Below are 144,179 nucleotides of genomic sequence, written 5' to 3' on the forward strand. Positions count from 1 at the left end.
GGGGTGCGGCGCGCTGGGCCCGCGGGTGTCGGGCTGGGGGTGGGCAAGGTGAGGGCGGGGCTCCGGGAGCGCGGCACCCACTCTGCCCACTCGCTCCGCGGCTAGAAAAGGAGCGCGGTCCGGGCGGCGGGTCTGACTCGGAGCCCCGCGCGGCCGCAGCAGAGCCCGCAGCGCCACCCTCGGTGCGGCCGGGACGGTTCCGCAGGGCGAGCTCGGAGCCCGGTCAGCGCTCGGGGTGGGTCTCGGAGGGCGCCGCCTGGCACCTCCGCCTGCCCCCGCGGGTGGGCCCGGCCGGGCAGGGTGTGGGCGCTGGCGAGGCCGGGGGTCGGTCATCCCGAGCCCGCGCGGGAACCCGCGGTCCCTCCGGAGCTGGAGGCGCCCGCGCCCCCACTGAGCCGGCGCAGCGCGCGCAGCACCCCGCGCCGGGACGCGCGCCCCCACCCGACGAGGGGTGCTCATGCCCGCGCGGGCTCTCTGCGTCCCGGGGACCCGATCCCAGGAGCACGGCGCTGGTCGAGGAGCTAACGTGAGATTGAGGGGTTCCACCCAGACCCTCACCTTTTAGAACACGTGTCATCGTGAACTGGCCACTGTCAGCTCAGTGTGGGGAACCTGCGCAGTTTTGGACGGTGTGAAACGACCTGAATATCTTGTTTAAATTTGTTTCGTGTGTTTAAATTTGTTTCTCTCTTTAGCCTAACTTTTTCTGGGGGAGGTGAAGGACGGCGGTAGACGGTGGGAAAGAGGTGAGTCCTTTGTCTGCCTCCTCAACTTATTTTTTTCCGTTGGCTGTCAGAGTTGTAACGGGGACATTTCCAATGCTAGCCATGAACAGTACCTCTGTGACAATTCAATGCCAACTTGGTCCTTGACTTCCACCTAAATGCTGTATGTAGGCCGATTTTACTGAGAAATTAATTGGCAGGAAAACTTGTGCAACAAAACCTTAGAAAATGTTAGAAAATGTTAGCATTTTGCTGAATGTCATTGGCCCTGCACCATCTCATACTAGCTATCACCTCTGTTTTCGTGCTCCTTCATGTATGTATGTTAATCTTCTCCAACCAGCTCCTGAACAATCTGAGAAGCGAGGGATCCACCAGACATCAGTGCTTAACAAATGTTTTTCAGTAAATAAAAATGGAAGCAGCAGTAACTTTGAACTTAAAACAGTGCTTGAGAGATTCAATACCATTTGGGTTAATAAATTTGTAACATCTCAATTAACAACCAAATGCTTCTCATGGTTACACAGAGAAAGGAAGGCATTCTGATCCACTTAGTTGGAATGTGTTGTGGGGGGAGTCTTGGATGGGCAGTCAAGAGACCTTGAGAACTTGCTGAACCGCATCATTGAGAATTTTTCTAATCTGTAAAAGGAGAAGATTCAAACACATGCTCTTTTTTAAGGCTTCTTCCAGCTTTAAAGGTCTGTGATGAAATGAACCTATCACATTTTTATAAACGTGTGTTGGATTTCAGTGGCTCCCGAAGACTCTATCAGAACATTGGTGAGCAAATTGGAATTGTAAGATCCTTTTCAAAGGAAAGTCAACAACTTAGAGAAAAACTAACAAATACTTAGTAGGCAAATTTGGCGTGATCAAAAACAAATGATTTTTAGAGTAAGTACTTGAATTATTTTCTTTTTAAGTTAAAAATACTCTCCCCCCCCCCCCTTTTTTTTGTATAGAATATGGGTTTTGCCACAAGAAGATGCTTCTACCTGCCACTAGGCTGCATGGTGCTGATCAATCTGGTTAATGCTGATTTTGAATTTCAAAAAGGAGTGCTTGCCAACATCAGCCCAGGGATCACTGAAGACATTGATCTCCAGTGCTGGAAAGCTTGTTCTTTGACATTGATAGATCTCAAGGAACTCAAGATAGAGCACAATGGGGATGCTTTCTGGAATTTCATGTTGTTCTTGCAAAAATCCCAAAGGCCTGGACATTATAATGTCTTCTTAAACATAGCTCAGGATTTCTGGGATATGTATGTAGACTGCTTGCTTTCAAGATCTCATGGAATGGGCAGAAGACAGGTGATGCCCCCCAAATATAATTTTCCACAGAAAATAACAGGAGGTAATTTAAATGTGTATTTAAGAGAATAGCAGTTTAGTTTCCTTTCAATTTCAATTTTTAATCCTTCTGATTTTTTTCCATTTAGCAAATTTGCCATGTTCAGTTATCTAATATGATAAGCTTTGATTTTCATTTTTATTTCCATGGGAGCTCTGATATACAAATACTTGATTCTAAATAATCTTGGAATATAATACATTTTGGTAGCTCATTAAAATTATTCTTATTGTTTTCTCGTGAATAGTTCATAAGAAAGCCATTTAATCCTGTAATTATTTATATTTATATTTGCTGAAGAGAGTTTTAAAACATCAGACATGTATTTAGGATTTTAAAATTAATCTTTTCAATAGGGCCATATGAAAGGGGAGAATCTTAAGAGTCATATTAGAATAAATATTAACAATTTCTCCTCTAAAATCTTACAGGACTGGATTTTACAAAACATGAGTATTACATTTAAGATGGAAAACACGGAAAATACCTCAAGCAAGATGATACCAACCTGAAAGCTTAATTCTGTCAATGTTGATGAGGTCAAATATTTCCTGTGGTAGTTATAAAACTATTTTTTTTCTTTTTTTTTTTAACTATCTTCTTGGCTTGGACAAGTTTTTGGATATAAAACTATTTATAATTCTCTAATATTGATCAAAGTTGAATTTTTGTTGATATGTAATCGCTTTATTGCTGTTGAATTATCATTCCCATCCTTTCGGGTAATTTGTCAATAATTTCTGATTTAGAAGTTCCTGTAAAGTGTGTTTGTTTTAAAGAAAATATCACTTAAATATAAATGTGACATATTTTTAATAGTCAATGGAAAATTACAACTAATTTTATAAGGTCTCTTATACATTAATATTGACATTAAAACTGTGCCAAAATAAATGGCAGTATTATCCTAAAAAGTAATAGTTTATCTTGATGTAGTATACTGTGTGGCTTCTGAAATGTGCTTTTCATTACCAAGCCACCTTATATATTAAAGTATTTTTTATGCATTGAGGACTAAAAACTTGTGTTCTCATTTTTATTGTTTTCATTTTGAAAAAGGAACAACAAACAAAAAGGCAGTAAGAAACTTCATTTTAGTAAAGTGCAGTTTGATAGAATTTTTGTCCTTAGGCATTAGCTCAGTTTGTCTTTTTATTACCTGTTAATATCTCACATCTTATTCCAAAAAGGATATGAAGCTTTAAAGAAATATACTAAACAGTAGGATAACATGCAGTAGGAGGATATTGGAATGATTGGATGTGAAGACAGGAAACTAATAATATGGAGTTACGGTTTAGATTAATATTTTTGAGTATATGTTATAAAAGCTAGTATCTTTGATAAAGGGTACCTGTAAATTTGGTCTGTTTTCCATTTCTCAGAATGAAGAGGGACTCATGATCAGTTTCTTATAAGTATTCACATACTTATAAGAAAACTGAACCACATATTCAGGAGAGGCCTAGTCTTTGCCAGGACTAAGACTCAATAGAAATCTGTCCCACAGGTTTTCAGAAAGGCTACCATGGTGTACAGCACTGTTTGTAGGTATTCTTATGACAGATTCTCTCCTGTGCAACATGATGCCAGTACTTTGCTGCATTTACAGAGCTCAAGGGAAAGGTTGCCAGGAGCTGAGGCTACCATCACACTTACCCAGTCATTTATTTACTGAGATGTTGATTACAATAATGAGTGAGATATGGTCTCTACTTTGTTCCCAGGGAGCTTAGAATTGGGGGAATGTGCTTATAGTGTACAAAATGGGCAAAGATTCCTTGTTATTAACCATGGACACTTCATATCAACTCTGGGCATAAACTGAGGCATACCTAAGGTGTATCTGGTGCTTTTTCTATGAGTATTTCATCACTGCATGCCCCTACCCACATCCATTCCTGTGTTTTAGTAACTCCTTTTTACATGGAATCTTTATGCTTAGGGCTTCCTTTGAAGGAAAAGAACACATTATGCCTTTTAATATCTTTCTGGGGGTGGTGGTAGTAGAGAAAGGGATTCAAGAGAGAACAAAGGTCACTGATAAGCTGATGCATATTTTTGTATCTACTCCTGCAGGCCACAAGGGGCCTGAGCAGCTCTGCTAGGGTGAGAGGCTGCTAGCCAAAGGTGAACTGGAAACTCATTCTAATTAGCACAATAACAACAGTTTAAACTTCTCCCCTCACTGAAAAAGCTACTATCCTCACAGAGAGGATAATATAAAATTCCTAGAGAAATGTGAGTTCAGAAAGGAGGAAGAGGAAAGAGGAAGTAGGAAAAGGTGGGTCCAATGGGGTGAAGGAGCCTGTTATTATCTAATAATGAAATTGAAATGTATTAATCTCTTTCCAACTCTGCATTCCATAGCATCATGTTGGTAGCTTGAAATTGGTCATAGTGGGAGTATTTATACTACACAAATTGGCAAATGCTATAAATTAGGGCTTTCCCCCTGGAAAGCCAGTTATTATACATTTACCAGTACACTGCTGAGTGCACTCTGTGAGCCTAGAATCTAGACTCAAATACAGTTTATTTTCCTGCCTAAGAAAATAGGTTTTTATCTCTCCCAGCCTTAAACATGAACTCAATTTTGTGGTTTCTTGGCTAGAGGAGGGGTGTGATGGGGATGAAGACAGGAGATGGAAACCTCATAATAGCATCCAGAGACATGGATTTGCTCTACATTCAGCATTAAGGCATCTACCTCCTATTCTTTGGCAAGATACTTCCACCACCAAAGGAAGGAAAACAATTCCCCCACTCTCCCTTTCCCATTCAAGAAGAGAAATAGCATTATAATTTGCCTTGCATATTTATATATTAAGGGTAAAATCAGTTGTATTTTTACATTTTATTTTTACTCTTTAGCTTATGACTAACATTTGCTTTTTATAGTAGAGATAACTTATTTTACTTTGACCAACATATTTGTTGCAGAGTTATTATTTATTTTGCTGCCCAGTATACATATATACTTCTGATAACCATTACTCTGATTCCCCAATTCCATTCATGTGCTCTGGACAGGGTGGGCCTGCTTCTGGCTCCAGGAGTAGGCTGTACGCATATCTGGCCAAAGTCATGGTGAAAGGCTCAGGAGTGGGAATGCGGCCAATCAGGGGTCTCAAGATGCACAGGCATTTGTAGAAACTGTTGAGAGACAGGGATATACTCTTCTCCACTGAGTATGAACCTGAGAAAATGTAAGGCAGGAGCTGCTAGGAAAGGAGAAGATCCTACTCATAGTTTTAGTCCCTGGATCCAACAATGCCTGTGTTCTAAATAAATCCTAGATTTGGTAGATACAGAGCCTGTCAAAAAAATTTTTTTTGGCTTAAACTAGAATTCATGTGCAACCAAAAGAATTCTAACCAATATACTATGTTTTACAATTTCAGTTAAGAAAATGGTAGTCTTTCCAAAGAAATTGATGAAAACTCTTCTGATATTATATGTTGTTGTTTCCAATAAAAATAAATTTTATGTCCTTTTATTTTTCATGGTATTGTACTAAAATATTTGCTTTACATTTACATATAAAGATATATTTAACTAAAAAATTATAAGCAGACTTTATTTCAAAAAGTCTCTAAAGTATATTATGTAGGAATACTCTTTCTTGGTTCATCCACAGCTTTAACTGCTTTCACCTTCTGCAAGGCTCCTCCTTGAATGGGCAGTTTTCTAAGAGCAATATCAGTATCGGCCAGAGGTCCTCCTATTAATCGGGCAGGAGTGCTTTCCACTGTTACTACCGGACCAGAGGGTACCTAAAAATGCAAAAGGTAAATATCTGTGAGTCCACTTACAAAATTTTCAATATGAGAAAAACCCATTCATCCTTCAGCTTACTTTGGAAAAGACACAAAATATACATATAAGTAGGAGATAGTATGGCATAATGGAAAGATAAGGGCTCTGGAGCTAGGAAAAGCAGGTTTTTATCCTACTTCTATTACTAATCAGCTTTGTAACCCAGGGAAAATTATATCTAGCAGAAGTCACCAGGAACACTGGCATATGGCATGGGTTTACTTGCGAGACAGAGGTGGCACTGCACATTTTCTGTGGAAGAGATATAAAGATAGATACATTGACTAGTGTTTGTAGCAGTTTCTTAGGAATCTTAGAGGGCTGGGCCTGCTGTAAACCAGCGCTGGGCAAGAGTGGATGTACCTTGGAGATAAATATGTCTTAAGAATGTGAAACCTGAACAGCAAAAGGAAAAGATGGGACAAAAATCCAATAGAAGTAACAGTTTTGGGGCCTAAATTTAATATTATTAAGAAAACATCATAGAAAAAATAATCTTACCGTTGTATTAAGGCCTTTAATATCTGTCTGGTGCAATATTGCATTTTGTGGTCGTTTACTGTATCTAGAGGATTCTATAGCTTTTTCCTGAAGCCTTTTTGCTTTCTGCAGAATTTTAAATTAGAAAGACAATAATATTAATTGCTATTAAAGCATTAACTATGGTACTTACAATGAAAACTACATTTAATTGTGTTTGGCTTATGGTTTGGCTGTTTATTAGGTAGCCCTGGAACCTGCATTTACTCATTTAGTCTAAGAAGACAGTTATTAGTCAGTTAGATGCTTTGTACCACTGAAGAAAACACCAGTCACCTAAAAATGTTCCTGAGATTTCTAGAGGTACTGGTTATACAAGACCAAAGAATAAAGCAGGTCCTGAGGAAATCAGGTTCAATTTTTAGCACATAATTTAATAAGCTAGTAAATTTATATCAGGTGATACACACCGCAAAATTAAGTACTAATTCAATATACTGAAATGCTTTAAACATTTACAACAATAGAAATTATATAACTCATTGCAGTTAATTCAAACTCAATAGTCAAGGCACTAAACAGGTGAAATGTGAGGTAACAAATGATTTGTAGGAAAGACGCTGATTTTCATTAACTATTCCTTGAAAACACAAGCAGTTATGAAGAAATTTTTTAAGTAAAGTTGGAAGGAACTTTTAGTGAAAAGGGGGATCCTTGGTAACTTGAATAAGTTTGTACAGATGGCTATATTTGATTTTGCTATCTTAATATAGTTCCACTATTTTTGTGGACTAACTTAACATTTAACAATTTCACATCTAAAGAAAGAACTGTAACATTATGTAAAAGAACATTCAAGGTACTAATGGAAAAGGTGGGGAAAAATAATGAAATTTTGGAAATCCATGGCACTTACACATATTTTAAACAATTAGCATTATAAATTTTTAAAATTAGTTTCTAGCTTATAGCTGAAGCAGCTTATCACATTTTTACAAAGGGATATTTATCCCAAATTCCCATTTAAGTTTTAATGTTTCCTTCAGTGATCATAGAGGGGGAAAATATTTGGGGGAGAAGGTAATATAGGACAGTTGCTTTTTCTGTCCTTTGTTTCTTACAGAAAAGAAATCAAAGAATAAGAAGGTTCAGAATAGAAAGTATTCTGAAGGTTCAGAATAGAAAGAGCACATTTTCCTATCTCCTTCCTGCCTCACTATCATCTCCTTCTTTATGTAGGACAAGAACACCACACTTGCCTCTCCCTGCTGAACCAAATTCAGTTATCACCCTAAATTGCGTATGAGGATTGGATTGTGTTGGTATTATACAGAAAGGTCACCAGAAAAAAGTGAATGAATATTCATTCCTGAAAAAGACTCTCCATAAGAGTTATTTGTTGTGGATTTTATAATACTTTAAAAATCCTACCTTTAATGTTTTAGCATTTGATGTTCTAGCCACAAAATTTTCCCATGATTTATTAGCCAGTTCTCTTTGCTTGTGTGTAGCTTGTATCTGAAATAAGAGAGATAATTAAGAGTTTTAGTTTCTATAAAACAATACCAAAGGGCTTGAAAATTCTTATTTTGAAGGAAGCATCTGTTCTTTGCTGAGGTAAATTTTAAGGCTGACTAATTAAAAGATTATTCATAGAACTTAAAAATTTAAAAACAAAAGCCTTAAAATGGGAAACAATCCTTCAATCATTATATGGCTACGGTTTTGACTGCTTTTCATGAAATGTAATGCAAAACTAATATTTTCATAATAATAATTATTCTCAGTAAGACTGATTGTTTTACATGATTACTACTTGTGAAGACAAATCATAATCCAGACAAGCTATATAAATGATTTAATAGCAAATTCATTGGGGAAAATAAAAAGAGATTCCTGCTAGCCATAGATAATAGTTTAAGCAAATTATATTGGTAAAACTACTTCTAATTTATAACTTCAGTAAGACAAGCAATTTTATGAGTGCTGAGTTTGTTATGGTGATGTAGTCTAGGGGGCTACCTACTAACAAACTGCAAAGTCTGTAATTCTCAACAGTCTACTGATTAAATATATAATCAAAGGACACCTGCGTTTGGGTAGTATATACCATTAAGCTCAAATTATGAGCCTAAGAATATTTTTTCATGTTTCTAATAGAATTCATTATCAGATCTATACCATTAAATATTAGCAAGAAGACATGTTTCCATTGAATTACTTAATGTATTCTTACAGTACAGCAAAAAGAGATGCATATATATTAGTGGCTATCATCAAAATGTAAATATGAACACATCTACAGACATCTCTGCCTTTACACTTCCTTCTCCCCCTCTGCTGCCAACCTAATGAACAAATCTTGATATACACTACTCAGAAGTGGTTTAACAATTTCCATGACCAAGACGCATCTTTTCTATCAATTATAGCAAAAAGATACTTACAAATTGGCTATTCAGTAGCTCTACTTTTTTTTCCCCAGCATATTATGGGGGTACAAATGTTTAAGTTACGTGTGTTGCCTTTCCCCTTTACCCTCCCAGAGTCAAGCATGGCCCCCCTTCCCCCTCACTTCAAGCATGTCCATCTCCCAGATGGTGTGCATCACACTCATTATGTATGTATATACCTATCCCCTCCTCCCCCTCCCATCTGCCTGATGCCCGATAAATGTTATTCCTGTATGTCCACTTAGGTGTTGATCAGTTAATACCAATTTGCTGGTGAGTGCATGTGGTGCTTATTTTTCCATTCTTGGGATACTTTACTTAGTACAGTGAGTTCTAGCTCTATCCAGGAAAATACAAGAGGTGCTGTATCACCAGTGTTTCTTATAGTTAAATACTACTCCATGGTATACATATACCACATTTTATTAATCCATTCTTGTATTGATGGGCACTTGGACTGTTTCCACATCTTTGCAATTGTGAATTGTGCTGCTATAAACATTCTAGTGCAGATATCTTTTTTATAGAGTGTCTTTTGGGTAGATGGCCAGTAATGGGATTTCTGGATCAAATGATAGATCTACTTGTATCACTTTCAGGTTATCTCCATATTGCTTTCCACAAAGGTTGCACTAGTTTGCAGTCCCACCAGCAGTGTATGAGTGTTCCTATCTCTCCATATCCACACCAGCATTTATTGTTTTGGGACTTTTTGATAAAGGCCTTAATCACTGGAGTTAAATGATATATCATTGTGGTTTTGATTTGCATTTCCTTGATGATTAGAGATGTTGAGCATTTTTTCATGTTTGTTGGCCATTATCCTATCTTCTTTTGAAAAATTTCTGTTCATGTCCTTTGCCTACTTTTTGATAGGGTTGTTTGATTGTTTCTTGCTGATTTTCCTGAGTTCTAAATAGATTCTAGTTATCAGCCCTTTATCAGATGTGTAGCTTGTGAAAACTTTCTCACATTCTGTAGATTATCTGTTTGTCCACGTAACAGTTTCTTCAGCTGTGCAGAATCTTTTTAATTTGATCAGGTCCCATTTATTTATTTTCATTGTTGCTGTGATTGCCTTTGGGGTCTTTTTGATAAATTCTTTGCCTAGGCCAATGTCTAGAAGAGTATTTCCAATGTTTTCCTCTGGAATTTTAATAGTTTCACATTCTAGCTCTACTTTTTAATCATACATTATCATCTTAGGACATCTATAAAGCTTAGATGTTGCAATATAATGAACTCTGTCCACAATAAACACAGGTACTTTACTAAAAGTCCACATATAAACCTGCAGTAATAATCTAAAACCATCTTCTAGATATGGAGATACTAGCAAAAAGCCCTTCCCTTCGCCCTTCCTCTTCTCTGTCTTCCACCACTCCAGTGATGAACTACAGGGCTACATTTATCTCTGAGAGGTAGATTAACAAAGGTAATTCTGAGAAGACAGTCCTTCCTAAAAACTAACAAAAGGACATTCATAACAAATTTTTTTTTTTACTACCTCTCTTTTTTTTTTCTTTTAGAGATAGGGTCTTGCTCTGTTGCCCAGGCTGGAGTACAGTGGTGCAATCATAGCTCACTGTAACCTTGAACTACTGGGACTACAGGCATGTGCCACAACACCCAGCCAATTTTTAAACTTTATTTGTAGAGATGGGGTCTTGCCATGTTACCCAGGCTGGTTTTGAACTCCTGGCCTCAAGTGATCCTCCTGCCTTGGCCTCCAAAAGTGCTGGGATTATAGGTGTGAGCCACTGTGCCCAGCCCACTGCCTATACTTTTAACATACTTTGAACATTAGGACTTATTTATCCTTTAATACACAGCAATGTTAACTAAAATGCACATATAGAACCATGGTAGACGATCTGAACTAAACTAACTCATGGGCGCAGAACCCTTCTTTCTGCATACTTCTTCCCCCTTCCCACCACCACCTAGTGAACAGTTAGCATACTCTCCAAGACATGAAGTTTTACAATTCCATTTCCAAAATTCAACAACCACTCCTATGAAATAACGAAAATTACTTACAGGATGTTACTTTAGTCCTCTACTTTTAACATATTTTGTGCACTTTTAAACATCTAGAAAGACTAGATGTTTCAAATAGGACTTATGTTTTCCACCATCTATGCAGTAGCACTGAATAAACAGTGAGCACTGAATAAATGGCATGCACACATAACAAAAACTATAATCTCAAAGTGTCTTCTAAATAGAAACATTCTGTCCTAGAACCTTCCCCTTCCCACCTCTGTCAACTAAGTGGACAGGTATAAGCATCTGTAATGGTTAGAGGGGATTTTAACAATTTCACTTCCTTGTTTTTCAGAACAGTCTTTCCTATGAATTTTTTTTTTTTTTTTTTTTTTTGAGACAGAGTCTCGCTTTGTTGCCTAGGCTAGAGTGAGTGCCGTGGTGTCAGACTAGCTCACAGCAACCTCAAACTCCTGGGCTCAGGCGATCCTCCTGCCTCAGCCTCCCAAGTAGCTGGGACTACAGGCATGCGCCACCATGCCCAGCTAATTTTTTTTCCTGTATATATTAGTTGGCCAATTAATTTCTATTTATAGTAGAGACGGAGTCTCGTTCTTGCTCAGGCTGGTTTCGAACTCCTGACTTTGAGCAATCCACCTGCTTCAGCCTTCCAGAGTGCTAGGATTATAAGTGTGAGCCACCGCACCCCACCTTACTACCTCTACTTTTAACCTACTTTCTACACTTCTAAACATCTAGAAAGACCAGATGTTTCACATAAACACTTAAGTTTGTCCACTATATACACAGTAGTGTTGAATAAACTACACACATGTAACATTGGTTATATCTAAAGCTGTCTTCTAAATAGGAACATTCTGGTCTAGAATCTTTCATTTCTTCCAACTCTTCTCCACTATCAACCCGGTGAATACAGGCATATGTATCACTTAAATGAAATGTTATCATTTCATTCCAAAAGTCCTTTTCAGAACAGCCTTTTATGAATTTTAACACAAAGTGTACAGAATGTGTTAGTTTACTAACTTTACTTTTGTCATACATTGGCTATTTCTTTAATATCTAAAGACTAGATACTATAAAATTAGGAGAAAAGGCTGATATCCATTGATAGGCTTTTTCAGCCAAAGTCAGAGACCTATATCTGTATTTATTGAATGCCCATAGTGAAGGTTTTGGTACTGAGGTAAGGATGAAGCTGATCAATAGATATGCCTATGGTTGGAATTTCAGTAAGGACGTACCATAGAGTGAGGGCTGGGGGCCAACATTCTCTTTCAGTGAGGTTATGCATATAGTCAACAGAGATACACTGTTGTCAGACAGAATTTGTTAAATGTATATATTTAAGTAGATCACAATTTTTGGAATCACGTTTGGCATTTTTTAAAAAATAGCAATGTTTCAGGTATCTCTTTACCTTTTAAAAATGTAAGACTATAACATTCAAATTATAGTGCCATAAAATAGCGCTTAATATAGTAATGGAATCTCAAGCTTTTAATTCCATGGTTTCTTTTAAAACAGCACAGAGACACTTAACATCACTGTAAGAGAAAACCACAAAATAACTCAAGGCTGAAACATTCATAAATAAGACAAATTATATGGATAACTTAATCTAGTTTATATACTGAAATTAATATCTTGTGCCTCAATGGTATCTGTGGCTTTTTAAATTGATACATAATATTAATAGTTATACATATGTATGGGGTACATGTGATATTTTGATGCATGCACACAATGTGTAATGATCAAATTGGGGTAATTTTGGGATATTCATCACCTCAAACATTTACCATTTCTTTGTGTGGGAACATTCCAAATCTTCTCTTCTAGCTATTTTGAAATATACAACAACTTATTGTTATTATAGTTGCCCTATTACGCTTTCAAACACTAGAACTTATTCCTTCTACCTAACTATATTTTTGTATCTATTAACCAATCTCTCTTCATCCCCCCCACTCCATGGGGCTTACTTTTGCATATACTTTTTGTTCATCTTGTACATCTTGGCGTGCCTGGCTTTCAATCATCTCACTTTGTAGAGAAGCAACCATCTTTCCAATACTTTCTGATGCTGTTGTAATAGTTTCTAAGATTTTTCTATCTGAAGTGACTGGTCTTAACTTTTCCAATTTTATTTCTTCACATATTTCATTCCATATTTCTCCAATCTGTTACAACAAAGTTTAGGTTTTAAAAAGTTATATTAACCAAAAACAAATGAAACACTTTTAGGTAACCTTCTACCTAAAACTTATGTGAGTGGTCACTCCTGTCAATACTTAAGCTTTTCCTAGATTACTTCTTGGGAATAAATGTATTGGGAATGATTTAGGGCAACAGTTACATTTGAGTATTCAAAAGTAATTTATCAGCTGGGCGCGGTGGCTCAGGCCTGTAATCCTAGCACTCTGGGAGGCTGAGGCAGATGGATTGTTTGACTCAGGAGTTCAAGGCCAGCCTGAGCAAGAGCAAGACCCCGTCTCTACTAAAAAAATAATACAAAGAAATTAGCTGGACAATTAAAAATATATATAGAAAAAGTTAGCCAGGCATGGTGGTGCATGCCTGTAGTCCCAGCTACTCGGGAGGCTAAGGCAGAAGGATTGCTAAAGCCCAGGTGTTTGAGGTTGCTGTGACTAGGCTGACGCCAGGACACTCTAGCCTGGGCAACAGAGTCTCAAAAAAAAAAAAAAAAAAAGTAATTTATCAAATGTTTTTCAATGATATCATGGATGAGGCTCCACTACCTGTGTCTAGTTCATTGCCCTCATCACTGTATTTAGTTTATACTTGCCTTGTTTTCAGAGCTGCAGAAACTGATTTATTCTCATCTTTCTGCACTACTGCTGCTTTCTTCCCTAAAGCCCAGTATTGAAGGCTAGGTCAAGCTGAACTTGTAGATGAACATGGGGATTGATTATGGGGACCCTACGACCCAAGTACTCTGAGAAATAGGGCCCTGCTCCTCACCTTCTAGCTAAGGCAAATTATAATTATATCTCGAGCTTTTAACTCCATGGTTCCATCATGCTGATAGCTCTCCATCTCATAATCTGGATTTTCTAGAAATTAATGTGCTTGAGAATATTTAAAATTAGAGAAAAACTTATGTATCTAAGATATGGATAAAATTCAACTTTGTTTTCATTTGAAAATAGAGGTTTATTCATTAAGAACATTCAAATACATAGTACTAATATAAGGAGGATGTTTACTTAAAAAGACTTTCCTGAAACCTCAAAAGCATTTATTTACTGACAAAAATATAACCAGCCAGGTAAGAAACTTGATATCCTTATATTGAAATTTGATCATGATATAAAGTTATAATAAAATAATACTTTAATAAGCATTGATAATTTATTTAAATAAGTAATAATTTATTTAACTTCAAATGCTAAGCTCAAAGAGAAGAAATTGTATTTTAAAATGTTCTGTTAGGCTTCTGAATAGCTTTAAGTCAGTAATGTACCTCTTCTTCTATAAACTAAGTTGGATGAAATCTTATCCCAATTATATTTGATTGGATATTTTCTTCATATCCAATATATATTTCTTTAACAGTATCAGATGCATAATGGAAAATAAAAACTACACAATATGTGGGTGAGTGCTCACAACTGTGAATAGATCTCTTATTTCCCAATTCATTTTTTGGCATACTAGATTTTAATAATAATGTTATTAAAAAGGTACTTACTTTAAAATCAAGGTATCTATGTATAATACAGAGGGTGACAAAATCTTCAGTAGACAGGCCAGGTAAATTTTCAAAATCTAAACAAAATTATAAAGATATAGTTACTATAACAGAGTAAGTGATTCAAAGAAGCATATATTGTTTTAGGTTATGAAGTATGAAATGTCCAATTTCCTTAAGTACGAAGTTTGACATTTGACATCTCTAACATTTCATTTTGACACTTCTTGTTTTATTTTAATGTGAAGGTACATCTTCTTTCTTTCAAATACACAATTTGGCTTGTGATTAACTTTCAAAAAAATTTTAGAGCAATTTTTGTGAAACAACAGATAAGTAAAAAATTTGTGTTATTTTTTTAGTATGAGTTCCATTGTGGAATCAATGTAGCCCAGACTGCTCCAAATGTCAATAAAATGTCTGGGAAGGATGTTGCTAATGAAGGCATAGCATGTTGATGGTTTGAGAAGGTCCATTCTGGTGATTTTAATCTTGAAAATGAGCCACGTGGGTGACCTGAGACCAAGGTGGAGAATGGTTAGCTGAAAGCTGTAGTGGAAGCGAATCCATCTCAACCTACACATGAATTAGCAGGAAGGTTTCATGTTACTATTCCAACAATACTGGACATTTGAAGCAAATTGGCAAGGTAAGTAAACTGGATAGAAGGACACTGCATGAATTAAATGAGCACCCGAAAAGACACCATCTTTGAAGCTTGCCTTTCTTTGCTGTCAAGACATAAAGGCAAACCATTTCTACATCATATTGTTACGTGTGATGAAAAATGGATTCTTTTTGACAATCGCAAGCATTTGGCACAATGGTTAGATAAAGATTAAGTGCCAAAACATAGTCTGAAACCAAATATTCATCAAAAAAGCTAATGGTGTCTGTTTGGTGGTCCAGCACTGGTATTATCCACTACAGCTTCATGAAACCTGGCCAATCAATTACAGCGATGTCTACTGCAAACAGCTGGACAAAATGATGAAGATGCTTGTAATTAAGCAGCCCAGACTGGTCAATAGAGACAGGCCAATCCTCTTGCAAGACAATGCTCAACCACAAGTCACACAAACAATGCTGCTCAAACTATAGCGGTTGGACTTAGAAACTCTCTGTCATTCACCATATTCACCAGACATTTTGCCAACTGACTACCACTTCTAGGCTTTGGACCACTCTTTGCAAGGAAAAATATTCAATTCTCAACAAGCGTGGAAAATGCCTTTTGCAATTTCATCTCCACTTGCTCTCCAGCTTCTTTGCTGCTGGCATAAACAAGCTACCATTAAGATGGCAAAACTGTATTGATAGTTTAGGTGCATACTTTGATTATTCATACTGCTTCTTGTTTGAGATTTAATAAACTAAACTTTCGATTCAAAATCAGACTTTTCATATTTAATGACCTTAATATTATAAAAACACATGCAAATATTAGTAGTTACTTTTGATTTCATCTTGATTTATGGAAAAGATATTTCTGTGAGTAGTTTGTGAATAGGCTTCCCTTATAACAAACCTCTGCCAGGTCATCTTTATTTAGCCATTAGAAGAGGAATCATTCATTCTGTGTTGTGGTAAGACAATGGTATCTTACTTTCAGTAGCTTAATGTTTGAGGACTTTTTGCTTAATAGGAAGCTAGGACTTTAAAAAACTCAGATGATTCAGAATGCTAGTGTTGAACTCTAATCATTTAAACTAACTGCCCTTAATCCTGGCTATACATTGAAATTGCCTGCAGAGCTTTTAAAAAATACTAAGGCATGGGCCCCACATCTAGAGATTCTGTTTGGTCATGAGTGCAGTTTGGGAATTGGGGTAACAATGGAACATAAATTTCTACGTATATAGAAACTTTTGCTCACTATGTTTTAAAAATGAACTCCAAAGCAAAATTAATGTGTATACTCAGCAAAACAGAGAGGTTCTTGTGAATCTGAGGAGCAACTTCTTACCTAGTTTGTCCAACACAGCATAAATTTTTGCTCTGATATTCTCAGCAACATCCAAAACTGCAATAGATGGGCAATTAGCAGGCAGTGGCATAATTGTTTGCTCTTCTTGAAAACTAGTAAATAGAGGTCTCTTTGTATCTAATCATTGGATACCATGAAAATATAGAAGGGAAAGATAAAAACTGTAGTAAATACTTAATTTTGAGATTTTAGTCTAGATAACAAAATAAATGAAATATTATACCATTAAAATAGTGCCTTATACATGGTTTTTCTTTTTCAAAATCATAAATAATCAGTAATTTCTTTTCCACTCAGTGACAAAATTTAAAGCTTCAATTTTTATTATTTGTCTAAAATATAAAAATTTTAAAAGTAAAATTTTTATGTAAATAACTTTTTAAATTTTGAGATCCAGAAGTTGAATAATGTCAGTTTAACAATGATGTAACTCCTTTGATTTTTGCTTCTATATATTATGCTATAAATATAAAACTGATTTATAATTTATAGATCAAAACTGAGAAATAATAAAAATAGATCGAAGATACAAATCATCAGAAGGGGAAGTATTTTCATTTAAAAGTAAACAGTACTAACAGTTTAGATGAAACCAAAAGAATTTTAAAATATTTAGAAAATGTAATATAGCATTATAGAATATGTAAATAAATGAACTATAAATTCTGATAATTCTATCCTTATTAATTTAGAATCTAGAAATTAAAATTTATGAACTTTTGATTTATTTTTATTTAGAAAACAATTTATTCCTTTATGTAAAAATTGTATAAACATTAATCAACAGAAATGTGCAAAATGCTATAAAATTATTTTCAAGTAATCTATTTACATCCCAAAATTTCATTGGTAAGTTAAATATTACTGAATCAATTTCTAAAAGCAGGGAACTCAAAGAAACTTCTTTAGGAACCACTGTTAGCTTTTTGAATTAATGGTATAATCAAATACTACTTCTTGAAAATATTCTATAAAACTATGAACCTACTACTAATATATCTAGTTTTCTTCCACTCATTCAGAATTTATGAGACCAAGTTCTTTACACCGTTGTGAAAAGAACTTTAGTTAGACTAAGGGGTGAAAGTGCTCATGCTTTTCTAATAATACCTTTTAAAGGTTTTTCTATGAAGGGGGAAAGTGAGGAGGAGGATTCAATTTCCTTTTCTTTTTTGAGACAGGGTCTTGTTCTGTTGCCTGGGCTATAGTGCTGTGGTGTTTGCCTAGCTCATAGCAGCCTCAAACTCCTAGGCTCAAGCAATCCTCCTGCCACAGCCTCCTGAGAAGCTGGGACTATAGGCACATACCAGGATGCTCAGCTGATTTTTCTATTTTTAGTAGATCTGGGTTTCAACTCTTACTTGGGCTGGTCTGGAACTCCTCAGCTAAAGCAATCCTCCTGCTTTAGCCTCCCAGAGTGCTAGGATTACAGATGTGAGACACCGCACTTGGCCTAATGATCTGTTTTCAAAAAATGCATCTAATTGCTCCTACTAACAATTATAAATACACTCACCAATGATCTTCCCATTTTTATCACGTTTTACTCCTAGTTCTTTTTCTTCCTTTCGCCACAGTTTAATTAAAAGACTAGCAGCTGTCTGATTCTTCTTCCCTCGCCAAGCATTGACATGAGCTGCTGTTTTGGGATTATCACAAAATTCAACCATTATTCCAAGTATTAGATTACAGAATTTCTTTTGGTTCAGCTTTAGTAAGGAAATAGAAAAGGAAAAACGTTGCAATAAATATTAAGAATTATTGCTTTAATAAAAAAAGAGGAACATTTGTATTATCAGTTTCTTCTAAACTCAGAGTCGGGACAATCTCCCATTAAAATACCCATTGTAATGAGTACATTTTCAAACATTAGAAATTAAAAAGGATAAAAAGAAAAAGACTTAATATAATTCTGAAGTAACCATAAAAATGCTATGACCAAAAATGTAATTGATTTTGTTCAGTTGGAAAAGGGAGATTTGCAAAAATAAGAGAAGATGTTCATTTTAGGTTCAGTGAGGTCAATAGTGCTTTACACAGTTCACTGTAATGATAGGATCTTTCCTCATTCACATGCTTTATGAAGGTTTGTAAAGATTTGACATATTAACTATAATCTCTTGTTATTAAAAGAATAACTGATGGTAATTACAAGGACAATCACATATGAAAATAAAAGAAAATGAGATATAACTTTTTGACAATTAGCATTCATAAAAGAGTATTTAAGCATTCAAGAAACATTCTCTTATCAAGAATATTTCCTTTATTTTGTTACAACTAGTTTTCAGCAAACAAAAATTTAGGTACAGAAAATTCCATTCAAATCAATGGGCTCCACACAGTAATTTTTCTATGTGAAATATTTTTTGTTGATTAACTTTTACAGTATATTGTTAATTGAATATAGCAAAGGAAACATGTAAACTGTTTTTGAATTGCAAACATTATCAGTTTTCTTTTATAAAACGAAAGATAATAATATTACCTGAGAAGGGTTATTATGAGTTATATGAGATTGCCTGGCACATAGTAATCTCTCATTAAAATTTAACTATATTAGCAATTATTATAATTGCATACTTTATAAATATTTTAACAGAAGTGTATTATGCAGAACCCTCAATTGAGTTTTTTATTCCTATACTTCACTTTCAGGAGAAAGAGGCAAATGTCAAAGGTTGAAATTTATATAAAAACTTCATTAAAGAATATTTATAATTTGTAGTAACTTGACCAGTTTAATTAAACACAATCTAATAATAATATTCTGAATAGTAAACACAGAGCAATATGTGCCAGATACTATTTTAATCAATGTGTGTACTATATATGTATGCATGCACACTCATGTACATACACACACACTCATTTAATCCTTCCAACAACAGTGCAGTGAGGTATGTATTGTTAACCCTGTTTTACAGACAAAGAAGTCAAAAGCAGAGAAATGAACTAATTTTCTTTTAGGGAGGTTAAAGGATACAAATAATTTTAGCATCTTTGTTAAATCAAATCAGTGTTCTTCTGTTAATAAAATCAAGAATGGTGGCAACCACAGACAGTAATAAGGCAACCATAGGCAGTTGTAAGGCTAGAACTCTGCATGAGAATCTCGTTTCCAAATTTTATTGAAACAAAATTATACTTTTCTCCCATATCATCTTGACTACGGTCCCCACTTAGAATTCAGGCTTGCTGGGAGTTACATTTTTCACAGCAGCTAGATGGCAACTGTCTTTCCTGGAAGGCTTAGTATGCTCATTCCTGCTGAGTCTGCAAAATGGTAGTTCATGACACACTAGACTTTTTCACATTACCTCCAAACTATATGCAGTTCTTTAAAATGCTTATCTTTGCTCCTTGTCTAATGTGACCCTTAACTTTTAATACTAGGAGAAGAAGATAGAAGTTATTAATAAATGAATATGTGTTTTGATGTAGTCTAGCTTTTTACAAATTGTTTCTTAGCAGGTTGGTGGAGTACAAAGAAAAAATAAATTCTCTGCATATGTGTATTTGGGAACACTGATCTAAATAAAATGATTTCTTTTTTTATTTATTTATTTTTTTTGAGACAGAGTCTCACTTTGTTGCCCAGGCTAGAGTGAGTGCCATGGCGTCAGCCTAGCTCACAGCAACCTCAAACTCCTGGGCTCAAGCAATCCTCCTGCCTTAGCCTCACAAGTAGCTGGGACTACAGGCATGTGCCACCATGCCCGGCTAATTTTTTCTATATATGTATTAGTTGGCCAATTTATTTCTTTCTATTTATAGTAGAGACGGGGTCTCGCTCTTGCTCAGGCTGGTTTCGAACTCCTGACCTCGAGCAATCCGCCCGCCTTGGCCTCCCAGAGTGCTAGGATTACAGGCGTGAGCCACCGTGCCCGGCCTAAATAAAATGATTTCTTAATTGGAGGAATTTTCAGAGCCTTTAACATGTTGGTGATTATGAATTTCCAGGATATATTTGCTTAAATAATATATTTGAACATGATTTGGGGGCACATTTATTCATAGAATAGTGTTCTGTGGCACTCAGTTTGGAAAAGATTAATAAAGCCATATTTATCTTTGTCTTACAATTGCTATAACCATACTTACTGCCAATAAATCCAAAAGGAGGAAAATGCCTTCCTTTTCAAGGAAGTAATCCTCTGAGGGATAACATCCCAAAATACAGCACCTTAAAGTGAAAAGAAGTTATTCATTTAACAAACATTTATTGTTAAACTCAATTTGTACAGTTTTTTTGTTTGTTTTTTAGAGGCAGAGTTTTGCTCTATCACTTGGGCCTGAGTGTGGTGGTTTCATCATTGCTCACTGCAACCTCACATTCCTGGGCTCAAGTGATCCTTCTGCCTCAGCCTCCTCAGTAGCCGGGACTACCATGCCTGGTTAATTTTTCTCTTTTTGGTAAAGACAGGTTCTCGCTTTTGCTCAGGCTGATCTTAAACTCCTGAGCTCAAGCATTCTTCTTGCCCTGGCCTCCCAGAATGCTAGGATTATAGGTGAGAGCCACCGCACCCAGCCAATTTTATTTTTATCAAAGCATTTTCAAAGAACATTTTTTTCCTTCATTTCCTTGAAATCGAGTAGCTAATATTTTTACTTAAAAAAATAGAACTCTGAAGAAACTTTCCCAGTATAGTTTAATTTTACCTATTTTTAATCAGTATCAATTAATTCTTCTTAATAACTGCCTATTTCTTTTCTATAATGCAACATTCTCCTTTGCTTTTATGATATTAATTATTCATAAAGATCTCTTCTGGTTCTAATAACTATTTCTTCAAAGTTCATCCATTTATTGTCTCTCTTTCATGGTATTGGCACACCTCAAATATTTGATAATTCTTGATTACATCTCATTTTTTCAATTGAGATTATTTGCTAAAGTGCCTGCTTAGGCCTGTGTAGCTCATATGGAGTAAGGAAATTGAAGTTGCTGCCAGGACTACTTATACTGTTTTCCCAGGCTAAACAAGCTATTGCTGGTGGTAATGATCAACAATAACAGAGGCTAATCTTTGTTCCTCCCAGGCATTGTAACCCTGCTAAGGCCAGCCTCCTGTGTCCCTTTCTTAAACATAGCTCCTTCTTGAAAAGATTGATAAATTGGACCACATTAAAATTAAGACTATTGGTTCAACAAAAAAAGAGTGAAGAGAGTGAAAAAAGCAAGCCTTGGAGTCACAGAATATGTTTCACTAACAAATAACAGAAAAGGAATCATGTCTAAGATATATGAAAAATTCCATTAAAAAAGACATGCAATCATTAATTACGAAAAAAAAAATAGAGAAAAATCAGGCTTTTTAATTACGAAAAAAAAAAAAAAAGACATGCAATCAATCCAATAAAAAAGTGAGCAAGAGACTTGAATAGGCACTTCACAAAAAAGAGACTTTTCAAATGGCAAATAAACTCATTAGTAATCAAGAATACGAAAATTAAAACTACAGTGAGACAATGATACAAGTCCACATGAATGGCTGCAATCAAAAATACTCACAATGAAATGTACTGATAAGGGAACAAAGAAAAATCTCCACGCTACTGGAAAGGTGTAACTGATATAACTACATTGGAAAAAATTTTTATGTTATCCACTAAAGCTGAATAGATATTCAGTGATCTGGCATTTTTACATCTAAATATGAACTTGACAGAGATATGTATACATATGTAATAAAGTATATGCATAAAAATACTTGTTACAATATTAGTCAAACTGCCACAAGCTAAAAAACAAACTCTAGAGGTCCATTGATAGAATCGATAAATTGTGGTATATTCATTTAATGGAATACTACATAGCAATGGAAACTAATAAGCAAACTAATGTTATACTTAACAAACATGAAAAAGAAGTCAGACACAAAAGAATATTTCTTATGTGATTTCACTAATTAAAAAACAGGCAAAACTAAATCTATGGTATTAGAAATCAGGATGGTTACATTTGGGGAATAGGAGGGGAAATTGAGATGGATGGTGGTGAGGAAGCCTTCAGGCATGCTAGTATATTATATATCCTAATGAGGATGGTGGTTGCATGGGTATTTTTGTGACAATTTTGTGACAATTTGCTATAATCTATGTAAAGGATGACATGCACATTAAAGAGAAAAATATTTGGAAAACACAGTTAAAAAAACACAAGCCAAACTATAAGAATGTAAGTGATAAACCTGGACTAATTATACGTAATGACTACAAAATAATTATGTTACTTACCAGACCCCAAAAAGATGACAAGTAGATAATATTTCCAGTTAACTTTTATGTGTTCAATAGTAATTCTGAATGCTCTATGATGTTTTTATATATTTTAAAGCAAATAAGGAATAAGAGAGGAACTCTAGGCTGAGCACGGTGGCTCACACCTGTAATCCTAGCACTCTGGGAGGCCAAGTAGGTGCATCATTTGAGCTCAGGAGTTCAAGACCAGCCTGAACAAGAGCAAGACCCTGTCTCTACCAAAAATAGAAAGAAGTTAACTAGACATCTAAAAATATATAGAAAAGGCCGGGTGTGGTGGCTCACGCCTGTAATCCTAGCACTCTGGGAGGCTGAGGCTGGCAGATTGCTCGAGGTCAGGAGTTCGAAACCAGCCTGAGTGAGACCCCATCTCTACTAAAAAAATAGAAAGAAATTAATTGACCAACTAAAAATATATATACAAAAAATTAGCCAGGCATGGTGGTGCATGCCTGTAGTCCCAGCCACTCGGGAGGCTAAGGCAGTAGGATCACTTGAGCCCAGGAGTTTGAGGTTGCTGTGAGCTAGGCTGATGCCACAGCACTCACTCTAGCCTGGGCAACAAAATGAGACTCTGTCTCAAAAAAATATATATATATATGTCTATATATATATAGAAAAAATTAGCTAGGCATGGTGGTGCATGCCTGTAGTCCCAGCTACTTGGGAGGCTGAGGCAGAAGGATTGCTTGAGCCCAAGAGTTTGAGGTTGCTGTGAGCTAGGCTGACACCATGGCCCTCTAGCTGGGACAACAAAGTGAGACTCTGTCTCAAAAAAATAAATAAATAAATAAAAAGAAGAGGAACTCTACTCTGACATCTGTTAAAGGTATTTCCTGTACTAAACTGAAATATTATAAAGTATCCATTTGGTGTCAATAGAGATAAAATGACTTACGCTTCATTTACTTGTTACAGCTACCTTATCTTTTATCTAAAGGATTTAAAATTGTATTACAATAAAACACACAAATACATAAAATCATTAATCTATTAATTTTATTGTGGTATAACTGAGATTTGTTAAATAAAGAAGGGATTAGGAAACATCAAGACATTTTCTGAATCCCTTTGAATCCCAATATATTGCTCAATAGTAAGGGTGGTTATTCATCAATACTCTTCTCTGAATTTTAAAATTATGCTTAATACAGTGCTTTGGTCAAAATAATTTGCTGTTGAAACTTAAAAAAGATCATATTATCACTGTATGCCTCTCTTCTTTATAGTAAAAGCAAACTAGGTAGCTAATTAGGTTCACTGTCTATGTGTATTCGGATGGGAGCTGAGAAGTCTAGCTCTCTATAGAGAGAACTTGCAGCAGGTAAACCTAGTATTACTTGATCTTACGGAAAGCAACAGTCATCCAACTTTTGTTACTAAATGTGTCACAGTATGTCTCTCATAAATTTGAGCCAAATATAAAAAAGAAATATGTTAAGTTTAATGATATAAGGGAGTTAAGTAATTTTCTCCAAGACAAAATATGATCAATTAATGCTTAAGAAAAGCAGTATTTTTTGCTATTAGGAATGTTAAAAAATGTTTGTGAAATAATATCGATTAGGAAATGTCTAATCAATTGGTTTTCACCTCCTTGAAGAGAAGATGAATGAGGAATTCAATAGTCTTTTAGTATAAGAATAATACTGTATGAGCAATAGTAGGTACTTGTGTTTTTCTTAGACCAGGGATTTAAGTTTAGATATAAGTGGATTTGTATTTGAGTGATGGACAAAATTATTTTCCAAAGGACACTGCTGAGTGTCACTTTTGGACTATCTAAAAGAGAAAGCCATAGAGAAGAGTTATGTTTCTGATATGGTTTTGAGGGAAGAAAACTGGCATCCATAGCTACAGAGTATTAATAATTTTCTCATACAGTCATGGGTCACATAATGACATATGATGTTTTGGTCAATAATCGACTGCACATACAACTGTGGTCCTGTAGGGTTATACAATAATAGAGCTGAAAACTTCTTGTCATCCAGTGATATCTTGATGATCCTAACCCTGTAGACGCCTAGGCTAATGTGTGCGTTTGTGTCTTAGATTTTAACAAAAAAAAGTTTAGAAAGTAAAAACAATTTAAACTTTCTAAAAATAGAAAAAAGCTTATAGAATAAGGATATAAAGAAGTAAAATATTTTTGTACAACTGTACAATGTACACTTAGTATTAAGCTAAATGTTATTACAAAAAGCCAAAAATTAAAAAAAATTAAAATGTCTATGAATCTAAAAGTTACAGTAAGCCAAGGTTAATTTATTATTAAAGAAAGAAAAATATTTTTAAAATAAATTTAGTGTAGCCTAAGTGTACAGTGTTTATAAAGTCTACAGTAGTGTAAAGTAATGTCTACGGTAGTATATAGCAATGTTCTCAACTTTCACATTTTCTCACCATTCACTCATTGAATTACCCAGAACAACCTCCAGTCCTGCAAGTTCCATCATGGTAAGTGCCCTACACAGGTATACTCTTTTTTACCCTTTATACCATATTTTTTACTGTAGCTTTTCTATGTTTAAATATGTTTAGATACACAGATACTTATCACTGTGTTATACCATTGCCTAGAGTATTCAGTACAGTAACGTTCTGTACAGGTTTGTAGACTAGGAGCAATAGGCTGTTCCATCTAGCCTACGTGTGTAGTAGGCCATACCATCTAGGTTTGTGTAAATGCACTTTATGATGTTTGCACAAGATGAAATCACCTCAGGATATGTTTCTCAGAATATATTCCTGTTTTTGTTAAGTGACACATGACTGTACTATGATTCTACCTAACTTGGTTATAGTAATACTTACCAAATGCTGTCCAATGTACTAAAAAGAAGTACATTATGGCCTAAGCCACTCTGTAACTTCTTTGGGTCTGTTTTCATTACATGAAGAACTATATCTACTCCTTCAGTTCCAAAAATTTCCTGTTTAAGAGATTTGTTTAAAATTATTTCTTGAAATAAATAATCTCCTTCTTCCCCACCTTATCTTGTCCCCTAAAATTATTTATCACAGAAATACAACATTTTAGGAAAATCTTTCCTAAAATAGTATTTCTAATGCAATTAAAAAAATCATACTTGTTCTCAGGAATTTAAAATAAATCATTGTAAAGCTAATCATTTTAAGAGAGGGTGTCAATCAACATGCCAGCTTAATGTCTCTTTCAATTTTGCTTTTTCCCTTTCTCTCTCCTTTTTTTTTTTTTAGAAAAAACCAGATAACTTGCCCTATGATTTTCTCTCATATTATAATAAATACAGTCTAGCACCACATCAGATCAATACTAGATAGTAATAACTATCGTGGATGATTTTCTGATAATCCCAAGAGAGAAATACATATAAAACTGGTAGGTAAAACTTTCAATAATTTATATGAAGTTATTACCATTTAATATTTTCCTCTTACCAACTATAGTTCTCATTGTCTTGCTCAGTTCTGGTTCACAGTAAGCAAGATTATGATTATTTTTCCAGAAGAGCACAGGCACAGGATGGGAGAATATTAGAAGTTGTACTGAAGTTTGGTGCTAAGCATGTATTCACTGTTCCTGTTGCCTCCTATAAAAATCTATCTATTGAAACTTTCATTTTTGGTTTTTATCTTTCCAATTCCATCTCTTGCTATTAAATATTTAAATTATCAATCTCTGAGACTCGGAGGTTACCATGGAACTAAAAAAGATTGAAGGGAACTAAGGACTTGTTCTAATGTTTAGTTTTAGGTATGAACCCAACTCAAACCCCAAATAGTATTTGCAATGATAGAGCCCACTTTGGAAGACTGGTAGTTCCTTATAAAAATAAATATACACCTACTTTATGATACATCAATTCCACTCCTAGGTATTTACCCAATAGAAATGAATGCATTATATCCACAAAAAGACTAGTACAAGAAGGTTCACTGAAGCTTTATTCATAATAGTCTCAAATGGAAACAACCCAAGTGCCTATCAATAGAAGAATGGATAAACAAATTTTGGTATATTCATACAATGGAATACTAGTCAGCAATAAAAAGCAAGGAACTATTGATACATGCAACAATATAGATATATTTCAGAACTATGATGCTAGGATGACAGAAACCAGACATAAACATAAATACTAGGTGATTTCATTCATATAAAATTAAAGGATAGGCAAAACCAATCTATAGAAATAGAAAAAAAAAATAGCAGTTTGCCTGGAGGTGGATAGGGGGATGGCTGCTAAGGCAATGAGGACATTTTAGCAAGATGGCAATATTCTGTTTTTTGAAACAGAGTCTTGCTTTGTTGCCCAGGCTAGAGTGAGGCAATATTCTGTTTTAACTGGGGTATTAGTTAATGGGTGTATACATTCATCAAAACCTATCAAACTATATATTTAAATCTGTACTTTTTACTATATATAATCATACTCTAATTAATAAAAATTAAATTAAATTTTCACAAGATAAAAAAATTATGGGCACTTACTAAAAAAGTGTTATAACAGTTTATAGTGTTAGGTAACTAGGAGATCTGAACAAAACTTTCACAAGCATACATACCTTCCTTTGAATATGAAGTTCACAAAGACTCGATAAAATAAGCAATATATCAGACTGGATTTCCAAAACAATGGCCTCTTCGTTTTCATTAGGCTTGCTTATTATATTTTTAAAGATTCCTGGTATGAAAAAATTTAAAGAATGTAAAGTTATTGGACATTTTTTATTTTGATCAGTTACTATTTGGAAATTCCTTCTAAAAATTTCTTCAGCTAGAGAGATTATTTTAGAAGGGGATATTTTCATTTGTATAGTAACCTAGAAGCTATGGACAGAGGATGACAAATGGATTCCTTGATCTTTCAATACAATCAGTAGCCCACATATATAGAATTTCTCAATACAATCAGTAGTCCCGAAGAGATCACCAAGTTTGAAGAGCATGTGCGGAGTGTTGACATCGCAGCTTTCAACAAGATCTGAAGCCTGATGAGCATGTGTGTGTGTGAGTGCGTGCGTGAGTGTGGCCCTGCCATAAATAAAAGCTGAGTCTCCGGCCAAAAAAACAAAAACAATCAGTAGTCTCACATATGTAGAAATTCTAGCACAGAATTAATGGAGTATCATAAGAAGGTGTCCTAACAACCTAATACTTTGCCCAGCAAATTATGTTTAAAAATATGCAGTTTCATGAGAGATGAGTGCCTTTGCAAATATATGACCAAAATGCCTGACTGTAGTTTACCTCATCCCTTCTTCTCCTCAGAGTTAACAGGGTCAATTTTAAGCAAAGGTGGAAGACCTCTCTAGTATGTGTTCTATTGCTGTTGTTTCTTTCTTCATCTTCTTGTTCTGTCTACCCGAAGGTGTCTTCAACAATCTTAGGTAACAGCATTCCATCCTTTAAAATCCCTCCCTTGCTTCTAATCAAAATTGAAAAGGACTTGCAAACAGCCACAAACACTGATGAAATGATATTCATGATAAAATTTTGCTTCAAAAAAGAATTTTCCTTTAAGCTTTAAATGAGAAAGAAAAGTCATTTTTTTTTTCTCTCTCTCTCTCTGTTAAAGGCATCTCTGACATTAGCAGGAAAGTATGAAGCTCTGTTCCAAAGTAGAAGGGTCATGGAAATCACAGCCTGGCCCTGAGGGACTATTCTTGGTCCCATTAGGATGAATCACAGGTGGGGGATCAGACCCTAGGGAGGCTAGTTAAGCCTGCTGCAGGCCCAGTGAAGGGGCACTCCATGGACAGAGGGGCCTATGTTCCTTTATCAGGAGCATCTTCTAGGAATCCAACCTGCTAGTCACAGGTTTGCTTTTCCTTTCTAGATTATCTCATTCTGCTTCCTACCTGGGTGTAGGCATATAAATTTCCCTGCTGTCTGGAACACACAGTAAGTTAATACTGAATTATTTCCTCCATTTTTAAGTACCCTTTAATTCCCTGCCTTTACCCTTTCTCCTTATTCTACTCTGAATCACTCTATTTCCTCAAGATTCTTCTTCCTAAAACACAACATTGGACACATGACCTCACTGATCAAAACCCTTTGTGGCTCTCCGTGTCTAAAGAGGATGAAGTTCAAACTGTTGTCTATTACTCAAAACTCTCCAGCTCGGCTTCTGACTGTACAGTTGAACCTATTTCGTATCATTTGTCTTCATAAAACTTTTGCTTCACTTAAACTAGCTCTGAACACATCATCGTGCATATATCAGCACCATGTCTCTGTTCATGTTATCCCCTTACTTGAAAGGCCATCCCTTCCTTTTTTCCCCTCTTGAAACTGCCTTTTCCCTCACAGGATCCTATTAAGACTGCCCAGCCTTAAAAACTACCCAAGCTTCTTAAGTTTCTGTAACATTTATTCTCTGTACTAGTCATTAAGTACTTGACTGATGGTGCAGGGTAACATATGCTGTCTTTCTACGATATTCTTTTGTTCTCATCAAGGGCAAGGTCCCCAGTGTCCTGCCCTATACATATTTGTAACCCCGGTGCCTACATAGAAAATGTATAAATATTTATGTTTAAAATGTAATTACTGCTCATTGAGCATGTTACTGCTACAAAACTGTGTCAGGTTGAGTGAGATACAGTCATTGTCTCCATGAACTCAACATGATAAAGAGATCAGCTTTTATTCTGGTTAAAGGGGAAAAGTTCTAAGAAGAGAAGAACCATGCTATTTGTTTTCTCTTTTCCCTACCCTACTCCCCCAGCCCAGGTAGGATTAAGATTTCTTCTCAGACTTACGGAAGAAGATTATATTTCTAGGACTTCCTCCAGTTAGGCTGGAGCCTTAAGACTGAGTTTTGTGCAATGGAATATGTACAGGAGTGATAAAATACAGTTTCAGTCTTGGTCATCCTAAGCAAACTCAGTAAGAAGGTAAATGTTTTTGCCTAGCTCCCTTTTCAATATACTTTTTTTTCCTTACCAGTATTATTATTATAGGAGGCTATCACTACACTCCACAAATGATAGAAAAGTACGCACTTTAATTTAACAGATAGAAGAATTTTTGAATAGGTATTTATAACCAACTGACATTTAGCACATTATATCATTTACTCATACAGCAATCACTGGCTATGAGTGACTGAAATATTATAGCTCTTTTCAGAGTTGAGGAAAGGTGAGGGCTGGGGGACTATTTATTTTTTAAATAAAAGGTAAAGCAGCTTTTATTTAGGGGCTCTGAATTTTATACTGGGATTAAATGTACTTATTTTAGGGGATAAGGTGATTTAGCATAGAATATTTCATATAGAAAAGAAACTCCTCTGTACATTTCTGTATATACAAGTGTCCTGGTATGCCAAATGCATTGGAAAATGTAATGTTATCCTCTTTTAAAATGGCTCCAGGCCGGGCGTGGTGGCTCACGCCTGTAATCCTAGCACTTTGGGAGGCCGAGGCGGGCGGATTGCTCAAGGTCAGGAGTTCGAAACCAGCCTGAGCGAGACCCCGTCTCTACCAAAAATAGAAACAAATTAATTGACCAACTAAAAAAAATATATATATATAAAAAAAAAATTAGCCGGGCATGGTGGCGCATGCCTGTAGTCCCAGCTACTCAGGAGGCTGAGACAGGAGGATCGCTGAGCCCTGGAGATTGAGGTTGCTGTGAGCCAGGCTGACGCCACGGCACTCACTCTAGCCTGGGCAACAAAGTGAGACTCTGTCTCAAAAAAAAAAAAAAAAAAAAAAAAAAAATGGCTCCAAAAGCCTTGGCCAAAAGTGGTGATCTTATTACTAAAAGAAGGAAACACAGCAATAGCCAATTTAAAAAAAATATAAAGATAATTCTAAATGAAATGGCATCTGAATTAAGGAAATAAATGTTTAAAGGATTAATGATTATGATGTTTGTTCCAATATGAAATAAAAATCAAGAAAATATTCAGGAGTTTCTCAGCCATAAAGATAAGATAAGGCTGAGCATGGTGGCTTACACCTGTAATCCCAGCACTTTGGGAGGTTGAGGCGGAAGGATTGCTTGAGGCCAGGAGTTTGAGACCAGCCTGAGCAATATGGCAAGACTCCATTGCTTAAAAAAAAAGACAACATAAATTTGTAGAAAAATATTTCAAACAAAATCTATAGTATTATGTCATCTATATAATATCTATAATATAAATATCCTCCTTTCATCAGTAAACTACCATGTTATATTTTACCTATCATTTGCTGAATTGCTCCCTTTTCACAAAGATCTGTGTTTAGAATCTCATCTTCAAGGTAGACCATGGCTCTCAGAAGTCTTAAACTGTAACGCATCTGTGCAAATTTGTTGCCACGGCCACCTGTACCATGAAAACTGTTACCATGACTAAAGAAAGGATCTGTGAAGAAAAATCAATAATTTACTTTAATCAAGAAATTTAAAACAAAAACATTTCAAATAAACAAAATATCAAATATCTTATATATCTACACATTTAAACAGATGTTAAAATTTTGTCAAATTTGTTTAGTTTTTTTTTAAAGAAATAAAATATATCCCTCCCCCTTCCTCCTTCTAGTCCCAGAACAGAATATGTGTTTTAAAACATTACATTTGTATCACATTATATCTTTTGCAACTTGCTTCTGTTACTCAACATTGTTTTTTTTTTTTTTTTTGACAAAAACTAAGGCTTATCAACATTGTTTTTAAAATTTACCTTGTCTCAAGTAGATCTAGATTATTCATTTCAGTAGCTTTTAGCATTCATTTTTATAAATGAATCATACTTTATCCTTTACTAGTATAAACTGTTATAATTAACATTTTGGCTCATGTTCTCTAGGTAACACTGGAATCATATAGTAAAATCACACTGAATTTTACTAAAGTTGCCAAGTTGTTTCCCATATAAAACCAGTAAGACTAATTGAATTTTCCCCCCAAATTTGTTAAATGTGAAATGGTAGTTCATTGTTATCTTAAAATTTGCATTTCCCTAATTACCAATGTGATTAAGTGTTTTTAAATATTTTTTGGGAATTTGGGGTTTTTGTGATGCAGCAGTCCCTACTCTTTGTACACTTCTCTACTGAGTTATTTCTTGTGGATATGTAGGAATTCTTTATGAACCTGGATTTTAATCCTTTATCAGTCACAGGGGTAGTAATTGTCTTCTCTCAATTTGCATATTAGTATTTCATTCCAATTTTGTCATACAGACATTTATATGTTTTATAGCAGTTAAGTGCATCGATCTTTTCTTATATAGCTTAAGCTCTTGAGTCTTTTTAAAGAAATCTTTTCCTACTCTGTTAGCTATCATGGAGATTTTTTCCATGTTTTCTTCTAAAAGTTTCACACTTTAACTTTTCATACTTAGGTCTTTCATTTATTTTGCAATTGAATTTTTTTTAACACAGTGAAAGGATCTCATTTTTACTTTTTCACATGGAAAAAGTAAAAGCCAACTGCCCCAGCACTTTCTTCCACTGATTGGCAATATCATCTCGGATAATGTCAACTTCTCATATATTCCATGCCATTGGTCTAGTCCCTGACTCAGTACCACATAATTTTAATTACTATAGCCTTATGGTAGGTCTTTATAAATAACAAGGCAAGTCTTCTCTTCTTTATAGTAGGTTTTCTTTAAAAGGTTATTTTAGAAGTAGCTTTAAGTTTCAAGCTAAAAAAAAAAAGTTTAAAATACTGTTCTGAGTATTGCATATGTTGGTTAAATATGTGGTTTTCTGAAGCCTGGATTAAATCCTTACTCTGCCACTTCTGGAGAGAAACAAGTCATGTAGCTTCTCAGATTGAGTTCCACCCATCTGACAAACAGGTATAATAATAGTACCTATACTTCCTAGGTTTGTTGGGAGGACTAAATGAATTAATAGTTGTAAGGTGTTTAAGGACTACCATATGGTAGGTTCTCAATAACTTTTAGCTATCAGTCTTCCTCTTGTTAGGTAGCATTTTATCTTGTCTTACAGTCTTCTGTAAACATAAATAATATAAAGGGTAGACAGAAAAATTGTCTTATTTAGTGGGAAATAATTTAACAAGACTAAATTTAGTAGCTCGACATATTAGAAACTAGAAAACTAAAAGGCTATATATTTTTTTCCTCTCCCATGGATAAATGAGTGATATTCTTGATCTAATGAAAATGTGTCATACAAAATTACTTCCAGAGCAAAATTACTACCAGAAAAAAAAAAGCATTTTCTTTCTTATAACATTTTTAAAAACATGAATGTATTTCTTATTTCCTTTTTAAGAACCAAAATAAAATACAATATAAATTGGGACTATGCTAATTTGATAGACTACATGTAGAGTATATGTGGAGCCTTTACTTCTGGCTAGAGATCTAGATTTTAAGTTCTATATGGGTAATGATTTTTATTTATTTTAAGCATAAATGTATTTTAGGCAGCCAAAACAGTATCTAGTATATAGTAGGTATTCAATAAATATTTGATGAATTAATGCATTAAAACATTACTATGATTTATTTCCTTCCTAAATATAATTTTTGGCTAGGACTAATAATACAAAAAATTAAATCAGATTATATGTATGATTTATTTTAGGTGTGCATCAACTATGGTTATAATATTTACTATTAACATCTTACTTTAAATGAAATCTGTTTTTTCTTAAAACATATAAATATATTAAAAGACAAATCTACATTTTAAAATTTCTCTTTAATTAATTTTATTGCCCTTTCTATGCATATATTGAGAGTTCAGTTGAAATAAAAAATTAGAATTTTGACAAAAATCTTGAAGGGCCACTCACCTTCACTCTCACACCATTCCAGAAATGCAAGAACTCGAGCATTTCCTTGGCATAACATATATTCTTCTATTAATAGAGGAGCCACTGATGACAAAGTGGCAATTGCATGCAGCTGTAATTCTTCATACTGTGCTGAAGACCATTCAACTGCTTTGTGTTTCTCAGGCTTTTTAACATAGGTAAACAAAGCCAAAACAACTTTGCCCTCAATTAATAGCTACGAGAAAGGGCAAAAGATATTCTGTTAGAAACATAATTAAAATTATTTAATCTAAGAAGTTAAATAAAAGATTTATATTTTGAAGTTTTATTGATAATTTCAAAATATTTCCTTCTTAAATATCTCCAATCTCTGATGGGTATCAAAAACCCCACAAAAAACAAAAACAAAAACAAAAAATTATATAAAAATAACAGTTAGTTATGACCCTCTTTTCTGAGGTATGCACTCTCTAGCTGACAATATAAAATATACATTAATTTTTTGTTTATGCTGCTCATATATGTAATTTAGCTCCTGTTTACAATGAAACCATAGGAGCAGAAAATTTGGGATAAATAAAGTACCGGCATTTATTTTCCTTACTTTTAAAAAAGCAAACATCTCACAGACTCAGTTTTGTACTATAGAAAACAATTTTGTCTGAAGTAACGATAGCAACAAATATTTAATCACACACAACAGAACTTACAAACATTCCATCAAATAAATGTCAGGTCACAGATCATGTTTAATTATTTGTCTAGTATTTTAAAATTTTATTAAATCCATCATTTCAATAAAAATAAGATAAAATGTATAGCTATGATGACAACAGGATATTATAGCTAATTCTGATTGATGTATATTTATGGTTCACAAGGGAATCAAACACCATGTGCTATATTATGTTTAATTTTCTTTTAATTTGGCATTATTCTATAAAGACTTTTTTACACTAACAATTATGAATTTTTCTAAATTGTCTACTAGTCTACAAGAAAAGAATACAAGATTTAGAGTTGAGAAAACAGGAATAACTATCAGTTCTAGCATTACTGTGAGAATTAAATTGAGAATGTTTTTAAAATACCAAGTTAACTGCAAATGATAGTGTACATATTCATTATGACTACTATTACTGGGCCATCAATATATGCCATCACAAAATTATTGATCCTATTGCCCACAAAGTGCTTTAAGAAGCTCACCATAATCTTTGTGCTACTTGACTCTGTTGCCTATAAAATGTTGTTCAATCAAGATTTATAAACTGTAACATAAACTTTATTTATTGTCTTTATAGTTATTTTAATAGTTATTTAATACTACACTGTAATAATAAACCACATTTTATGGAATGATTTTCTATTTGGCATTTCAGAAAATACATTTAGGTTCTACATAGTATATATTTTTAATACAATAATAAAGTTATAACTGTAAAGACAATTTCTTTCTCTTTTTCTAAGCATTTCAAAAAATGTATGTTCTTCAAAGTAGCATTACTAAGAAGATGCTGAGCTTATTTAAATCCTCATAATGATCTCATGAGGTAGACGTTGAGCTATCTGGGATTTAAAAGAAACCAAACAACCTGCACAAGGTCACATAGCTAGAAAGTGACAGCACTGGGGTACCACCTGACTAAAGCCTTTACCGCTGTACTATCCTACCTCTAGATTACTGGTAATGATATTAACAGAACGAATTTCCACTTCTTTTTCATGGTAATCTTTTGGAGCTTGAAAGAGTTTTAGAACTAAAAGGAAATTTCACTTACTGCAGCAAGTAACTATACTAATGGAATTATTAGTAATATATTTTTCTATCACTTTATAGGTTACAAAGCCTTTATTATACAAAGCCAAAGTATTATACTCTTTCTTTTACAGAATGAGAAACTGAACTCCAGAAAGATAAGGTAAGTTTGCCAAGGCTACATAACTAGTAGGAGGTGATAAGCCAGAAGTGAAATTCAGTTTCAGTGTTCTTTAAATTACATCATGCTGTGATGTAGGGAATCAAGTACTAAGGTAAATTCACAGACAAGAAAAAATTAAAGACAATAGGTTTGTGTGGTGAAAAAGCAGGTTCATAAGGGTTTTGAGGTTGGCATCACAGAGGTTAGCAATTTCCTCAAGCATTAAATCTATCCCTTGATACTACTATGGTCACAGACTACTAGGCTGGAAGGGACTATCTAGAACTTCTTTCATTTTATGTTCTCTTATTCAGGAGATCTAAATATATTAATAAAAAGCTCAAGTTCCACTCCTGTTTTTCTTTGGCTTATTTGGTTTAAATTTAAGTATTTTATTGTTTAATAACAGATTAGCAAAGAAAAATTTTAAAAGCTAAAATTCAAGCCAGTAAGTGTTTGTTACTTTCTATGGTAAACATATGAGTTGATGAAAGATTTGCAATCAGAACTTTAAAAAAATTATACTGCAAAGTGAGACAATTTTTATTAATTTTCCTATTTTGATTACTCTTTACCTGTGTAGTAGGTAAATCTTTACATAAGATCACAATTATATTGAATAGTAATTTCTTCAACTCAAAATCTTCATAGGAATTAGAAAGCTTAAGTCCTTTTACCAAAGGATTTTGGCTTTTAACTGTGAGGGAAAAAAAAAGAATAAAATGAAAGCTGAAATGATGTACAGGCCTCCTCAAGATAATTATAAAAAGTTTAAAGTTTTCTGGTTTTTACCTTCATTAAAGGTTGCAAATAGTATCAAATCCTTAGTAAAGCCACATTCCTAATAGAAACACACAAAACAAGCAGAACGATGAATTAATTAGATGGAAATTAAGATACAGATGGCCAAATTTACCTACTACTTAAGTACATTTATCAAATCCCCTATTGTCATTCATTTGAATTTATAAAGCACTAATAGTATGGGGATAAAGCAAAAACAAACAAACAAACAAACAAAAAAACAAAGAGAGCATATAGCCAGATAAACTTGCAATTTATTTAATTTTAAACTTGCTTCTGTAAGTTCTAAGAAATATTTTAAATTATTCTATGAATATTTTCCAGGATACTGTTTAAAACTTGGTAAGAACCCCAAAAATATTAGTCCTTCATAGTTAGTTCTATAATTCATTAGCTATACTATCAAGTAACACAATAAGGAAGGAAAATCCAGTTATTTTCAACAGTTTTTCGTTTTAAACACCCCACCCCCTACCCCAATCATCCTCATTATGTCAAATATTTGGCTAAGTGATAACAAAATAGTTGCTGCCACACATGAAAAGCCCTGAAGAATGACCAGAGTTGCAAACATTTAAGCATGAGGGAATCCATTCCTGACAGAGATATCTTAGTTGGACTTTGCACATTAGGAAAGTTTACAGGAGCAATTGCTGGGCTTTTGAGCTCATAGATTTACATTCCTACTACATTAGGATCCATATGGTTTCTTTAAATGGTGAGGATGTTATTCCTTTGACTCATGTTCATGAAATTCATCTCAATGTTTGCAAGGATAGTAACGAGAACTTACTAACTGACCAGGGGCTTCCAGAGAAACAGAAAGTCTACCTACAAATTGCACCCTTAACTAGGATGCTATGTAGGACTGTTTCCCTATTTGTACAGTATGAATTCTATGACTCCTATATTGGGACCACTTGACAGGGGATGACACTTTCAAAGCTACTTCTTTGAAATAAAACTGAAAAGTATGTGGCTGACATGTTAAGATTAATGCCAAAGATTTCTCTTCTAGGATTTCATCCATTTGATGATTTTTATATTATAAAATATGGGGAGGATAAGTATCTAGTATGTATGAGTAGATCCTATAAGATAAATCCTCCTGCTGGTAACAATTATAAACTCTGAACAAAATATAAAAACTATCTTGTGACCAAGAGTAAGCAGATACTATAAGGAAGTTAGGGTTTTGAAGAAGGAAATGACATTATGTGTTTCCCATTTTTTAAAAATATGGCTGTTGGCCTGAGAGCAGGTCATGTTCTGCACCTTGGCAGGATGCTAAAACTCAATAACCCTGTGGTCTTAGTGGCTTGAAGAACCAAAGGACAAAGGTAACCACAGAAATGGAAAGTGAAGGGAGAAATCTCATAAAGGAGAGAGCCACAGAGGGAGAACCCCAAATTCTGTGTACAAATGCTTCTTAAATCTCTGACTGATACCTGAACCACACAAGTGCAGGGAATAGTCAAGCATCCCAGGCTAGAGGAACTGAACTGAGATTTGGGCTGCCATTCACTACAGGGATTTGTATAGCCAAGTAAAATTCGTATTAATTAAAAAATGCTCTTCAGAGAAGTATATCAGAATTCACGGTAAAGACACTAATATTGAATAGAAAGATAGCAACTCTCAGCAGAGAAACAGACACTATAAAAGGGAATCAAAAGTAAATTCTAAAATTGAAAAATATATCTGAAATAAAAAATGTACTAGATGGGTTAACAGAATGGAAATTAAAAAAGGATCAGTGAATTTAAATATATAGACTAATACAAATTATCCAATCTGAAGAATGGAGAGAAAAATAATTGATAAAAGTGAACAAACCTGTGTGGGCCAATATCAAAAGGTCACACATATAAGTAATTGGAGTCCCAGAAGAAGAAGGGAGAGAGAATGGGGGGCTGAAAAAATACTAGAAGAACTAATGGCCAAAAATTCTCCAAATCTGGATAAAGATATAAATTTATATATCCAAGAAGCTCTATGAACCTTGACTAGAATAAATACAAAGATCGCCCTTGGCACATCATATTAAAACTGCTGAAAACCAAAGATTGAGTGAAAATCTTGAACACATACAGAAAAAAATGATACATTGTACATAAGGAAACAATGATTTGAAAAAACGCATAATTCTCATCAGAAACAATGGAGGCCAGAAAACATTGGTACATTATCTTGGAAGTGCCAAAAGAAAAATTTTTTCAACTTATAATTCTATATTCAGTGAACATAGACTTTAAGAATTAAGATGAATTAAAGATACTTTCAGATGAAAGAAAGCTAAGGGAATTTGTTGCCAGCAGCCAGCAGATCAGCACCATAAGAAATGGTAAATGAAGTTCTTCTAGGGAAAGAGAAATGATGCTAGATGGAAATCTGAATCATCAGGAAAGAAAGAAAAGCATCATATGTGGTAAACATGTACATAAATCACAAAATATGTAGGATGCCAAACTCCCAAAGGAATGCAAAGAACTGGCAGAGTGATAAGTATACTGGTGACCATCATGACATTATAGCATAACTTGGAATTATAACAAAATACATAAATATTATAACATAATCTATACTCCATTCCCCCATTCCCACCACTTCTGCAATTAAAACTAATGCAATTTGATTCATACTTACAATCATTGGTGCTCCAGGATTGTCAGCAATAATTGTAGTGATCACTAATATATCATTTCTAAGCTGACGGTCATAATGACTAACACCTCTCATAAACAGATTTTTAAATACTTCCTTCAAAGCCCTAGAAAGTAAAATCACATTTTAAAAATCATATTGTTATGAAATTAATGTGTCTCATCAAAATTCATATGTTGAAATCCTAGTTTTTAATGTGATGGTATTAGGAGGTATAGTCTTTGGGAGGTAATCAGGTCATGAGGGTGGAGCCCTCATGATTAAATTAGTGCCCTTATAAAAGGGACCCCAGAGAATTCTTCCTTTTTATATTATACTGTTACTTGTTTGAAAGTGTTTCTAATTTTTCCACAAATCTGCCTCTAATTCACTATGTACTAGACAAGAATCCACTAAACCACACTATATATGGTAGTTAAAGTGACCAACTTAAAATATTCAATTATGTCATTTTCCTTTTTAAAGCCACTTAAAACTTCTTTTGGTAATAGAATAAAATCCTACCTCCTTATTAAAAGGCTTATTAGGCATTTCAAATTATGGTCCCTGCTAACATTGTTAGTCTTGTCTCTGACTGTTCTACCCTGTTCTTTATGCTCTCATCATACTGAATTTCAGTTTTTTTATTTTGATAAGTTCTATTTTCACTTTTGTTCCTCCTATTTAGGATGCTTTCTGCATGTAAAACTTTTCTGTGTAGCCAATTCCTAATTATCACACAGATACTAGATTGGAGTTCATTCAGAAGCAGTCATTAACTCTACAACTCTGGGTGAAGTTCCCTCTACAGTAGACAGTAGACATTAGTTGCTTTGGCCCCTGTGACCCACTTGTCCTTTTTATGTTAATAGCATCCTTATTTTTATTTAGGCATTCACTCCTCCCTGACTTTTGGTCCTGTGAAGCTGCCTTTTAGCCAGTCAGAGCATTCTTTCCACTGCCATTAGTATTAATGATTCACTCTGGAATGGGCATTTGATCAACATCAGACCATTCAGAGCCAACAAGGACTCAATTCAAAATTTTTTTCTGAGCTTTCAAGATAACAAGGCTTCTCTTCTGCTTGATTTGATGTAAACCTAGACTTCTTAGGTCTTACTATGTGGATCTTGGAGGTAAAGCTAACAACACAGTGGAAGACAGTGCAGAGAGATGAACAGAGACCAAGTCATGCTGAGCCTTGAAGAAAGCTGTACATGAAACTAGTTTTATCACTTGACTTTGTTGCTACTTAAGTCCATAAATTTCCTATGTTGCTTAAGTCTGGTGGGTTAGGTTTTTGGTCACTTGTAAATAAAATGTGCTGATTCACCTTCTGAAAAATGTGTAGAATCTCCCACTAATCTCTTTTATAACATTTAGTATAATTTCTTTTAGTTGTCTATTTATTTGCCTATCTCTACTAGCATAATTTAAATTTCATGAAAATAGAGACCATGCCTATATTATTTTCAAGTGTATTTCTGTAGCCTAGTACTGAACCTGGCACAGACAATATTTATTTATTGAATAAGTGAATAAGCAACTTGAATACTTACTCACATTTTATTGCTAATGCTTACTGCAATATCTAAAACAGAATAAACACTTAATAGATTTACTGAATGAACAAATAATTCTTCTAAATATCTAATTTTATGTTTCATATTCAAAGGCATAATTTAATAACCAACTTTGAAAGCCTTCCACATAGAAAGAATCTGCACTTGTTATTGTGCAGATTCATTTATATCATGGCATAAAAAATTATGTCCTGAAACATAGCCATTACATGAATCAAAAGTCTAATTGAACACAGATTAAAACAAAGATATTAGTTATGACACTGGCTATTATTTTAAGGTTAAAAAACATTCCTGTCTAACCACATATACTTACAGCAAACATTCAAAGTTACTAAGCTGTTGTATTATTTCTTCTTTTGAAGATTTTTCCAATAAGTTCCAAAGTATTTCTGATGAACGAAATAGAACCTGTCCAGAGGGATCTGGGTCATTGAGGTGAGCACAAATTTCACTGGCTGCTTGTGCTTTTATCATTAAAGTACAATTAACTTCTGAAAATAAATTTTAAAAATTATTTGCTTTATAATATTGACATTGTTAGATGGAAACAAAAATACTTGATGATAAAGTGTTCAAACTTAATATTATACAAACCAGAAGTTGAGAGATGTTGCAGAACTTTCAGTACCCAGAGTTTCTCAACAAGTTGATTTTCAAACAAGGTCATTGCCTGGACCATTGTTTTTGCCAATCCTCCAGCTTCAGCCATTTGAATCTTATATGATGAACTAGCTTGCTGGTAACCTAACAATAATTAGTTAATAAATATATACAGTTATCTCACATAATGATCATTGAGACCAAAGGAATTAGTAAGTTATCTATCATATTAAGCAATAGCAATAACCAACAACCTTTAAAAAGAATATGGCTTTTAGGAATTGTATAGCATCGGAATGGGCAAATTTTTTAGTAAAGGGCCAGACAGTTAAGTTTTGTAGGTTATAAGGTTTCTTATCAACTACTCAACTCTGTAGCACATTGTAGCATGATGTTTGTAGCAAGAAAGCAGCCATAAACAATGTAAAAATACATAGCCATGGTTGTGTTCCAACTAGACTTTGTTTAAAGCAGTGGGTCTATTTTGGCCTAAGGTCCATAGTTTGCTGATCCTGGTGTAGCATTTGAAATAGGACCACAAATTTGGGGGATACATCTTAAATTCTAAAAAAGAACAATATTTCTTATTTGTCAGTACATGTGACTTTCCATAAAGGAAAATGGTGTAATTACACATACTGAATGTTTTCACTATTCAGTTTCACTGTAAGGGTCAATGCGTTACTTCAGTGCTTTTAAGAGATGACATTAATGTGGTGTCCACAATGAAATAAGAGGTGAAAAATCTAATGCTACTCTGATAAATGCAAATGAATTTAATGGTATTTTTTTAGGGGAGCTTGATTCTTGGTGACATGTCTTGTTAATACATCTTACAGATGCCTTAGCATCTGTAAGAAACACTATGTCTCCTTTTGATGTAGGTATCTACCTAACCACATTCAATGAGAGGGATTAAATAAATACCAAAGGATACTTGTTTATTTGAGACAAGGCTGTTTTCTCTCTTAGTGATCTCACTTATCTGTCTGACTTTTGGCTTTTGAGACCAACTAGATTCCTTAACTCTGACCTAGTTCTGAGATACCTATCTGTTTGTCTTATCTTCCTAAATTTGATCTCTGCTTGTGGATAAAGCCCTGTCCATTGATGTGATGAGTTCCATATGGTATACCCCAGCAACTCACTGAACGAATTTAAAAAGGCATTTAAAAAGTATGAGGAGGAAGACAAAAATTGCCTATAATTTTACCATCTATATAGATAACAACATTAACATTTTGGTATTATTTCTTGCTGACATTTTAAATATATGCATACAATTTTAATAACACACTATATACATAATTTTATATCTAGTATAGCCACTAAAATTTTTATTGTAAGTTTCTCCCCATGGTGTAAAATATTTTCCAAAATCATTATTTTTTATTTGCATAATAGTGTATCATATGGATAGGCCAAAATGTTCTTCATACTTACTGTATCTTTTTCTAGTGAGAGTACATTTCTATAGAATGATATAGTACTAGTAAGGCTCATGGACTTGATTCCTGACTCCAGGGCTATGTCTCTTTTAACTACTCTACTGAGGAGTTTTCAGTTGTGGTATCAGATGTCCAGCCATGCCCATCGATTGAAACTGTGTGACAGTTAGTGAGAGCACTAAAACTCCTAATTTTCAGATCTTGATCAAATTAAGGTCAATCTCACTTCTTCACAGCGTAACATTTCTCTGTCTTAACTCTTACACCATTTGTCTCCCATTCTTTGAAGGGTGCTTGTTATTCTGCCAAGGTTAACTCTAAGCTTGTGCTTTTAAGTCCACCCCCTTGTGCTTTCTTTGAGAATTTTGACTTCCCACTCACCGGCTTCTAGTTTGTCTGCCTACAAACATAATTTCTTTCTATCCCCAAAACATCAAAACCTTAATACCCTTTCTTTTATAGTTGAGCTGTGTTCCATCTTCCTCCTTTCTCTTCACATTCTGATCTTAAAATATAAGTCTGCATTCATGAACTGCCTCTAATGCCTCAATATCAAACCTACTGCCTTTATTCTCACAATCCTCTCATTCTTTAATCCTGCATCTGCAATGACTACTTTATGTCAATAGATCTGTCAAAAATTATACCTTTTCAGATACCACATTAACTTGGCCTTTTCATTCCTCAATTACAGAAGCCTCTGCACCATTTAACACTGAAACCACTTCCTCCTTTATCAAACATTTCATTCATTGGCACAAAACATGTGGCAGTCTTTAGGTCTTCCTCCTCTTTGAACCTCCCTTCACTGCTAATTTCTCTGAATCATTTTTTCCAGCTCTCAGTATGGGCACTCTCCATGATGTCATTCTTGGTCCCTTTCTGTTTATATGCTTTATCTCCTGGAAAATGCAACCATTCTAATGGATTCAATTTTCATCTCTATTTGGGTGGATTACAAACCTGTATGCTTTTAGTATCCATGTCTATTATCTACCAAATAATTCTATCTTATCAAAAGTTCAAATTTGATATTTAATAATCTTCTTATTCATTTCTCTAGTTCAGATGTCTTCCCACTTTTCCATAGTCATAAATAATCTTTCTTTGAACTACCACAGATTATGTCCACCTATATTAAGGAACATATAACTTTAAAAATATTATTTATATCTTCTCTCACTTCCTAGATTGATTATAAATTACAGAAACTATGAAGATATGAAGTATGTCTTAACATTATACTGTCACAGTGCAAGTGCCCCCTGTTTTGATATCACCCATTTCAGTGAGGTCCACTCTACCATTATATATTAAGATCTCTGAACTGTAATGTACAGAACTCTTTTCCTAAACATGATGAAGAATGGCACCAGCATTAGTAATTTAACATCTAATTGGGTTGGACAGAAATTATGAATAAATATAAAATACATTAGAAAAATAATTTTAAAAAATAAATAATTTATCAAAAGTACTAAATAAGAGTAATGAATGGTAATAATTATAAATTAAACTAATTTGGGTGTGACTTTATAAATTGTATCATAAATATCTAGTATCAGAATAAAAATATGCAAATATAAAACTGAAAGAAATGTATATACAAATTTTTTAGGATGACTGAAGAGCTCAAGATTACAAAAAAAAGTTTTATTTTTAATGTGTTACAGTTATAAGCCTACTGTGTCTTTCAAATTCAAAGAGAAATGAGACAGAATATTCTGTCTTCTTAATACACAGGGTATTAATGAAGGACCACTGCAAACTTTACCTGGAATATGCTTCTTTGGTGGTTCTGCATGATAAAAGTCAACAATACACTTACAAATTTGTATCCTCAATTCAGAATTTGGTATTTTCATTAAGTCACCTGCCAGAAAGATAAAGGAGTGCTATTTAATAACACTACCATAAGCTTACTTTCAAATTTAAGCATAAATATTAATAACATGATGACTATTAAAAATATTCTCAGAGATTCAAACTGGATTATAATTATATATATTTGCATATATATGCATATATACATATACCTACACAATACCTTGGACCTATCCTTACATATTTGGCCCTTCAATCAATTCAGCCTTTTTTTTCCTAAGAAGAAAATAGTGATTAATAACATAAATGCTAGAACCAGACTGTCTGATTAAATCCTGGCTCTGTCATTTACTACCTATGCACACTTGTGTTTTAGTTTTTTCATCTATATAAAAGGTATAATAATATTTACTACATTTAGGATCGTTGTGAGGATTAAATGAGTTAATAGAAGAAAAAGGCTGAGAACAGTGTCTAGCATATAGTGTTCTACACATGTTAGATACCATTATTATTTTGGCAAGATATGGGTTAGTATTTTTCTCACTAACTAGAAAGTCAGTAATTTGTTGTCTTTAATAATACATTCTTTGCTTCAAGAAGTTCCAGGTGAGCTTTGCTCTCCAATTTGCTGGCAGACTGAATAGGAGTGTGGTTTTAAGACAGTCTGTCCTATGGGCAAATGTAATACTTTTATGTTGAAGTTATCTAGGTAAGGTTGGGGAATAGAAAGGATTCGTTCCTTTTCAGTCATATTTAAACTACCACGGAACTGGCTTTAGCTTTTATTTCAAACTGGATTGCATTTACTCTGTTGAAGTTCTACAAGTGTTGATTCCCAGTGAAATCTGAAAATGATTTGTGAGACTCTGGAAATGATCCAAATTCTCTGGATGCCTGAGGACATCTGCAGTCAGTAGCATCAGCTTTAGGACTGAACCAGATCTGGATGGATTCTCTGAGGGTAAAAGAATAATTCGGTATTCCTCCTTTGCATTTAGGCCTTGCATAATGTTCATCTCTGGAGGTGGTCAGTAAGCAGGGAAACAAGTGGACAAAAGTAAGAAGCACAAAGAAAAGCCTGACCTTTGCTTTAGGAAAATCTGTCTGCAAAAGACAGTTTCAAGATTATTGTAACTCTTAATTTAATTTTATTTTTGGACCCTTCTTTTGGAGTTGGAGAATCACTAGGATTTAAAAAGCTTTGGGCAACAAGTACAACTGCAAATTTCTAATAAAACTACCCAAATATTCAGGTTTATGGGAAATTCTAGAGTTTCTTATCTGGTTCTCCACCCTTTTATTCCCTGTAAATTTGGATATTATCTCATAATTTCCTGTTTCATAATCTTGGGGCAGAGTATCAACTTCTTCCTTAATCCACTCCCAGAATCCTGCTCTTCAGTTAGAAATATCTATGTATTATTTGGAAGAAAATGTACTATAACTTACTAGTATAGTAGAAATTGGAAGTTATTAGTAAAAATTATGAATAGCCTTTGTTTAACACTGCATCCTACATACAATTATTTTAGTTTAAACTCATGTTTCTAGCAATTAAAAAAATAAGGGCTAGAAAAGCAATACTTGCAGTCAGTAATTAGTGAAGGAAGCTCATTTAAAGCTAAGAATTCATACTACCCTCAAATAAGACAATAACGTGTTCTGTAGACAGGTGACCAATCTTAAGCAAAAAGCAGGTGGACAGTAAGAAATGGACCATGTATTTATAATACAAATATCATCCAACACTCAGAGGCAACATTTTAAAATAATAAGGGCAAAGAGGGCATTTTTAAAATAATGTTACCAACAAAACCTATACTTTTTATCTGTTAATACTAACATGTGCTCTTTTGAGTTGGCTTCTCACTATAAATTTCCACTGATAGAATTAAAATTTCTATCATCACAGAATTAAAATTTCTCACTATTTCTCAATCTGCCTGCTTCCTAAGGTGTTCTCTATCCATATTTAATCTAATCTCCACGATACCTTCACCTACTCTAGGCCATAGAATAGATAGACTCTAGGTAGTTTGTCTAAAGTAACTACAATTAAAGACTATAACATTTACTTAGATATAAAAGGGTTAGTTTCTATGTTAAAAATAAAAATCCTTTTTTACTCATTCCAGTTGAATCTCTAACATTTTTCTGTATGGATTATAATTCTGGAAACATAATTATTCAATAAATGTTTTTTTAAAAAATTTATTGAGACAATCACATATCTTTTATTTCTCCTATGCAAATAAAGACTTAAATTAATAATGTAGGATTTGTTTTGGTAACATGCTGTCATGTCTCAGGAGCTAACTCAAAGACCTCGTGTTTCACTGATTTCATTTCCTAGGAAATTATTTTCTTTATCTAGAAAATGAAGCAATAACCCAGATATAAATGCCTACTCTTTATGATATTTTTCCTATTTTTATGTACAAAATAGAGGTATCTGCATCTTTATGTATATTATAGTAAAGTTCGTAATGTTCTACCATTTTATGATTTTATTTAGAATTTTAGATCATTTAACGAATACTTAAACACTGAATGATTCTAGCAATTAAGTATTAGTGTTCAAAGTTTAAAACATTTTTGTGATTACTGAAAGAGGGATATGTAAACTTTCTGGTTTACAAGAAAAGTTAACAAACATTGCATCAAACTAAATAATACCAAGTCAGATAAGTGCAAAGAGGTGTCTGCCATTCTCTGCACTTAAGGAACATATATTCTTATTGTTATCATGAAATATCTGAGTAGAAAATAATTCCAGAATTATCAAGCACACTATGATTAATTCCCAACTAGAAAATAAGAGAAGAAGCTAGATACAGAGAATAAGTACTTAGTGAAACATAGCTAAATTAGACATTTCCCTCTATCTTAAGGAAATCTTAACTTACCCAGAAGCGCAATTGAATTAGCAGTATCTTCAGCATAAGTTATTTCATCCGATACTTTCTTTTTCAAAAATGGCAAGCTTCAATAGTAATCAAGAATATAAGAATAATTTTTAATAAAGTCCTTAATTGAAGCATCATTTGTAAAATAGGGGAAATTTCCTTTCTAAAGGGTAAAATCAAGGTGATATCCTATTCTTTAGCCCTGGGGAATTGACAACTATAAAAAAAAAGGTGTTTCTAACTGACTGACTACAATAAAATAGGTTTATAAAAATGAAGAAAGATGGATTTAAAATGTATGGTTTAGAAAGCCATTTTGTATCATTGCATGAATAAAAAACTTAGGAATCCTCTTTCCCTTTGAGGGCAAAATAATAATGAATTATAGCTATCATTCTATCAAGAGAAGATGATGAATAATCTGATACAAACTACAGATCTAGGCTCACCTATAATTTAAAAACTGTTTAAGGGCTTTTTCTGAAGTTTACAAAATATCAGTTAATAGATCAGTAGACTATTTGTTCTTCGAGGTAAGTACTATTTTCCTTATAAACTGGATTAGTTACTATCCACAAAATAACAGAATGCTTTTGTAGACACTAAGGAATTCAGGTTAACAAATATTAGTTATATTAGAATTGCATTTCACAGCTACTATAACCAAAGTTATTTGAGAATAACTTATTTATAAATCATAAAAGATCAGGCACATGAACCGGGGTCATTAGTCTAAATTTCAAAGGAGATATAAAAGTTATATCTTAAATATATAAACTGTTTTGACATTTCATGAATTCAAAATTTGAACCTACTGTACTACTGAAAGTATAGCATATCCTGTATATATAGGACTTTTAATTCATGTTTTTCAAGAAACATTAAGCAAGGGTTTGAAAAATGGCATTGAGAACTATCACATAAGGATGCAGGTCAATTTGAATTTAAAGACACTTGAAGGGTAAGTTATGACAAGGAGAATTATATAAATGCCACAGAAGTTCATTTCTAGTGTTTGCTAGAATTTGTCTTTTGAAACAAATAACTTATTACTTGTTATCCAGCTGACTGTTGGATCTCTACAATGAAGAACTCTAAAACTAGTGCTTTTTGTCCCTAAGCTTTCCTTTTCTATCATAGGAAATAACCTATAAAATAAAGTATCAGAAGAGTTTTCAACCAAAAAAGGTTATGAAAAAATAAGCATTATATTTCTGATGCAATGAGAAAAATATACTACTTAAAGGCCAAAATAGAAAGGCTTGACTTTATTTATTTTTTTTTATTTTCAATGTGTTTATCTCCCAAAAAAGTCTTGAAAGGAGACACAAGTGAGGGTGAGGTGTAGAGATTTTAGGACACAAGTAGAAATTTTAAAATAGAAAAAATTAATAATGTAAGTAATTATGAAATATGAGGGAAAGTGAAGACTGCAGTTCAAAAGATTTGTCGTATTATGCAATGAAACATTCAGTCACAAGCTTTCATAGAGAAGCAACTTTGGGCAGAGCTCTGTAGGAGCACTGATGTTGAAGGTGATGCTTATGAACTTGGTGTTCTGGAACTTGCACAGCCTTGAAATTTAAAAGTGCTCTACATAATACAATCTCATGTTAATATAATAATAATTTCAAATTAGTTTCTTGAAAACACCAGTGCAACCATTTATTTATTTTCCATAGTTCCTACTAGAAATAAGGCATAGTGCAGTAATTCAATAAATTATTTTGATTATTTTATTCACACATCAAAAAATTAAATGTAAATAATTAAGAAATCTTAAATACTATTGCTACTAACCTAAAAGTGCATTAGTACCTATCATGTATACATAGTCCTACGAAACCTTTCTACTATTTGAATATAAAAGGAAACAATTTAAAAAGTTAAATTGGTAGAGAGGTTTAGAAGGTAAAATTGTCAAAAAGGTTTATTCCTACTTTAAGAAGTTTCCTCTACCGTATTATATTGAGAATTAAAAATGGATATTTTAAAATATACCTAGCTTAGCCACTATGTGGCAGCAAGGAAGCACAATATATTCACAGTTCTCAGAACCGGATGGAAAAATAACAGTAGAAAGGATGAAACATATTAATTTCATAATTCTTAGCTCTAATTTACATTTCACAAATACATACCAAACATAACTGGTAATATTTTATTCTTCATTCAAATTTGGAAAACCAAATAAAACATTACATATAACCTAATATACTTTGGAGAGCCAAATTTTCTAAAGAGAAAAAAACTAGACTGAAATTATAAGTATTACCTATAAATTTAATCAATTCTCTAAAAATACTACAATTCCTTTGTTTCATCTAATATTTATCATTTGCTGAGAACAACTAATTATAAGAAAACCTTTTAGTTTACTTAAAATTTTAATCTCTTGTGGCTAATAATCTCAAACTACAGTGAAATTGACTATCTTTGCAACAACTGCTGGAATCAAGCAATTTTTTCTGAGTTCTGTATCACTCTGCTATACTATAATGTATGATACCTTTTTTGTAATACAAAATAAAACATAATAAAATGCATGCTAATACAAAATAAAGAAAGACAACTTACCTACACAATTTTAGGATATCATATGCAGATTCTATAAAACGGGGCTGTTTTTCAATCTTTCCTGCACACAGATTCAGAATTTTAAATATTTGTGCTAAATCCCTTAAGGGCTTTAATATTTTTGGTTAAGAAATAAAATTAAGATTAATATCTTTGTAGCACTTTTGTCAAGAAAGTCTGTAAAATTCCATCTATTTTGTTAAATATGGTAGAATACTGCTTTAATTATTCTTACTTTGAAGTCTAAAGAGGAAAACTTAGAACCAAATGTTTTTGAATATTAATTTTTATCTCAGTAACCTCTTATTCAATTTTTTTTAAATAAGAAACAACTTTAAATTTAGATTGCCAATTTCTGTAACATTGATTTGGTTGATTGGTAACTTCCTATTGGCAATGAGTAATAATAACACATTGAAAAAAATTAACTTTTGATTAAGCTCAATTATATTCTTCATCTTGAGCCCCTTCTCCATACACACACACACAAACTGCCCTGGAATGAGCAATCCAAATCTTACTTTACTGTTCTACTTTGTTAACATTTAACTCAGATGCATTTTCTTGTTTTTAAGGTTTAAATTAGTTGGTATTTTGTTTCATTTAAAACTAGTATCAAAGCAAAATGTACCCTTTCTAGATATTCAAGTAAAAAGCATCTTTATTTTACCTATTTAAAAATTCCTATTGGTACATAAATAAATTTCATTGATTTTGTTTTATAGCTAAGAAATCATGGTAGTTATGACTTACCCTCTTGTTTGAATCCCATTACTTCTAGAATCTTTCTAGGACCTTCTCAGGAAGAGACAGGAGAGCTAGATAAGTATGAAGCTCTGTTAACTTCCTCGAGAGGTGATCAAGATACTTCCCTTAACTTATCTTTGCTAAATTTTATAACTTTGAAAGCCAGCCTATGAAAGGCATCCAGAAATAAAACCATTTGTCACCAACCATCGAACTCGAGAAAAAAAAAATGATGCAGATGTCAGGTTAAGATTAGAGAAGAAATCACTTGCTAGTAGACTTTTTCAGCTACCAGTAAATTGTGCTTGATATCTATTCTATAAACAAGCTCTCAGACTGATCTAACAGATCCAGATAAAATCAAGGCAAAAATGTAGTAAGAAAAGCCTTAGATAAAACTGTAAGGTATGTTTCCCTAAATAGAAGGCTTAGGAGGTTTCGAATAAGCTAATATAGAGACTGATAAGTTCTTTTTTTTTTTTTTTTTTTTTGAGACAGAGTCCGGGCTAGAGTGCCATGGCGTCAGCCTAGCTCACAGCAACCTCAAACTCCTGGGCTCAAGCCATCCTTCTGCCTCAGCCTCCCAAGTAGCTGGGACTACAGGTATGTGTCACCATGCCCAGCTAATTTTTTTGTATATACTTTTAGATGACCAATTAATTTCTTTCCATTTTTAGTAGAGATGGGGGGTCTCACTCTTGCTATGGCTGGTTTCGAACTCCTGACCTTGAGCGATCTGCCCACCTCAGCCTCCCAGAGTGCTAGGATTACAGGTGTGAGCCATCACACCCGGCCCAACTGATACGTTCTTTAGACCAAGTCAGACAATTCTCAAGTCATTTAGATCAGTACTACTAAACGTATGGTCTGTGCTATGGAGGACTGTCAGTTCTGGAACTGTATGTTACCAGTCCGTGACAAGATGAGTACAGAAAGTGGGCGGACATTCAAAAACTTTTATAACAATCTGATATTCCTGTTATACTTTTATTGTAATTTACAATAGCATATATACCCAAAGGCTTTTAAAAAACCCAACAACAAACTGGTTCTTATGCACAGAGAGCTTTAAGACATACTGTTTTGCAGATTATCAAGCACTTACATTACCTGATTTCATCTGGTCTTCCTAACTATCTCATGAGGTGCTATTATCTCTACTTTATAAGGGTAGAGAAGTTAAGAAGCTTATCAGAGGTAAAACTGCTCACATAAATTGACAGAAACAGACTTTGACACGGCCCTCCTAACTAAATCCACTGTCTTTCCGAAACTATAGAAACTGACTTATCCACACAGTTAATTGTGTTATACTGTTTCTTCAATATTATTTCTACTTTCTGATAGAAAATATTTTATAAAAATTACAAATGTTATATATTTTCTGTGGTAGGCAGAATAATGGCCTCCCTAAAGATGTTAGTGTCCTAATCCCCTGGACAAGTTAAGAATCTTGAGATGGGAAAACGAGACTGTATTATCCAGGTGGGCTCAATGTAATCACAGAGATCCATACCAGGGAAAGAGGGTGGCAGGAGAAGGTCAGAGAGAGAAGGAGATATGACGACAGAAGCAGAGGTGAGTGAGAGTGATACCACTGAGAGAAAGAGGGCATGAGCCAAGGAATACAGGAAGCCTCCAAAAGTTGGGAAAGGCAAGGAAGTGATTCTCTCCTTAGAGTCTTCAGTAGGACAGCTCTGCCAATATCTTTTCTTTTTTCTTTCTTTTTCTTTTTTTAACCTGAAATGCTCCAAAATCCAGCTGCCAATATTTTAAATTTAGTTAGCCCAGTGAGACTGATTTCGGACTTCTGACTTCCGAAATTGTAAGATAATAAACGTACATTGTTTTAAGCCACTAAATTTGTAATAATTTGTTATAACAGCAGTAGGAAACTAAAACATTTTCTAACAGAAATTCTGATTCAGGATAAATGGAATGAAAAAAAAAATATATATATATATATGTAAAGGATACAAGTCCATTCTGAAAACACTGCACCAGTTTCTTAACACATTTAAGCTGTTTTTCTTCAAAATCATCCTAAAACAAATGATCTATTTTAGTTTTTTTATGCTATTAAGCCTGTTGAGATTTTTAAAAATTTCTTCAATATAAAAACAAAGTACACACATTAAAATTATCAAGTAATTCTTATATTACTATATTATGATGTAAGCATTATAAAATGTTTCCTGAAACAGTGAGGATAAAAATAAACTATCAGAACTACTGTACAATCCAGTGATCCCACTACTGGGTATTTATCCAAAGGAAAGGAAATCAGTATATCAAAGGGATACTTGCACCCCCATGTTTACTGCAGCACTACGTACAATAGCAAAGACATGGAATCAATTTAAGTGTCTATCAGTGGGTGAACGGAAAAGGAAAATGTGGTATATGTATACAATGGAGTACAACTCAGCCATAAAAAAGAATGAAATTCTGCCGTTTGTAGCAACATGGATGGAACTGGAGGACATCATTAATCATGAATTAAGCCAGGCACAGAAAGACAAATACTGCGTGTTCTCACTCATATGTGGGAGCTAAAAAAGTTGTTTTCATAGAGGTAGAGAGTAGAATGATAATTATAAGAGGCTGAGAAGGGTGTATGGGGGGATGAAGAGAAGTAGGATAGTAAGTATAAACATACAGTTAGAAGGAATAAATTCTAATGGTCAATAGCACAGTAGTGTGACTATAGTTAATAATAATGTATTGTGTATTTCAAAATAGCTTACAGAGGATCTGAAGTGTTCCAAACTCATAGAAATGATAAATGCTTGAGGTGATAGATATCCTAAATACTCTGATTTGATCATTATGCATTCTATGCATGTAACAAAATATCACACGTACACCATAAATATGAACAAATACTATGAATCAAGAAAAACTATCATTTAAATTTGATTAGGAAATTGGGACTCAAATCTAGGTTAATATAAAAGCAATAATTGTTTTCAGAAATAATAATAATAGCTGAAGTACATTGTGCATTTTTTCTATGCCATGTACCATATAGGCACTATATATACATATCACTTCATTAATCTTCAAAATGGCCCATTAGGAAGATACTATTGTTATCCCTCTTTTTCAGACTAAGAAATGCAAGCTGAAATACTTTAACTAATCTGTCCAAAAACATACAGCTAAAAAGTGGTGGTGATAGCAGTCAAATTTGGCAATCTGACTCTAGAAATTGTATTTTTAACTTTAAAAATATGCTCAGTATTCTGTGCAAACCAAATATCTTCAGTCAATTAAGAATGAAAACAAAGTCTATACAGTGATGTCTTTTCATGATTGAATTCTTTCTGTTCTTTTAATCTTCTTAAATTGTTTCTGAGAAGCCACAGCATTGTTTATCCTTTTTTCCCCCTAGCCTTATAAAATAACTAATAGGAGGCTGGGCACAGTAGCTCATGCCTATAATCCTAGCATTCTGGGGGCCAAGGTGAGAGGATTGCTTGAGGTCAGGAGTTCAGCAAGAGGGAGACTCCATCTCAACTAAAAAATAGAAAAAAAAAATTAGCCAGGCAACTAAAAAAGAAAAAATTAGCTGGGTGTGATGGCACAGGCCTGTAATCCCAGCTACTCGGGAGGCTGAGGTAGGAGGATCCCTGGAGGTTGAGGTTGCTGTGAACAGGGCTGACACCATGGCACTCTAGCCTGGGCAACAAAATGAGACTCTGTTTCAAAACAAACAAACAAACAAACAAACAAAACAGCTAATAGGAGCTCTATGTAGCAACTATAGTCACAATTTAAAAATAACTTTTCACAGAAATCTTAGGCAGCAAAAGATAAATTATTCTTTTAGAGTTATTGTTTTTTCTTTAAGGTAAAAAAGTAGAGACCAAAAAAATGTTAAAACAATGACCAAATTTTTGTGCCTGCTATTCATAGGACATTGTTTTGTTTTGATAGGCTATACTATGGTTAATCCATTTTCTACTTATTAAGAATATACACTCTTCTTTGGAAATCACCACATAATTTTATAGTGTGTGCTGCTTTCAGGCATTAAGTCAATTCTTGGATAATATCATGTGGTGGATGAGCATGTGTGCATACATATTTGTTATACTTTCTCCCAATACCTAAACTCTCAATTTTGAGTCTTGTGCCCAAAATAATTTCATTACATTCTATATAAGATTGCTCTCAAAATAAATTATCAATGAGTATGTATATGCATGTGTTTGTATGTGTGTGTATTTGTCTGATTTCATATCAGGAAATTTTAATTAGTACATCATGTTACCCTTTTTTCTACCACTCCCTTCCTCCAATCCTAGTTGGTAACAAGCACTTTGTAGAGGCTAGATGACCCTTCCTTTGCTCTTATGATTCCTTTTGTTTACAGCCACTATGGGTATGTCCATCCCATATAAGAAAATCTATTCTCCTTCCCCGGCCTCCCTGTTTTGTTAAAAATGCTCACACTAAATTCAAACAGTCCTTGGATATAAGATACACACTGTTTGAAATATCTTCAACAAAAGGAGATAAATGAAGCTAAAATTTAGGGGAATTCATGTTACCTTTCAGGGAAATAAAAATTTATAAGTGATGCAGCAGAGTAATTTGCTCTCAAAGTTTACTCACCTTATCAGTCTCTTCAAGGAGTTTGATGACATGATTAAGGTCCATAGGCTTGAAAACACCCTAAAAAATACAACTGTTAGTATTCTATATCATGGGAATCAAGAAATCATAGCAGACACACTAATTTTATATGACATTTTCCCTTGGTAACTTAAAAAAAATCTTATGACAATAAAATAGCAAGGGGAAAATGAAATGCAGAAGAAAACTGGTAAGAATAAATAAATTTTGGAGTAAAAAAAAAAGCCTCCTGAATTCTAGTATTATCTTATAATCTTAATGTTTTTCGATTTCATTAATCCTAAAAGACCCAAGAAACCAGTTGAAATAACAGCACTTCCATGCTTTAGGAAATAAAATTATCTTTTATGTGCATACATATTACATTAAGTTTGCCTATGCAGATACATGAAGACTTGTTACTAAACTACAGGTAGGAGATTGCCTTCCTGTACTAGGTATCCCCTCCTCTCAGTTGGTATGAGCATTCTTCCAGTAGTCCACATTAGAAAACAGAAACTTCTAAATTCTACACATTTTACATCTTAAATATTTCTTGAGCCCAGTCCATCTTACTGATTTATTCAGTTCTTACCTTTCACTAAATTACACAGGTTTCCTGCTGTTCTCCCTGTTTTCACTCTTGTGCCCTTCAACAATGACCTCTACTCTATGCTCAGAATAATAAAACTCAAATCTGAACATAATCCATCTAAGCCATTCAATGACTCCCCAGTAACGTCTCTTACCTCTACCTTTGTTTTCACTTATGTTGTTACAATCTTATTCCTCTCCTTGGTTAATTTCTACAGATCCTTCAAGATGAAGCTCAGATATTACCTTCCCAAAGGATGAAAAAGGCTAGAAAAATGTCTCTTCCCTGTGCTCCCACAGCAGCCTAAGTGTACATCAATTACAATTCTCATCACATTGTTCTGAAAGGGTTTATAAATTTATCCTCTATGACTTCCTGCCCCAAAGTTCATTTGAGAGAAGACTTTTGTTTTCTGGCATCCCCAGCACCCACCACTGGGCCTGAAATATAGTATTGTTAGTTGTTTAACAAACGCTTAGAAAATGCAACCAAGAAGAGGGCATTTTGTAATAAAGTTATTTATAGGTAAGTGAGGAAGGAAACTTTAAGTACCAGATCCTGAATAGTCAAAGCAATCCTAAGCAAAAAGAACAAAGCTGGAGGCATCACACAACCCGACTTTGAAATATACTACAAAGCTATAGTAACCAACATAGCATGGAACTGGCATTAAAACAGAAACATAGACCAATGGAACAGAATAGAGAATCCAGAAGTAAATTCACACATTCACAGCCAATTCATTTTCAAAAAGGCACCAAGAATACACATTGAGGAATGGACAGTCTCTTCAACACTGGGAAAGCTAGATATCCATATGCAGAAGAATGAAACTAGATCCTCATCTCTCAGCATATACAAAAATCAAATCAAAATGGATTAAAGATTTAAATATAAAGCCTGAAACTATGTAATTACTAGAACAAAATGTTGCGCAAATGCTTCAGGACATTGGTTTGGGCAAAGATTTTTGGGAGTAAGACCTGAAAAGCAGAGGCAACAAGGCAAAAATAGACAAATGGGATTATATCAAGCCAAAAAGCTTCTGTACAAGAAAGGAAATAATCAACAGAGTGAAGAAAAAACTAACAGAATGGGAGAAAATATTTTCAAATTATCTATCTGATAAGGGGTTAATAACCAGAATATACAAGGAACTCAAACAACTCAATAGCCAAAAAACCAAATAATCTGATGAGAGTATTTATGATACAGAAATCTCCAAATTCTGAATGTGGTTTTGGCTATATTTATCTCAGGGATTAATTCTTTCTTGCCTGACATTTTAATTCAAATGTTTTATCAATATTCCTTGTACCCATTATAGAAGTTAAGCTATCCCAGTTTCCTTTATTTCTTCTTTCCTCCTTTCATACTTCTACTTTAAAATAACTGGTTGAAAATATGATATAATAATATAAAAAATACTCAGAAGGGGGCTCGGGGACAGTGGCTCATGTCTGTAATCCTAGCACCCTGGGAAATCAAAGTGGGAGGATCACTTAAAGCCAGGAAGAGGAGACCCTTTCTCTAAAATACATTGAAAAAATTAGGCTTGGTGGTGCTTGCCTGTAGTCCCAGCTACTCCAGAGGCCAAGGCAGGAGAGTCTCTTGTGCCCAGGAGTTTGAGATTACAGTGAGCTACAGCCATGATGATGTCACTGCACTCTAGCTGGGGTAACAGAGTGAGACTCTGTCTTCCAAAAAAGAAAAAAAAAATCACAAGGGGAAAACATCCTACTTATTTTCTATCATCTAAATACATTTATACTTATTTTTATAGAATTTCTGTTTTTATTTGCATGCATAAAGACTTTATATAGTTCTACTTAGTGTTAACATCATTACATTTTCTGAGTTTTAAATCTATAATACTTACTTTTCTATATTTCCACAATCATTATTACATCATGTCTTAGGTCTAGAATTTCCTTGCCTTTCACAATTACAAACTCATATATTCTGATCTCAAGAAATTTCTTTCCAAAACAATTTTTTTTTATTTCGGCATATTATGGGGGTACAGATTTTAAGGTTTCAATAAATGCCCTTTCTCCCCTTCCCCCCCATAAGTCCGAGTCTCCAGCATGATCATCCACCAGATGGTGCACATCTCACTCATTATGTATGTATATACCCACCCCCTCCCCCCCCACCTGCCCAATACCCTATTACTGTAGTACCTGTGTCCACTTAGGTGCTGCTCAGTTAATACCAGTTTGCTGGTGAGTATATGTGGTGCTTGTTTTTCCATTCTTGGGATACTTCACTTAGTAGTATGGGTTCCAGCTCTAACCAGGAAAATACAAGATGTGCTATATCACCATTGTTTCTTAGAGCTGAATAGTACTCCATGGTATACATATACCACATTTTATTAATCCATTCTTGGATTAATTGGCACTTGGGCTGTTTCCACAGCCTTTCGATTATGAATTGTGTTGCTATAAACATTCAAGTGCAGGTGTCTTTTTTGTAGAGTGTCATTGGATCTTTTGGGTAGATGCCCACCAATGGGATTGCTAGATCAAATGGTAGATTCACTTGTATCGCTTTAAGGTATCTCCATATTGCTTTCCACAGAGGTTGAACTAGTTTGCAGTCCCACCAGCAGTGTAGGAGTGTTCCCCTCTCTCCGTATCCACACCAGCATCTATTGTTTGGAGACTTTTTGATAAAGGCCATTCTCACTGGAGTTAAATGATATCTCATTGTAGTTTTGATTTGCATTTCCCTGATGATTAGAGATGTTGAGCATTTTTTCATATGTTTGTTGGCCATTTTCTGTCTTCTTTAGAAAAGTTTCTGTTCAAGCCCTCTGCCCACTTTTTAATAGGGTTATTTGATTTTTTTCTTGCTGATTTTCGTGAGTTCTAAGTACATTCTAGTTATCAGCCCCTTATCAGATGGATAGGATGCAAAAATTTTCTCCCATTCTGTAGGCTGTTTATTTTCATGACTGTTTCTTTGGCTGTGCAGAAGCTTTTTAGTTTGATCATGTCTCATTTATTTATTTTTGCTGCTGCTGTGATTGCCTTTGGGGACTTCTTCATAAACTCTTTGCCTAGGCCGATGTCTAGGAGAGTGTTTCCAACATTTTCCTCTAGAATTCTAATAGTTTCATACCTTAGGTTTAAGTCTGTTATCCAGTGTGAGTTGATTTTTGTGAGAGGTGAAAGGTGTGGGTCCTGCTTTAGCCTTCTACAAATGGCTATCCAGTTTTCCCAGCACCATTAATTGAAAAGGGATTCTTTTCCCCAGCATATGTTTTTGTCTGCTTTGTCAAAGATTAGATGGCTATATGAGGATGGTTTTATATCAGGATTCTCAGATCTGTTCCACTTGTCAATATTCCTATTTTTGTGCCAATATCATATTGATTTAATTACTACAGCTTTGTAGTATAGTTTGATATCTGGCATATTAATACCTCCCATTTTGTTTTTGTTGCCTAGAATTGCTTTTGATATTCAGGGTTTTCTTTGGTTCCATATGAAGCGTAAAATTATTTTTTCTATATTTGTGAAGAATGCTGATGGGATTTTAATAGGTATTGCATTGAATCTGTAGATCAGTTTGGGTAGTATAGACATTTTGATGATGTTGAGTCTGCCGATCCACAAGCATGGTATGGATTTCCATCTGTTTACATCCTCTGCTATTTCCTTCCTCAGTGTTTCATAGTTTTCCTTGTAGAGGTCTTTTACCTACTTAGTTTATATTCCTAGGCACTTTAATTTCTTTGTTGCTATTGTGAAGGAAATTGAGTCTGATTTGGTTCTCAATTTGATTGTTGTTGGCATATATGAATGCCTCTGATTTCTGTGTATTGATTTTGTATCCTGAGACTTTACTAAATTCATTGATCAGTTCCAGGAGTTTCTTGGTTAAATCTTTGGGGTTTTCTAAATATAATATCATATCATCAGCAAACAGGGAAAGTTTGAACTCTTCTGCCCCTATTTGGATACCTTTAATTCCACTTTCCTGTCTGATTGCTGTAGCCAGGACTTTAGGCACTATGTTGAATAGAAGTGGAGATAGTGGGCAGCCTTGTCTGGTTCCAGTTCTAAGTGGGAATGCTTTCAATTTTTCCCCATTCAGTATGATGTTGGTTATGGATCTGTCATATATGGCTTGTATCATTTTTAGGTATGTCCCTTCTATGCCTATTTTACTAAGTGTTCTTATCATGAAAGGGTGTTGAATTTTGTCAAAAGCTTTTTCTGCATCTATTGAAAGAATCATGTAGTCTTTGTTTTTGCTTCTGTTTATGTGATGAATTGCATTTATAGATTTACGTATGTTGAACCATCCCTGCATCCCTGGGATGAAGCCCACTTGGTTGTGATGGATTATTTTTTTGATAAGCATCTGGATTCGGTTAGCTAAGATTTTGTTGAAAATTTTTGCATCTATATTTATTAGGGATATTGGTCTGTAGTTTTCTTTTTTTGTTGCATCCTTTCCGGTTTTGGTATCAGAGTAATATTCGCTTCATAAAAGGTGTCGGGGAGGTTTCCATTCTTCTCCATTTTGTGGAATAGTTTCTGCAAGATAGGTACTAGTTCTTCTTTGTAAGTGTGGTAAAATTCAGGTGTGAAACCATCTGGACCGGGACTTTTCTTTTTAGGGAGATTTTTAATTGTTGTTTTTATTTCAGCTCTTGAGATTGGTCTGTTCAGGAAATCTATTTCTTCCTGGTTGAGCCTAGGAAGGCTGTGTGTTTCTAGAAATTTGTCCATTTCCTCCACATTTTCCAGTTTGTGTGCATAAAGATTTTTGTAGTATTCATAAATTATATCTTGTATCTCTTTGGGATCAGTTGTGATATCTCCTTTTTTGTTCCTGATGGAGCTTATTAGAGATTTCTGTTATCTGCTTTTTGTTAGCTTAGCCAATGGCATGTCAATTTTGTTTATTTTTTCTTTCTTTCTTCTTTCTTTCTTTTTTTTTTTTTGTTTTTGTTTTTTGTTTATTTTTTCAAAGAACCAACTTTTTGTTTTATTAACCTCCTGAATAGCTTCCCTGTTTTCAATTTTGTTTAGTTCTGATTTGATCTTGTTGATTTCCCTTCTTGCTGGGTTTGGGGTTGGTCTGTTCTTCTTTTTCCAGCTCTTTGAGTCATTTCATTAGATTATCTATTTGTGATCTTTTTGACTTTTGGTTACAGGCATTTATAGAGATAAACTTTCCTCTCAGAACTGCTTTAGCTGTGTCCCAGAGGAGTTGATAGCTTGTCTCTCCATTGTCATTTTGTTCATAGAATTTTTTTATTTCCATCTTGATTCTTCATTTATGAAGTAATCATTTAGTAGGAGGTTGTTTAATTTCCACGTTTCCAAAACAATTTTAATTAAACTTTCTAACTTTAAGCTTGCAGAATAAGTATCGAAATGAGTTTATTTACTCAAAATAATTTGTACTTTTAAAAATAATTTTCAAAGAATTTACTAAGTACTTATCTATACCTGATATTATGGTTGCCAATAAAAATTATTAAATATTACTGTTAAGTTGTTAAATTTACTGTTAACAAAATTTGGTAAATAGAATTTTGCTTTTTAAGATTTGAGGTTCAGCAGGGCCATTTGCCACTACCTCAGCTGTCTTTTCTTGTTTCCTTCTATGTTTTCAGATTATACATATATGTATATTTACATAATATATACACACATATAGAATGGGTTGTTATTTTCTGCAATATTTGCTCAGAGGGTTAGGCAAGAATATTGAAATAAAAACTCAATGCAGGATTTTCTTTTTAATAACTGTGTGTATTATCAGAATTTCTTTCCCAAATGAACAGGTATAAGTTTATAAGAAACAAAGTCTGGGAACAGTGGCTCACCCCTATAATCCCAGTAATTTGGGAGGTCGAGGTGGGAGGATCACTTGAGGCCAGGACTTCAAGACCAGCCTAGGCAACATAGTGAGACTCCATTTCTACAAAAATAAAAAACAACTCCGGGTGTGGTACACACCTGTAGTTTTAGCTACTCAGGAGGCTCAGGCAGGAGTTGGAGGCTGCAGTGAGCTATGATAGTGTCATTGCACTGTAGATTGGATGACAGAGTGAGATCCTGTCTCAAAAAAAAGAAAAAAAGAAAAAGGAATAGTAAAGATTAAAGTATAGATTCCTCCTCTTTATTTATCTTGCATTATCATTTCATGTTACTCTGGGTTTTACCTGCTTGACTGGTTTTTAAAGATTTTTCTCTGTCCCTCTTCCTTCCTTAGCCTTTTCCTCTTTCTGCAAATATTTATTAGCAGTTTTTTTTTTGTTTCAGGAACTGTGCTAGGTGTGGGGAACACATTGCCCTGAGCTCATGTAGCTATTCATCTGGCATGGGATTTTAAAGAAGACCTTGTACATTATACTAAGGATCTTAAGAAGCCATTAAATGGTTTGAGAGACTGAATATATAAACAGACATGGGGTCAGACTATATATGAAAAAAGAAATCTGGTTCACAAGCTCTGCGTCAACCAACCCACGAAACCAAGTCACAACTTCTGCAGCAATTGGACCGGAAAAGTCAGGATTTGGTCAATGACTGCCAGCTTCCCCATTTGTCCCCCTGCTTCCAATTTAGGACTAACCAGAGAAAGCCAAATATGCTTTCCAATTCATAACATAGGATGTCCCACTTCTAGCTAGCTCATCTCTAACTTCCCCATGGCAACAACCTACAATTAAAGCACACTAGAAGTCTTTTCCCCCATCCCCCTACTCCCCACTATAAAGTTTCCCTGCCTGTCTGGGAGTCCCTGCCAAAAGTAAGTGATGGTGGTTGACTTCCTCCCTATAGCAAGTTCTGAATAGTCTCCATTCTCACTGGGGTAGTCTTCATTTATTTCCACAAGATTTAACTATAAGAATGTAATAATAAAAAGATCATTTTGTCTACTGTGTGAGACTCAACTGGAGAGGACTGAACTGAAGGGAGGAGAGCAGTCTGTAACTTCACGCATTGACTAAGGTAGCAGCAGCTGATATAGACAATTGTGAATGGAGTTAAACATCAAGGAGGTGGATTCAGTAGGACCTAATGAGTGACTGGATGCAGTGGGAGAGGGAAACAAAAAGGTGAGGATGACTCCCTGGCTTGAAGAATTATACAAATGGTCTCACCATTTACTGAGGCAGGGTATGCTATAGGAAGAGGTTTGTGTTGGGAGCTGGAGATGAGATAAATTTGGGGTAGATGTTTCTTAATCATAGGCTTAAAGTCATAATTGAAGATTTTGGATAAATGAGATCGGCAAGCAGAGAGTAAAAACAGAACATATACATGTAAATATCAAAATAATTGTTACCATCATAAGATGTTTATGTAGAAATTATAAAAATATAACACGAAACCTTTTAAAATCAAAAGTTTAATAAACTGCTTTGATGAAAATTAGACCTCCACTTACTTCACAGTATAGGATGAACTTATTTTCCCACTTTACCAAGGGACATTTCAGAGGGGAGAAATCCTGCTCATTTAATACTTGGTTATAGGAAAACAGATCAACATTTATAGAGGTTCTTTCATGTGTCTGGCACTTTATATCTCAATTAGTCTTCATATCTACCAAATAAGGGTAGCACTATTATCCCTGTTGATGAAACTAAGGCCCTGCGATCTAACTTGGTAAAGCCACATTGCTAGTAAATGAGCTAGCAGGTCTGTCTGACGTAGAAACTCTGATTCTTTGCACCATAGTTCTCTGCCTTGTTCCTCAATTGAGGAACAAAGGAGTTATCTCTCTCTCTCCCTCTCTTTTTAGAGATAGGGGTCTCACTATATTGTCCAGGCTGGATTGGAACTCCTGGGCTCAAGTGATCCTCCCGTCTCAGCCTCCTAAGTACCTGGGACTTTAGTCACACACCATCGTGCCCAGCTCACAGCAGAGGTTATTTCTTGCAAGAACCCTTAACAGGGTACATAGTCCATGGCAGTATTATAGACAGTGATAGGATATGACATCGACTGGGAGACTGTGGGACTTCTCAGAGGTTCTCAGAGGGAGAACAAATGTGGGCAAGGAAGCTCAGCCATAATACCTATACAAATCAACTAATTACAATTATACATTTATTCTACAAATATCTATTGAGTGCTTATACTGTGTCAGGCATTGTTCTAGGTGCTAAAGATATGGCAGAGAATAAAACAAAAAAATCTCCTCCTTTCATAAAGAATTAATATATTTCTGGGGAGACAAAAATCAGTAATTTTTTATTGATACAACAATGATAATGCTCTGGAGAAAATAAACAGAGTAAGAAGTGCTGAGATGCTCAAGGAGTATAATTTTACACTCAGTAGTCAGTGAAGGACTCACAGAAGGGTAATATTTCAGCAAAGTCTTAAAGGAGTAAGGAAACAAGCCATGGTTATCAAAGGGAAAACTTCCAGGCAGTGGGCACAGGAAGTGCAAAGGTCCTTAGGCTGTATACTTGGCATGCTTGAGGAGAAGCCAGGGAGTCAAAGTTGCTGGAGCATAGACGGGTTTGGAACTCAGGACTTAAACTTTTATTCTGAGCTCAGACTAGAGAAATGCTGGAAAGAACAAAAAACTATTAAGATATTTCCTATGCTTAAGGAAATATTCCGATATTCCAGTGGGAGAGACAAAACTCATACAAATAAAACATGACCTACTCTGGGAGGCCGAGGTGGGTGGATCGCTCAAGGTCAGGAGTTTGAAACCAGCCTGAGCAAGAGCGAGACCCCGTCTCTACTAAAAAATACTAAGAAATTAATTGGCCAACTAAAAATATATAGAAAAAATTAGCTGGGCATGGTGGCGCATGCCTGTAGTCCCAGCTATTTGGGAGGCTGAGGCAGAAGGATTACTTGAGCCCAGGAGTTTGATGTTGCTGTGAGCTGGGCTGACGCCATGGCACTCTAGCCAGGGCAACAGAGTGAGACTCTGTCTCAAAAAATAAAAATAAAATAAAATAAAATAAAACATGACCAACATAAAACAAGTGACAGTTAGGTGAGAAATTGTGTGACTCAGACCCAGGACTATACCAATTCATGAGAAGATCTATGAGGGTGAAAATAAATGGGAAGTGCTTCCTGTTGGAGGAGTACTTCATGTTGGAGAGGTAGCATCTGAAGGTAGAGTAAGATTTAGTGAAATTCAGAAGAGGGGGAGGGCATTCATTCAATAAATATTTAATATCACCTCTTGCGTACCCGGTATTGGGGAATATTACGGAAAAAAACAACAAAGTTTCTGCCCTCATAGGGATGGCACTGAGCAGAGTATATAGGACAGATAAAGTACAGATTATGTATTGGAAAACCCTAAAAATGGGACAAAGAAGTGGAATGGAGGTAGGCTAGACAGAGAGACCTTAGAAATTATCTAGTTCAGTGGTTAAAAATCAGTTGAGGAAGCTTTTTTCAAAGTGTCCCAGGCTTCACATTGGGGATTATGCCTGAGTACATACATCTGCGGTAGGGTCTAGCTATGCACAATTTCTTTAAAAAGCTCCTCAGATGACTGTAATGGTCATCCAGGTTTAGGGAACACTCCTCTAGAAGAGCCCTATTTTACAGAAAAAAGAATAGGTTTAGAGAGGTTAAGGAATGCAGTCAACATAAACATATTACGTGAGGTAAGCAATGGAAGCTACTATGGAATCCTGAAAGGAAGAGTGTGTGGAGCTCAGTGGGAGGAAGGAGGATGATGAAGAGATGTTTAAAGAGAACAGATTGGGGAGAAAGGAAGAGGTGTGAAGCAAAGGGCTAACTAGAAGGTTGTGACAATAATCCAGGATTGATTGAGGCATTGCCCTGACAGGAGAGGAAAACAAGTAGTTCTTTTAAAGCCTCATTTAGTACTCCTTGTTTTTTATCATATCATCTGATCTGGTGGAGGGGGGAGGTTTGAAATTTTGTTTTGTTGTTGTCTATTTTTCATAATCTGAATCTACAAGAAACTATCTCCTACAACTAATTTCCAGGAATTAGTTGTTGTGAAACTCTGTAGCACCGATCATACCATCCTGCAGCTATAATGCACTAAAGCATTGCTACCCAAAGTGGGAAATGGGGTTCTCCAACCAGCGGCACAAGTATCATCTGGAAACCTGTTAGAAAAGCAGAGTCCAGGCGTCCACCCCAGATGTACAGAACCAGAATCTGCATTTTAATAAGATCCCCAAATCCTCCATATGTGCATGAAAGTTTGAGAAGCACTGCTCTAAAGGGCTTTTGGAATTCTTTAGAATGAGGGTAACAACATTAAAATAGAAAATAGATAAAGGTTAATCAATGAGTTATTTTGTAATTTTAATATATGGTTAAGGTATTTTTCATGGCCACTCTCCCAGGGATGAAATGCTATAATATATCTTTAATTTACATTCCCTCTATGTTCTAGTAGAAAGCCAGAGCCACATAGGTATCAGAATTAATACTAGAAAAACAATCTGAGAACTATCTTTCTATTTGGCTTTCCCTAGTCATGCACCTAATAAATGTTTGGATAGCCTGTAAATATCTGAATTTACTTAATAAAAGATGTCATGACTAGAGTCAATAATAACCAAGGTAGTTACCGTTTATTGGACACTTAGAATGTATATACTGAGCACTGTGCCAAATGCCTTACAAATACTTTAAACTTGAATTCTCACAATTATTCTATAAAGTAGGCATTTCTAAAAATCTCTTTTACAGATGATAACAAGACTTAGGAAAGGCAAGCAACTTGTCCTAAGTTTCTAACAATTAGAAAATGACCAAAAAAATTCTAATACTGTATTATTGTTTTGAAATCTAAAAAGTATGATAAATTAAAAATTAAGGCTTTGGAATCATATCAGGCATTATCAAAATATTTATAAAGAGAAAATTTAGAGTGCTTACATAGAATATCTTTCCGTGAAAATTCATAACATGGAACAACAACAAAAAAGGATTCTAAATTCCAGATTCCTAAATATTGTTTTCCCCATTTACTAATAGCTTCACTCATAATCTACATTCACATTTTCCATAATTCCATCTATAAACATTTCAAAGTTAATAAAATTAGAAAAATCTAATATTCTGCAAATACTGGTAGCTTAGTATTTACAGTAGATATACTGCCTTTTACAAAAGTTATTTTTGTGAAAGATGCAGAAAAAATACTACTTAAGGCAGAAGTGAGACATACATAAAAAGATGAGCAAAATAACCTGCACATTTTACCTGCTGCCTTAAGTAAATATTCAAGCCTATTTCTTCAATCATATAAACTCAGATTAGGGTAACTGAAATGCTTCGAGTTTAGGTTTGTAATAAAGAAAATGATGCAAAACAGCCGCCAAAAGCACAGATAGCCAAAGCATCATATCTGTATTAAGAAATCTCCAGCTGCCTCTTAGAAACATCTCTGAAGAGATAAAGTGAGCAGACCAAAATCTGGATTCAAGCAAGTATTATATCGGGAGATCTAGTCTCACTTTCACATTCTGAAAGGCAGTAGGAATGTTAAGAATTTCAGAGCACCCCTTAGCTTTAAGATCCAAGTAATTTTAGGAGTGCTACCTCCCTGGATAAAAGATGATGATGATGTTGATAACTGCATATTTTCAATACATAGAGCACTGTGTAAGTTCTCTATATACATTATTTCATTTAGTCTTTATAATGCCATGAGTACTACCATCTCTATTTGAGAGAAAAGTTATGATAGTTGCATTTGGTGACATAGATGGTAAGTGATGGAGCTGGCTTACAGAATTGAAGCCACACTCTCACTTTTAGCCACTAGTATATACTATCTCTAAAACACAGGTAGAGGATAAGCTTGCACATGTGGAATGGATTGAAAGGATTGGAAACATTAAGAATTCCAAAGCTCTTTCTTCCACAGGCCTGAGGCAGAGGTCTAAAACGTTAAATTTATCATTCTAGGAACTCAGTTAACTTCTCCTGGCTTTAGGGTTCTCATTTGTAAAAGCAACCACAAACAAACTAGGCTGAGTGATCTCTAAACCAGCTCTAAAAAGTGCCTATTCTATATCATTTCTTGGGTAGAAACTGCCTTTTCCTATAGTACTTCAAAAATATTACTACTCCTAGAAGTAGTTATTAACAAAGCAAAAACATGAATTAATGCATATTGAGAGATTTCTTCCTGGAAGAGAATCCTAGGCCCTGGAAGGAGTGGTAGTAATGAAAAATAAGGGAGAAAATACACACATACTTGTTTAGTTTTACTTGGTACATTATGGCCTATTTTGGCAATGGCTTGTTAAAAGTAGTTCTTTTTTCGTTTTAACCCATGTTTGCCTGACTTACATAACGTTGCCCAATTTTTCTTACACCAAGTAAAGAACGAGAGCCATCAGTTACCAAATTCACCTACTTGTCAGTTCTGTCCCGTGCCTGGGAGTACAGTGGTAGCGCTGCTCTCCTATACAGCCTTGGGAGTGGAGAGCTATTGTCCCCCAAAGTTCTTTTCCCTACCCACATTGGAAATAACCTCCACAAAACCAATTAGGTAAATTCCCCTAACACCGGCTCCTCCTCATGCAAAAGTGCTTTTCCTCTGCAGGTTACTATGTAAATGTCTGACCTTCCTCAGAGAGCTCAGCCCTATTTCCTTGGGAGAAGAGGTCCCCAGTTAACTGGCCTCCACTCCCCAAGAACTCTCCAAGGCTCCAGGCTGTGGACGCAAGAGACAGGGTTCCTGACGCAGCCTGAGACTTGCCAAGCCTCAACTCAAATTCCCACAATGGTGCCACGCCATTAGTGTGAGGCAGGGCAGGATTCCTCCATAGAATTCATGGCATTTAAGGCATGATCATGGCTCTCTGGGGGAGCAGTGGAAGCCTTGTATGAAATAAACGACCTCCAAACGGAGGTGTTTGGAGGTTTCCAAACACCTCCGCCACGAATGGAGATCCAAGCTAGCGTCACGGCTGAAATTTCTCAACAGACCAACTTGAAGTACTCATTTTCTACTCATAACAAAAGCAAACCCAAAACAAATTCAGTACCAGCACAATAAAACAAATGAATTCTATTCTCTCCCAATTCTCTCCGACCCAGCCTATAACCACCAGCTTCCAGTTGCATATTTAAAAAGATGCTTAATTTCTAGTTTTAATAGCATATTCCTCCTCCTGCAGGCTTTAGTAGCAGCAAAATTTAATTCCTAGGAACTCAATTAACTTCTCAAGGCTTTAGGATTCTCTCATTTGTAAAAGCAACCAATAGGAGAATTTACCCCTATATCAAGAACATCATTTGATAACAGGGACCTAAGTATAAAAGCCCAGTGCAAAGTCATCTGGTCATCAAATCAAATTTGGCTAAGAATGATTTCTTTCCTCCCAGTCCTTTCGTGACCACACTTTCCAAAGCAGCACGGGCAAAGCCCCGCCTGCTCCGGTTAGTGGAAATGCTCCAGGAGGACCATGCTGCCCCAGTCCCCAGACAGGCTGGCTGACGACAGCCAGTCCCCCTCGCAGGCGGCACAGTTCTCAGGGGAGGAGGTCAGCTCTGCGCTTGGAACTTCTGTCCCGAGAGTTCCCCCCATCTCCACTCCGGCCCCCAATTCCGCCCTCGCCACCTCCAGGCTTAGTCCCCTCCCCCAGATCTCACGCCCGCCCCCTCCATCTCCGAAAGCGCAGACAACTGGTCATACCTGCGCCTCCTCGTTCTCAGTCACCACCCCAACCACCGGGATTTGACGGGGAGTGTTGGACTTCTTCCTGCTGCCGGGTTCCTGGGTCTCGGCCGTAGCCACTGCCTGCGCCGTGGACATGGCTGGCGGCAGCGGTGAGGAGAGTGTGTGTGTGTGTGGGAAATCCTCCTGCCCTGCGGTTTGTCGGCAGCCGCTGGGTCCAAAGAGGCCCTGTTACCGGGAAGTTAAGGCAGCCTGAGAGCCGCTAGAGTCGCGAAAGGCCCCAAACGTCCTGTAGTGGCCTGGGCCACCGCCACACCACCCGCATTTCGCCGAGGCCGCCCACCCTCAGGCCTGGGCGCAGCCACTCCGCTAGTTGTCAACACAAGCCTGTGCGTTGCTAGGGGGCGGAGCCAGAGGCGGAGCAGGTGGTGGCTCCTACGGAAACCCGGAGAGCCAAACTACCCAAAAGTCCAATCTATCCCCCGCGCTCGGGATGTGTGAGTTTGCCAGTGAGCAAGACCTAGGCTGTAGGGAGTTCCCCGTACTTAGCGGGGAGTGGCACGTTAGGCGCCCAGTGTGTTTTAGTCTTGGTAGCCTTGCTTAAAACAGGCATGAGTGGGTGGAGGGCTGAGGGGTGTACGTGGGATGCAGGGTGATGTGATGGACGGATAGTGTTGAAGCAGAGTTTACTTCTCCCCAGAGAAATGACCAGTCTCCTAAATTCCCCACCCTTTAACCACGTTTGTATTTTAGTGGCCCAATCGATAAACAAATAAAAAAGGCATTGTACATAATGTTAAAAGGCGTTTGAGTCAAATTATTGAAACTAGAGCAAGTTAACCCTTGGACGCCCCACTTTTCTCATCTATAAAATAGGATTGTTGCTGGGATTGAATGAGATGATAGTGTTTAAGTGGCGCTTGGCACATAATAAGCACCCAGTATAATCAAGATTATCATTTATCTTTACTATTACTGTTGTTATCTATACATTTGTATCTTGAATAATAATACAGGAAGGGTCATGACTTTAGTGGAAAGCGTCTCATGATGATCATCAATATAATTTAATAACTCCAAACACCAAGGCTGCGAACATTTTTTTTTAAATCCTTTAACCTTTTTAATCTGTTTTTGTTAACATCCAGAAACTCTTCAAGATTTAAATGTACATTTTTATATTTTCTATAGAATTTATAGATTTAAAATTATGCATAAACTAAAAAAAATAAAATTATACATAAACTGAATGAAAAAAAATTTCACTTCACATCTCAGGGCTTCTCTCCTCATTTGTAGAATGACCAGGTTGGTTGTTCAATGATTTCTAAAGTTCCTTCAACCTTGACCACTGAATGACATTTTAGGCCCCGAAATAGAAATGTAAAAACTAGATTGGGCCTGGCTGCACCTGAGCCAAAGAGATCAAGGATTCTTTGAGAGAATACTTATTTCAATTTTCCACATCCTCAGCCTTCTGAAACTGCTCTGAGGTCACCAATGCTTGTGGGCAAAGTCTGAACACTTTTCTGTACTTACCCTGCTGTACATTCTGGTATTTCACATTGCTGACCACTCTCCCCTTCTTGAAACTTTCTTGTCTAGGCCTCCACATTCTTTTTCTTTTATTGTTACAGCTACTCATAGATATCTTTGTGGACCCAGCACACCTCTGCTGCACCACTCTGCTACCTACCTACTCCCAGGTATCTATAAAGGTACTCTCAGGCCTTACATCTGGAGGCCGGTTCAGTTAGGTCTAAGGTTGTTATCACCCAGGGAGAGTACAAAGGGTTTAAGCATTTTATTCACATGACCCTAATTGCTGTTGCACAGTCTGAGTATACCACATTGGAAGGAGACTGATAATACTTTAATAAACACAATGGAATACTGTGGATATGGCACCCAAAACCAAGATGGTGGTAGAGACATTTGGAGCATTTGTTTATCCTTTGTGTGGTCATCTGGCATCTGAGAATGAGGAAAGATGAAGAGAGGGAGATTGCAAAGGAAAATTTTCTACTTAAAGCAGAGCTTGCCTAAGAGGTATCAACTGACTCTTGTGTTTCAACGCAGCAGGCTGAAACTGGTAAGGGCCCATAAACTTCAGTGACCTTGGTAAGTCAGACTCCTCGCTGGACCTAATTGAAGACACTTTCCTCACTAATGAACAATGGGATATTTTATTTTAAGATCTATATATTCTTTCTGTCCTATATCTAGAGTACCAGTTTCCAATGCTTAATTAGCATAAATCCCATGAATTCCCCCTTTCTACCACCACTTCAAAAGCCTCTGACTTTTTCCTCCTCGCTGTAATCAATGAAATTCTTCATGGGGTAGGTCCCCTTTTTCTGGTAAGTTAATAGACCCTGCTTTGTTATTTATTTATTTTTAACCCCAATGGTATTTGTTGTAGTCATTGACAGGTGAGAAGTGACAGGGATGGAAGGCCTCAAACACTCCACACTCAGCCATCTTGAGTGAATTTCTTGCAGTTTTCCAAAGGAGCCAAGCTTTTTCCCCGAATTACTTCTGCATTGTGTTGTAAGTGCTAATGTCTTTAGATGACTAACTCCTTATGAGACTTGGCTTACATGACTTTTCTAGGAAACCTCCTTTACATCCTTTGCTGTGTTAGGTGCCACCTTGTCCATCATTTTGTTTTTGTATTCACCTCATACTTAATGGTATTTACTGGTTCAGCAACACAACCCTTTCTTCTCAGAAACACTTGTAGTCTTAAAGATTAACTAGAAGTTTTAATACTGTTGACCTACACACAATTTTTACTTTTAAAAGTAACAAAGAAAGCTAAATATATTTTTTAAATAAATACAATATTACGCAAGAATGTAGTTCTGATATTTTTCCTTCTGATTTTTTCTTGTTTGCAGTCTGCCTAATAAGCAATGTTTAGTAAAATAATTATTGATAATTATATGGATAATTATATATTCATGAATTAAGAACATTTCTAATAAGTATTTTAGATTACATAAGAATTTGGTAGCCTTTAAACTAATGCCAGATGTTCTAAATGTTCAAACAAATGTCATTCCTTTTTGAGTCAGAGTAATTTATTTTAAATAGAGAATTTTATAGCACATATGAAATGTAATTATAGTTTTAGTAGGTTCACTTTAGAGGAATTTTGTAACAGAAGCATATATAAAACTGGAATGTAATATACCTCAATATTTTTAAAAACTCTTTCAGATTGACAGTATAGAAACAAATCCTAAAAACAAAATCAAAGTAATTACCTCTTTCCAACAAAATCATTAATGCAAATTTGGGAATAGTAAGTACAGAGAACAGAAAATGAAAGTAAAAGAACAGCCAACCCTGAAGTTAATCATTCTAAGGAAAAGTGTACTAACAGTAACCCAAACTGCGAGAGATTTTTAAGTAGGAAGTTGCAGGAACTGTTTATGTTTAGTGGAAAACTAAATAAATGGTAATAAATGAAATGAAGAATTTATTATGAACTACTTTGACCTGATCAAAACTTCAGTTCCATGACATAGGAATATTTCCATGAAATAAAAATGTTCCTGAGCTTTTAGAACTCACAACTGCTTATTGTGTTTACACGTGGGAGGTTATAGTGAAGTAACCCCAGGATAGAACTGTCTTTATTGTGGGGCATGATTAATCAGACAAGTTTATTCCAATGACATTAACCATTCAAGTTTTGTAACTAACTTGAATTGTTCTGATTCCATGGATCCTGTATTAGTTTTCGAGGATCGCATTAACAAATACCACAGACTGGGTGGCTTAAACAGAAATTTGTTTCCTTACAGTTCCAGAGACTAGAAGTCCAAGATTAAGGTGTTGGCAGGACTGGTTTCATTTTGAGGCCTCTCTCCATGGCTTTCCATTTTCTCCCTTTTACTTCACATGGTCACTCCTCTGTGCATGACTGTATCCTAATCTCCCCTTCTTATAAGGACACCAGTCATACTGGATTAGGGCTCAACTGTATGACCTCACTTTACCTTAGTTACCTCTTTAAAGGCCCTATTTCCAAATACAATCACATTCTGAGGTATTGGAGGGGGGGATTAGGATTTTGATGTATGAATTTTGGAGGGACACAACTCAGGTATAACAGATCCTGATATCCTTGGGATTACAATTTGAATTCTTACAAACAACAGATTCAAGAACAGAATATATTTAGTTAAGGCAATAATGGTATTCTTGCCTATAGGACATTGATATTTCTTACGGTAGTGATAAATTACTATTCTGATTTAACAATCTATCACTATACATTTGATCAAAGGGAATCTGTCCCTGAGGGATGTATCCACTCAAAAGGGTTTCAACAAATCTGGATTTTGAGCCTGCAGGCTCCTATGCTTGACTTTGTCAAAATCATCATACATTTCATGTTTCACTTTCCATTTGAAGAATCTACTGCCAAAAGTCCCATGCTAGCCTAGGTTCCCCCAGCCTGCCATAAACAAACAGCAACCAGTATTTATTCCCCTGCTGCCACTTTATTGGGGAGTGCCTCTGGGAGGCAGAAGTAAGGAAAAAAAAATGGAAGTGAGGCAGTAGAGAAGGGGACATAAATATCGGTGTTACCGAGTTTGGAACGAGAGCAGTTAATTGCTCAATCTTTTAGGATATTTTCATGAAGGTCTTACGAATTTTTGCACTTTAGAATACCCCATCTGGGTGAAAGGAAGGGAGTCTTTATCTACTAGCTACATCTTGTGTTGGATCTCCTTGGTTAAAATTCACTCCTTAAGTAGGGTTGCTAGATTTAGAAAAAAAAAAAAAACCCGTACTTATAAATAAAAAGTTATTTGTTGTTTGTCTCCAATGGAAATTTAACTGACAGTCTTGTATTTTACCTGGTAATCCTACTATCAGGACATTAGCACCTATGCATTTCCAGGCAGCAGCTGGGGAAGCCAGAGCCTCCACAGATCCTATGCACAGGCACACAGGTGGGTTTCTCCTAGTCAGTGGTGCAGTACACAGGACTCCTCAGCATATAGCAGTGTGGTGGCAGTAGTGGCAGCAGCGGCGACGGCAGCAACTCCTCTCTAGGACTCCTCTCTACAGGGCAGCCACAGGTGACTGGCAGGGAGGCAAAGCTAGAGGTGGAGGCAGTGATGGGGAGGGCTGTGAGGAAAAGGCAGGAGGAAGTAGGCATGGCTGCATGGATGTGGGGTAATAAAAAACATAACTTCCTGTAAAAATGAGTCATGATTCATTATACTATCTCTTAGTACCTACCACAGACCATACTGTACTAGACTCTAGGGATTTAGTATGGAATAAGACAAAATTCCTGCTATCAGGGAGCTTACAGAATAGCCTGAATATTGTTGTGTCCTGATTTAAAGATGCTTAATGAATACTAGTGAAATGAAATAATTTTAAGAATACTGACTCATTAAATGGAGGTTTTTCTAAATGATTACTTCGGTAAAAATAGACAAACAAAATCCCTCCAAAACAAGACAATCCCATGTATTGCCTTCTGGATGCTTCTTAAAAGAAATACTCTGAAGAGTATTAGTTGGCCTCCATCAAACATTGGAATTAGTATTCAGTAAGAAAAAAATCCATTTGTAGACAACATTTCACAAGAGAAGTTAAAACATTAAATAGTACTTTTTATTTAAATGTTTATAAGGCAGATCTATTAGAATGATATAAAACCATGGCATTTAATAGCGGCATTTTGGAGATTACAGAGTTTAGTAAATTTTAATTACACAGTTACAAAGAAGACAATATATTCCAAGCAGATACAAAATATCTAATGAAGAATCAAGGCAAGAAAATCAGTATACTATTAATTAACAATGGCAAATCAGTTGCATATTATCCTTTAAAAGCTTTTAAGTGTAAGAATTATTGCAGTCTATTTTATTCAATCAGTGTTAAACGGTATCATGACAAAGAACTGAAGGCCACACAGGATTAGTTTTGCTTCGTCTCACTGGCCAGTACTCAGTCACTTGTATACCTAATTACAATTGCAGTTCAGGAATATGATGGGCAGAAGCTTTTAAAGTAGGGTAAATAGACATTGGGAGACAACTTCCAGTCCATTCAGGCTGGATATCTGCAAGCTACCTTTAAAGAAAATCTCCAGAGAATATTTCCTTAAAGTTGACGATTTGGAGATCACACAAAAGCATCTGCTTTGTGATTTAATTTAACTCATCTAGCTACTGGGAGAATCCACACAGTATGCCTTAATTTTAGATAAATGCATGATGGAAAGTTTGCACGATTTGGAAAGTTAAAAAAGAAAAAAACGAACTCAGTATATATGTGTGTTAGGCCGAACGAAACAGTTTTTAGTATCATATGAACAGAATCTCTGGAAATTAAGCACTGGAAATTAATCTCTGGAAATTAATTTCCTCACACTAAAAAAAAAAAAAATCAAAGAATCTATTCATTATTGTAACATTCACTGCATAAAGGTAAGAACAGATTGTGCTTCCACTAAAATTATCCAGTTTCACTTAAAGCTAATATATATACTGAATAGATATCAGAATTTATTTTACTGACTGACGGACAATTGAGGGTGGAACATCTCATTTTCATGATGACACATCACAAATATAAATCGTAACACTGGACTGAGGTGTGTTATGTGTGTACTGCTTTAGGTCATGAATTTACAAAATAATTTCGACAACATTTTAGGTTGTTTGCTTATTTCAAAATGAGGACTTTACAGACTGACACAGGTATTATATAATTAAGTTCAGTGTTCACAGTATTACTACAGAAATATTTATGAATTATATTTATGGTACTTTATTTAAAATATCACATAAGAAATTTTAAATTTCATAAATCTCTTTTTTGGGGGAAAACTCTCTGTACAGAATTTATTATGAAATAGCTTAATGGCAAATGGTAATTAAAAAGAATTACAGTTTTATCATATTACATTAGACATAAATACCAAAATTAGATATGATGTATTCTTGAAGCCCTTTTACACAAATGATTTCCAGAATTTGATTATAATGTAAGTATGAATATACTTTGTTACTATTATCAAATTAATTTTGAAAGTAAAATTCCTTAATCAAGCCAAGGTTATGTTGATTTATAAGAAATTAATCAGGCAGTTTAACACTAGAGCTCATTAGCCAACCCTGTATGTTGCACAAAATAATTATCTCTGATAAATACCTATAAATATAATTTATTCATACTTTCAAATATTTTAAAATTTAAATAAAAATCTCACATGTAGACAATCTGTGATACATTTCCATGTATATTTTGAAAAATAATGTTAGCATGAATATATTCATATTTAAATGTGATTTTAAATATTCTTAAGAGAGAGACATATGAAATCTGTACACAAAAGCTAAGTAGCATGATACAGCTCATGGTTATTTTCCTCACAGGAAAAAAATTACTTGATTTTTTTGCATAGGAATAAGACTGGGTATATTTTCTACATTCTTATATTTTTCTCAGGGGCACTTCTCAAAACACAGATCAGGAAATAAATTTCCACTTTTTTAAAGTTTGCATCACCACTTTCTCACATCTAACAACAGCAGAATTGAGTCCTACTTCTAAGGCCAGAAGAATGATTCAGAAAAATAATAATTATGAAAAATAACAATTAAGAAAAATAATGACATGAGTAGTAAAATAAGGCAATTAAAAGTCAATAGTTTTGCTTTTTAGAAAGGCTTTTAAATATTTAGAATTATAATGAATATATTATATTTTTCTAAAACTTCAAAATGATTCCATTTTTGTAGTGCTGAAAAGGAGATGTTGCCATTTGAAACATCAGTTGCATCTTTTATACATTTTAATAAAATTTTGTTTTTTGGTATTTTCAAAGGCCCCATTTATCTATAATAATGATAATTTTATTTATATTATTGGCTACTTAAAGTACATATTGTTGCATGTATATATTAACAATCATCTAATTTTTAGAAATATTTCATTATATTTTGACATTAAAGGGCTAAAGCAGGGTCTTAAAAAAGTGAAATTTAAGGAACAATAAAATATTGAAAATATGCTGTTATTTTCACTAGTCCACTATAATAGTATGCTTGTGTATTTACCCTTAAAGGTTACTGTCACCCAACTGAAATCCTACCAAGAACTAGCAAGTGGGAGAAATATAATTAAAATAAAGAAAATGGAGAGCTCAATTAGACAGTATAAGAGAAAAATTCACCAAGAAGACAACATCAGAGAATCATGAGTGATTTACAAAACTGACAATACACGAGTAGGAAAAGAGTCGCTGGTGGGAAAGGTAGCCTCTACTAAATAAAAGTCCTTTTATTTTTGCCAGCTGGATTCAGCAGTACATCAGTGGGTAAATTTAGAAATGTTTAGGAAGAGGAATGCCTATAATTGTATCTTGTCTGCAACTTTGTATTTTAATAAGGAAAGAGCAAATGGGGGTGGGGAGGCAATGTAGGGCACCCTAACTAAAGTTTGAACAAAATGCAATTTAAATGTGAAATGCCAACACTGAAAAACTTTATGAATAATCGGTATGATTATATGTCTCTAGAGTAGATTTATAATCAATCACTTATCCTAATATCCTTCACGCTTGTAAATTGCTCTTGAGTAAATGGTGGTGCAGACTGGAGGACTTTCTCAGGAAGAGAAAAGGAGATGACCAGCTCTACAGAGATTTTTTTTTTAAAGATTTTGTAGGACTTCAGCAGTTCATTAACACTACTGTGTCCTTTCTGCTTGAGTCTGTCACTGCATAGGGAGGCGTATGGACTGCCATGGGTCTTCTGGCTCATGCCCCAGGCCAGATCCCGGTAAGCAGCTAAGGATTGCCCCACAAACAATAATACATCTATGATCATAACATTTTCATACACCTTTTTGATATTTACAACCCACTCTAAAGAATGCCTTTATACAAAAAAGGAAGGATCTATTAATAGATTGGCATCATGAACCTAAAGGATGGAGATGGAATGGGAGCTGTATTGCCTAGTTAAAATCATGGCCTCTGGAATATGACTACCTGGACCTGAATACTCTGCTACTTATTAACTGTGTGACCTTGATCAAATTACTTAGCTTTTCTATCTTTCAGTTCCTCATATGTAAAATGGGGATAATAACTACCTATCAAGTAAAGTGCTTAGATCCATACCTGGCACATATAATCTCTCAATGAACATCAGTAAAATCCCATACCATAGAGAGCAGTCACTGTCTAACTAAGGTATAATAACATAGATCAGCTGATAAACAACTACTTGTATGTAAACTTGATACTTTCACTCCAACTAGGAATAATTATACAATTCCCAAGATTGGTACAATATTAGAGATGACAGTTTTGGAGGCCAAATATTACTGAGTTCTCTCCCTCATCAATATATTAATATGAAAATGAAACTGTTTTGTAATGTGATAAAAAATAAAATATTTCATGAGGTATGCATTAATCAGTATGTATTTCATGTCTCCAATGTATTTTAAATATAATTTCGCATTTGTCTTTTTAATTTGTGTTTGTTCACATAATCACCTTCATGTAATCACCATCATGTAATTCTTCAAATCCTATCTTATATGAGAGAAATATAGGAATGTTACCATGCACCCTTACCTAGATGCTAATGTGATATGTCCTTTCTTAAAAATAATGTATGATTATGCATTTCTACTTCTTAACTTGGATAATAATTAAAACCTTACTTAAGTTTCAGAAAAAAAATTATATCCATTGAATTATTTTAAAAGCTTAAAATTCTGCTGGTTTGCAAATTTTTTTTAACATTATGCTATATCTATATTACTGACTATAAATATTTTTGCCTGCTTATGAAATATAGTTATTCAATACTGTTATGGTTGTGCAAAATAAAACAAAACATTCCTAAATTTCAACAGTATGTTGACTACAAAAATCATATTGTTAAAACATGACATTTGTGAAAATTAACTTGAAGAATATTTTATCACTAATTCAGCTGAAATTTCATTTAACAAGTTTCAACCCACAGTAATTTGACAGCACATCTGCAACCAAACATAGAGGAAGTCATAAAAATAATGGCATGAGTAGAACTTTATATGGCATCTGTGAGCACCATTTATCATCACATTACTGTGACCCTCTCTGGGGAGAGATTAGGAATTGTTCCTCTAATACCTTCTTCGAGAAATTGGCTCCTTTCCCAGCCTTTTTTAATTCGTTTTAGCTTTCGGCTTATACATGGAAGTAGTAAAATGACCTTACCCAGAATTACAATTGAGGGCAACACAAGAGCAAGAACAAAGTTTGGTGGTGTATAAAATCTGTAGTACTCTTCTTCAAAAGCTCGTTTCCATCCATAAATTAAAACATGGAAAGTAGTTATGAGCAGAGCGACATATCCAAGTGTAGACTTGGGGCAGGGGAGGAAGAAAAAGAAACAAATGATCCAAACTCATTAATTAACCCATTCAGATATACTATATATATATATATATTTTTTTTTTTTTTTACTGAGCACTCATTCATTAGTCACCATGTTTTTATTTTGATAAAACTATTTTGTCTTAAATTATCAAGCTACTCTTTGTCCTCTACTGAATTACACAATTTTTGACATATTCATAGATACATAGATATTTATTTATATACATATCTTATTTTATACAAATAAGGCCATTTGTATACATTTTAGTATTCTGATTACTATATTTATTATACCAAGAAAGACATTTGTATCCCATGTTAACTGCAGCACTAACCACAGTAGCCAAGATATGGATCAACCTAGGTGTCCAACAAGGGATGGACAGAGAAAATGTGGTATATATAGATAATGGAATACTATTCAGCCATAAAAAGAATGAAATCATGTCATTCGAGGCAACATGGATGGAACTGGAGAACATTATGTTAAATGAAATAAGCCAGGAACAGAAAGTTAAACACCACATGTTCTTATTTATATGTGGAAGTTAAAAAAAGTTGATCTCATAGAAGTAAAAAGTAGAATGGAGGATTCTAAAGGCCAGGAAGGGTATGGGGAATGGAGAATCAGGAAAGAGTAGTGAAAGAATACAAAATTATAGCTAGATAAGAGGAATAAGTTCTAGCATTCCATAGCACTATAGGGTGGCTATAGTTAACAATAATATATACTTTAAAATAACTAAAAGGAGGATACTGAATGTTCTCAACACAAAGAAATGATAAACGTTTGAGATGATGGATATGGTAATTACCCTGATCTGATGATTAGACATGTATTGAACATCCCTATGTACCCCATAAATATGTACAATTATTATGTGTCAAATAAAAAAAGAATATTTTCCTCATATCATTAAATATGAAAATGACATTAATTCTTTATAATATTCTATTGAATAGATGTGCATAATTTATTGAACCACTCCTTTTTATTGAAAATTTACTCTATTTCCAACTTCCCTCAACTACAAATGTCACATTAGGCCCTTTTCAATATTTTGGTTTATTTCCTTAGGACTGACTGCTAATAGGATTATTGGTCAAAACATTTAGCTTTTCTAAGGGTGTTGAAACAGACTGCTAAACTGTTCGTTTTTTTATTTGAATAAATTTAAGGGGTGCAGTTTTGTTACATGAATATATTGCACAGTGGTGAAGTCTGGGCTTTTAGTGTAACCATCACCTGAATAGTGTACATTGTACCCATTAAGTAATTTCTCATCCCTTAGCCCCCTCACCCTCCCAAGTCTCCTGTGACTATTTTTCCACACTTACGTCCATTTGTGCACATTATTTAGCTCCCACTTATAAGTGAGAACATGAGGTATTGGACTGTCTATTTTTGAGTTGTTTCACTTAAGATAATGGCTTCCAGTTCCATCTATCCATGTAGCTGCAAGTAAATTCTTCTTTATAAAGGTTATCTATATTCCCACCAGTTATGTATTAAAAACAAAAGTTTGTATATATGTGTGTGTATACACATATACATATAAACATAGTCATCTGCTACATAATGACATTTTGGTCAACATCAGACAGCATTATGCAATGGTGGTTGATAGGATTATAATACCATGTTTTTACTGTACCTTTTCTGTGTTTAGATATGTTTAGATACACAAATATTTACCATTGTGTTACAATTACAGGCCGTATTCAGTACAGTAACATGCTGTACAGGCATGTTAGCAATTAGGCTATGGTTTGCAAGTACACTCTATGATGTTAACATGAAGAAATCACCAAACAATGCATTTCTCAGAACGTATCCCCATTGTTAAGTGAGGCATGACTGGATATACATAAGTACATATATGATAAAATTAAATGCTGAAGAGCATTATCATGGACATATATATAACAATAGTTAATATGTAAATATGAAAAATCCCATAATATTAATATGTAATATAAATAGCAATTCAAACATATGGCTTTACTGACCACATTAAATGGGATTATTAAGAGTACTTCAGTTAGGCAGTTTACAGGTTAAATTCTAAAAGGTCAGCATTCTTTGGTTCCCTTGAGAATTGCTTACTTTGAGAAATGGTCTGTCACATAAAAATAATATTACATCAGTAAAATGATGTAATGTCTAACTTCACTGAGAAAGTATCAACTCTACAGCAGGCAAAATGTTTGCAATTACTTATTTAAACTTATAATGATAATTTGCACCTATCTGGAACTTTTTATCAGAGGGCCTTCTATTTCTTTTTAGATGTGATTAAACTAGCTATTGGGAAAGTATTCACATTCCCTTTTCTTCAAAAAGGGAAAATGAATTTAGACAAGGTTTATGTCCCTTATTTGAGTGAGATTTTCACATGACTTAAACAAACAAACAAAAAACCTCAAGCAAATAGGCAAAGAAATGAAACAAAACTTAGTATATGACCAAAGTAGTACTAATCTATACAAAGATGCACTAATCTGTATATTGTGCTATAAACCAATTGGATACAACCAATACAGATTTTGTGAAAATACACATAGAGTCTAAGTTTAAGTTGAATATTTTTAAAATATGCAAACTTACTATTTAGTTATTATTGGAGAAAATGAATGTTTAACTTATTAAACTTGCTTTGAAATCCCTTTATACTTATATACATTAGTATAAGACAGATATAATAAATACATATTCTAATAAGATTCATGAGGCTTGTTGCTTGTCATAATCCATTAACCTAGTTACCTAGTTTGCCAGTACTTGTGTTTGTGTGTGTGTATACACACACATTTCTTTAAAATATTCAGACTGACCTCTCCACTCGAATTCAAATTAATTAGATTTTTCTGGACAGATCAAGATGACTCAAAACATAAAATAATTTTTCATTCATTTGGCTAACAATAAATTGACTTTTGACATTAAATTTGATCTAAGCTCACTCCTCTCCCACTTTCATTTTTTTTCTTTTAAAAATAATCTTCATCCTTAACACAGTAGTCAGTGTTATCAAAGCCTTTCAGTATAATCATGTACTGGTCTTTCACTTACTACCAGAGTAGTCTTAATCTGGCCTCCAACAATGGCTTCCTAGATGCATAAAATACAGCCCCCAAAGACACTCTTTTTGTAAGGAGCATATTTAAGATTCAACTGTACTTAACAATGAAGTTCTATGCTGCCCAATTCCTCACCAAAGAAAACCCGCCATACCTGAATAAAACTGAATTCTCTCCAGTTTAATGCATTGTTCACTGAAGGGATGGAAGTGACTGCCAGGAGGGACAGTAAGCCAAGGCTCATTATGCCAAAGGAGATATACATTTCAATTCTCCAAACTTCTTCCTCATTCCAAGAGTTTTCGATATTTTCATGAATCTAACAAGAAAGCAAATGTGAATTTCCTTTATTTGGTAGAACACGAACTGATTCAGCAGAGATCACTCTTGGCATAAGAGATCACTCTTGGCATAAGACGACCTAGGTCGTATATGGACATATTTGCATTAATAAGTTGCATTAATTCAATTTAACTAGCCATTATGGAGAACTTATTACTGGATGGTACTGTTCCAGGTATAAGGGAAAACGAAGGGAGAGTTAAACAAAAAGAAGACTAAGACTTTCTCCTTCCTTGCACATGTGTGAGCATAGAGGGGGAAACCTATGCCATCACGATGGTAATGCATCATCATTGCAGGGGCTCTGGAGTCCCAGATCATGAAATGCTGAGTGGGGGGGATCCAGAGTGACACAAAAGAAGTTATTGGCAGTTAGACTTAGTTTTAAGGTACTTTTACAAGCTGGTTTAAACTTGGTTGGATATTTGGGGTACATTCTGGCCTTACTTCAACTTAGATCCAGGCAGGGAATTTCTAAATTACTTCTGTATCTTTCTCCCTCACATGAATAATATATGTGTTGATTTATCTCTTTCTTCTCATTTTCTCTTCCTAGAAAGCTGTGATTTCCCTGACTATAAAGCCCTATGGAACTCAAATATTTAGCCACTTCAACTGCCTCATTAATATACTTTTCCAACTGTCCAATAGCCTCATTCACAAATAGCATTTTTCTAAATATCTTTTCCTTACATTGATAATGCGTATAATATAATTAAGTCAGACAATTAACCCTGAATTTATGGTATTTTACACACAAACAATATTAGAGTATAAATCAAGGGTTAGACTCTTTCAGCCTAGTTTTGTTGGTTTTATTTTGTTGAGTTTTTGTTGTTTTTAGAGGCAGGGTCTTGCTATGTTGTCTAGGCTGGTCTTGAACTCCTGGGCTCAAGTGATTCTCCTGCCTCAGCCACTTGAGTAGCTAAGACTGCAGGTGCACACCACCACACCTGGCTAATTTTTATAAAAAATTTTTTTTGTAGAGACAGGATCTCACTATGTTGCTCAGGCTGGTCTCAAACTCCAGCCCTCAACTGATCCTCCCACCTCGGCCTCCCAAAGTGCTGGGATTACAGTCGTGTGCCACCATGCCCTGACCTACTATATATATTTACTGAAAGTTGCCTCATCATCTTTTGGAGCATGGTCAATTATAAAACATTAAGATAATTAATTCTTCAATGCTGAAAGCAATCATTGCAATTGTAACATTAAAAAGGGGGGGGGGGCAAACTCCACCCCTCTACTTCTCTGCTTTTATTCTGCAAAAGAAGGGATGTTAGCAGTTTTTACCCTAAATAATTTTGAATCATCCACACAATTCTTATGCAAAAGCATTGTTTAAAGAACAATACTTCCCCTTCCCTAAAACACCAAAAGTAAATTTCTATTATGAGGTATGTAAAATTTTATGTTTTACAATTTATACCAATAAAATATTTTACTAGAGTCAGATAAATAACAAGCATGCGTTCAGTACCTGCTTATAAGCCATGTTGAGAAACAAGTATCTCTCTGACCTCCTCATTGGTAAGCAGAGGCTGTAGGCAACATGGACCACAGCGAAGAAGAAACTTAATAATCCGAGCTGTTTTCTACACTGTAACCATGTCTCCAACCAAGGTGGAAATCTCCTATACTTGGTGCCATAATAAAGCTGATAAGCAGCTGCCAGGAGACCTGCTAGGTACACCAAGGACAGCAAAGTAATAGCAACTATAGGCAAGGTTTTGTTCACAATTTCAATAGGAATCTTGTAAAAGTCACTCTGCTGGTTTCTTGCATAGGGATGTATCACATCCCTGACAAAGGAATAAAGGAAGAAAAATGTGGCCAAGCTTATGGCTACTACTACTGGCCCTCTCCAGAGAGTAAATAATCGTAGGGGCAAATTTTCAATATCTCTGGCTGATGATAAGGATCCCAAGTCAATGGGAATGAAATTCAACTGACGAGCAAGTTCAATAACCTGTTGTCGTGCTTGAATATTGTTGCTGCATATGTAAACCTGTGGAAAAAAGAAAAAGATTCATCATTACTACTATTGTTTATAAAAATGGTATAACAATCGCATGATCCACTTAATCTATGGAGCATCGCTTGTGATGGCCTTGAGTGATGCAGATGACTAGAGTTAAGGAGATAAAGCATTTATTAATTTATTAACCTATTATTAATAGATTTTTAAATAGTGTCATAAAAACAAAAAGTCCTTGCCACCTGTGATAACATGAACGTAAAATGCAGGAAAATCTAGCTTCAACTTGGGATTCTCAGAGTGGAGTCCTCAGGGAAAGGCAGGCAGGTAGAAAGAAAGGTGGCCACGTGCTTCAGTAGCAGCAGCCAGGTAAGGTCGCCCCTCAGGGGTCCAAGTGGAGTTTGAGCTGCTGGCCATGCCCCTGCCTCCTTTCAGCTCTCTCATTCCCATAGAGGGCAGGATGGGACTGGCTCTCCCTGTCTTCATGGACAAATATTGTCCAAAATATGGACAATATTTAATCCTAATATATAGGATTAGTGATTCTGCCCACTAGTGTGATTGCAAGCACTGCTATTTACAGTTATTCAGCAAGAGTAAGGATGGGCATGGACTCTGGATGGTGGCATTTGCAATTCAAAACCTCTAAAGTATGTCATGATGCTATATTATTCATAAAAATCTTTAGGCTTAGAAACTAATATACTAAGTATCTCTGAAAAACCATGGATAATATGAGGTATATTATTTCATTGGTCAAGATATGAAATCCTTTCATTTTTAAATGATCATATATCTGGTAAGTAATTATAAAGCTTATAAATTAATTTAAATAGAAAAGCTACTGACATTTTCTAAGACTAAGAACTCTAATGATGTGATGAGTGTAGGTTAAGGTGATCTTGCAAACTACCAAAACCATACAGTTGAAAATTCAACAAGTATTTATTGAGCACCAAGTTTATTGCTAGAGTGAGCTATTATTATTAACAGGTAGGTCATCTCATTTAGGGCTGGAAAAATATTGCTATAAAGTCTCCAAGCAATGTTTGGGGAAAACAAGTTCCGAAATATATCCCTGAAGATGTTTGTATAAAGGCTCTGAAATATACCACATTGAAATATTTGCATGCTAAAAATATTTACATAATGGTGACAGTAGAGAGCTCTTTAGATTATCAATCTTAGGTAACATAAGCCAGATGAATGACAAATCTCATACAATTATATGAACATTCATGAACTTCTAAAATAGGATTTCTTTTATACCAAAGAAACAAGGAAAAGCATTCTAAATTAATTTATTACAGTTGTGACAATGGTGGCGTAAACTCTTTTTGTACTCCTTTGGAAAAAATTTCTGTTACATTATAAATATTTCTAGCAAACCTAAAAGCGTAGATCAAACATTCGAAATCATGGCACAAGCACTCTGAAACACAAATTAAACTATTTCTGTACCTCATTTTGAATTTAATCACTGTTCTAAAATTTTTTTCTGTTAAAAAATTAAAATTGTCACAAATGTGGGTAAAGGATTAAATTCTAGTTTGTCTCATAGGCCCTGGCTCTAATTTGCTTTGGTCTATATCCATTGCTAAACTTTGGTGGATATGCCCAAAAAAAAAAAAAAAAAAAAAAAAATTTCAGAAATAGCCTGTAGGAAAGTATATATTCTTTTACTAGTCTTCAAATTAAAGATTTAAAAGTGAATGGTTATCATGACTCTGATATCCAGTATACAATACTTAAATTTATTTTCTAAGGAATCTAATCAACTGTCTTTCTTTTTTTTTTTAGAGACAGGGTCTTGCTCTGTCACCCAGGTTGGAGTGTAGAGGTACAATCACAGCTCATTGTAGCTTCAAACTCCTGGGCTCATGCGATCCTCCTGCCTCAGCCTCCTAAGTCGCTGGGACTACAGGTACATGCCACCACAAATGGCTAACTTCTTTGTTTTTAACTTTAGAGACAGGGTCTTGCTAAGTTGCCTAGATGATCTTAAACTCCTGGCCTCAAGTGATCCTCCTGCCTCAGCCTCCCAAAGTGCTGGGATTACAGGCATGAGCCATTGCACTCATCCTAGTCAACTGTGGTTATCAATGAAAATAACAAAAGTATTTTATCTTCATGCTTAATCATAATGCAGAAGCACACCTTTAAAAGATTTTTCAGGTGTACACTATTTTATGTGTTTACTAATAAAAGCTCTCATTCCACAAAGGCATGGACAAAGCTCCCCATCTGCTTTCTTTTCCAATTTAACTAGATAAAACATTGCCCATAAAGTCATATGCCAAAGGAGAACCTAAGAAATCAAGTCTGCCCGCTGCTTTCTGCACAGAGATTAAAGTCTACACTTAAAATAAAACAAACTGTATGGTTTTAAATTCTATGAGTATTTAGTCTGTGTCAAGTAAAAAAGGTACTTCTAAAGCATGCTTCTTGAGGATCACATTAAACAGTATTTCATTCGGAGACGGAAGACTGCATTACCAAATAGCTTCAAGGAAGGAAACAAGGAAAGAAGGAAGGGAAAGAGGGAAAATAAATGACCTGTTCATTATTGTTTCTTTTTGTGAGGAGAGACTCAACGCAATGTGTCACATTATTCATTAGCCAACTTTGCCTTTTCTTTAATTAACTGGTTATGACAGAAAAGTCCAGGTTATTTCTCCAGCTTTCCTCATCATTTTGGGAATAGAAGTGTACCCTCGCAAGGTCACAACATGAATCTTCAAGTGCTCATACACAGTTTTCAAAATGATAATCACTGGAAAATGTCAGAATTAGGTTTTTAACTATCTGATATTTGCTTAGCTGTTTAACTACAAAATACCAGATAAGTAAGAATAAAATTTTAAAACACATACCTGCCGACTGGCATCCTTAGGTCCTAATTGAAGTGCCCAAGCTGAGATAACATTAAATCCTTTGACAACCAAGGAATCTGGGAATAATGAAGCCAAATATTCAGCATTGGATTCTGGGTATTGGTTTATCTTCATGTTGTTGCTCACATCAATCAGGATTTTACCCACTAGCAGATGTCTCAGGTCCCACAGGGAGGTGTAATGTTCTCTATGTATAGCAATAAATATTATATTCGTTTTTGTTAGAGCATCTTCATGATGGGTGACGTCTACCACATGAGGAAAAAATTCAGAAGCAAATTTAGGGTTTCTACTTCCTATGACTACATGATAGCCACATCTAATAAGTCGAATGGTTAAGGATTTTGCAAAATCCCCACTTCCAATTACACCTACAGTGACCTTCCTTGCATCTTTGATACCATTTATGCCATTGGGCAAAAAAGTTTCACTAAGGCTCTTAGGGCTTCCCATCATAGAGATTGATTCCATGATACGGACTCTTCCAAGATCACCAGGAATATCCTAGGAGAGAGAAAATAAAATACTCATTAAGTACCTATTATCAAATATTAAAATACTTCTAGACAGCGTAATAATATCTTCCATTTCTAAAGGTTAAATATCTTGGCATACTATATAACACAGAACACAGCAAGATTCAATTTGTAAGCTAAGAAAGTATCTCTATTCCGGTTTCTCTTCAGATTGTATAAATCTTCCACCTTCTAAAAAAGCATCTCTCAATAGGAAAATTAACTGTCACAAAGGTGATGAGCTAAAGTGGGGCTTCTCAAATTTTAATGTGCACACAAGTCACCTGGGAATCTTGTTAATATGAAGATTCTGATTAAGTAGGTCTAGGGGGAGGCCCAAGCTTCTGCGTTTCTAACAAAGGTAATGCCAGTGCTGCTGATCTGCAGACCCCTCTTTGAGTAGCAAGGCACTAGAGCACAAAAGGAAAGAGGCTGAAGTTTTCACCCAGAACTTTTTTTAAAAACACACTTTTAATAAGTGTGATTACCCAGCTTTTCACCAGGTCAGAAGCAGCCAATCAGAAATGCTGCTAGAGGCAAAGTGGACCATGATACAAAGTGATAGCTCACAAATCAACAGAAGACAGAAAAACCATTAAAAAAAAAAAGCCATTTAAACCAAAATTGTCTAGATGAGTTATTTGGGGTGGAGGCTATAAACTGTCCAAGACACCTTAGTAACTAGTGACTTTATCATTAAATGAAAGTAAGATAAATCAGCTAATAAAAAATGAACCTTTGGCTCACGCCTGTAATCCTAGCTCTCTGGGAGGCTGAGGCCGGTGGATTGCTCAAGGTCAGGAGTTCGAAACCAGCTTGAGCAAGAGCGAGACCCCCGTCTCTATTATAAATAGAAATTAATTGGCCAACTAATATATATATATAGAAAAAATTAGCCGGGCATGGTGGCGCATGCCTGTAGTCCCAGCTACTCGGGAGGCTGAGGCAGGAGGATCGCTTGAGCCCAGGAGTTTGAGGTTGCTGTGAGCTAGACTGATGCCACGGCACTCACTCTAGCCTGGGCAACAGAGTGAGACTCTGTCTCAAAAAAAAAAAAAAAAAAAATGAACCTTGAATGACACTTAATATTTTAAGAAAAAGAGGCATCAAAAAATAACAAAGGTTGAACACCATATTTTAGGCTAAGAAAAAAAAAAGTAAATAAAAATATAAGAAAAAGAATTATTTAAAAAAAAAAACAAAAAAATAAAAATAAAAAAAATAAAAAAAAAATAACAAAGGACTAATGAAATACCACAGACTTCTACCATTCTCCCTACATCTTATAACTTATTGAGAAAGATAGCTTCCTTATGGAAAATGGGTTAGTAATGTGTTTATGGTCTTAAATTACACAATACTCATGAAATCCTTTTCTTCCCTTTTTATTCATTGGCTGCATGGGCTCTGATGCAGTTACCCTTCCTGGAAAAATTTGTCAAGTTATTTTTTATTCAAGAGACTGTCTGAAATGTTCATGTTTATAATAACTTGCTCGAGAATACAAATAAGATTGCCATGAATGAATGTCTGAATGAAAAATACTCTTGCATTCTATCCTAATTGCATTTCTTTTATGCTAATAATAGCAGATGTGAATCACTTCAGAAGATTTAATGGATTTTCCAGGCACAGGTGGACTGTTTCAAAAAACATTTTGGGGAGGTTTTACTAAATGAAATTTGAAGTTACTAGAACCAGAAAAATTAAACTTTTTACCCTAGAAGTGGGACACACTCAATGACTCTAAATACATTAGTAAATTAAGTAATATTAACTAATACTTAAATAGCACATATTATGTTTCAGCTATCTTGTGCTTTACATATACTAACCCCACAACCACCCTATGAGATAGGTGCTAATGTTGTCATGCTATTTTATAGATGAGGAAACAGACATGCAGAAGATAATTAATCTGTCCAAAGTCATAAGACAGAAGGCGGGAGAGCCAGGATTAGAACTCTGGCAAGTACCATTTAGGTGCATGTAAGGAATTTAAGAAAGGAGTTTTTTGGGAGGGAGGAGTTACGAGGGTCAAGGTGGAAGAATTATGGTTGTGCTCAAATTGGTAGATTACTCCTTTTTCTTTAGTCGTTTCATTGCTCCTCAGTTTTATCTAGTGATCTTAATGTCTAAACTAGATCCTAGGAAAGGAGAAAACTCATTATTATAAAATCTATTACATGTTTCATTTCACACCTTTCAAGATAGAAGCGGTGGTAACTATCTGCTTACCCTTGAAGTGTGCTCATGTACCTGGAAGGGCAGGTAGGGGTCAGAGGCACTACGCTAGTACAAAACTGTCAACATCCTCTTGGAGATGTGGTTGGCTATGTTGGGAATCAGGAGCAGTTAAAGGAACCAGAAATAATAAAATCAATGCTCATTTCATTAAAAAATTAAGAGTGAACCTAATCATATGCATTATCTAAGGCTAGAAAAGGTTACTAGATTCACACACAGAAACCCAACTTTCCTGTATTCCAGTCCTGAGTTCTGAGTATATACTGTACCATCTCCCAAAGTATATATAAAAATTGCAAAATCTTTAAATCTAACCATCATGATGATTAAGACCTTTTTGAACTAAAAACAAAAAACAGTATCAATTTTCTGCTTATTTTACAAAGCAAGTTCAAACCCCTTCTGTAAACCATAATGTGAACAAGACCTAATAATTACATATAGGCCCCTCATTATATCATCTTATACATATTAATGGATGACTCTGGTCTAACATGTTTGGGCTTTAATTTCATAGTATTTATAATGGCAAGCTCTAACTGAATCCTTTAGTAGTGTGGCTGTGGCCATGAATAGAAGTTGGCCTAATAGATGAGACTCTTTTCACTACATTTCTAACGAATGTAAAAGCATCTATGAGAGAGAGAGAAAAAAAAAAAAGATCTAAGAGATGGATTACTTGCTTATTGCTGAAGGCATATAATACCATATGCTTGTGTGCCATTTCATAGTTCATAGAATGCTTTCATACATAATATTATTCTTGTTTAATTCTCAAATGGCTGTGGAGTATATATTATGCCCATCTTAAAGATGAGGAAACAGGCTCAGAGAACTTTAGTGGTTTGCCTGCCTGACACAGCAGTTTGTAATGACACAACCAGGACTCAAATACAAGTCTTCTAATCTATACTAATTCTGAAACTGCAATGCAAACATTATGTGGGGAATCTTAACTCAAAACTGCTTAGCATCTCCAAATGTCATCTATAACTATGCTTTCTAAAAACAATACTAACTTTAAATAGCTAAAATATAAATCTCAGTTTAGGATAGTTTTAGATAAATCCAAAACTATAATGCTTAGGAATTCTAACCATAAAATGATAAAATATGATTGAAATAATTCCCATTTTTGGACAAAAACCAACAAAGATCTAAATTTATTAATACTATAAAACTAACATAATTGGTTGCTGCATAATTCTTGAACAATCCCGGATAGCAAACCATACTGTTTTCTGGAGACTCTGTAGACACCACAAGGGTATGCACTGCTTGTAGAGGGGAGGAAAGAAGAAAGGGTCAGGAAGTGTGTCATTATCCTGTTGGACTCACCGACACCCACACCTAAGAGCAACCCATCTCCCACAAGCTATGAGTAACTATCTGGTACTGAGACACTGGAGCAAAATCTCATCAACTTATAATTTGTTAATCTATTATTTTAGATCATTTGGTTAACAGCTGAGCTGAAGTTAACACTTGTGACATCCATGAAAAACAGAGTTATAAAAAAAATGAATAATGTCACCATCTGAAGGAGGTTCAGCTATTTACAAAAAAGAATACTAAAAACCTTACATTGTACATTTCCATTGGCAAGGAATGATGCAAGTATAATCTAAAGACAGATCTGCCCTTCTGTGGCCTAACATGAATTTGCACAGGCCACTGTGTGCTTTATCTCTTATGACAAAGGGCAAGAGAAGGCATGATGCTTATACTCAAGGAATTTTGTCTCTGTCTCTTCTAGTAAGGAAGAAAGAGGATGTACTTACAATACAGAGTAGGAAAAAAACTCACATCAGCATACAATTAAAAACTAGACTTTATGATCAGAGCGTAGTCTAGAAACAGAGAAGAAAATGTCACATAGTGCTTATTCCTTTATATCCAGTCATTCATTATTTTAATGATTACAAAAGTAATAAAATTATATTTACATAATAGTCTCTAATTCACACAAAATTTCCTCAAATCAGTTTGTTGACAGTGTACAAATTCATTCTAGTTTAAAACTAGAAGGCTCCCAAATTATACTTGGTTTTCTTTTACCTTGCCTTAAAAGTGCTTGGGTCACAGTTCCCAAATAGCAATTAAAAATATATGGACAGAGTAGGGAGTTTTTCAGAAAATTATTTAACTTAAAGAATTGTCTTTTACTCTGACAGCATGTCTTTCCTAATTCTGGGGGTCAAAATGTCCTTTTTTCATAAAATGATAGTATAACAGTTGTTTGAGTTGGCAATTCTATACAGATCTTTTCTCTTATTTTACTGGTATTTAAAATGTACAAGTCTGAGAACTACTGCTTTCATAGATATTAGGAAGCTCTCTATGTGAAAGAGTTCCTTCAGCCTGCTGCAGAGAAAACCTTTCAGGAGAGGGGAGGAAGGCACCTTGGAGCCAGCCTCCTGTACCTTGAGACATTTGCTTAATACTCAGGGAGTAGGGGTATATTCTGGAGATAAAATGTCATATATCCCAGTTGAATTTTCTGTAACTAGATGACAATTTTTACTATTACAACCTTTGGCTTACACTAAGATAATCCCCAAATTCTCTTGGTATTTAAATAAACAAACTAAATTCAACTATTTGTTTATACTTATGACAATAAAGAGTTTCTTTGGAGGAAAAAGCAGGGATTCTCTTTTGCTTTGCTTTTAGGTTTCTTATTTTTTAGAAGAAGTTCTTAAGTCCTTTAGAAAACTCCAAAAGCAAGCTGCAATTCTGCTTGCAAATAAGAATATGATTTCTAACATGGAGGTTATCCCAGTGAGGTCCTGAATAAGCAGCATCAGCATCACCTGGGAACTTGTCAGAAATGTAAATTCTCAGGCCTTACCTCAGACCTCCTCAATCAGAGGTGAAGCCCAGCAATCTGTGTTTTAACAAGCCCTACATATGATTCTGATGTATGCTCAACAAAAAGCTTTCTAGTTAAATCTAGGTTAGTCCAGAAATTTACTTAAATAATTTTTTTCCCAAGGACTTCAGTTAATAAAATTCTAGGATATTCTCTAAAAAGTTAAAACAAAAACATTCCCCCAGTGCTTCCTCACCCATTTTTCTTCTGTGTATGGGGCAGAGAAGAATGCTGTACACATCCCTCTGCCTACCTTACAAGTGTAGCATGCTATCTCAAGAACAACCATGTCCATACCCAGGCTTTTATAACACTGTAAATTAACATGACCAGGAGGTATATCTAAAATGAAGCTGGGCATAGTATGTTATAACATAGCTGAAATAATCTCCCCTTCTGATAACCTTGTTGCAGATGGTACTTTGAGATAAGAATAGCTATGTTTATTGGCTAGCAAATAGAAAATTTTCTGTGTTGCAGTAATTTACTTGTAAAATAAACAGTCTGCTGTCAAAGACCTGGCTGGCACTCTAGCTTCTATACAAATCCATTTCCCTAATTTCAATGCCTTAACAGATAACAGAATACACATGTCTATGGTTACAAAGGCACCAATGCCCACCACTGAGTGCTATCAACTTTAGGGATCTCTGCTGATTGACATCAGTTTAGGAATCAGTCCACAACCAAAGATAGTGATGATACTCATCCACCCATCCACTCATCAATCCCCACCCATTTACCTATCCAACATCTTACTGAGCCCTAACCACCAGGCACTGGCTGGGTGCTGATGACCCAATGACACAAAACAGACACTGGATTCCTGGCTATCTAATTAATATGATGAATTATGAATGTTGAAGCATACACAGCCACTTAAAAAAACCTTATTGAGGTATAACTTACACATAATAAAATTCACTCATTTTAAGTATGCAAATTAATGACTTTTAGTAAATTTACAGAGTCATACAACTACCACCATAATCCAACTTTAGAACATTTTCATCAAATTTTAGAAAAACCGGCCAAGGGTAAACTCCTTTAAAAAATCCTCCTTTAGGCCGGGCGCGGTGGCTCACGCCTGTAATCCTAGCTCTCTGGGAGGCCGAGACGGGCGGATTGCTCAAGGTCAGGAGTTCGAAACCAGCCTGAGCAAGAGCGAGACCTCGTCTCTACCAAAAATAGAAAGAAATTAATTGACCAACTAAAAATATATATACAAAAAATTAGCTGGGCATGGTGGTGCATGCCTGTAGTCCCAGCTACTCGGGAGGCTGAGGCAGGAGGATCACTTGAGCCCAGGAGTTTGAGGTTGCTGTGAGCTAGGCTGACGCCACGGCACTCACTCTAGCCTGGGCAACAAAGCAAGACTCTGTCTCAAAAAAAAAAAAAAAAAAAAAAAAATCCTCCTTTGACTGGAAGTCCTAGCCAGAGCAGTCAGGTAAGCGAAAGAAAGAAAGGGCATCCAAATTAGAAAAGAGGAAGTCAAATTATCTTTGTTTTCAATGATATGATCTTATACACAGAAAACCCTAAAGACTCCTAGAATTGATAAATTCAATAAAATCTCATGTTACAAAATTAATGTACACAAATCAGTAGCATTTCTGTACACTAGTAATAGCCAACCTGAGAATCAAATCAAGAACTTGATATCACTTATGACAGCTACAAACAAAACCAAACAAATCAAACCTAGGAATGCACTTAACCAAGGAGGTGAAAGATCTCTACAAGAAGAACTACAAAACACTGGTCAAAGAAATTGTCAATGACACAAACAAATGGAAAAACAACCCATGCTCATGGATTAGAAGAATCAATATTGTTAAAATGTCAGTACTGCTTAATATTATATACAGATTCAATGGAATTCTCATAAAAATGCCAAATGTCATTTTTCACAGAATTATAAAAAACAATCCTAAATTTCTTTTGAAATAAAAAAAAGAGCCCAAATATCCAAAGCAATCCTAACCAAAATGAACAAATCTGGAGGTATCACATTACCCAACTTCAAATTATACTATAAGGCTACAGTAACCAAAATAGCATAGTACTGACACAAAAGTAGACAAATGCATTCATGGAACAGAACAGAGAACCCAGAAATAAAACTGTACACCTACAACTAACTGATCTTTAGCAAAGCAGACAAAAACATACACTGAGGAAAAGATGCCCTATTCCATAAATGCTGCTAGGAAAATGGAGTGCCACATGTGGAAGACTGAAACTGGATCCCTATCGCTTACCATATACAAAAATTAACTCAAGATGGATTAAATACTTAAATGTAAGACCCAACACTATAAACACTCTAGAAGAAAACTTAGAAAAAACTCTTCTGGATATTGGCCTAGGCAAAGAATTTATGACTAAGACCCCCTAAAGCAAACAGAACAAATATAAAAATAAATAAATGAGACTTAATTAAACTAAAAAGCTTCTGTACAGCAAAGGAAACAATCAACAGAGTAAACAAACAACCTACAGAAGGGGGAAAAGGGCCGGGCGCGGTGGCTCACACCTATAATCCTAGCACTCTGAGAGGCTGAGGCGGGCGGATTGCTTGAGGTCAGGAGTTTGAAACCAGCCTGAGCAAGAGCGAGACCCCATCTCTACTATAAATAGAAAGAAATTAATTGGCCAACTAAAAATATATAGAAAAAATTAGCCAGGCATGGTGGGACATGCCTGTAGTCCCAGCTACTCAGGAGGCTGAGGCAGAAGGATTGCTTGAGCCCAGGAGTTTGAGGTTGCTGTGAGCTAGGCTGACGCCATGGCATTCTAGCCCAGGCAACAGAATGAGACTCTGTCTCAAAAAAAAAAAAAAAAAGAAGGGGGAAAAGATTCATAAACCATACACCCAACAAAGAATTCATACCCAGAATCTACAAGGAACTCAAACAAATTAGCAAGAAAAAACCAAATAACCCCATTAAAAAGTGGACAAAAGACATGAACAGACATTTTTCAAAAGAAGATATACAAATGGCTTACAAACATATGAAAAAATGTTCAATATCACTAATCATCAGGGAAACACAAATTAAAACCACAATGAGATACCATCTTACCCCTGTCAGAATGGCCATTAAAAAGTAAAAAAAAACCCAATAGATATTGGCATGACTGCAGTGCAAAGGATATGCTTATACACTGTTGGTGGGAATGTCAATTAGTACAACCTCTATGAAAAACAGCATGGAGATACCTCAAGGAACTGAAGGTATACATACCATTCAATCTAGCAATCCCACTACTGGGTATCTACCCAAATGAAAAGAAGTTACTTTATCAAAAGACCCATGTACTCATATATTTATTTTCAGCACAATTCACAACTGAAAAGATGTGGAATCAACCTAAGTGCCATCAACTGATGAGTGGATAAAGAAAATGTGGTATACATATACCATGGATTACAAATGTGGTGTATATATATACTACTCAACCATAAAAAATGAAATAATAATGTCTTTCACAGCAACTTGGATGGTACTAGATACCATAATTCCATAAATCTCAGAAATGGAAAAACAAATACCACATGTATTCACTTATAAGTGGGAGCTAAACTATGGGTATACATGGTCATACAGAGTAGTATAATGGACTTTGGAGACTAAGATGGGAGGAGGTCAGGAGGGGAGTGAGGGATCATATATCACTTATTGGATACAATGTATACTAGTTGGGTAATGGGTACACTAAAAGCCTTGACTTCACCACTATACAATTCATCCATGTATCAAAAAACCACTTGTATCCCCTAAATCTATAGAAATAAAAAATAATCCTACTTCAGCTGGGCACAAAGGCTCATGCATGTTAATTCCAGCACTTTGGAAGGCTAAGGCAGGAGGATCACTTGAGGGCAAGAGCTTGAGACAAGCCTGGGCAACTTAGTGAGAACCTGTCTCTACCAAAAAAAAAACCCCCAAAAAACATATATATATATGTTTGTGTGTATACACACACACACACACACACACATATATATGTATATATAAATTATCTGAGCATGGTGGCATGCACCTGTAGTCCCAGCTACTCAGAAGACTGAGGTGGAGGATCTCTGGAGCTCTGGAGTTCAAGGCTACAGTGAACTATGACTACGCCACTGCTCTCCAGTCTGGGCAACAGAGTGAGACCCCATCTCAACAAAAAAGGGAAAAAAAATCCTACTTCCCTCAATGTTCTGAAAACCCCACTGGCCAGTGAGAGTGTGACCTGAGTTTTGCTGACTTGGCTTGGTCTATGTTATGATGGAGGGTCCCCCTGCTTTGCCAGATGGAGAAGCAGAACTGCAATCTCAGAGCTTCATCTTCCTCCCAGGGTCGCAAATGACCTACTAAAGTAGTGGTTCTTGACCCTACCTGCACACTGTAATGACCTGGGGAACTTTAAAACACAGAGATTCCTGGTTCCCTCCCCCACCCAGTTTTTATTTAATTGGCCTGGGGTCCAGCCTAGGCATCAGTATTTTTTAAAAGATTATCAGGTATTTTAATATGCAGCCAAGATTGAGGACAACTCTACTATAAGATTCAGGATTCAATCTAATACTTATTTTGGTATTTGGAGATTGCAGATGTGGTTTTCTGGCCCTTATTTATGTCCATTTTTACATTGTTGTTTGTAATAATGAAAAATTATTAAATATACTAGCTAGAGAATAACAATTGCCCTTGAACACAGGAGGCTGAAGAATATGCATGTGGTCCTTTCCCCTTTCCCATTCAGACACAATCAGTATCAGAAGGCCCACACACTATTTTGCAATTTTCTTTCTTCACTTTCTGGGAAGGGTAATATCACTCCGTAAAATGTGTCATCCCACCACACAGCACATTTTGTTCCTGTTGTTTCACAACATTTAAAATTCAAAATGTTCTGATGATGGTTTCTCTTTGTTCTGTCCTACAAGGGACTCCTCCCTCAGTTCTCCAGGCATCACAGGTCCTGCTGACCCAAGCATACCAGAATTTGCAAGCGGACTGACTTCCTAGAACAGCACTTGTCAAACTTTGATGCAAACATGATTACCTGGGGATCTTGTTAAAATGAACATTCATTTTCTGAAGGTCTGGGGTGAGGCAAGACATTATGCATTTCTCACAAGCTCCCAGGTGATGCCCAAGGAGCTGGTCCATGGGCCACACTTTGACTAACAAAGACTCAGAGTTTCTACATTTTCACTTGATGTTATTCACAGGTAATCCAGATTAAATAATTGATAAAACTATGTCATTTATAGAAAGTTTTGTTTTTGTGGTATCAAGGCAAAAGGGCAGCCCTAGGCTCTTGAAATGGCCTTGATTCTCTCAGTTTCAATTTCATTTGTTAAATAGAAAACAAAGAGTTTGTACTTGACTCCTCTGGTCATTTCCAACAATAAAATTCTTTCATTTCTACATAATAATGGTAATAATATAATATTATTATATTATATATCACTACCTTATATTTAACATTTCAACTTTGGGAGCTCAATCTCAAAGTGTGATTAAGTAACACATGGACTCCTTGAAATTTCAAGGTGACAGTTTTCTTGGATGGGCATTTGACTTGCTACATGCATTTAATACTTGATAGTGTATTATAATGGTAAAGAATTCACTTACACTCAGCTACAAGGCCTTATACGGTTTTCATTTTAGAAGGATTTTCTGGACATTCCTGTAGCTGAATGGCAGTTGTAGTGCTATGTTAATTTTGAAAAATAGAACCTAATTTGTTTTACACACAAATACCTAGAACATCAATTACTGGATGACAGTTACGCTGAATATGCTGTCTCCAGAAATTTGATGACATTCACTACCTGCTGATTTGCATAGGTTATCAAGAAAATGTCCTCCAGGGCCACGGGGTGGGTAGGCATATTCTTGACTTTGTAAGCCCACATCTGAACATTTCTTTTTTGCTAGCTCCTTTGAGGCTCATGGCACCTCATAATACTCTCTCCGGGTCCTCACTGACTCCTAGCTTACTCCTTATGACTGCAGACTCTGGCCACCAGTACATACACAGTCATCCTCTCTATCCCAATAGCTGTCATCTTTCTCCAGGACTTCATCACTCAAGGGGAGGTACCATTCAACCTCAGGGCCTCTTGTTTCCTTGACTTACTCATCAAAGGCAATGAATTGTTTCCTCTACACCACCTCAGTCATTCACTTTCTGCTATCTCCAAGCACTATCTCCTAGACTGCCAATAATCTTAGTTTAAATATTCACACCAGTAATTCTAGACAGCAAAAGAACTCTAATCTGTTAACCCCTACCTTTCCAACTACATAATGTCTTCCACTCTCCATCAACCCGCTCTGGTTTCTCTTTAAACCCAGACTAGACTTTATAATATATATTCGTAGCCACTCCCTTGAAAAGATCCTCAACCCCGTTACTCTTCATCTTATCCACTTTGGCAAAACTCTAGTCATGAAAGAACTCAGCTATCCATTTTCTCTTTATCTGTATCCAAGTTGGTGAAGGTTGCTAAAGAAAAACTGGCAAGTAAGCTCATTAGTTTCACCTTAAATTCATGATCACCAACTTCACCTATCAAAAGCCAACCTACCCACTTCTGTCCTGGAGACCATCCCCTTTTGCCTCCCAAAGGGCTATGGTTATGACCTCTCCCAACAACATATCAACTTAGGTTCAAAACGGAACTTTCTCCCCCAAGACCTATTCCCATTAACCCTGAAATTTCCTCATCTCAGTAACTGGCACCATTACCCACCAGCTGTTCAAAAATCTAAGAGTCAGAAATCTAAGAGTCATTCTTGAGTCCTTGCTTCCTCATCCTTGACATAAAATCCCACATCCACTCCTGTTCTCCAAAACATTTCTTAAATCCCTCTCCACTGACACCAGTCTAGTCCAGGGGTCTATCATCTCTTGCCAGAACTCTGCAAACATTTCCTAACCAGTCCACCTTACTTTCTCCTTTGCCCCTTTCCAAATCATTCTCCACATAGCAGTTAAGACAGTTCTGAAATGTCAATAATCACAAAAATGTCTCTCCCCTCCTTAAAATCAATGGCTTCCTGTTGTACTTAGAATTTTAGTCACCTTTCTTTCTCACCATGACCTAAAAGGCCCTGAATGAACTAGCCTCTGCTCACATCTCTAACTCCACCCTGTATATTTTCCAGCTACAGCATCCTTATCTAGAAGGAAAAAAGACCACTTTCCCATCTTGAGAAGTCTGCACACACTGTTCTGTCTCTTTAGTTGAATGATTCACTCCAGTTTTTTTTTTAAATTTTCCTTTCAGCCCTTGTTAAATTTCCTTTGTAATTACTGTACATAATCGTTTCTTCACTGTTTACTATCTCCCCCACTGGACAGTAAGCTCTGTGAGGGCAGAACCAAGTTTGTCTTGTCCATCACTGCCTCCACTTTGTCTGGCAGGGTAACTAACAATGTAATGAATATTCTTTCTTACTGAATGCATCAAAAAATGTCAGGACCAAAAGCAACATAATAGTTCTTCTAGGTCAGACATCTCTTTTTGTTGATCACCACATGTAGGCCCCAAAGGGGTAAGTGATATATCAATGTTATGGTTACCTCTATGCAATGATTACTGGCCAAGCATATAATAAATGCACCATTTTATGTCTTGATTTTGTCTTTTATCACATCTGTGGTGCTACTCTTTCCCACCTTTGATGTATCTATCCTCTTTCTCCCTTTTCTAACTCATTTATAATTCTTTCTTTAAAAAATTTGCCTTCATTTGTGCTATTTTTTTCAGTATTAAAATACAATTATGTTCATTCACCATAAGTACATTTTCCATGGCAGTAGTAGAATAAAAAGTATTTGGATAAAGCTTTTCATTTCCTTCCTGCACAACTAGCTCAATTTATCATTATTAATAGTCTCATTCATTTATGAACCCTGACAGCCTGACTGGCAAAGAGGCAGAAACAGCAGCCATCCCAACGGCATCATTTATAGTTCCACATAAGTTTCTAAATATCCTGCAAAATAGCTAGGATGTTTTTTTTTTTTTTAAATTTAAACAGCTTCTAAGCTTCGAAACAACAGAGAGAAAGACGTACACACACACATATGTGGCATTCGAGAAAAAAAATAGAGATCAGTAACATGAAGAAAAATAAAGGGGAAAAAAGAGAGGATGTGGAGGTGGTTTGGAAAACTAAAAAGGTTCCAAACAGTGGGGTTGTTAACAGAACTAGAATCTAATCTAAGTCCTGAGGGTAGGGGTGGGGGTGGGGTATAGGGAGGAGTCTGAATTCAGTTTCCCCTACAGTGATGAGCGATAATTAACCATGGCCCAGAATAAGTTTTTCCATCTAAAATACGAACTGCCTGAGGAGTAAAAACTGACACCAATCCTTCTCCATGGGGTGGTGCAGATAATAAATGGAATTCTCCCGACAAAAATTCTCTTTATCTCTCTGCTCTATTTTCAGAGCAAGATTTTTAGGGCATAATTTTCAACAAGTTTTGGCTGAGGCTGAACACCGGGCTCAAAGATAATCTAGGACACTCAAAGAAGAGGCCAATTACTTCCTCACACAAAATGGCTTAAACACACCATGATCACATTACTGAGTAATAAACAAAATGACTACTAGAAACCCTCACTTGTTCGTAAAACAGCACTGCATGAGCCCCAATGAAATGCCCTGCGTCGACGCAAAGTGGCAGGTATTACTAATCAGGGAGGCCAAAGTAACCTGCCTGTCCTTTCCCTTTGGGGCACGTCCTACCTGGGACGATGTTTCTCCTGGCCTTCTTTCTCCTGGGCCCGACCCCAGGACTTCCCCGGGCTTGGGGAAGACCCTGAGAAGTAGGAGGCGGAATCAGGGGAACCGACACCCTTCTTCACCCTTCTTCCTCCCCACCTCAAGGTGCCACATCAGGGACCCCGTGGGCTCAGGGCGCACGCCCGCAGAGGGCGCGGAATCCGGGGAGCGCGGATGCAGAGCGTGGCGCCGACCGCATCTTGACCCTCAACTCCGCCCCCGCCACCTCCTCTAGCGCGCTAGCCCGACCCGCTCACCTCCGCGCCCGCCGCGCCCTCAGCTCGGGGCAGGGGCGAGCCTTGCAGCTCCCCGGGAGCGGCGCCGACTCCCCAAGGGCCGGCTGGGCCCCAGGGCCTACGGACTGCACCTCCGACTGGCGGCTGCAGGGTGGCTGCCGCGGCGGTCGCGCTCCGGCTGCCTCCCCGCCTCCCCACGCTGGATCCCGTAGAGCCGGAGAGGAGGAGGAGGAGGAGGAGGGAGGGAGGCGCGCGGAGGCCGGCCGCGCAGTGACGCGCCGCTAGGGGCTGCGCGGCCGGAGGGCGCAGAGCGCGTAGGGGGCCGGGTGTGGGGAGACGCCGACTGGAGCGGGGAGGAGCGGAGGAGGAATCGGGGAGTTCCGAGCGAGTAGGGAGGTGGGGGGATCTGGGGAGGACGAAGAGCACCGAGCCGGAGAGAGCACCGAGTGCATGGGCGACCCCCGGCCACTCGGCTCCGCAGGTATGCGCTCCCCTCAACGGGGAGCTTGCGCCACCCTGCACCCCCGACCCCGCGGGGCTTCCCCGTGATCTCCCGGAAATTCCCTTTGAAGCAGCTGTAGAATCGTCAAGCCCACTTTTTCTACTCCATTTCTTTCACAATGTGTGGTCGTCTTTCGGCTGTAGACGTTGCTTTTATTACGCGCCCCCCACAAGCCCGCGCGCCTCGGTTCACACCTCCCCACTCCTAGTTTCTGACGAGTCTCCAAGAAATAGCGCTTTTTCTTCTGTGTGTGTTCTTTTTTCTCATCTTTACCCACCCAAACTGTTTTTTGGCTGCACTGTGTCTTTGTAATAAAATGTTCAGAAAGGCCCTTTCATAAAACACATTTTAAAACTCTCTCGGATAGGAGGTCCCTCACAGCCCGTGGATTGCAGAGATTAATCTGTTTACTTTGACCTTCACTCTAGCTGGTGCCGCGCAAGCTTTGGTGTTGGGGAAATGCAGGTTAGGCCGGGAGCCAGGATGCCCGTGTTCCTCGGAAAGCCGCTTACCTCCTAGGGCTGCAGTGGCTTTTAGTATTTCAGGGAATCTCTGAGCTGTAACGGCAACTTCGGCTCCGGGATTTTGTGAATGTTCTCCCTGTAGATTACCAAGTTGTCAAAAATCCTTTATTTTTTGTGTAGAAGGTGTCAGTAGAAGAAACAAGAGATCTTTATTCTCCAATGTAAAGCCAATTTACCAAAAATTCTCAAATTTGGGAAAATTTTTTCATACGCTAGTAAATTTCCATTTTAGCAAATTAAGTTTAAAAATGATCCCTCCCGGTGGTTTATTAACCAGGAAAAAACCCAAGAGGTGGTCTTGGATCGATCTTTGGGGCACTGCACTTTCCCCTTTGTAAGTCCATACACAGATTAACCTTTGCAAATGCTGCTTTGGAAATACATCCTTTGTTTGTCTTTAAATGTAACTCCTCCCCTATCGCCAAGTATCATTAAGGTTTAAAGTTTAGGTGAAATACTTCCATTTTTGTAACTGGAAAAAAGTCATTAGATGTTATATCAATTTTTATTTAGCTTAAACACGATTCTCAAATAATGAGATTAATGGCGAATTTTTTTTCCTCTAGAACTTGTTCTGGAGAATTTATGGAAGAAATTCATGAATCCTAGCAGTTAATGAAAAGTATGTTGTTTTTCTGTATTTAAAAAAAATAGCATAATATAACTTCCACAAAGGGTTATTAAAAGATAGAGCATTTTCTAACTTCTAAAACCATAAATTATTGTAGGTAAAATATGTAGGTATACAATATTTTAAAAATATTTTTAAAAGCTGTCTTAACATGGGCTCTGACTATTCAGAAAATAAAGTAATATTGTAAAGCTGGGGGGGGGGGCCCTCCCTTACCTAGATTTAAAAAAAAAAGAGAGAAAAGGCTCACCAGACCCACCAAGGACAAAACTGCCAGGCCCCACTGAGAGGAACCACCCTCAGATTTGCACCTGGATAAGAACTTTTTAGCTCCTGGATTCCACAAATACCTCCAGCCCCTCCCATTTCTCAACGACCACCCAAGGTCACAATGGAAAATCCCCAGCTCTTCAACCTGAAGCCCTAGCCAGGCCCAAAAGGTATACAAGGCCTCAGCCCCAAACTGAGGCGACTTCTAGGGCTCCCCTCTTTTGGGGCCCCAGAACCTCCTCCAGGAGTGTATAATAAAGCCACATGGCCCCCACTCTTTCTCTCTGTTTCTTTTCACCACCGCTGAAAAACCTTACTAATATCTGAAAATCTCTTATCCCAAAAGGGAACCAATGAGTCAACAATTTGCAGTTTCCAGAGGAATATCTGTTCTTCATACTTAAACTATTAAACAAATATCCTTAATGGAAAATCCAATGTTGCCAAATGTGTTCCAAAAGATTTTTTTTTTTTTTTTACTTTTCTACCCATAATAAGCAGAGTTGTACCAAAAGATTTTTGATTGTTGATGCAGCAAAGTATGATTCCTTTCAGGTCATTCCATGGTAACTGTAATTTTTACCATGGTAAATGGTAATTTTTACCATTGTTTTTCAGTTGGAATTTCAGAGTATAAAAATGATTTTGCAAGACTTTTCCAGGTCATGAGCTCCCCTCCCTAGATGGAAAAAGAAAACGCTCACGACCCACCAAGGACAAACTGCCAGGCCCCACTGAGAGGAACCACACCCAGATGTCCACCTGGATTCGCTCCTGGATTCCACAAATACCTCCAGCCCTTCCTATTTCTCAAGGACCATCCAAGGTCACAATAGAGAATCCCCAGCTCTTCCCACCACAAGTCCCTAGCTCCGCCCAAAGGATATAAAAGGCCTCAGCCCCTTCAAAGCGCGGTGACTTCGGGGCTTCCCTCTCTTGGGGCCCCAGAACCTCCTCCACCAGTGTATAATAAAGCCACGTGGTTTGGCCCCCACTCTTTCTCTCTCTCTGTCTTTTCTTTTCGCCACCGCCGAGAAACCTTACAATGAGATCCTCTCTGAGAAGTCTCTTCAGTTCCCTGAAGTAGTAATTGATTCCTCTGAAGCATAGCAATAATTTATTAAATGGATCTCTAGTGGCCTAGATGTGTTAACATAATTTTTTCTTTGAAGTTATTATACAATTGAATAGCTTTAGAGTGGTAGTTCCCAAAATGTGTAATTTTAAGCACTGGTTTGCCCAGATGCTCCTCTGGCAATTCATTGACTACAAAAATATTTGTTGAGTCCCTGCTATAAGCCCTGATTAAAACTCTAGGAACAATGGTGAAGAAGACAGTTACCTGTCTTGATAGAATTTATAGTTTGATGGGGAAGATACATTACTAAACAAGTCCAAGTAAGATTTATACAAATTTATTTAAACAAAGGAAAATCATGTAATCATGATGAAAACAGTAGACTTTGACATACATAATAATAAGAGGAATCTTTTCATTTTAGAAATTCACAATGCGTATTGATGAATTAAAGGTTTTAAGAATTTCTACAGTAAAGACGTTTTACTTAAGCTATTACCAAAAAAAATCCCGAAATTTGTTTGAGCACTGAACCTTTGTTTGAGAGCAATGCTTATAAAAAATAGAATGAATAATAAAAAATAGAATGAATTTTTGTGAAATGTTGCTTTTTTGAAACCAAAGAATCCAATAAGCATAAAAGTCTGTTAATATTATCTTAGATTTATTGTTAATGTACATTCATATACTTCAATAGATTTAGACATATAACCTGTTTGAAATAGATTGTGTTAGAAGACAAAATAACAGAAACATGTATAAATCTACTAGAATGCATGAATGCACATCTGGACAAAACATATTTTCTAATTAACATTGTTTCTGGCCAGGTGCAGTGGCCATCACCTGTGATCCCAGCATTTTGGGAGGCCAAGGTAGGAGGATTGCTTGAACCCAGGAGTTCAAGACCAGCCTGGCAACATAGTAAGACCCCCATCTCTAAAAAAAAAAAAAAATTGTTTCATGAGCATATCTCCATGTATCAACATGGCCCAAATTTGTATAAATCTCTTAATGGCTGTATAGTTCATAATATTGCTATAGAATAGTCTTCTTAACCCTAAACTTTAGGAAAATACATTTTCTGATTCTTTGACTATTATAAATAACACTGCTTTAACCTCTTGGAAGAAAATTACTCTTTGGGGTAATAAGTGAAGGGCATATTTCCTTGGTATATATTTTGAAATATAGGTTTACTAAATTAAAAAGAAATTTTACATTTCTGGTTATATATTCTCATATTTCTTTCCACAACAATTGAAAAATTGTTATGAAAAATATGAATATACTTTTACCTTTTAAATTCATTATCTCATTGGCACTGAATTTTATAATTTGTATTTGTTTAAGTAGATTAATAAAGCTTTAAAATGTGTGTAATTTAAATTTATCTGTAGGAAATAGCAAAAATATCTGGAGGAATTTGGGTAGCTTTGGTCATAAATCACTAAAGGGCCTTGAAGCTTTTTCCCTCCCAATGTGCCTAGCTTTGTGGATTCTTCTAAACTAATTCTTTGATAATTAAAGAAATGTATCTTAACTTATAACAATGCTCAGAAAAGTAAAGATATAAGCATTGGCTTTCCATCTGGAATTGGTGTGGAACAGTAAAGTGGATTTAGGATCTATGTTAGAAAGACTAGCCAATATTTGCACGGAGCCCCAGTGTAAGGTTGGCCATCTTTGGGGAATCCTTGTGGGAAGGGAAAACTTCCCAAGCATTAAAAAAAAAAAGAAAAAAAAGACCAGGGCGGACTATTGCAGAGCTCTGAATTTCTTCATAGCTTTGAAGTATGCAAGAAAACATGGAGTCAGTCAACTTGACCCTTGTGCTCCGAGCATTTGATGACCTGGGCAGAATTCATGAATGTTGGCAGTAATGTTTATAGAAATTCTCTGATGATAATCAGACAGATTCTCCTTAAATATAAAAATATAATCATAACCTAGTATCACAACATGCCTTCATACATTGATGTTTAAATTTTCAAACACTAGTAAATTCTCATTCCCTCACTCAAAGAGTACTTACCTAGTTCTACCTATTGGTGGGGATCTAGTTCATCCATAAAACAGTATTTAAATTGTAGGTATTCTTGAGTATATTAGAGTTCTCTAACATTTAAAAGTGCAATTTTTAAAAAAGTAATAATCTTAAAATTTTTCATATAAGCAAATATGATTCTGGACCTTATAGATGACCACCTTATAACTGAGTATAACCATGTAATTTCAGAGCCCACACTTTTGCATTTATCTTTTCATTGATGCCTATCAGTATACCCTTGTCAAATGAGGGAACTCTTAGAGCTAAACAGTATAAAAACAAATAACCCAATTACAAAATGGTCAAAGAATTTGAATATACATTTCTCCAAAGAAGATATGCAAATAACCAAAAAGCGCATAAAAAAGATGGTCAACATTATTAGTCCTTAGAGAGTTGCAAATCAAAACTGCCTGAGGTAGTACTTCACACCCACTAGGATGGCTATAATCAACTAGTTATTATTACAATATCAACTATTGGTGAGGAAGTAGAGAAATTAGAAATGTCATACATTGCTGATGGGAATATAAAACGTGCAACTACTTTGCAAAATACTTTGGCAATTTTATTTCTAGTTATATATCCAAGAGAACTGACAACATGTTTGCATAAAAACTTGCACTCAAATGTTCACTGCAGCATTATTTATTATAGCCCCCCAAAAATGGAAGCAACCCAAATGTTGACAAAGGTATTGATTAAGGTAGAAATGAAATGTATACAATCCCATCCATACCATGGGATATTATTCAGTTAGAAAAAGGAATGAAGTATTGATACAGATTACAACATGGATGAACTCTGAAAAATTTTACTAAGTGAAAGGTGCAAGAGAGAAAAGCCCACATATTTTGTGATTTCATTTTTATAAAATTTCCAGAATAGGCAAATTCATACAGACAGAAAAAAATTTAAGTTAATAATGTGGTCACTCAGGATTTTTTACCTTCTTTTTTCTTTAAAAGGAGATCATACTTTACTTAAATAGAACTAACTTGGGCTTTTTTTTCCTTCTATACTCCATGTTCTCCTTTACCTCATAGCTGTCACTTTTAAGTCTTAAAAATTAATAAGGATCAACCATACTGGCAGTTCATTGCCTTTTTAGTAATTTAGAGTTACAGCTGAAATACTACTGAATAAATGAAAAGGACAGCATATTGCAGTGCAAATTAGTTTGGACCAGGAGTTAGAATATCTTCGATGACTTATGTAAACCTTTTGCAAATTGCTTAACCACTAGTTATGTTGTCTTTAAAATGAAAGTTGATCTTCAGTCAAGTCCCTTCAAGTACTAAAATTCCGTGACATTTTCAGTACATTCACTATTGTATGATGATAAGTTGTCATGCACTTCTAGTACTTGATACAGAAAATATGCCTTTCAAGGGGCCAAACCTCTATGTGGTATTATCCAGTTGGAAGTTGTTGGGTGTTTGTTCCACTCTTTTCTCATTCTCTGGTATCAGATTGAATGTATGATTAATTCTCCAAAGTAGTAGAAGGGAATATGTCAGAAGTAGGGAATTTGCACATTAACTACAGATTTAGAAATTATCTAAAAAATTCACATTTGGCCGTACAATATTAAAAAATTATTCCTGTTTCCCCCCTGTCTTTTCCAATTCATCGTAGTCTTTTAATGTCATTTTGGACACCATCTTGACTATCCTCTTCATAACGTTGTGGAAAGCACTGTGGTAGCTAGTCTGTAAAGATGGTCTTCTAATGAATTACACCTTCTGGGATTCATGCCTTTGTGTAGTCTCTCCTGCATTGAATCTGGGTCAGTCCTGTATAACAAATGGAGTGCAGCAGTGGTGATACTGTGTGAATTCTAACAATAGATCACAAGAAGACTTGCAGCTTCTGCCTTGGTCCCTTGTAATGCTTACTCTGGGGGAAGCAAGTAGCCATGTAAGAAATTACCTTGAGATCACTATGCTGTGAAGAAGCCCAACCTAGCCTCAGAGAGAGGCTATGTGAAGAGATGGATCCTGATCAGCACCCAGATGTTCCAGCCTACCTGGGTGAAATATAGATCATGTGAGTGAAGAAGCCGTTTTGGATGTCCAACAGAATCAAACCTTCTGATGCCATCAGCCTCACCTACCATCTGATAGCAGAAGCATGGAAGACTCTGAGTTAGAATTACCAAGCTGAGGTCAGTCAACACCTGGAACTGTGAACAATGATGAATTGTTATTTTAAGCTGTCCATTTGGGGGCAATTCATTATGCAGTGATAGAGAACCAAAAAATGCTCATTTTTTTTTGATCAATAATATGTATTATATCTCTCATATGAACTGCTTAAAAACTTTTAAGGTACAGCTATAAACACTTTTTTCAGTAGACTATTTCCTTCTTTGCTTTATTATTTTTAAAAAATTACAAGGATATTATTTCATGATTTCATACCATTTCATCATCTTTTTGATGCCTGGTTTAAGATTATAGGTTCCAGGAATAATCAAGTTGTCTCCAACATTACAAATCCTGATATCAGATCAAAGAAACCAGTTTTAAGAAACAAATCCAACTGCTGTTTCTATAAACATAGATGTTTGACCTTCATGACTGTAAAAGGATCAAAGAGGATTAGTAATGAAAGATGTATTAAAGCAGGAGTTTATTTTAATCTCTATTTTATTACCTTTTAAATTATATTTAACCCAGTTAATTTATTTTTAAAATGCATTTAAGTAAAATTGAAATGTCATTTAAAATGTTGGAATTGTATGACTTTAAATCCAACTCTCTCTGAAAAGAGATTGCCATTTATTTCTAAACAAATGTTATAAGAATTGATCACAGTACTTATAAATAACAAAGTGCTTTGTAAGACCTAGTTTCATACAATACAATATCGAATAAATTCTATTTAAGTCAAATTGTTAAAATTTGAAAGTCACATGAGAAAGAAAATTAGAAAAAACAGAAATGAATGTTTGTCATGTTTCTAGTGGGAAAAGGACTACTTAAACTTGAATAGATGGAAGCAATCTCAAAGTTAAAGATTTATAATTTTGACTAAATAAAATCTGAAATTCTATATATGCTTTCAAAAACATAAACCAAGGGAAAATGCTTGCTGTAAATTTAGTGCAAGATCAATGTCTTAAATATTCTAAATAGCTCACACAAATTCAGAAGAGAAGCAAAAGTTCAGGTTTCAATAAATGGACAATTGAACATCTTAATAAAGAAGAAATAAAACGATTACATAAAAGAGACATTGGAATAGGTAGTGTCTACAGACTTTTCATAGTCTTATTATTTTTCTGTTTATTAATTTTGAGCAATTAAGTATTTCCTTCCCAAAGAAAATCACCAAAGAGTTTACCATTCAAAGGACCTCTTTAAAATTTGTGGTGTGTCTTAGACAAAGCAAAAAGTAAGAGGTAGGCATTGACTTAAAAATGCCAAGAACAACATTTCTCTTGTTCTTATTTTTATTATGCAATTATATAATAAAGTAATTCCCAGGCTTTCCAATATTCAGTATATATATACTGAGCCTTATTATCTTAATTCCTAGGTTATTTTGTAGCAGTAAATTTACCCATTTTATGAACATCATTAATGTTTTGAGGCCATCTTTTCCTGGATTATGTCATTTAGTTAAAGGGATCCATGTTTTGTTTTAAAACAATAACTAAAAACTCTTACTTTTTGTGTTTTTTCAAGCTATTAATATTAATTTGGTCTGCAAATATTTACTGAGTTTTCTTTGTGTGCCACTCTCTAAGGGACTGGGGGCACCATAACACAGCAAAATAAACAAAAAATATCCCTCCTTCATGAAGCATGCATTCTATTTAAGGCTGTCAACCATGTGCATGATAATGTACTGCCCAAGGCATCTGGCTGAATAGTTGATTAGGGAGGGAATCTGGAGATGGGTAAAATTCATCTAAGAAGGCCAGGCGCAGTGGCTCACGCCTGTAATTCTAGCACTCTGGGAGGCCGAGGCGGGCAGATTGCTCAAGGTCAGGAGTTTGAAACCAGACTGAGCAAGAGTGAGACCGTCTCTACTATAACTAGAAAGAAATTAATTGGCCAACTAATATATATAGAAAAAATTAGCCAGGCATGGTGGCACATGCCTGTAGTCCCAGCTACTTGGGAGGCTGAGGCAGCAGGATTGCTTGAGCCCAAGAGTTTGAGGTTGCTGTGAGCTAGGCTAACGCCATGGCACTCACTCTAGCCTGGGCAACGAAGTGAGACTCTGTCTCAAAAAAAAAACAAACAAAAAAATTCATCTAATACTCTGCTTCTACCCATGCCTTTTTCTTTGCACAAATGTAGTCACTAACCAAATCCTACGCATGGGGTAGTATGGGGGTGTGCATGTGTGTGTACAGTCAAACATGCACATGCCTGAGTCTTTTTCTAATTTGCATCAAAATGCCAAAGACAAGGCCTTAGTTCTACTTAGGAAAGACAGACAATAAATAAATTATATAAATAAAGATATAAAGCATGTTTGATGATGATAAATGCTGCAGGAAAAATAGGGAAATAATGTGGCCAGGGAAGGCCCCCAAGGTGACATTTTAGTAGAAATTGAGACATGAGCAAGTGAGCCAAGTAGACAGCTAAGGAAAAGTATCCTAGCAGAGGTGCAATCAAGTGGAAAGACCTTGAGGCCAGATAGATGCCACATCCATAAAGCAGCCAGCTTGGCTACAGCAGATTGAATGGGACCCAGTAGTGGCCAGTGAGGTCTGGGAGCTTAAATAGAGGGTGGCATGTGGGGATTCAGGTGGGCTGAGATTGTTTAGGGCCTTGCAGGCTACAGCCAGGAATTTAGCTTTTAATGAAGAATGACATGAGAAGTCTTGGAGGATTTTAAGTAGGTGTGATAGGATCTGATTTGTATTTTAACAGGCTAACTGTCACTACAGTGTTGAAAATAGACTGATAGGAGACAGGATGGAAGCAGAGAAACTAGTTAGGGGCTATTGTAATAATCCAGGTGAGGGGTGGTTGTCGGATAGGCTAAAGTTGTAGATACGGAATTAGGGGAAATGTAGAATTGTCAGTATTTTCTAAAGGTAGAACCAGCAGAACTTGATGGTGGATTGGATGTGAGGTCTCAAAAAAGAAAGGAGTCAAGGATAATGCCAACATTTTAGGCCTGAACAGCAGGAGGACTGGAGTTGCCCTTCACTGAGAAAGTGGAGATTGTTTCCAACCAGATTAGGATGGGAATAGACCAGGAGTTAAGTTTGAAGAATGTTATGTTAGAGATGACAAGTGGAGAGTTGGATATTTGAGTCTGGGGTTCAGAGGAGAAGTCTGATCTAAAGATATTAATTTGAAGTTATTGGCATATAAAATATTCAAACCATGAATGGAGTGAGAGTGGTTAGAAAAGAGAGGAACTCCAAGGAATGATATTTGGAGCATTCCAGTGTTTGGTGAGGAGAGATAAGGAGTGATAAGGAGAGAGATAAGGAGTAAAGGAAAAAGGAAACTAAGAAGATGCCACTAATGAGGCAAGTAAAAGTAGGACAATTGAGTGTCCTATAAGCCAAGAGAAAAGAATATATTTCAAGGAAAGGGGAATAATTAGCTATGTCAAATCCTTTTTTTCTTTTTTTAAAGAGATGAGCTCTCCCTCTTCCTGTCTCAGCCTTCCAAGTAGCTGGGACTACTGAATGCTGCTGAGTGATTAAGTAGAATGAGAACTGAAAACAAGATTTAAAATGTAGAGATCGCTGGTAATTTACGTGATGGGAATTGATTCAGAGAATGGGACAAGAGAAACCAGAGATAACAAGTGTATAGACAACTCCTAAGAGTTTTGCTATAAAGTGAAAAACAGAAATGGGTGGTAGCTGAAGGAGAAGGGTGGGTCCAGAGAAGGGGATATTTTAAAATGGAAAAAAATCCTTCATAAATTGTTATGGGGAAGAACCAGTAAAAAGAGGAAGATAAGATGTTTCAGAATAGAGTGGAGAATTACTGGAGCAAGGCCATTGGGTAGGCAAGAAGGGATGGGATTTTGTACATAAATGGTGGGGCTAGTCTTGGCTAGAAGAATGAACAGTTTATCCTCAATAGAAGAAAAGGTTCTATAGATAGTCTAGTGTTAGGGACCGACCTTCCACAGCCCCACCGGACAGAAAAGCAGAGACATCGAGGATGCAATCACACAAGAGGAGGTTTATTTTCTGGCTAGCCAGGGTCCAAGCCCCAGAGAACCAACGCAGTGGCCACTCTCACAGGCAAGGACCCCAACCGGAACAACGGCATGCCTTTTATCCCCATGGTGCACAAGCTGCGCACAAGCCGACTACGCATGGATCATGCGTTGACCTTTAAAATGATTGGTTGCCCACTATTGCCTTTTGAAATAATTGGTGGGTTGGTTGCCCTCTATTGCCTGATAGGCCAGTTGCCCGTGCTTCAATGACCTCATCCCATAATTCCCCTTACAGCGGTGTAGCAAGCAAGCAATGACCAGAAGCAAAGGTTTGCCGTTAGCTCATTGCCCCACCCAAGTGAATTCCCGACAAGTAGAAGAATTCCTCTGCCCTTCCTCTGTCCTACAAATTCCTCTGCCCTACACTAGCTGCAGTGGAATGGCTAGATGTTACCAACAAGCTTGTCGTAGTTCTCTTCTGACTGATTTTTTCTCTGTGAAACTAAAGTCATCTGCTGAAAGTAAGGACAAGGGAGAGGGAAAATTTGGGGAAAGAAGAAAAGGCATGACAAAAAAAAAATGGGACAAATGGAAAGCATATAATAAGAAGGTTATAAATAATGTAGATGTACCAGTAATCATCACAAATATGAATGGAATAACCTGTCCAGTTAAAGGACAGAATTTTTAGGCTAGATTGAAACAAATACACATTTATGCTATTTGTAAAACTCAGACATAAAACTCAAGGGCATAGACAAACTAAAAATCAAGGATTCAAAAGAGATACCAGGCATTTGCCAACTAAAAGAAACACTATCAGACAAAATGAATGACTTTATTGGAGTTATAAAAGGTTATTACATAGTTCACCAAGAAGGTGAAATAATTCTAAATTTGTATGCATCTAATCCCATACCCTTAAAGCAAAATATGACAGAACTACAAGTAGACTTTTAAAAAATCTACCAACACAGGGAGGAGATTTTAACATATTATTTTTTAAGATATTGATATGTCAAGCAGACCAAAAATCAGTGAGGCTATAGATAATTTGAACAGTATTATTAATATACTAATAAGCTTAAATTAATGTGTATATATGTGCGAGACTGAACCCTCAAATTAGAAAATATACATTCTATTCGCATACACATGATACATTTATGAAAATTAATGGTAAGCCATAACATATACCTAACATCTCTTGATATCTTGTGGTCCATATTCTCTGATTCAGCCAATTGTTTTTTGAGACAGACTCTTGCTCTGTCGCCCAGGCTAGAGTGACATGGTGTCAGCCTAGCTCTCAAGAACTTCATACTCCTAGGCTTAAGTGATCCTCCTGCCTTAGCCAACCCAGCAGCTAGGACTACAGGCATGTGCCACTATGTCCAGCTAATTTTTTCTATTTTCAGTACAGATGGGGTCTCGCTCTTGCTCAGGCTGGTCTAAAACTCCTGGCCTCAAGTGATCCTCCCGTGTCAGCCTACCAGAGTGCTAGGATTACATCTGATCCAACCAATTTAAGTTAGAAATTGATATAAAATATACAGCTAGAAAAACTCCCATATGTCTAGAAACTAAATGCAAATCAAAATTATACTTCTAGCATCTCCTGTATCAGAGAATAAATTATAATGGAAATTAGAAAATATCTAGAATTGAATGATATTGAGAATAATAAAAATTTGTGGATGGTGGTTAAGCCATACAAGCTTAATTAGAAAAGAAGAAAGGCTAAAAATAAGGACCTAATCATTCAACTTTTAACATCTTAAAAACAAAAGAACAGTTAATATAGACCCAAAGAAAGTGGAAAATGTAAAATAATGAACATAAAAGCAGACTTGAATGAAATGGAAAATTCATTATGGAGAGGATTAACAAAGCCAGAATTTATTAGTTGGAGACTAGTAAAATAGCTGAAATTTTAATAAGTATAAATCAAGAAAAGAGTTAAACAACTTTTTGGAATAGAGTGAATATAAGAGTGAATATAACTATAGATATTCTTAAGATTAAATCAATAATAAAAGACTATTTTGAGTAATTTTTACAAATAAATTTTAAAACTTGGATAAACAGATTCAAGAAAACTTGGATAAATAGATTAAAGATAAAGATAACTTACTGAAGCTGACTTAAGAAAAAAAAACCTGAATAATCTCAGAGCCAGTAAGTAAATTGAATCTTTAAAATTTTTCCATAAACTACTAAGAAAAACAACAAACAAAATTGGGCCTAGGAGGCTTTCTTTATTCATGAGTTATTCAAACATTTAAGAACGGATTAATCCAATAAACACAAACTCTTTTTTTTTTTTTTTTTTTTTTTTTTTTTTTGAGACAGAGTCTCACTGTGTTGCCCAGGCTAGAGTGCCCTGGCGTCAGCCTAGCTCACAGCAACCTCAAACTCCTGGGCTCAAGTGATCCTCCTGCCTTAGCCTCCCGAATAGCTGGACCTAGCCACCATACCCAGCTAATTTTTTTCTATTTTTAGTTGTTTAGCTAATTTCTTTCTGTTTATAGTAGAGACAGGGTCTTGCTCTTGCTGGTCTCAAACCCCTGAGCTCAAGCAATCCTCCCTCCTTGGCCTCCCAGAGTGCTAGGATTACAGGTCTGGGCCACTGCGCCCGGCCAACACAAACTCTTTCAGAAAACTGAATGATAGAGAATATACCTTAACTCATTTAAAGAGGCTACCATAACCTTTATATCAAGCTTAGACAAAAACAGCACAATTTGGGTTTTGGATATCAATGCAAAAGTTAAAAAATTAATGAAGACTCTAGCAATTAAAAAAATAAAAATACATTATGTTTAAATTTATTACAAAGAGTGCTAGAAGACTTAACATTAGAAAATATATACTCCTGAATCAAGGACCAGAGGGGGGAAAAAAGAAAATATATTAATATAATTTGCTACAGTAATGGTTTAAAGAGAAAATCTATGATCTTTTTAATCGATGCAGGAAAAGCATTTTACATATACTTATTTATGAAAGAAACACTTAATAAATAAGAATAAGAGTAAACTTTTTAACCTTCTGTCAGGCCTGCAAAAACATCCTATGGCAAATTTCACACGTATGTGGAAAGCATGTTCTTAAGTAAGGAACAGGACAAGGATACTTTCTGTCACCATCACCATTCAATGTTGTGCTTATAGTCCTAGGTCGTGCAGTAAGGAAAGAAAAAGAAACAAAAGGTATGATGTTTGAAAAAGAGGAAACAAAATTGTCATTATTCAGAGATGAAATGACTTTATGTAGAAAATTCAAGGGTCCACAGAAAAATTATGAGATTTAATAAGAGAGTTTAGCAAGATTGCTAGATTAAAAACATCAAAATACAAAAGTCTATTGCACATCTATACAGCAGCAATGAGCAGTTTAATAATGCAGTTAAGATACCATTTATTATAGCAACCCAACATACCACGTGTCCACTAATAGAGCTAACAAGAGATATGTAGACTTTTTATGGAGAAAAGTATAAACCACATTGAAAAAGATGTTAAAGAATATACAAATGAATGTAAACATTTTCCATAATCTTGGATAGAAAGATGCAATATTATGAAAATGCAACTCTCCCCAAATATATCTATCCAGTCAGTGTAGTTCCAATCAAGATCTCGTCAGGATTTTTCATGAAACTATACACATTAATTCTAAAATTGATGTGGAAGAGCAGGGTAAACAATAGCCATGAAATTCCCAGAGAAGAAGAACAACATAGAATGATTTTCCCTCCTAGATATCGAGGCTAATTATACAGCTGTAAAAATTGTGTAAGACAGAGTTAGACAGACCAAGGGGACAGAATACAGAGCATTAAAACTGACCCAGGAATAGAAGAACAAAACTTGATTTATGACAGAGCAGGCCTTGTATGTCAATGGGAAGGAAGGACTATTGTTCATGTTAATTTATGAAATACAATTTTGAGAAAAAAATGAAATTGTACTTTACCTAACAAAAATCAATTCTAAGAAAATGAAAGACATTATGAAAAGGAAAACTTGAAAACATAGAAAAATATCTTTAAAGAAAAAACATAAAATATCGTTGTGACATTTGAGTAAGGATAGGTCTGTTAAATAAGACATATTTACAAGAATATGAACCAAAAGAGATAAAGATTTATCCATTTGACATTAAAATTAAAACTCTATAATAAAAGGAAACCACAGGGGAACTAAAAAAGATTACTCACACTGTGAAAAGATATTGGTTATGTATATAAGCAAGTAATTAGTTTCCAAAAATAAAAACTACAAATTAATAAAAAGCAACAGCAATCCAACAGAAAACTGACCAAAAACATGTGCATGGTATTCAGCCTAGCAATACTATCCCTGCTATATACCTCAGATATTTACGTTCTTAAAAATTATTGAAGAATCCCAAAGAGCTTTCATTTCTGTGGGCTATATCTATCAATATTTACTGTCTTAGAAATTAAAATTAAGAAATATTTAAAATATTTATTTCATTTCAAAAAAAATAACAGTAATAGAACAATTAATTACATGTTAATATAATCAATATATTTTTGTGAAAAGCAACTCTTTTCCAAAACAAAAAGTGAGAAAAGTAGCATTGTTTTATATTTTTGCAAATTCCTTTAATGTCTGGCCTAACTGAAGACAGCTGGCTCCTCATATCTGCTTTTGTATTCAGTCTATTGCAACATCACGTGGCATGTAGCCTCTGGAAAATTCTGCTCTTCACTTAAGAGAGAATGAAAATTTAAAAGACAAATAACATTTTAGTATTATTTTGAAAATAGTTTTGTATAGGGATACATGCATAGGAGCTAAAATGATAAAGAAAAGCAAGGAGATGATAAACCAACAATTCTGCATGATGTCTACTTCTGAGGGTTGGGGTAAGGAGCCAGCAATCATAAGGCCTCTGAAACGCATGTTTTATTTTTTAAGCTGGGTATCTAGTATATGAGTATTCATTTTATTATTATTTTAACTGTGCATGCATGTTTCATACATATTAATTATAAGGATGATATAATTTGATTTTCTGAGGAAATAAAACTCATTTTAAAACAACTGAAGCAATAAAAGAAATGTGTTGGCTTTTATAATTGAAAGATCCAGTGGTAGGAGAGCTTCAGATTAGTTTGATGCAGAGTCCACCCCTATAACTAGGGAAGAGGTCATCTTCCTTTAAAGCACATGGACTACATTGGAAAGGATGACTAACAGAATAAAGAAACATTGAGGGATTGAAAACTAGAGTATATATAAGGAACTCAAACAACTCAATAGAAAAAAATAAAATAATTCAATTAAAAATGGGCAAAGGATCAGAATAGACATTTCTCAAAAGTAGACATACAAATGGCCAACGGATGTTGGCTCAACATTATTAGTCATCAGAGAAATGCAAATCAAAACTACAATGAGATATCATCTCACCTAATTTAAAATGGCTTTTATCAAAATGATAGGCCATAACGAATGCTGGTGAGGATGTGGAGAAAGGGGGAATCCTCATACACTGTTGGTGGGAATGTAAATTAGTGCAACCACCATGGGGAACAGTATTGAAGTTCCTAAAAAAGCTAAACATAGAACTACCATACGACCCAGCAATCCCACTACTAGGTATATATCCAAAAGAAAGAAAAGCAAAATATGGAAAATATATCTGCACACCTACGTTTATTGCAGCACTGTTCACAATAACCAACATTTGGAATCAACCTACATATCCATCAAGGGATGAATGGATAAAAAAGTTATGGTGCATATACACAATGGAATATTACATAGCCATCAAAAAGAATGAAATCTTGCCATTTGCAACAACATGGATGGAACAGGAGAACATCATATTAAGTGAAATAATCCAAGCACAGAAAGACAAGTCTCACATATTCTCACTCATATGTAGGAGCTAAATATTAGAACAATTGATCTTATGGAGACAGAGAATAGAATGAAGGTTACTAGAGGCTGAGAAGGGTAGTGGGGAGGGGAGGTAAAGTGGAGATGGTAAATGGGTGCAAAACTATAGTTAGGTAGTTAGCTGGAATGAACAATATTTGATAACAAAACAAAGTGACTATAGTCAACAATAAGTTAAGGTAAAATAACTAAAAGAGAGGGATTGGAACGTTTCTAACACGAAGACATAACAAATGCTTGAGGTGACAGATACCTTAATTACCCTGATTTGAATATTACACATTATATGCCTGTATCAAAACATCACATGTACCCTATAAATATATATGATTATGCACCCATAATAATTAAAAATTTAAAAAATTCACTGAGCCTAAGCAAAAAAAGTTAGTAAATGTCCAGAGTCACAAATTGTAAAACAGGTGCCCAAAATATTTCAGTTAGTATCTCTCATCTTATACTCAATTTTTAAAATCCTTGTTTTTCCTGTTTGACTTTTGCTAACCTGGACTTCTAGCTGGAATGAAACTTATTAAAAGGCATAATTATTTCATTATAGCACCCCAATTATTTTGCACCCATCACATTTCAACTTATGCTTTAACCTTTTGCCAGAAAGATATTTCAATTCAATAATAGGCCCTCTATTTAAGTGCGATAACATTATGAAAAGAAGTAGTGTTAAAAACTTATTAAAATAGTGACTTCTGTGCCTGTGTCCTTGTATTCTAGATGTTTCTACAGGTCATAATTAGGGCCTTTTAAAATAGTTGCAACTTTTCATTTATTTTATGTTACTTATTTTAATTTTTTCGATTTTTCCAATTTCAACATGTCATTGTAATACAGAACTTTCCCAAGCTAATTATGATGATCGTAGTTTATCATTATGCAATCATTTAGGTAATTGAAAATTTCCCTTTTAAGTCCAAAAGTTTTTAAAAAAATTATTCTTGATAGTAATCTCTTCAAAGCCTTCTTAAATAGATTAAATGCCATGTAATGTTTTGCTTTCTTCATAATACAGGGTCATTAGAAACGTAAATTACTTTGTTACAATTACAATAATTTCAGATGCAAGTAGCTGTTGCTTATACACTTAAAGGGACTACTCTAACCATTGAGTGTATATTTTTTCGTTTTTTTGTCTCTATGCTCAATGTCAACTTTAACTTTTTAATGCCATCAATATGCCAGCACCTAGCAATACTCTTTTAAGTTGTCATATCTGAACAGCTGTAAACTCAAAGTAATTAAACCATGTTAAAATTGTCTGTAAATAGGTTCTTAGTGAAATTCTAATTCAAAATAAAGTATTTAAATTGTAGTGCAAAGATTTTTGATATGTCCCCCCCCCCTCTTTTTTTTGAGACAGAGTCTCACTCTGTTGCCCAGGCTAGAGTGCCATGGTGTCAGCCTAGTTCACAGCAACCTCCAACTCCTCGGGTCAAGCGATCTTCTTGCCCCAGCCTCCCTAGCAGCTGGGGATATAGGCATGTGCCACCATGCCCAGCTAATTTTTTCTATTTTTCGTAGAAAAAGAAAAGTAGAAAAGGTCTCGTTCTTGCTGAGGCTGGTCTTAAACTCCTGACCTGAAGCAATCCTCCTACCTCAGACTCCTAGAGTGTTAGGATTACAGGCAGGAGCTACCACGCCAGGCCGTTGACATCCCTTTTGTAGCATAACAATTTTTAAATTCTTAATTATATTTTTTCTTCTTACTGAATTTCCAGTTATATTTTACATAGTTAAAACTTCCAGGGAAGTTTTCTAAACAAGGAATATGGATTACTTTATTTTATGTTTTTATGTAACTTTTGTTTTTAATTGTAAACGGAGAAATTATAGCTGTATATGTTTATGGGGTACAAAGTGATGTTATGATTTGTGAATGCAATGTGGAATAATTAAACCAAACTAATTAACATATCATTACTTCAAATACATATCATTTTTTATAGTGAAAACATTTGAAATTTACTCCCTTAGTGATTTTGAAATGAACATTATTATTTACTATATTCACCATGGTGTGTAATATATCTTGAAGAAAAAATAACTTATTGTTCTTATATAATTGAGGCTTTCTTTTTTTTTTTTTTTTTGAGATAGAGTCTCACTGTCTTACCTGGGCTAGAGTGCCATGGCATCAGCCTAGCTCACAGCAACCTCAAACTCCTGGGCTCAAGCGATCCTACTGCTCAGCCTCCCAAGTGGCTGGGACTACAGGCATGTGCCACAATGTCCGGCTAATTTTCTCTATTTTTTTTAGTTGTTTGGCTAATTTCTTTCTATTTATAGTAGAGACCTGGTCTTACCCTTGCTCAGGCTGGTCTTGAACTCCTGAGCTCAAACAATCCTCCCGCCTCGGTCTCCCAGAGTGCTAAGATTACAGGTCTGGGCCATGGCACCCAGCCTAATTGAGGTTTTCTATCTTTTGATCATTATTTCTCCATTCTCCCCCATCCCCCCAATCTCTGGTAACTATTCTGTTCTCTGCTTTCAGTTCAACTTTTTAAGATTCCACATATAAGTGAGAACATACTTTGTTTTTCTTTGCCTGGCTTATTTAATTTAGCATATCCCCCAGGTTCATTCATGTTGTCACAATGGCAGAATTTCTTTATTTTTTTATGGCTGAATAGTATTCTATTGTGTATATATACTACATTTTTTAAATCAATTCATCCATCAATGAAGATTTAGGTTGATTCCATTTGTTAGCTATTGGGAATACTGCTGCAATAAACATGGGAGTGCAAACATATTTTTGACATACTAAATTGAAATCTTTTGGGTAAATACTCAGAAGTGGGATTGCTGGATCTGGATGGTTTTATAATCAAGAAAAAGCACTAAATGTGGATAAAAGTGATGATTTATTTTGATTATATATAATATTACTTTTTATGTTAGCCTTTTTAGTGTTTAAATTCTGTATTTCTTACTCATGATCTTGACTTTGAACTTTATTAATTCCTTTTCAAGCTATGTGTGATTTTTATCAAAAAAGATGGCTTTTAATGTCACTCTCTTTTTTTCAAAATTATTTTAGTGATTTAATTATTTTCTTTTTTAAGAAAAAATTGCTTTTTTTTAAACTGACAATTATTTCTCAGTTTAATATTAAAACACTATTTTGCTGGTGCTTGAAAACTGAAAAATCTCCACTGTATGTAGTATAACATTTAAAACCTTTCTAATGTATTTCCCAATTCTGTTACTCATCATGCCCCTATATAAGCCCTCTTTTTAAATTCTATTAGATTAGAATATGTCATTTTTAGTCCTATATGTAGTGGGACTCTACTAAATGGTCCATCTCTACTAAATGATCCACTGATTAGATCCCTTTCCTTTTGAAACCTTTCTTTTTTTTTTTTTTTTTTTTTTTTTGAGACAGAGTCTCGCTTTGTTGTCCAGGCTAGAGTGAGTGCCGTGGCGTCAGCCTAGCTCACAGCAACCTCAAACTCCTGGGCTCGAGCGATCCTTCTGCCTCAGCCTCCCGAGTAGCTGGGACTACAGGCATGTGCCACCATGCCCGGCTAATTTTTTATATATATATATATATATCAGTTGGCCAATTAATTTCTTTCTATTTATAGTAGAGACGGGGTCTCGCTCTTGCTCAGGCTGGTTTTGAACTCCTGACCTTGAGCAATCCGCCCGCCTCGGCCTCCCAAGAGCTAGGATTACAGGCGTGAGCCACAGCGCCCGGCTGAAACCTTTCTTGAGCTCTCCCAGCTAACATAAAACTTTACCTTCTCTAATTATTTATGATGCCTATTATCCTTATCATTCACTTAGAACATGAGTACTATTTTGTGTTGCCACCCTTTCTAGAGTAACCTGGGGATTATTGTGTATTTCCACAGCACCTACCACAGTGTTTATCCACAATAGCTGAAACAGAGTCTTACATATTTGACAAGGATGTAATGATGGTTGGGTTCATTTCATTCAGAGTACATGCCAGTAGTCTGTCTGAGAGTGTGCTTGTCCTTTCAATGATGACGTAGTATGAATTTCCTTTTGGAGAGGCATCCTTGCAGGCAAGATACTATGAGTACACATTTCTACCAGGAAAGCAAAATATGACTGGCAGCCAAAACTCAAGGAATTATGGCCAAAGATGTAAACAGCCAAATTCTCTCAGAAATGATTTCCTAGAAGCAATTTGCATTGACTGTGCTTCAGTTCAAACAGCCTCCTTTAAAACAAAATAGCAGTATGTGGTAAGTCTAATCATTGTAGACACCTTGCTTGGAGTATTAGGTTATTAAGTATGAAATGTCCAATTTCCTTAAGTACTAAGTTTCCAGTTGATATCTCTAACATTTTACTTTGACACTGTTTGTTTTATTTTTATTGTGAAGATACATCCTCAGTCTTTCAAATGCATGTTGTGGCTTGTGATTATCTTGCCTGCAAGGATGCCTCTCCAAAAGGAAACTCTTGGTCAAGAGTGACATGCCAATCCTCTTGCAAGATCACATGTCACAAAAACAACACTGCTCAAACTACAGAAAATGAGCCAACTGGGGTTATCTCTAGAACTTATTCTGCTAGACATATCAAGAAAGATATCCTCTTCCTCAGAGATTCTACCATTGTCAGTAGTCACCTTTTCTGTTACATTGTGTGGTAGCCAACCTCTAAGATGTACCCCAATGTTTCCTCCTGATATTCATGCCCTTGCCCAATCCTCCTCCATGTTGTGTTAGTGTTGGTCTGTCTGGTGAAGGAGTGATGGTATGTTGCACATGAAACTGGGTAGAAATGAATGCTACAGATTCCAAAATGGAACAAGACTAGATAATTGATTGGATTTTTAGATGTGAAGAAACACAAAGTTTTTGAGTTTGACAATATAGTTATGTCATTAAGAGATGTAACAATGTCTGGAAGGGGAATTTTTTGTTTTGTTGTGAAAAATAAAATTTATTTTCAGGTTGAGACTCTGGATAGCAATATTAGGAACAATGGCTGGTATTTACAAAAATGAATAGACTACCTTACAAAATGGTCAGTTATCTGTCACTGTATGATTCCTTTTTGAGGATGGTGGAGACTAGACTTCTTATAGTAATATAACATCTAAAGTCCCTTTCAGCTAAGAGATTTGATTATTCCATCTTAACTAGTTGTGGTACACACACACAAAGATGCACACATACAAAAGAAGGGCTAATAAAAATAAATGAAGGAAATAGCCACAATCTCCCCTACCATAGGCGTCTTACCAGTTTTCTTCCTGTTTCTCACTTGTTGCTTCTGGTGAATTCTAGTCTCTGTTGGAGTACACCCAGCTTAGTAGACAGTCTACAACCAGGATCAGGGGACTTGTGGTCACATCCATCTCTCACCTTTGCAAATTACTACTGTTGTACTCCTACTTGATTCTATGCTGGATAAAACTGGTCATAAAATGCTCAGACAAGCAAAAGGTACCCTGACAAATGACAAACTCATGTGTCTTCCTTCTATTAGAAATGACGTATACACCATAAATATCTTTTTCTATATTACCCAATACCATTTAATTCATTTTTTCTTGATTTTCTGTCCTTTTAAAAAATTATTTCTTGTTTCTGAAAAAAATCTTTTCCTTTAACATACTCATGAAACAAATAAAATACATTGCTCAGAGAAGATAAAACAAATGCAAAACAAGGAAGTTAGACTTCACAGTTGCTAAGATTCCTTTTAGCTCATAAGCTTAAATAGCAAAGCTTAAGTATTTTGTATTCAGCATTAATGAGCTTGAGTAATAGTTGAAAATATTTTTAATGATACAATTATAAAAGCTATGTTTTTTGATGCTTTTTAATCAAACTGTTGTTAAATTATGCAAACAGTTAAAAGATATGTATGGGCTTGAAAAAGCTAACATCCTTCTCTGTTAAGTATTTCATTTATGAGAGGCCAAATCTTGATATTCAATAGGGTTTGTGCAACACAGCAAACAAGGAAGTGGGACAATACAAGGAAAACAGGTCCTTCATTCCCCTGATTCCCTCACCCTACACTTTGGATTCACTGAGCACTTTTATTTTTTTCTACTCTGGAAAAACCTCTTCTGTTTGCATGATTTGGTTGGTGCCTGCCCTAGAATTTACCATTTACTTTCCCTGAATCCAGTTGAATATTTTCATGAAAAATAGAGCCTTTGAAAATGTTTGTCTTGGCAACTGGGAAAGATCTAAAAGCATAGATAATTCTAGTGACTTTCTAAAATCACACAGCCGAGTTTTCATCTTTGGAATATACTGTTGGAAATATAAAGTTTTCTTATGCCACCTGGAAACATCAAAAAGACCAAGCTGATGCAATATTCACTCATCAGTTGTTTGACAAAAGCAGGAAAATTCCTAGCCAGCCATTTCTATCTGGACTGCATCTGGCTAAAGAGGCTACTTGACTTTTTAATTCTGTTTACATAAATAAATGCAAACCAAGAGAGAATCCTGGGTTGATTGGCTTTATAATTTTTCTTTTGTGATGCTGTTATTTTCTTCCATCCCTCATTTTAGCCTCCCTCTTCTTGTTGACAGTTCATCTTACATGGGCTATTATAATGGAGAAGATATTTTCTTTCAGGATAAAGGCAGGATGCCAAAGGGGGAGGATAACTTTTGGCACTATTCTGGATTTTTTTAAAGACAATTTACATTTTTCTTCCTTCATTCCCTTAAAAGTGAGAAATGAATCTCACCAGCTTTTATGGAACAAATTTAGCTTAGCCCTCAGTGGACAAAAAGTTCTTTTTCTTTAGTCATCTCAAGGAGAAGATTCCTGAACATTCTTTGTGGAAGATTTAAAAAAAAAAAAAAGCATTTGCTCTTTCATTTGGTATGACTTATGCAATAGACCAGTGTAATTTAATAATAAAATTCCAGTTTTCATGTTGCAAACCATGGTTGCCCTGGTTTAAAATTATATGTCGAATTATGAAAATCAAGCATTTGGAGAAAAGAAAATTCTATCTTGGAATTGTTTATAGACTTGGTATATTTACTACACATATTTTCCCTCCAGAAAGTTGTCTGGACAGCCATTCCTTCTCTACTAGTAATATTGTGAAAATCTAATGAAAATCTGAAATAATTTAGTTTTTTATGGACTTCTTATGAATTAGTTATACTTTGTCTTATTCTCTGAAAAGAACAAGATTGATTTTGTCAAAGGACTATTGTGAGGAATGAAACGTGGTTTAAGATTGAGTAATAGTGAGTGTAAAGTACTGGCCTATATTAAAACATTTGGTTTTAAAGAAAATTCAGAGACTAGATTAGGATTGTATATGTAAAGACAATATGTTAATTCTCTAGTTTATATAACATAGATTTAAAAGATCCTAGTAAGTATAGGAAACTTAGGCATTAATAAATTATTTTATATTTGAATTTCAAGTTTTTAAAGCAATATTCAATAAATTTCACATTACATTTGCCTTTTGGCAAATTAAAAAAAATTTTTAAAAAGGAAGAAATAGGCTGGGCACGGTGGCTCACGCCTGTAATCCTAGTACTCTGGGAGGCCGAGGTGGGCAGATTGCTTGAGGTCAGGAGTTCGAAACCAGCCTGAGCAAGAGCGAGACCCCATCTCTACTATAAATAGAAAGAAATTAATTGGCCAACTAATATATATAGAAAAAATTAGCCGGGCATGGTGGTGTATGCCTGTAGTCCCAGCTACTCGGGAGGCTGAGGCAGTAGGATTGCTTGAGCCCAGGAGTTTGAGTGAGGTTGCTGTGAGCTAGGCTGACGCCACGGCACTCACTGTAGCCTGGGCAACAAAGTGAGACTCTGTCTCAAAAAAAAAAAAAAAAAAAAAAAAAGGAAGAAATGATGGCTCTTAATTTGAAAGCATATCTCACTATGATGATTAGTCCACAGAATTTTAATAATTATTAAATTATTGCTTTTGAAGAACAACTATTGCTAGAATTATTGCTTAAAAGAGATGGGTAAGAAAGTCATAGTGGTGACTAATGGAGGTGTCAGACTGTTTATGACCTTCTGTGCCAGTAGAAAGAATAATTTTGCCAGAAAGTATTAGCAGTCATTGAACAACGCCCACATGTGGGGTTTTCAAGTGACTCTTTTCCCAGCGTCACATCCCATCTCTCTGGTGACCTTAAATCTCAGAGATTACTGCCTCTGACTGGTGAGCTCATCAGACTAGGACTGGGGATTTCTACAGAAAACGGGGAGATTTGCTTTGTTTTGAGCCTTGGAACTCTCCTCCAACCCTTCTAATGTCACAAATGCACACCCTTCATTACCAAGGCAAGAAAACGCAAGAGTATAAAACAATCAGTGCTGAGCTCTCAGCATGGCACGGTGGCACCAACGCTGGCTACCAAGTCAGGAACTCTGGTTCTCAGGCTTTGTTCTGCTACGTACAAGTGAGTGATTCTGGAAAAGTCTCCTTGCCTTGGTCTCAGTGTCTTCTATAAAATAAGACTTCATGGGGATTTATAATTTCAAATGATGCTACTCAGAATTTACAGAAATTATATTGGATTATAGATGTGTAGACATTAGAATGTCCACTTACGAGAGATGTTAGATGAATTTTAGATGAACAGCTGGGTGGTGATGCATTAGCACCAATCCATTTAAAGCTAGGACCAGAATTATAATTGCCTTGTACCTTTCAGAACATGAGGCTTCATGAAGAAAGTGATAATTTTAGTATCTTTATTATTAATTACATCCCTTCTAGCAATGCCATCTACTACCCAACATTTTCTAGAGCCATATTTCAGTGCATACCCACCCACTCTTTCTCCGCAATTATTTTGAATCTAGATTGTTCTTTCCAAAGCAAATTGTCTGTTTTTTCCTCTATGACAGTTTTTGGGATTTTTCTCCTTATCTTTGGTGGCCCAAAATTTCACCAAGTTTGTACAGGTGTGAATCTCTGCCTTTCCTTCTCACCCTCTTCATTTTATGGAGCTTTTGATCTGAAGTCTAATGTCTTTCTCTAGCTCCAGGACATTTTCTTTCATTATTTTTTCATTTTATTGCTCTTGCTCCATCCTTTTGAAACTCATGATATGTATTTGAAATCATCTGGATCTCTTTCCCATGTCCCTTAACTTTTCTTTAATATTCTCCATTTTACAAATTTTTTCTTTTGCATTATGTTCTGAGAGAATCCTTCAGTTTAGTTCTTTAGTTCTACAAGTTAATCTTCAGCTATATCTATTCTGGAGCTTAGTTCCTCAATTAATATTTTAAATTTTTTTTCATTTCTTAATTTTGGATGTAAATAGTTAATTATAACATTTTATTTTTTTATTTTTATTTTTTTTTTTTTTTGCCTTTTTTACTTTTTTTTTTTTTTTTTTTTTAGATTTAGAGACGGGGTCTGACTGTGCTCAGGCAGTGTTCAGGCTGGTGTCGAACCCCTGAAGCAGCAGCTATCCACCCGCCTCGGCCTCCCAGAAAGCTAGGATGACAGGCGTGAGCCACCGCGCCCGGCCTAATTATAACATTTTAATTCATAGCACAATGTTATAATTTGCCCATGTAAGAGTCTTATTTCATTCACTTGTTGTTTTAACCTTCATCCCTGATTTGCATTCCCATTCTTCCCACCATCGTTTCTATTTAAGATATTTGATATATGTTCTTAAATATGTATATATGTTTGAATGCAGAATATATTTTGTTGTTTTCTTTGAGTGCTTTTATTCTTACCTTAATAAACTGTATTGTGCTATGCAGCATAGTTTTTAAAAAAATTTAATTTCCAAGAATTCTAATTGTTTCTCTTTTTCATAGCAGTCATATTTTTGCTAATTAATATATTATCATATCTTTCCAAATAAATTAGTTATACTTATTTTAAAGTCTTATTCTGTTGCCTCCATTAGTTTTCTGTAGGTTTTAGTTGTTTTCTCATTTGAATCACATGATCCTTTCTAATGGTGTTAATTTTCCTTAAGTATTTGGTGGTGATTTGATTGGCGACTGTTGACGATGAGGATCTATTTCTCTGGCCAAGTGAGAGTTCCTGTTTACTTGTCTGTCAATTCAGGTTCTACCTTAGGTGATAAAGGGGAGCAGTAGAATGCGTGGCCAACAGGGCTGGTATATTAGTTTCTTGGGGTTCCCTAACAAACCACAAACTGGGTGGCTAATAGAAATTTATTCTTTCATAGTATTGGAGGCTGAAAGTCCAGAATCAGAGTGTGATTCTGAATGTCCAGAATCAGAGGCTGAAAGTCCAGAATCACTATGCAACCTCTGAAACCTCTAGGGGAGGATCCTTTTTTGCTTCTTCCAGTTTCTGGTAGCTCTAGATATTCTTTGGTTTGTGGCAGCATAACTGTAACCCCTGCCTCTGTCTTCACATGGCCATCTTCCCTCTGTGTCTGTGTGTCTCTGTGTCTTCACATGGTGTTCTCCTCTCCACTTCTTATAAGGACACCAGCCTTATTGGATTAAGAGACTATCATAGTCCATTATAACCTTATCTTAACTAATTACCTCTGTAATAATCTATTTCTAAATAAGATCACATTCTGAGGAACCAGGGTTTAGGACTTCAACGTATCTTTTTCGGGGACACAATTTAACCCATAACTCTGGGAAAGTGGGTTTTCCACTGGGTAAAGGCGGGCTTCCCATCCTTACCGTGTATGTTGTCCTACTTCTTCAATCCCAGAAGCTACTCTGGGAGTCTCCTACTTCAGAACTCCCACTTCAGAGACCTGTGCGTGACGTTTTATCCTGGTGGCAATACTCTGGTCAGACCACCATTTTCTTTCTGTCACTGTGAAAGTCTTGCTGGACTCTACTTCTCAGGGCCCAGCACTGAAGCCAGGAGCCTTTCCCTGTGTTCCCCAGGAGCCTTTTAGCTTTGTTTATAAATGAAGTTTGTAGCCAGCTGTTCAGGCCTTTGGGTAGAAGGGTCACTGGCCAGTTCTTCTGTCTGCGGTCCTTTAATGATTCACCCAGTGATTTCTCCAGGGCTGATTTAGTTTGGTTAGCTTGGAAAATAAAATTCATCTGGGGTTTCCTTGGGAACTATTTCTTCCTTTTGCAATAGCCTCTATTTGGATCTTGTGGTGTAGTTTCTGTCTTCTTGTTTCTCGGTTAATTTGATCCCATCTGTGTCTCCCCTCCCCAAAATGCTTTTTATGTCTCAGAAATTCCACAAATTATCCAGTATGCTGATGCTATCCTTTTCTGTTTTTCAGTCTGTTCAACAGCCTTCTTTAACTGTAACTTTTCTTTAATTTCAGTGAGATTTGGGTAGAAAATGAGATAGATATATGTGTTTACTCTGCCATAATTACATAGTCTAAGGTGTTGACTTAAACTAGGGATCATCAAACTTGTTCTGCAGAGAGCCAGATGGTAAACATTATAGGCTTTGTGGGCTATAATGTCTGTGTTGCAACTATTCAACACTGCTGTTTTAGTGTCATAAACAATACGTAAATAACTAGAAGTGGCTGTGTTCCAGCCACTTTACTGACAAAACAGGCAGGGGACTAGGTTTGGCCTATCCCTGAAACAGGGGTTCTCAGACTTATTGTGCATCAAAGTCTTTGGAAGGGAATGGTAAAACATAGATTGCTCTGTTCACCTCCAGTTTCTGACTTAGTAGGTCTGGTGTGGGGGTTCCAGAATTTGTATCTCTTTTCTTTTTTTGAGACAGAGTCTCACTCTGTTGCCTGGGCTAGAGTGCCATGGCATCAGCCTAGCTCACAGCAACCTCAAATTCCTGGGCTCAAGTGATTCTCTTGCCTCAGCCTCCTGAGTAGCTGGGACTATGGGCATGTACCACCATGCCTGGCTAATTTTTTCTATATATGTTTAGTTGACTGACTAATTTATTTCTATTTTTAGTAGAGACGGGGTCTCGTTCTTGCTCAGGCTGGTTTCGAACTCCTGACCTCTAGCAATCCACCCGCCTCGGCCTCCCAGAGTGCTAGGATTACAGGCGTAAGCCACCATGCCTGGCCCAGAATTTGTATTTCTAATAAGCTTCTGATACTGCTGCTCTGTGGACCATACTTTGAGAACCACTTATCTAAGTCACTTTTGTTTCCTAAATGCCACTTTATCAACCATTTATTGATAATAAAACCATATGCTCAGCACTGTGGCACATGCCTATAGTTTCAGCTACTCAGGAGGCTGAGGCAGGATGGTTGCTTGAGTCCAGGAGTTTGAATCCAGTCTGGGCAACAGAGCAAGAACCATCTATTAAAAAAAAAAAAGCCATATTCCTCATCCATCCATCATTCATTTATCCAAGAAGTATTTATTGAACTTCTACTATGTGCCAGGCAGTATTGTTCATGAGAATACTGCCATGAACAAGACAAACTCTCTGTTCTTATGTGTGGGGAACTAGACAACCAGACAAACACAGACACACCTATAAAATGTATAAGACTGGAGAGTAATAAAAATTATAAAAATAAAGCCAAGGGAAAGGATAAAGGGTGGTATAGGAAGAGAGCTATTTTAGATATGGTAGTCAGATGAGGTGACTCTGAAGAGGTGACATCTCAACATAGAGGTGAATGATGAAAATGAGCTAATCATGAAAATGGAGGCATTGGTAGAATATTCCAGACAGAGGGAATAATGAGTATGAAGGCCTTTAAGTAAGAAGTAGGAGCTTTCTTGAGGAAAAGTGAGAGGACCAGTAGATTGGGATTGGCTTAAGTGAGGGAAAGTGAGCAAGATCCAGATGTTTTGGGGATTTGTAGGCCATAGTAGAGTCTTCCTTCCTTCCTTCCTTCCTTCCTTCCTTCCTTCCTTCCTTCCTTCCTTCCTTCCTTCCTTCCTTCCTTCCTTCCTTCCTTCCTTCCTTCCTTCCTTCCCTCCTTCCTTCCCTCCTTCCTTCCTTCCTTCCTTCCTTCCCTCCCTCCCTCCCTCCCTCCCTCCCTCCCTCCCTCCCTCCCTCCCTCCCTCCCTCCCTCCTTCCTTCCTTCCTTCCTTCCTTCCTTCCTTCCTTCCTTCCTTCCTTCCTTCCTTCCTTCCTTTTCTTGATACAGGGTCTTGCTCTGTAGCCAGGCTGGAGTGCAGTGGTATGATCATAGCTCACTGTAACATCAAATTACTGGACTCAAGCGATCCTCCCACCTCAGCTAGTACTATAGGTGTGTGCCACCATGCCTGGCTAAGTTTTTAAAAATTTCTTTTATTGATGAGGCTTTTTTTTTTTTTTTTTGAGACAGAGTATCACTCTGTTGCACAGGCTAGAGTGCAGTGGCATCATCATAGCTTACTGCAACTGAAACTCCTGGGCGCAGGTGATCCTCCTCCTTCAGCCTCCTGGGTAGCTGGGACTAGAGCACGCCTTGCTAATTTTTTCTATTTTTCGTAGAGATGGAGTCTTGCTCTTGCTCAGGCTGGTCTTGAGCTCCTGAGCTCAAGTGATCCTCCTGCCTCAGCCTCCCAGAGTGCTAGGATTATAGGCGTGAACCACCATGCTTGGCATAGAGACAAGGTTTTGACATGTTGCCTTGGCAAAACTCCTGGCCAGAAAGCACTGGGATTACAGGCATGAGCCACCATGCCTAGCCAAGAGTTTGGCTTTTATTTTAAATTTTATGTGAAAACATTGCAGGGTTTTGTGCAAAGGAGTGACATGATAGCATTTGCATTTTTGAAGAAGATACTGATTGCTGGGTACAAAATACTCTGTTGGAGTGGTGGTGGCAGGGAGTGGCAGGGGGTGAGGGTGAGTGGGAGCAGGAAGACTTTTCAGGAAGTTTATTGCAAGATTTCTAGGAGACAGGATGCAGTGTCTTGGAGCAAGATGATTTTAGTGGTGAGACACAGTTGGATGCAGAACATATTTTGATGGTTTAGCCAATAGAATTTGCTGGTCAGTCGGATGTGGGTGTGAAGTAAAGAGCAGGATCGAAGATAACTCCTGAGTGTCTGTCTTGAGCACTGGGTGAGGATGAGAAGGAAATTAAGATTTTAACTTCAAAATTTTATGTTTGAGATGCTTTTAGATATTTGAGAGAAGTTGTCAAAGGCAGTTAGATATAATAGGCTGGAACTCAGGTGAAAAGCTAGGCATATAAATTTGGTACTTATCAACATACTTTTGATATTTCATATTTAAGGCCATGAGACTAAAGGAGATTACCTATGTTGTGGATGTAGATAGAGAAGAGAAGGAGGTCAAAGAGCTAACCTTATTGATGTGATGGGAAGGGGGAGAGGAGCCAGCAAAGAGAACAGAGGAATCGTGTAGGAGGTGTGGTTTCCCAGAAGCCAAGTAAATCAAATGTTTAAGAAACAGAGAGCCATAAAATTTGCAAATGTTACTGAGTGAACAAGTAAAATGAGGACTAATCTTTGATCACTTGGTGATCTGATGAGAGAGATGTAGAGGATCAGTGAGGGATAAATCTGTTCAGAATGGAAGAGAGAAACTGGAAAAAGAGGACATACAGACAACGAACATAGTCAACTCTCTCTAGGGATTTCTGCTTCTGGTCATGCCTGCCTAGGTTATATGTACTAACCCTGAGAACAACTAGAAAAGAAAGATCAATTATAAAACCTCTGTGCCTGAAGATGCTGCATGGCTAAGAAAATGGTGAAGAATAATAAATCCTGGAAGAAGAAGGAAAGCTAGAGAAACCCAGCACTGAGGTCTACTTTTCCATTAGAAGATTCTAGAAGAGGTAGCAAAAAGGTTGAAAGACTTGAACAGCCCCAAGAGAATAATGAGACAAAATCTGTAATCCAGAGTATGCCAAGGATAAGAGCCAGGTAATCACTCTCCACCAAACTCTGGGCTGGAATCTCAGAGAATTAACTTTTATGAATAAATGTGAATCAGAAATAGTTCAGGTCTGGCAGGAAGTTAAGCTCAGTTTTAAATAAACACAATTCTTAACATTAGATTAAGAGATTCTCACATAGCTAGTGCCCTAACTGCTTGTCAGAAGAAAACAAGAAAATATGGATTTACCTTTAAGATTCTTACTCTACTGAAGGAGATTAAGGACAAGATTAGGAAATTTGACAGAAAATTGGAAGCTATGAAAACTAACAAAACTAAAATTCTAAAGCTGAATTTACCTGATAACTGAAATTAAAAACTCAGTAGATGAATTTAATAACTAATGAGACACAATGAAAGAGAGAATTAGGAGATAGGCTGCATTACCCAGAATGAATGAAGTATGGAGAAAAAAAGGAATGGAGAATAAACAGAGAAGGTTATAAAATAGGAGATATTGTGAGGATATTTGGCATGAATAATTGGAACCCTGGAAGAAAAAGAGAAGAGAGAAAATGCAACATACACAATATTTGAAAAGATAATAGCTGAGAATTTTCCAAATCTGAAGATGGATATCAAACCACAGATTCAAGAATTCCTACACACCCCAACTAAGATAACTAAAAGGAAAACGGCCAGGGCGGTGGCTCACACCTGTAATCCTAGCAGTCTGGGAGGCTGAGGCGGGTGGATTGCTCAAGGTCAGGAGTTCGAAACCAGCCTGAGTGAGACCCCATCTCTACTAAAAATACAAAGAAACTAATTGACCAACTAAAAATATATATAGAAAAAATTAGCCGGGCATGGTGGCGCATGCCTGTAGTCCCAGCTACTCTGGAGGCTGAGACAGTAGGATTGCTTGAGCCCAGGAGATTGAGGTTGCTGTGAGCTAGGCTGACGCCATGGCACTCACTCTAGCCTGAGCAACAAAGTGAGACTCTGTCTCAAAAAAAAATAAAATAAAATAAAATAAAAATAAAAGGAAAACCACACAACCTCAGTATAACAAAAATACTAAAAACTAAGACAAAAAGAAAAAATTATAAAGTAGCCATAGAGCTCTCATGAAGCCACAGTTAGAATATCTTTTCTTTCATCAGAGACACTAGTTCTACAAAGTTCTGAAAGAAAATTACTGCCATCCTAGAGTTCTAAACATCTAAGAATGTATCCTTCAATAATGAAGATAAAACAAAGACATTTCAGACAAAAAAGTTGTGAAATTATTTTTTTCTAGCAGGCATACATTTTGCATTAAAAGGAATACTAAATATTTTTTTTCCAGGTAGTAGGAAGATGACACTTGGTCTTAGCGAAAAGGCCAAAAAGAAATGGTACTGGGAAAATGAAACTAGATGGAAGCTTAGAGATGAAGGACAGAATAAAATGCAACCAAAATGTGTGTAATCTAAATGAATGGTAGATTGACTGTATAACACAATAATTATAATTGGCCGGGCGCTGTGGCTCACGCCTGTAATCCTAGCTCTTGGGAGGCCGAGGCGGGCGGATTGCTCAAGGTCAGGAGTTCAAAACCAGCCTGAGCAAGAGTGAGACCCCGTCTCTACTATAAATAGAAAGAAATTAATTGGCCAACTGATATATATATATAAAAATTAGCCGGGCATGGTGGCGCATGCCTGTAGTCCCAGCTACTCGGGAGGCTGAGGCAGAAGGATCGCTCGAGCCCAGGAGTTTGAGGTTGCTGTGAGCTAGGCTGACGCCACGGCACTCACTCTAGCCTGGACAACAAAGCGAGACTCTGTCTCAAAAAAAAAAAAAATTATAATTACCATTGGGTTTGAATATGTTGAGAATTAAAATATACAATAGCAATGGCATAAATGTCAAGAGGGGGTTAAATGAAGTTAGAAGGTATAAGTTCCTTGAATTGTACAAGTTCATATTATAATTTCTAAAGTAACTTGTAAAAATAGTAAAAAGTATGTCTGTTTTAGAAAGGAAAACTGGAACAATAAATAATCTCAATTAATTTGAAATAAGGAAATATAGGAAAGAAATAAAAATACAGAACTAGTAAGGAAATACAAAGCAAACTATGAGATGGTATAATTAAGTTCAGATATATCAATTATTACATTAAATATATATGGCCTATATGTTGTTATTAAGAGCAAAGATTGTCCAACTGAATTAAAAAGAAACTTAACTATGTACTGCTTTCAAAAGACATCTAAAAATATAGGAAAGTTGAAAGTTGAAAGAGATAGGATGGGAAAATAATATACCATGAAAATACTAACCAAAAGAAAGCTGAATAGGTAAAATAATATCAATGCAAATCTTTAGAGGAATTTTGTTTTAAAGGTTAGCAGAAAAATGGATAGAGACTAGAGGGGAACCTTGGTACAGACTACTATTTATTTAGTTATTTAACACTTGTGTACTAATGGTAGTAATATAGCAGAGAGGAGTAAATTGATGACACAGGAGAGAGGGTATAATTTAAGCCCAAAACTCTTTGAGTTGAAAAGAGGATGGAATCCACTGTTGAAATAGAAGAGTTGGACTTAGAGACAGGGATAATTTTTCTGTTGTAATGGGTAGATGATATGGGTCCCAGGTGCATGTACATTGGGCAGGTAGATTTGTTGGTGAGAAGAAGAGCTCATTCTCTTCTGATTGCATCTCAGCGTCCCTCTTTATTTTATTAATATCTCCCCCCTTTACTTGAGTTTGAGTAGAATTCTGTACCTTTCAAGCAATCCCTGACAAGAAGAGATATCTAGTCAAAATTACTGTATTTAATTCAATAAGGCTTGATGATATACATTTGCCAATTAATAACTGAGAAAGTTGAGGTAACAAACCACTCTGGGCCTCAGGTTCCTCATCTGTATAAATGAGGAGGGTTTTTGAACTGTGCACTGTGGAGCCCAAGTTGTCACAAGGGTCTATGAGCAAAGGCAGGGCTCCTGGTCTTTCTGGTCCACTTCAACTCTGACCTCTGTTATGTTCTGGGCTTTTGTTAAAAATTTTGCTCAAAAAGTTTCTTTTCATTGAAAAAATGAGGCTGGGTGTAGTGGCTTATGCCTGTACTCCCAGCAATTTGGGAGGCCAAGATGGGAGGATTACTTAGGGCCAGGAGTTTGAGACTAAACTGGGTAACATAGCAAGACCCTGTCTCTACAAAAATAAATAAATATATAAATAAATTAGCTGGATTTGGTGGTACACACCTGTAGTCTCAGCTACTCAGGAGGCGGAGGCAGGAGGATCACCTGAGCCCAGGAGTTCAAGGCTGCAGTGATCATGCCATTGCACTGCAGCCTGGGTAACAGAGTGAGGCCCTATCTCTAAAAAAAAAAAAGAAGAAGAAGAAAGTAAAGCCCATTTTTCCAGCTTTTACACTACTTAACTACACTGTGTACATCCATGAATATGTATCTTTTGTGACAGTACAACTTACAGTTACAAACTGAGGGTAGGTTTGAAGTTATTTCCCAGGCTCATTTGCTTAGGTACGTGTCAATCATTATGGCAGGCTCATCAGGACCCCCAAGATTAGCATCCTAATTCTCTGACTCTGAGAAGATCTTGTCCAGGCAGTTACTCCCTGGTCCAGCTGAGGTGCAGGAGTGGATATTGGTCCCAAGATCAACAAGTTCCTTACAATTACAGTTTTGGCACCAATGTTCCTTTCCTCTCTTCTCTGTCTTCAATGTTGTTCAGAAGTATGTTCTTCTGAGGGAGGCCTCATTTCAGTGGGGTCATGCCTCTGGGCAAGGGATTAAACAGCTCAGGTGACCTCATCAGTCTCTTTCGGTTCAGTAATTTTGTAGCTGCAGGAACTGGCAGCTTGTTCTTGGCACCGTTAAAATGGGCACCCATTAATAATTCTGGGAATGTAACATACTCACTAGCAATAAATGTGAGGACCTCTAGTCAGCTGAAGAAGTACAATTAGCTGAGAAGAAGAAGGTACCAGACTTTAGCCTCAGGTCATGTATAATGGTCACAAGTCAGTGATTTATTAATTTATTAAAGCACAGGATTATTTTTAACAAAAGATCAGATAATTTATTACTTTTTTCTTTCTTTCTTTTTGTAGAGACAGAGTCTTATACTCTGTTGCCCGGGCTAGAGTGCTGTGGCATCAGTCTAGCTCACAGAAACCTCAAACTCCTGGGCTCAAGCAATCCTCCTGCCTCAGCCTCCCGAGTAGCTGGGACTACAGGCATGCGTCACCATGCCCGGTTAATTTTTTCTATATATTTTTAGTTGGCCAATTAATTTCTTTCTATTTTTAGTGTAGACAGGGGTCTCGCTGTTGCTCAGGCTGGTTTTGAACTCCTGACCTTGAGCAATCCTCCTGCCTCAGCCTTCCAGAGAGCTAGGATTACAGGCGTGGGCCACCACACCCGGATAATTTATTACTTTTTCAAACGGCCTCTTAACGCCTGGAAAAATTGGCATAAAGAGAGAGGACTTCGAATTAACTGAATAAAACGTAACATTAAATACAAACTGGAAAATTTCTAATGGTTTTAGTTTGAAGACAGGTTTTAGAAAAAAGGAGCTACTACATCTTGTTCATATTCTTCGAAGAAAATTCTAGAGTTACTATTACAAATGAAAATCTCATATTTTGTTATAATTTTCATGCTTTATTTTACAGATTTCACACTTAATAGGCCATGATTTCTTACAGGCTTCCTCAGACATGTCCTTTGGTCTGAAAATCACATCAGAATCATAATTTCTTTTTTATTGTTTTAAAATAAAATTAAATATAACTAATTATTTAAATAGTAAAGAGTCATGTTAACTTTTTTTTTTAAACAGAAGATTGTAAGGTCCCAGTTGAGCAAATGTTTAGTGAAAATAAACCCCAGGTAGACTCATTTTGATCAGGAAAGAGAGCTCTGCTTGGAGAAGGCAAGCACTGGGCTCATGGTCAGTGATTTTCCATGTGCTGTTCCTTCTGGAAGACCCTGTGTGACTGTCATCTATAATTGTGTTAACTGTATCAGAAGTTTTATTAACAAATAATCTTTTCAAAGGAGCAGGGAAATATCTTCCTTTTCCTTCCTATTGCCCAAACTATTATGTCTTTCATAGTTTTATTTGTGTACCCTGAAACTAAAACAAAACACACTGCATCCCTTAGCAACTGAGATTTTTGTATGCAGCATACAATGTACAGAACTCAGTTTTGGTGTTTGTTAAAATGTCTGCTCTTGGCCGGGTGCGGTGGCTCACGCCTGTAATCCTAGCTCTCTGGGAGGCCGAGGTGGGCGGATTGCTCAAGGTCAGGAGTTCAAAACCAGCCTGAGCAAGAGCGAGACCCCGTCTCTACTATAAATAGAAAGAAATTAATTGGCCAACTGATATATATATATATATATATAAAAAATTAGCCGGGCATGGTGGCGCATGCTTGTAGTCCCAGCTACTCGGGAGGCTGAGGCAGAAGGATCGCTCGAGCCCAGGAGTTTGAGGTTGCTGTGAGCTAGGCTGACGCCACGGCACTCACTCTAGCCTAGACAACAAAGCGAGACTCTGTCTCAAAAAAAAAAAAAAAAAAAAAAAATATATATATATATATATCTGCTCTTTCTGTACAATTATCTATCCCATTTAATGGCATCATTCTTTAAGTTATCCAAGCTAAAAGGATTCTAGAAGTCCTACTGTCTTTCTCTCTCTCATTCATGTTCTGTTTTTCATGAATTCCTGGAACTTCTATCTTCCTATCATGTCATTAGCTCTCCTCTTTTATCCATCCCTCTGTAATGACCTTCATTTGGGAGTTTATTGCCTCTGTTCTGGAATATTGCAGTTATTTCCTTAAATATTTTTGCAGTTTTCCAACTTGCCTTTACCCTTTGCTTCTCACCATCAAACCCACCTCCTGGATAGTCTATAAATAGGTCTTTCTAGAATACAAATCTGTTGATATTTACCCCACCTGTTAAAATTTTTCAGTGGCTTCTCCACTCCCTAAAGGGCAAAGTCCAAATGTAGTTTCATGTCATACAATGATCTTGACAATCTATCAGGTCTTTGTACCTAATCTATTTCCTTCACATACTCTGTTTCAGCTACTCTGAACTAGACCTTTTCAACACATCATATTATACCTTACCTTCCAATTCTATCTGAAGAACTCCTACTTATATTTTAATAACCAGCTCAAATGGTTCTTCTTTTCTTGATCAACTGCATACTTTCCTGACTTTGCCCTTCTAAACAGAACAGGTCATTTCTTCCTTAATGATACTAGTAAACTCAGAACCCATGGGTTAACTGAAATTTGTCTACCCTCTGAGACTGTGAGTAGGGACTAGGTCATCTCTCTCTTGCTATATCCTGTCTACCACTGGCCTAGTATAAGGGATGTGGTCCACAGACATTGGCTGAGTAAGTATAATATAAGGAAATGCAAGCTTATACTAGAACATAGTTTGTTCTTTTTAAGTTGACTTTTGTTGTTTTCTTCTGCTTATAACACTACCCAGCCATTGTAAAAAATTCAGAAAATCTCGTGCTTGCTTTGGCAGCACATATACTAAAATTGGAACGATACAGAGAAGATTAGCATGGCCCCTGCACAAGGATGACACGCAAATTCGTGAAGCGTTCCATACTTTAAAAAAAAAAAAAATTCAGAAAATCTACAAAGAGAGAATGGTTTAGTTTTTACCAATCTATAAGTACAAATTGAATTTAGATGTTTTGTGCTACTTCTAAGACTCTTGTATTCCTAACAGTGGGAATTCCCAAAGGGGTATGTTCTGTGTTTCAGAAAGGGCCTTATTGTTACCAGGGTTAACAGGCAGGGCTGCAACAATCAAGCCAGAACTCAGCTGTTGTTCCTGAAAGAGTCACTGAGCTGCCATTTCAGGTTGCAACTCTGTTTCTAAGCTGCAGCCTCTCTGATGTCTTGGTACCAGGAAGGCTGGAACTCAATTTTTCCTTCTCAGTACTGAAGATGCTGGTACTTAGCCATGCAGGTAAGAGTACAGGTACTTGACTGCTGCATCTCAGAGGTGGATAATGATGGTAGGACATCCTTTTTCTCTTACAGTAAGTTAATCCTCAAGTGCACTGTTTGCTTTGTCTCTAGTGATTTGCTGCTCTCAACTCCTTTCTTCACTATCTGCAAACATGTCACTATATGTCTTAATTTCTTTTCTTTTCTTTTTTTTTTGAGACAGAGTCTGGCTTTGTTGCCCAGGCTAGAGTGAGTGCCATGGCGTCAGCCTAGCTCACAGCAACCTCAAACTCCTGCGAGCGATCCTACTAGGCTCAAGCGATCCTACTGCCTCAGCCTCCCGAGTAGCTAGGACTACAGGCATGCGCCACCATGCCCGGCTAATTTTTTCTATATATATTAGTTGGCCAATTAATTTCTTCCTATTTATAGTAGAGACGGGGTCTCGCTCTTGCTCAGGCTGGTTTCGAACTCCTGACCTCGAGCAATAAACCTGCCTCGGCCTCCCAGAGTGCTAGGATTACAGGCGTGACCCCCTTAATTTCAATAGTGCATCAAATTTATACTCAGGGAGGCTCCCTATCCTCCATGTAACAATGAATAATTATCCCTTGTAATACAACAACAAAACAGAAAAACTAGATTCCTCTCAATGAATATACTAAGTTGTACTAAATTGTACCATTAGCATTAGCTCTATTGTCTTTAATCAAAGTAAACGGCTTACCTGTATAAAAGATAGGGCTTGTGATTACTTTTGCTAATTATGAAAAACCTGTAAGTATATATAGTTAGTTGAGTTACAAAATCCCAACAGCTGATTGCCACAAGGAACTGGTTTATGGTATGCTTTTGCCAACATATTAAAGTTCAACTGAGTTGTACACAACTCAGGTGGAAACCATTGAATTTACTTTTTCTCCTGAATAGCCTGAGTTTCATTTTGTCTAGATGTACATCTGATATTACTCTGTTGCATTACTTGTGTAGATACAGTCTGAGTGTTTTTTGAAATAGGTGTTACATGAATAGAACCTGGTTACAGAAAAAGGGAGGTTCTTTAGCAACAATCATAAACACTGAATATACTGTCATAGATTTAGATAGTAATTTTTTTAAATTTAAAGACAGAGCCTCACTCTGTCACCCCACTAGAGTACAGTGGTGTCATCATAGCTCACAGCAACCTCAAACTCCTGGACTCAATCTGTCTTCCTGCCTCAGCCTCCTGAATAGCTAGAACTACAAGTGTGTGCCATGATGCGTCTATTTTCAGTAGAGACAGGGTCTCACTCATGCTCAGTATAGTTTCAAACTCCTGAGCTCAAGCATTCCTACCATCTGGGCCTCCCAGAGTGCTAGGATTACAGGCATGAGCCATTGCACCCGACCAAGATAATAAATTTTTTTTATGGCTCATGATTCCTAAGTAATGGGCAGCAAGGACTGGTATTTCAAGGACTTTTATTATTAATTATGCTATACAGTCTGACAAATCAGATGTGATTGTTATGTTTTGCTATACTAAACAGAGAATGTGCTACAGTATTTAAAAAATTTCTTTTTGCTTTGAATCAAATCTGCAAGGACATACAGGTATTTCAAACTCACTACTCATCAACAAAGAGATATATTAAGATCCTCAAGTGTGGTCTTTTAAAAAATTGTTTTATTTCAGCATATTATAGGGGTACAAATGTTTAGGTTACATATATTGCCTTTGTCCCATCCAAATCAGAGCTGCATGCATGTCCCCCCAGATGGTGCACACTACACCCATTAGCTGTTTATATACTCATCTCCTCCTCCCTCTCCCATCTGCCTGACACAAGATGAATGTTATTACTATATGTGCAGTAAGTGTTGATCAGTTAATACCAATTTGATGGTGAGTACATGTGGTACTTGTTTTTCCATTTTTGTGATATTCACTTAGAATGGGCTCCAGCTCTATCCAGGATAATACAAGAGGTGCTAGATCACCATTGTCTTTTGTGGCTGAGTAAAACTCCATGGTACAAATATACCTTATTTTTTTAATCCAGCCATGTATTGATGGGAACTTGGGTTGTTTCCACATCTTTACAATTGTGAATTGTGCTGCTATAAACATTTGAGTGAAGATTTTTTTTTTTATAGAATGTGTTTTGTTCCTTTGGGTAGATGCCCAGTAATGGGATTGCTGGATAAAATGGTAGTTCTACCTTTAGCTCTTTGAGGTATCTCCATATTACTTTCCACAGAGGTTGTACTAGTTTGCAGTCCCACCAGCAGTGTATGAGTGTTCCTATCTCTCCACATCCACACCAGCATTTATTGTTTTGGGACTTTTTGATAAAGGCCTTAATCACTGGAGTTAAATGATATATCATTGTAGTTTTGATTTGCATTTCCCTGATGATTAGAGATGTTGAGCATTTTTTCATGTTTGTTGG

At 35.9% G+C, this 144,179-nt stretch overlaps 4 protein-coding genes and 1 non-coding gene across 9 annotated transcripts in view; 2 read left to right on the forward strand and 3 right to left on the reverse strand.

Annotated features, from left to right (window-relative positions):
- The first annotated feature begins 202 nt into the window (after window positions 1-202).
- Window positions 203-2,171, forward strand: FAM237B (family with sequence similarity 237 member B). The gene is made up of 2 exons (XM_076006452.1): window positions 203-746; window positions 1,694-2,171. The coding sequence occupies exon 2, from the start codon at window positions 1,697-1,699 to the stop codon at window positions 2,114-2,116; it is 420 nt and encodes a 139-aa protein (XP_075862567.1). The 5' UTR covers window positions 203-746; window positions 1,694-1,696; the 3' UTR covers window positions 2,117-2,171.
- A 3,393-nt stretch (window positions 2,172-5,564) lies between these two features.
- Window positions 5,565-70,619, reverse strand: CFAP69 (cilia and flagella associated protein 69). Of its 3 annotated transcripts, XM_012779588.3 has the most exons (23): window positions 69,479-70,619; window positions 55,231-55,290; window positions 52,588-52,653; window positions 49,864-49,973; window positions 47,287-47,363; window positions 44,328-44,426; window positions 41,100-41,249; window positions 40,819-40,996; window positions 38,923-39,046; window positions 36,265-36,313; window positions 36,048-36,169; window positions 33,569-33,785; window positions 30,990-31,154; window positions 27,361-27,479; window positions 25,627-25,745; window positions 20,650-20,731; window positions 18,062-18,254; window positions 16,525-16,662; window positions 14,559-14,635; window positions 12,829-13,026; window positions 7,815-7,901; window positions 6,405-6,509; window positions 5,565-5,860 (listed from the first exon to the last, which is right to left on the reverse strand). In XM_012779588.3, the coding sequence occupies exons 1-23, from the start codon at window positions 69,596-69,598 to the stop codon at window positions 5,690-5,692; spliced, it is 2,826 nt and encodes a 941-aa protein (XP_012635042.2). In that variant the 5' UTR covers window positions 69,599-70,619; the 3' UTR covers window positions 5,565-5,689. The 3 variants fall into 3 exon arrangements, with proteins under 3 accessions (XP_012635042.2, XP_012635043.2, XP_075862566.1); XM_012779589.3 differs by lacking the exon at window positions 12,829-13,026; XM_076006451.1 differs by lacking the exon at window positions 52,588-52,653 and having other exon boundaries at window positions 49,864-49,924; window positions 69,479-69,493.
- Window positions 70,620-78,393: 7,774 nt separating this feature from the next.
- Window positions 78,394-103,327, reverse strand: STEAP2 (STEAP2 metalloreductase). Of its 2 annotated transcripts, none has more exons than XM_012779585.3 (5): window positions 102,877-103,327; window positions 88,164-88,688; window positions 84,793-85,320; window positions 83,122-83,286; window positions 78,394-79,872 (listed from the first exon to the last, which is right to left on the reverse strand). In XM_012779585.3, the coding sequence occupies exons 2-5, from the start codon at window positions 88,653-88,655 to the stop codon at window positions 79,585-79,587; spliced, it is 1,473 nt and encodes a 490-aa protein (XP_012635039.1). In that variant the 5' UTR covers window positions 88,656-88,688; window positions 102,877-103,327; the 3' UTR covers window positions 78,394-79,584. The 2 variants fall into 2 exon arrangements, with proteins under 2 accessions (XP_012635039.1, XP_012635040.1); XM_012779586.2 differs by lacking the exon at window positions 102,877-103,327 and adding an exon at window positions 102,584-102,863.
- A 37,967-nt stretch (window positions 103,328-141,294) lies between these two features.
- On the forward strand, window positions 141,295-141,401 carry LOC142873125 (U6 spliceosomal RNA). The gene has a single exon (XR_012921174.1). It is a non-coding gene; the product is annotated as a U6 spliceosomal RNA (small nuclear RNA).
- Window positions 141,402-143,395: 1,994 nt separating this feature from the next.
- Window positions 143,396-144,179, reverse strand: part of STEAP1 (STEAP family member 1) — a 12,623-nt gene continuing 11,839 nt past the window's right edge. For both annotated transcript variants that reach the window (XM_076006453.1, XM_012779584.2), the window contains exon 5: window positions 143,396-144,179. This exon is cut by the window's right edge. The gene's annotated coding sequence lies outside the window, so the exon portion shown is untranslated.

This window comes from Microcebus murinus, chromosome 9 (assembly GCF_040939455.1).
Source record: "Microcebus murinus isolate Inina chromosome 9, M.murinus_Inina_mat1.0, whole genome shotgun sequence".
Taxonomy (NCBI): Eukaryota; Metazoa; Chordata; class Mammalia; order Primates; family Cheirogaleidae; genus Microcebus; species Microcebus murinus.

What these genes read in the sequence shown, in the direction of transcription:
- FAM237B (XM_076006452.1), top strand. Translation starts at nt 1,697, where the DNA reads ATGGGTTTTGCCACAAGAAGATGCTTCTACCTGCCACTAGGCTGCATG.
- CFAP69 (XM_012779588.3), bottom strand. Translation starts at nt 69,598, where the DNA reads ATGTCCACGGCGCAGGCAGTGGCTACGGCCGAGACCCAGGAACCCGGC. An exon ending in TCCTTGAAGAGACTGATAAG is followed by an intron (nt 52,654 to 55,230) that starts GTGAGTAAACTT and finishes CATTTGTTTTAG; the next exon opens with GATGATTTTGAAGAAAAACA. An exon ending in GATATCCTAAAATTGTGTAG is followed by an intron (nt 47,364 to 49,863) that starts GTAAGTTGTCTT and finishes TTACTATTGAAG; the next exon opens with CTTGCCATTTTTGAAAAAGA.
- STEAP2 (XM_012779585.3), bottom strand. Translation starts at nt 88,655, where the DNA reads ATGGAATCAATCTCTATGATGGGAAGCCCTAAGAGCCTTAGTGAAACT. An exon ending in CTAAGGATGCCAGTCGGCAG is followed by an intron (nt 85,321 to 88,163) that starts GTATGTGTTTTA and finishes TTTTTTCCACAG; the next exon opens with GTTTACATATGCAGCAACAA. An exon ending in GAGAATTCAGTTTTATTCAG is followed by an intron (nt 79,873 to 83,121) that starts GTATGGCGGGTT and finishes CCCTGCCCCAAG; the next exon opens with TCTACACTTGGATATGTCGC.